This window comes from Papaver somniferum, chromosome 11 (assembly GCF_003573695.1).
Source record: "Papaver somniferum cultivar HN1 chromosome 11, ASM357369v1, whole genome shotgun sequence".
Lineage (NCBI taxonomy): Eukaryota > Viridiplantae > Streptophyta > Magnoliopsida > Ranunculales > Papaveraceae > Papaver > Papaver somniferum.
In genome coordinates, this window is record NC_039368.1 from 49,900,929 (window position 1) to 50,045,107 (window position 144,179).

At 36.3% G+C, this 144,179-nt stretch overlaps 6 protein-coding genes and 2 non-coding genes across 11 annotated transcripts; 4 read left to right on the forward strand and 4 right to left on the reverse strand.

Moving 5' to 3' along the window:
* Positions 1-5,236: 5,236 nt before the first annotated feature.
* LOC113323599 (VQ motif-containing protein 17-like) lies at positions 5,237-6,348 on the forward strand. The gene has a single exon (XM_026571917.1). It carries the CDS (start codon positions 5,418-5,420, stop codon positions 6,036-6,038), a length of 621 nt encoding a protein of 206 aa, XP_026427702.1. The 5' UTR covers positions 5,237-5,417; the 3' UTR covers positions 6,039-6,348.
* Positions 6,349-16,564: 10,216 nt separating this feature from the next.
* On the reverse strand, positions 16,565-20,352 carry LOC113323527 (probable plastid-lipid-associated protein 13, chloroplastic). The gene is made up of 7 exons (XM_026571842.1): positions 19,962-20,352; positions 19,711-19,832; positions 19,524-19,607; positions 19,294-19,390; positions 18,615-18,831; positions 17,767-17,819; positions 16,565-16,906 (listed from the first exon to the last, which is right to left on the reverse strand). The coding sequence occupies exons 1-7, from the start codon at positions 20,229-20,231 to the stop codon at positions 16,805-16,807; spliced, it is 945 nt and encodes a 314-aa protein (XP_026427627.1). The 5' UTR covers positions 20,232-20,352; the 3' UTR covers positions 16,565-16,804.
* Positions 20,353-21,124: 772 nt separating this feature from the next.
* On the reverse strand, positions 21,125-25,802 carry LOC113323186 (GTP 3',8-cyclase, mitochondrial-like). 2 transcript variants are annotated; one of them, XM_026571461.1, is made up of 8 exons: positions 25,549-25,802; positions 25,376-25,443; positions 23,201-23,833; positions 22,877-23,044; positions 22,589-22,780; positions 22,027-22,095; positions 21,819-21,908; positions 21,125-21,494 (listed from the first exon to the last, which is right to left on the reverse strand). In XM_026571461.1, exons 2-7 carry the CDS (start codon positions 25,439-25,441, stop codon positions 21,825-21,827), a joined length of 1,212 nt encoding a protein of 403 aa, XP_026427246.1. In that variant the 5' UTR covers positions 25,442-25,443; positions 25,549-25,802; the 3' UTR covers positions 21,125-21,494; positions 21,819-21,824. The 2 variants fall into 2 exon arrangements, with proteins under 2 accessions (XP_026427246.1, XP_026427247.1); XM_026571462.1 differs by lacking the exons at positions 25,376-25,443; positions 25,549-25,802 and adding an exon at positions 24,101-24,329.
* A 41,395-nt stretch (positions 25,803-67,197) lies between these two features.
* On the forward strand, positions 67,198-74,384 carry LOC113321492 (citrate synthase, mitochondrial). 3 transcript variants are annotated; one of them, XM_026569404.1, is made up of 20 exons: positions 67,198-67,355; positions 67,640-67,705; positions 67,786-67,848; positions 67,936-67,977; positions 68,331-68,396; positions 68,607-68,672; positions 68,804-68,917; positions 69,103-69,166; positions 69,722-69,804; positions 70,573-70,622; positions 70,708-70,785; positions 71,271-71,399; positions 71,547-71,589; positions 71,855-71,941; positions 72,368-72,469; positions 72,834-72,941; positions 73,037-73,087; positions 73,409-73,482; positions 73,728-73,779; positions 73,871-74,384. In XM_026569404.1, exons 2-20 carry the CDS (start codon positions 67,655-67,657, stop codon positions 73,964-73,966), a joined length of 1,419 nt encoding a protein of 472 aa, XP_026425189.1. In that variant the 5' UTR covers positions 67,198-67,355; positions 67,640-67,654; the 3' UTR covers positions 73,967-74,384. The 3 variants fall into 3 exon arrangements, with proteins under 3 accessions (XP_026425189.1, XP_026425191.1, XP_026425190.1); XM_026569406.1 differs by having other exon boundaries at positions 67,233-67,311; XM_026569405.1 differs by having other exon boundaries at positions 67,234-67,488.
* A 2,869-nt stretch (positions 74,385-77,253) lies between these two features.
* On the reverse strand, positions 77,254-77,327 carry TRNAV-UAC. The gene has a single exon. It is a non-coding gene; the product is annotated as a tRNA-Val (tRNA).
* Positions 77,328-94,483: 17,156 nt separating this feature from the next.
* On the reverse strand, positions 94,484-94,556 carry TRNAA-UGC. The gene has a single exon. It is a non-coding gene; the product is annotated as a tRNA-Ala (tRNA).
* Positions 94,557-94,604: 48 nt separating this feature from the next.
* Positions 94,605-98,559, forward strand: LOC113320376 (DNA polymerase delta small subunit-like). Its single transcript, XM_026568284.1, has 14 exons — positions 94,605-94,754; positions 94,861-94,990; positions 95,129-95,235; positions 95,342-95,468; positions 95,800-95,907; positions 96,408-96,523; positions 96,606-96,689; positions 96,828-96,896; positions 96,976-97,047; positions 97,147-97,238; positions 97,316-97,443; positions 97,546-97,647; positions 97,761-97,828; positions 98,172-98,559. Exons 1-14 carry the CDS (start codon positions 94,692-94,694, stop codon positions 98,229-98,231), a joined length of 1,326 nt encoding a protein of 441 aa, XP_026424069.1. The 5' UTR covers positions 94,605-94,691; the 3' UTR covers positions 98,232-98,559.
* An 18,319-nt stretch (positions 98,560-116,878) lies between these two features.
* Positions 116,879-118,950, forward strand: LOC113322677 (probable aspartyl protease At4g16563). Its single transcript, XM_026570815.1, has one exon. It carries the CDS (start codon positions 116,987-116,989, stop codon positions 118,589-118,591), a length of 1,605 nt encoding a protein of 534 aa, XP_026426600.1. The 5' UTR covers positions 116,879-116,986; the 3' UTR covers positions 118,592-118,950.
* The last annotated feature ends 25,229 nt before the right edge of the window (positions 118,951-144,179 follow it).

Below are 144,179 nucleotides of genomic sequence, written 5' to 3' on the forward strand. Positions count from 1 at the left end.
GCAAAAACAATATCATGGAATAAGTAAAGATGTGGCGTTGTTTTTGGCGAAAGAGGCGGAAATGGATGGTGAATATCATACTGGATGGGGTCCTGAAAAGAAAGTAAGTATTCTTTATTTTTTGAACAATTATTTTCAAAAGCAGCTAACCATTTAAACAGAGTGACGCATACAATCTCGAAAAAGCGGCACCATCCCAGTCATACGTGGATACTACATCAAGATTTTCAAAAGCAGTTAACCATCCAGCATCAATATAGGTCTTTGCATTAGAAAAGAAAAAATGTCCCAAAACATACATGAAAAAGGCAATTGCTACTCTATAAGCAAGGGTGCTATCATTTTCAGCCGCAACCAACTTGTCTTCTAAGAAATATGAGCTTAAATATTTAATTGTAATTGAATTTGAAACCCACGATGGAGCTTTTGGACAGAGCGTGACATCTTTGATATCCGGAAAGATACGCTCACGAACATATTCAAATTGATACTTCCCAGAATCATACGGAACGTCAGGCCCATCACCGATACTCAGTCCAGTCAATATGAGCCAATCTAGGTGGGTAAATCCCATCTCACCAAATGGGAAGTGAAAAGTATTTGTTGTATCCCAAAACCGCTCAACAATATAATCAACCATTGAATGTTGGGTTTCGCTACATTGTATGTCCAGTAAACTTTGCCATCCCGCTTTTTCAATAATATATTTAGCTCTAAGACAGTGTTGTGAAATAGTTTGATAGTGATGAATTACCGATGCCAGAGATCCACGATGTTGATACTTTAATTTCTGCTCTCCTGTAAATGTAATGTTTGTAGTAGCGTGCGGTTTATCATCTTGCAGTACAGGAAACCGCCCTAATCGGAGAATATCAACCTCCTTAATTTTACCAGTAGAGATTATGTTGTAATCCTCTTCGGCTACAGATTTCTGTTTCTTGTTCGTCTTCATGCGACCATTGAACCGCGCTGTGAGTCTGTTCAGCATCTGTGCACACACAAGATAGATGCAATCTCAATTTTAAAACACCAACCCTCATTATTCCATATTTTTATAAGTCCATCACCATTTATATTCCAAATACTATAAATCCTTAACACAAACTATATTAATTCCAAATTCTATAATTCCACTTATATTCCAAATACTATAAATCCTTAACACAAACTATATTAATTCCAAGTTCTATAATTCCACAAACACAAATTAAATTGTTACCTATGTATGTAGAACATATTAGAAACCAAAAAAATATACCTCATAACAACTCAATTTAATCACTTCAACATTCCATAAAAATCACTAAAAAATCAATTACTTTTAACCCCATTTACATACATATAAATTAGCTATTATACATATGTAACACACAAAATTCACATAACCACAATTTGTCACATAACCACAAGAAATGTAAAAACACATATTAATCCAAATTTATGAAAAAACACATAAATTTAGATCATCTTAAAACCCAATTTCATATTTAACCAAATCTACATACAACATACGTACTCAAATCTGTTCACATACAATATCATATTCATAATTGTTTGTCAATACCCAATTTTCTAAAACCTAATTTTAACAAACTAAAACCATAAAATAAATTAAAACCTAATTTTAACAAACTAAAACCCTAAATAAATTATACAAGAATATAGATAAACAGAAGAGATTAAGAAAACTATATTACCTCTCATGGAATCTATCTCGTTGCTATTTTCCTTTTTTTTCTTCCTTTCCTACTCATTACTGCGTTTGAGAATGGGAGTGAAAGATAGAGGTGATGTTTTGATGGCGGTAGAAACAAAGAGGTAGAAAAGAAGAAGACCGCGAAGAAAAGATTAGGGTAAACATGTAACACGTAAAGGGGTTTACGTGGAGGTGGAGGAATAACGTTCGCCGGTCCACACGTGTTGATTATGTGTGTTAAGTGGGGCGGAGATTATATGTACGCCTTGGACCGGTGGAAACGATATAAACGCCACATCGGGCGTGTATTATATCACCGTCCCGTGTACAGGCGTAAATTATATGACCGCCCCATATTCGGCGTTTACTATATCAACGCCCCACATCCGGCGTTAACTTTATGGCCGCCCAACTGGGCGTGTATTATATCAACGCTCCAGTATCACACGTTGATTATACGTCCGCTCGACTAAATATACTCGCTACCGTAGCGTCATATTACGGACTAAACTCAAATTTGATCGTGGTTTTTGATCTTTGATCTTTGGTTTTGATCGCACCATTGTGGATGCTCTTATGAATTAAATTTGGGTACTATTAACATCTTTATGGCGCTTCTCATTACATATACTGTGGTTGCTTGGTGATCTGGGCACTTTGGCGCCAAGCTTTCCGAATTTTGGATTCCTCTCCTCTAGAATAAGACAAAACTCCTGCTTCAAGAGAGTACCTCAGTTCAAACCATATATGTCTAAAAGATCATCTCTTCTTCAATTTAATCGTCTTCACTATACCTGTTATCCAATATTTTTTTGGTGCTCCTTATCGATTTTTTGTTAGTATACTCAATTGTATACTTTTTTCGGTATGTTCTTATTCTAAAATGGTTTCTCGGTGTCTTTAATCACTTTGTAATCATGGTATGTAGGGTTGCACATAACCGACCCAACCCGCACCCGCCAAGATTAACCCGCACCCGATCCAACCTGCTTAGGAGTGGGTTGACTATGGGTGAGCACGGCCAAACCCGATGTATGATGGGTCGGTTGCGGGTAGCTGCTTCCATCACCCGACCCTACCCGCCCACCCGCCAGAATTTCCTAACCTTAGATTATCTATCCTAGGATTAATCTCATCCATATAAAATACCATATATAATGCCTAACCCTAATCCTATCAACTTTCATTCGCACCCCTTTTCACTTCACTCCTCTTCAGCCTCTTCTCTCCTTCGCTCGGTTGTGCCTTTTCACTTCAATTGCATCAATTCTCAACTCATATCACCACCAGAAATCCAATAACGGAAGGTAAGAATCGTAAGTCATACTAATTGATCTATTTATAATTTTTAGATTCTGTGATTTTCTTTGATTTTGAATTATTGGTATCTGTTTAGGGTTTTGTTGTTGTTTTTTTCAATTTGGGGTATCTATTTTTGTTATAATCTTTGATTAATTGATCTTGCGATATTCTGACTTTGTTTTGTTAATTTTTTGTGTATATTGGAATTGGGTTTTGGGGATTTTGTTCACTTCTTAAAGGAGCTAAAAGTAATCTGAGATTCTGAGGTACTATACTTATGACCCTTATCCAATATGGCAACATCCAATTGATTCTGAGCTAAAAGTAATCTGAGATTTTGAGATTTTGTTAATGATTTTGGGGATTTTGTTAGTGTAATGGTATTTTTATGGTTATTATGATTGCTAAAAATCTGAGACTGTAACATGTTATTACTTGAGCACATTGACAGTAAATAAGAAACGAATTGATTCATTGTTTCTAACAGTGCGGTATACTTCCTATTTTACAGAATTTTTTGTGTTTCAGTTTTACTTTATTTTACTGGATGTTAACAGCCATCCTCAATCTTTCACCATGGAAAGTGATATTACTGGCAGCAGATAGCTTTAATTGGCAGCAGATAGCTTAAAACTAAAATTAGTGTTTGTATTTGAAAATAAGAAAGAGTAAAATTCTTGGCTCTAATTCTATGGGTGGATTCCCCTTTTAGAGTTGCTTAAACTAAAATTGGCAGCAGATAGCTTTAATCTGTTATCTAGGTACAATCATCATAAGCGGCAGCTGGTTTACATTTTTGGTTTCTGCTGCTCTGACTGACCCCCCTGCACTGTAATTATCAACGGCAATATGTTTTGCAATGTTTTCATCCTCCTATGAAATAACTTTTTTCTTATTATAATTTTCTGCGGTGATATTTGTTTGTTGTTTTATATTCTGCAATAGATGATGATTATTGAACTTGTGCCAGAACTGTAGAAGTTAACTCATACAATCAAACAACAATATGTATCTCTTTGGTGACTGAATACGTCTGACATTTAATTTGTATGATATAGTCTCTCTAGTTTTGAGGCTTGAGTTGTATGACATTTAATTTGTATGATTCTCATGGTCATCTGGTTGCGTCACATGGATGGCATAGCAGAATTATACCCCATTGTCAGTGCTTTGATTACTTACATCAACTTTCATTCTAATTGTTCATTTCCCTTGCAAATCTATTTGGTGACCTTGCTACTTCTTACATCATCATAGATGATTGATTTTTATTTGGTTAGATAAGGTAATGACGCCAAGGGCCACTGTCAGTAAATTGATTCTGAGTTCGTTGGTCTGCTACATCTATGTTATTGTAAGTTGTAACTAATTGACATACGTTGATTGATTTCAGGCTTCCAACGCATTCAGGGGTAAAACGTCTACATTTTTTGATGGAGGAAGCTGGTCGCTTGATATGAATCACATCTCATGATCTTTCTTTTCTCCAGCTACTAGTATAGTTATTAGGATTTAGTACAGTAACCGGTAGGCTAGTAATTCACCATTTGAGCTTTTAGAAGTTGAACTCATTTTTATTTTGTGAACACTCTTAGTTGTAAGTAACTTGTTATGATGCTAATTGTCTGCACTTTTAGTTATTTGTCATGTTCATACAATTTATTTCATTTTATGACGGGTTAACCCGCCACCCACCCGTTATAATGTGGGTCGAGTTAAAACCGACCCACTATGATGTCGGGTTGGTTGTAGGTGACAACTTATGTTACCCGCCATCAGTGGGTTGGGTGGTGGGTGAGACCAAAACCGACCAAAACCGACCCATGTCTAGCCCTAATGGTATGCCATTGAATTTTATCATCAAAAATTTAAAATAAATCTGCAAACTACCAAAGGATATTAATGAAATCTAACACAAGATGGTGGGATGAAAAGAAAAATGTTTTCTGCTCGTCTAGGCTACATGTAGACCAGCCAATGGATTCAATAAAATATTAAGCAATTCTGCAAACTCAAGGGTCCACAAACCTGATACCCACATAGTTGGTCAGGTAAGGTTCACCTCTAGTAATACTTTATTGACTTGATAGGAGTCTAGCTAGCTAGGATTCCTTAGTCCAATTGTTGCTCCTCGAAAGAAATACATGTTTTGTTTTTCTTTTCCAAACTATCCCTTTTGGCCTCTCTCGTTAATTAGTCATTACATTAATCCCTAATCCCAATTTTAATTCCTTAAACCTTCCCATCTCTCTCTCCAATCTTCTCTTCTATTTAACCTCCCTACTCATTTCTCCTTTTTCTCCAAGAAAAAAAAACACAAACCCTCTAAACCTCTATCTCTAGAGCCTAGACTGTCTCTACTTTTCCATTTCTCTCAATCAACACACCCATCACTCTCTGTAATTAATCTTGAATAGCCATGGAAGAGATGATGAAGATACAAAACACAACATGTCTGCCTAAAAGATTTCGCCATCAACAACAACAGCCTCAACCTAGACTAGGCATGCACACAGATTCACATGTAATCTCGAAATTCACCATGAAACCCAAAATCAGAATAGTTCACATATATGCACCAGAGATTATTAAAACAGACGCCGCAAATTTCAGAGAACTTGTCCAAAGACTAACAGGAAAACCTTCACCATCAGATCGCAACAAGAAATCATCTTCTAGTAAGAAGAGACCAGCAGCCAGAAGTAGTAGCAGTGCTGATACAAGTTCTGATCATGTAAACGGTAATTATCATCATCATGTTGGTCATGAAGTTTCAACAACACCCAACTTATTCTACAACAATCTGCAGACAACAATAGCAAATACTACTGATGAATCAAGCTCAGGTCTTCAGAGTTCTGATTATGGTTCTCATGGATCAGTGTTAAAGGAAGAAGAAGAAGTTATCTGGGGAGGTGATAAAGGTTTCTTTACTGATTTTGAAGGCTTAATTCGAGGAATCGGATTACCTACCCATTTGGATATGTTTGGTGATACTACTACTAGTACCTATGATCGTTCTTATGCAGTTTATCCTTGACTATGGTGGTGAGCTAAATTTCTTATTGATTGGGTTATTGTGGGATTTGGTTATTTTTGGATGAGTTTTTTTATTGTTGGTTTCAATTTCTTCTTCTCTTTAGATGTTCTTGACCGGGAAAGAATTAATCTCTCATTTCATCCCCTTTCTCTCTTATTATGTCTCTAACCATTTCATTGCTAGAGGTTAAATTCTACAGTAAATAAATATATATGTATGAGAAGATTTACATAATTATGGGTGATATAACTTGTTAATCTTTCTAATTTCAATTTTATGGATGTAATTACACTCTTATGTGTCAATGTCTTTCTTTCTGGTTCCAATTCCGATTGGGTTCTCAATTGGGGTTTTAGTTCTTCTCACTGCATCAAATTAGAGTTGCGATTCTTGTGAAAACAGTAGCGTGCTTGACAAACAATTTCTTGCTGGAATCTTTTATGGTGTCGCAAGCGGACAAAAAAACATATCAAGGCGGTGATCGGAAAAAGTTTTTGGTAGCTTTTCTTCCAAGTCTTTTTAGTTTCATTAATTCATTAGTTTAATTCGGATATACTAAAAATCTAACTAGTACTACTATTTTTAATTAAAAATGATTGTGAAATTTAAGAGGTCGTCTCTCCATCTCATATTAATTAATGCATCAAGTTGGTGTCGTCCAAAACATGCCCTCAATCCAAATTCCTGATGTTTACTGTTCCTTCTTATCATCATTTTTTTTTCTCCTCAATAGTACATATTCATTAAGGCCCCCTAATCTCTATGAAGGGGTGAGGGTCGAACTTCCGACCGCTCCTAATCATCCCCCAAAGGGAATTCGCCGGCTACATAAGGGTTCCTCATTTTCTTGTTTTGTTTAATTTCATTTCTAGTAGTTTAGTAATAAATTGGTGTGCTGTTGTTAAAATAACAGAAATTAATAAGTTTCAAGGCGTTGGATGTAAAAAGAAGAATATGAGGAGTCAGAAAGCAGAATCTGGTTAAGGGACCACATCTGGAATTTGTTCATTGTCTCGTGATGAACATATATGACTAAAAAGGATTAACTGGGACCATCTTTTCTGAAGCCATAACGTCCGAAGACAACAGAAAAATCAGTTTCTTGTTTGATTTGGGGTCTGGGTTTTTCATTGTTTCTGCACTAGGAAAAAGCAAACGATTCATCATCTCAAACCTCATTCCTAGTTCTTTAGCTCTGGGAATAAGTCTTATTGTGGAATCCATTCATCTTCCACGCCACCTCAGTATTTGGAACTGTGGATGGAAGTGCAAGTGTAATGGTGGAATAGTAGAAACGTTATTCTTAATGGAGCTAAAAAAACGCAATTAAGAATAGAGTTAAAAAAATGTAATTAAGAATGAAGTTTTTTTTTTTCAGCCGTTAGATTTCAACAACTCATTTTAAATCTACGGATTAAAAAAAACGTTATTCTTAATGGAGCTAAAAAACGCAATTAAGAATGAAACTCTTTTTCAGCCGTTAGATTTCAACAACTCATTTTAAATCTACGGATAAAAAAAAACGCAATTAAGAATGGAGCTAAATAAACGCAATTAAGAATGAAGTTTTTTTCAGCCGTTAGATTTGAACAACTCATTTTAAATCTAGGGATAAAAAATAGCTCCATTCTTAATTGCGTTTAACGCTATTCTTATTGGCGTTCAGATGGATTCCACGAACCCTTCCACGAAACCGTGGAACCTTGCTTGGATTTTCTGTGAAGACCCCAACTTGAAAGCCACTAGACTTGACATTTCATGGTTTTTCTACACTTGGAATAGTTTGGATTCCACCGTAAGACTTGCTCTAATAATGGTTGTTACTATGAATACCACTAAATTCCTAGTTCTTTAGTATCTTGACGACAATTTTGTACTCTTTTATTAAAGTGTGTTTTATATAGAGAAGAGAGAGTGAGGGGAGCATGTTTATTTGTCCAGGGATGTCCTGATATCCTTGTAAAGCGACTTAATTTAATTTTATTTTTTTGGGGCCTAAGAGCGTCCACAGTGGTGCGAGTATAACCAAAAACCAAAGACCAAAAAAAAAAGACCAAATTTGGGTTTAGTCCGTCATGTAGCGTAGTGGGAAAAGAGTATATTTGGTCGCGCGTTGATAAACATTATGCCTGGGATCAGGCGTTGGTAAAGATAACGCCCGAGTGGGGCGTTGGTAAAGATAACGCGCGAGTGGGGCGGAGATTATATCAAACGTTTCAGAAACAAAAAAAAATAAAAATAAAAGGAAAATAATGGGGCGGAGGTATAAAGCCCGCCCCATGTAACTTTCATAAATTTGTGAAAGTGGGGCGTACATTATATCAACGCGCCATTTCGGGCGTTGTCTTTACCAACGCCCCATCGGGCGTACATTATATCAACGCCCCGTTTCAGGCGTACATTATATCAACGCCCCTTGTGTAGCGGATATTATATCAACGCCCGATGAATGGCGGAGATTATATCAACGCCCGATGTGTAGCGGATATTATATCAACGCCCGACTATATTTGGATTTGGTCTTGATCGCAGACCAAATTTGGTCTGGATTTTACTCTTTGATCAAATTTTGATCGATGGTCCGTCCCACTACACCAGCCCACTCGACTGAAAATTTGGGTTTACTCGTCCATTGCAGTTGCTCTAAGCTAATCAAATCTAGGCGTCTAAATGCTTTATTCGTTGTATATGGATCGTCCGAAGGCAAATCAGAATGTATTCCTCTATCTACAAATGATACAACTTTCGTGATCTCCTTCAGATTTCTTATAATAACAACTGATTGACTTTGATGAAGATGGTATGCATAACGAATAGCAGGAGTATTAGCTAGCTTATTAGTTCAGATGCTATGAGGTGAACCAAGTCATGTTTTGGTCAACTTGCCTCTCAACTGGTTTCCTTCCATATCCTTGCTAAATTGGGGTCTATGCCACTTAATTGGGGTCTATAGATTACTTCATCTACCCAATATACAATGATAAGGAGTGTCTAATATTTATGTAAACTACCAAAATTATCCTCAAAAAAATATTAATATTACTAAATTATCCCCATTAATCCTTAATAAACCTAACTCACAAAAATCAGTTTTTATTTTTAGCATAAAAACCGATTCATCTCCTCTACTCCCTCTTTTTCCATTTTTTTGAAACCAAAAATCGTCGATGATCGACGATTCAAAAACGATTAATCGTTTCTTTCTTCCATAAAATGACGAATCCAAGAACTAAGTATGCTACTAACAGGAATCATTCTAGTGATGATAAACCCGGACTTGTTGAAGCTGATTCGAAATAGAATGAAGGAAGTGCAAGAACAATCCGAAGCTTCTCGTATCACACAGGAGGAAGAAATAGGTCGAATCAGGTACTTTTCTATCAACCCAATCCTCTAAACTAGGTTTTAGTAACATGCTTTAGGTTAGAAATCGAGAATTTTGTAATCAAAAAATTTAAGTGTTCACAGAATCGGATTACGTTAGTCACGAAGTAACCCGATTCTTATTAGAAACGGATTATATTCATAAACTTATAGTCCGATTGTTCTGCATGTGAAAAGGAATCGTTAGTGTATAAATAGCCCGATTGTTGTAGCTAGGGCTGCACAAAACCGGTCTAGAGTCCCTGTACCGGCCTGGAACCGAAAGAACCGTACCGGAACCGATGTAGCCGGTACAGGGACCGGTTCTCAACTTTCAGTCCCGGTCAACACCAGGTACAGGGACCGGTTCTTGGGGAAGTACCGGTATGTACCGGCTTGAAAGTCCCGGTGAATAATAGACGTTAGATATTTTAGTTAGAAGTAATCGTGGCCATAGATCGTAGGTATATACTCATCTTATCTATCGAGTAAACACTAGTCTTCTTCTTATTTTCTCAGAACTGAAAACTAGTTCACTTCTTCTTCACCATCCCTGAGTCCCAGACAGTGAGTCTCTATCAGATTCACCATCACCACCACCTTCTTCTCTGCCACCACCACCAGATACCCTCTATTTTGAATCGGAGAAGGAATTGGTTGAGATTTCAGTGGAGAAGAAACGCAAAAACGAGAAGTATATTGGATCTGTTGTTCTCGATCGATGAGATTTGACAAATTGAGAAGGAAATCTATCCTGGGTTTCTGTTGGTGGTGTTCAATTAGGTCGAGAAGAGCATAAATATGGGTGGTTTCGAGTTTTGATGGATGATTGAGAAGAAGGAGTTGAAGTTAGGGTTTGAAATTGAAAACTTTGGGTTTCAGTTAGATTTTGAATTAGCAGTGGTAATTGATTTTATCTGATTGATCTATCTGACTGAATATAGGGTTCTTAATTGCATGTTTGATTTAAGGTTTTGTTTGGGATCAATTTGGAATATCATGGAGTGAATCAATTGATTTTGTTGAAATTAAACAATAACAGGTAATTGTGAAATGGGTTGGATTTGTTTGATCTTTGTTTTGTGTCTATCTAACTTTTTTGGGGCTGTTTATATTGTTAGTTGTTGATACAGGTGACTGGTGGTGGTATGGTGCTAGAAAAACCATGAAGCAGTGAATGGTTATTGCAGTTTGCTTTGATTTTGACTTAGTTTTGGCGAGAAAAACCATGGAGAAGATTGATCTTTCTTCCATTGATTTGTATAATTGAATGAATGTTTGTTAACTGATACAGAACTATGAAATTACCTTCTTCTTTTTTTGGTTATCTGCAAGTTTAATTACGTAATTGTAACTGGAATAGGTAAAAACCCGGTACCGGTGTTGTACCGGACCGGTACCGAAGGTACAGGTACAACTCCAGGTACAGGTACAGGTACCTGTCCTCCAAATGAGGTACCGGCCAACACCATGTACAGGGATCGGTTCCATAAGAGAACTGGGCCGTACCGGAGTATGTGCAGCCCTAGTTGTAGCCAATCTTCCTGGATCTTATTTTGTTGGAATCGAATTACATATGTCTTAACAAAAACCGATTGTTTAGTTCAGAAACGGACTTTATATGTATATCGAGTAAACCGATTTCGTGAATCGGTTCACATTAGCACTTGCAAAAATCCGACTGTTAATTTTATATGTTTGGAATCGGATTTCATATGTATATCGAGTAAACCGATTATATACCCTGACTTTAAAAATGCTTTCTATTCCATTATTTTTTGTTGCTTAAATCCGTCTTCTACAGGCAAAAAAATCAAGCCGAAAAGAAATATAAGAATAAATATGACCATGCTACTCCTAAGCCTTTGGGACCTCGTCGAAAAGACGGTAAAAATTTGAATGCTTCCCTCCAAAACCCAAGGGGCACGGGGATTAAAGCCAAAGGGATCATCATCAATGACCCACCACCACAAGCGGAGCAACCAACACATGAAGAATCTGATCCCAAAACACCTACTGAACAAAAAGGTGGTGACCAAGAAGAAGAAAGTGATGAGGGAGTTAATGAGGAACAAAGTGGTGGCAAGGAAGGTGGTGAAGAAGAAAGTGATGAAGAAGAACGTGGAAAGGAAGGTGGTGAAGAAGAAAGTTATGAGAGTGAAAGTGATGAAGATAGTCGTGGCAAGAAAGGTGTTGAAGAAGAAAGTGATGAGAGTGAAAGTGGTGAAGAAGAACGTGACAAGGAAGGTGGTGAAGAAGAAAGTGATGAGAGTGGAAGTGATGAAGAAGAAGGTGACAAGGAAGGTGATAAAGAGATAAGAGATGTCGTTCAAGAACAAGAAGGAGACCCTAAAGGAAAAGGTAGTAAAAAACAAGAAGTTCCAAAGAAGAAGAAAGGTGACCACATTCCCGACGAGCTGAAGATGTTTGCTCACGGCCCTGATGATCCACCTTTAGGGATACCAGCTGATGAAGGAAATGTATTATGGGGTTACAAAGGAAGTTGGGCCGGCCTCGTATACAATACCATAGTAAGTACCTAAACCTTGTGCCATGTAATGTAAACATTATTATCTGTGTAGTGTTTTGATTGTTGTCCATCGTGGTTGTTTGGTTTTATAGGATCACAAGCATGTCGTTCGTCTTATGAAGCCAGGAATGTCAGTGATTAAGATGAGGCAATGGACACTTATAGCTGATGAATCAACCAGTGGAGAAGTTCTGAAAGTGGTCAATCTAGTCAATTCTACGGGGTTGCTTTCTGTGGTCAACAATTTGGGCCACCCTGGTTATGACAGACCTCTTTGTTCCTCCTTTGCCGAGAGATACTACGGGGAAATGGATACTTTACATCTTCCGTTTGGAGAAATGAAGATAACTCCAAATGATGCGAAGTTCATTACCGGGCTAAACATAGAAGGTAAAGCCGTGAAGCACAAAGAGTACGTGCAAGAGATTGGGTGGGACAATATTTATGCGTGGACCAAGGAAGTGTTCCAATGGGATGAGGAGAAGACCAAAAAGGAGATGCTAGTTGGCAAGGCAAAGCAGAGGATATTTCATCTCTCGAGGTTGAGGAGCAACTTTATGGGAACAAAGAAGCTTCGTACTGAGGAAAAGAGGTGACGCCGCAACGTATCATCGCCACGGTCAATGCGTATGTCCTCTATATCCTTGGAGTTGTTATCTTCCTCGACGTTTCCGGTGCCCGTGTGAACGCCAACTTTATCCAGCTGTTGCAACCATTTGGAAAGATACAGGACTACTCTTGGGGCACTGCCATCCTTGCACACTCTTTGACGGAGTTGAGAAAGGCTTTTAGGGCTCAAAGGAACCAACTCGGAGGGAATATGGCTTTTCTGCAGGCGTGGATATATTTGCACTTCCCAATATTTACTAAAAGGGATTTTGAGAACAAGGATTGGGACGGAGAGCACTATGGAAACAAGTACACCTACAGAAGTAAGCCGAAGAAACAAAGAATGGATTATCTGAATTTGAGACGCCAGTTAGAAAACTTGACGACGAAGGATGTTGTCTTTGATCCTTACAAGGAGGCTTTGGCTAAAAAAAAAAGGAAAGAAGGTTGGGTGCCCAGAGCAAGGTGAATATCATGGGCCTTTGTTTCACCCAAGAGGATATGTAATGTACAACCCGTCGAGAGTAGCAAGACAATGTGGTTACATAAAAAAAATCCCAAAGGCACACAAGGATTTCAACTTCAATGAGACAAAAACCAAAGCACATGACAGTGATATTGTCATTGTTCACCGGCCTTTAACATCATGTGATTATTGGGATAACAGAGCGTTTTACAAATATCCTTTGGTTGGTCCATCTCGAACAGATGATGAGGCAATTCCGCGTTACATGTCGTGGTACCTCAATGTTTCGCATACTCGAGTGATACGAGTAGATGAGAGGCCCGTTATAGAGGACAAAGATACGGCTCTCGAATACTTGGTGCATATTGTTACTCAATTACGATTTTGTTAATGGTTTTAGAATTATATATTGAATGTTTGTTATTTGAAATTGAAACAGAGAAGACGAGTCGGACACTTGATAACCCGGGCAAAGGTAGAAATCAGGGAAGGGAAAAATGTGAAGGACAATGAAAAGCTAATTGATGAATTGAACGGTCTCGAAGATGTAGAAGCTGGTGCAATGTTTGGGGAGCGGGATGAGGATGATTCTGAGGAGGAGGAGGAGGATGAGCCAAAGAAGAAGATAAAGAGAGCCCCTACCAAAAAGATGTCTGAAGGTGCATCGAGCAGCACCCAACCTAGTAAACGAGGACGTGGTCGTGGTGGGGATGTTCATGAATGAATGGTTGTATTCATGTTTATGTCTTTAAGTATGGATAATTATGGAGTCAAAACTTATGTCTTGTCTTAAACTTATTGTCTAATTATGTTTGGTTACACTTCTAGTCTATGAATGACTTAATCTGGTTTCTAGTTTATGAATGACTTAATGTGTGTGGAAAAAATGGAGGATTCTAGCATTTTTTATGTCAGAATCGGTTTACATATAACTATATGTAATCCGATTCTGACAGTTTCCCAAATGTTCAGCTTTAGAATCGGGTTTCATGTACAAATATGTAATCCGATTGTTATGAAGAAAAGTTCTGTAACTTTTAGAATCGGCTTACATTTATAAATATGCAATCCGACTTTTATGAAGAAAAGTTCTGTAACTTTGAGAATCGGTTTACATGTATAAATATGTAATCCGATTTTTTTGAAGAAAAGTTCTGTAACTTTGAGAATCGTTTTACATGTGCTTTACAAAATCCCGATTTGTTAGAGGAAAATTTATATGATTTTGTAAGGACAAAATCGGTCTATTTGATAATATATAAAATCTGATTGTTTGAATTGAATTCAAAAAAAAAAATAGTCGTTGAGACTTCATCTATATAAGTACAACCTCTTTGAGCCACTCCCACATCACACACTTAGCCTAGAAAATGGAATGGGAACCGTTTGAAGATTTGTGTCTGGTAAAATCCTTTGCTAATACGTTCCGCGAACGTCCGAGTGAAATCTATTCAATGTTTTGGAAGAGAGTTAAAGAGTTCTTTTACGGGCGTACCGTGAACCCCAATAACCGAAAATGGAGAGACTTGGCTTTTCGATTCAACTACATAAAAGGCGCAATGCGAGAGTACGTAATTGTTAGAAATATGGTTTACCACTATCATCCACGAGGTCCTCTTAGGGAAAAAGTGAGTAATGCTATCATTTTTATACCCATGTCAACTACAGTAGTTCACATACTAACATATAAGAATTCATTGAATTTCAGCTGGAACCTTTCAACGGGCTATAAAGAAAGAAATTTCATTCACCATAAAGAATATACGACGTTGTACCGACGTGCTCGGAGGTTTATTGATGAGCATTTGATGTGTCAAATTGTAGAATACCCATACCGAGTCCTATATATAATGTAGTGGGCTAATTTCCTAAACTATGTAATGAATATTTTGTTTCTGAAAGTAAGGAATAATCGGTTTACACGTGCATTACAAAAGCCCGATTTTTGGAATCGGTTTATGTGGGTATTGATCAAACTCCAATTCTGGGTTTTACATCTTCCTAAGCATAAAACTCAACCCGGAATCGGTTTACAAATGCACTGACATAAACCGATTCTGGATCGAGTAAAAATTAATTTTTTTTACAAGTTTTGATTATCGATTAATGAAAGTTAATTTCAGGATTAACTTGATTAAACATTATTTAATAATCTGAATTAGCACTAATTTAATAAGGGTATATTGGTCATTAATATAAATATTGGATAAGGGGTTTCTATGAATTTTCTCCAAGTGACCCTATTTTGTCATGTAGTTATAGACCCCAATTAAGTGGCATAGGCCCCAATTTAACCAGGTTCCATATACATACACAAGTTAAATAAAGCTTACAAATGAAAAAAATAAAGCTTACCAATGAAAAAATGTTGATTCATTGCAGTATTTATTATACACGTAAGAGAATACCAAGTTTGAATAGTTAGAAATCAAGTTCCTTTACGGGTTTTCTTAAGAAAAACCCCTAATTTATCGAGGTAGTATGATGATTCTTAACCAAAATTGCAATTGCCTTTGAAAGTCAGTACAGATAATTAGGTCCGCATTTGTACTCACAATTTGCATTTTCTTATGAACCTTAATCACAATTTGATTTACTTAATTATATTACCGAGGTCCACTAATCCGATCTGAAAAAGAAAACGTGGACCCACATTGTTCAACAGCTATGTTGTTCAGTTCAGAACGAGTTTGGTTCTTCATCAACACGGATAACAATAGGACTAATCCAATAATTCTTTCGACAAGTAGTTACTAGTATATGATAATAACAATACAAAATTCATTGTTGTCTATTATTCGTCTTTCGCACCTCTGAATTCCACGGAGATGGCATCCATTACTTAGTACGGCTCTTCTATTTGAGCAAACACGAAAAAGAAGAATACTAAACAAGACAAAGAAACAAAACCAAGGGATACATAATTTGACTTTCTGATCCTTACAAGCAATTTCATTTCAAAGGTATTGACAACAGAATACTACTAGCAAATTGTATTAACTTAACAAAATTAGCAATATTTATAACAATGTCGGCTGGAGGCGACATGTTAGGAAACTTGTATTAAGAATAAATGTAATTAATTTTCTCGTAATAAACCTCTGACTTATGAGAAAATAACTTAACATTTAGAAACTAAAAATTGGGATTAATCCAACATACTAGCAATTCCTGACAGAGGTCAAAAGGATAGAGAGAAAAAGATGAGAAACCTCTCCTTTCGGATATCCCCCAGTTGGAGTGGAATTTAATTATTTGAAAGTTGAAACCGTGGTGGCACCGTGATTCTACGCGCCATCAACAGTTACCATCACAAGTTGTCTTAATCAGACGAGTAAGCACCGACTCATAGGGGGGACAATATATTAATCAACCACCAATAGGTACTAAGTGACTTTTATATGGTGTCAAACACGTGTGAAATCAAAAAGTCACTATTACAAATATCAAAAGTTCACAATCTCCCCCTCCCCACTATATCCACGTAGTTCTGACTTCTAAACAGTCGATCGTGTCATATTGCCTCTAAATTAGCTCAGTGCTATTAAGAAATTTAGATATTGCGGTAATGTAAAGCACAGTCAATAGTGTTATTTTGTATAGTTATATTTGGGTTATAGAGCCAGAAGCCAACCTCAAATGTATCGGGGGATTCATTTTGAATCCCGCTCGAGGTGAATTTACATATGAGTATTTCTTGTATAATTTGATAGTGGAGAAGATTACAAGTAATACAGAAATATAAAAAGAAATTCTTCTTCTTTGTATGTTGGAGAAATTATTTGAGTATTAGTACAGTTAACTCTCGTACTCTGCGATGGGTTCGATGATGTCATTAGGATCAAGAGGGGAAGGTAACCTTGTAAGAACATCTGGTACTCCCATTGCATCCCTAATTATCTAAAAATAATAATGGCAGGAACAACCAGAATGTTAATATATATATTTTCAGTTCCGTACACTTTCAAACACAATGAACTAGAAATTAACTATTAAATCTTGAACAATGTCAACGGATTAAGTACTAAATGGAGCAGATGATTGTGATGTGATACACCTCTTTCCAACAAAAAAAAAACTAACAACAACCAAATGGCTACTTTAGTTGGCATCTGCTGGGAACGGGCATCATTATCTTCACTAGTTTGTCAGGTTGGTGAGAAACATAAGCCTAGCTATGATGTATTTTAGGGTCATTCTTATTGTGAAAAGTCACACTTCAATATCAGGCTTATCCAATTGGACCATGACATATCCAAGAGGTTTACGTCCAACCAAACAGTTGCACATTGTTGTGTAATGCACGGCGAAAATTAGAGCATACCACATTTCTTCAGATACAATGGAATCCTATAATTATAAAACACCTATTTCGAAATAAATGTTTCACTTGTAGCATGTTTGTTAAAAGATGCAGCAGTTAGATGTCCAACCAAACAGTTGCACATTGTTGTGTAATGGAGTATACCGCATTTCTTCAAATACAATGGAATCCTATTACTATAAAACACCTATTTCGAAATAAATGTTTCACTTGTAGCATGTTTGTTAAAAGATGCAGCAGTTAGATGTACCAGTCGTAGCATTATTTGTACCATGGTGAAGGTTTGCTTAATTTTGGGAAACACAATGGTAATCTCTAAGCTTCAAGAAATTAAAAGGGGTGCAAGTGGTATTGTTCTGTGTAATATAGATTTAGAAATAAAGACTCGATTATGAAAAGATAAAAAACACATAAATAGATCGTGTGTGAAACTTACCAGTATTTCTTCATCCAGATAAGAAATCATAAACAGCCTCTGGAAAGTCCCACCTGATTCGCATGAACCATAAAAATTCAGTGCTCCCACATACAAAGACTTTGAGTTCAAATAACCCACTCAAACCATGTCAAAGAAGCTACTGGAATTAAATTAGAGTGACGGTGTTCTGTTGTTGTAAAAATAAGACAGACACCGTCACGGATATCATAGAGCTACAGAAATTCTAATGCCAAGTTTTGTCCAATAGAAGACAAAGAAGGAATATTTAGGGTGAGCTTTACTTATTAGGGGTAGTCAATAGTGTCAGGCAACAGCCAGATAAAATGACTCCCTCTGTGAAAACTAGAAACCGAGCAAATGCCAATTGATAATTACCTCCTGACAATCTGAAACTAAATGAGTTGAAAAATTAGAAGGTCGCATGCCTGCAGCTGTGCTTTCTACGCACTTGCATGGGACATGATCCATATGGCTATTTAAGGCGAAGATAGTTTCCCCACAAGTAACCTTCCTGTATCTAATTAAATGAGAGTCCGTGCCTGTTTTACTTAAAGCTTACATAATTTAATTTTACTAGTACAGTTTTTCTAAAAAGAATATGTTAAGTCGTCACAGTCCCATGATACTCATCCATGGACACTGGTGGCAACTTGTTTTTCAGTTTGAACATCAGCTGGGTTCTCTGAGGAATGCGGAAAAACAAGCAAAAGGAACCATCATAAAGATACCTCTTCACTGTTAAAAAAATAAATAAAATGATCTAGATCATGTGATTTCTGAGGACTGTTGAGGGTTATTGGTGTTTGTCACAAAAGGATACATTACCAGGAAATCGAAATGCTTACTCAGAGGAACCTTCAGCCCATTGGCCAAAACATCCTTTATAGGAACGGAAAGTTGCTGCATAGTGGTAACTGCTTGGCCAAGTGAACCTTTTATTTGATTGGGTATTGCCTCTTCACTAACTGTTGGCATTTCAAGAACTCCCTCAACATATTCTTCTTTCATTCGAAGTGGCCCCTCGACAGACATTTTAGTAAGCAGGACGAATTTGTTTTCTACCTAAATGCCATGGGAAAAGATGTCAGAAAATTTCTACATTACAAGAAGAAAATCCTAACCTCAAATTAAGCACTCAAATAAACTATAACAAGATAAGATCAAAGAATGGAGCTCTACAGCAAAGCTACAGATAAGATGGCCTGAACCATCAGTCACCTGAGCACCCTCATTTCGAAGTCGGCAATGAGCATAAAAAACACTTTTCAGTGTATCTTGCTGTTGGTGCTTAAGCTGCACTCATTCCTGGATTAGGTTCCGTCTCATTCTCATAGCTTGACAAGTTGAGTCTCTTTAAATTGTTCTAAATAAACGTTAACTCTTACAAGTTACAATGTCACAAGATCACATCATTTAGGTGGCTTGAGTTGCCTCAGTTTCACTCCTAAATAACTCGAACTCTTTTGCAGTATCCTTTTATCCAATATGAAGATAACAAATATAATAACAAGTAAATAACTTTACCGAGTTCAATAGCTTCAAATTTGCGGTTGTCTTTGCATACCCATCCTTGATGAGCACATTCATTTGTATTAGCTTCGCCAGCGACGAAGGAAATCTCCTGAAGAGGCACCAACAACGCATCTGTATAATTAGCTTTCATCCGACTAAATAAACTTCATAAAGCCCCCACCAGATCTATTACACTCTCACAAAATTTTAAACCGAGTTCAACCAAGCTGAATAAAACTTACTCGAAAAGTAACTTGGCAGCAAACAAGCCAGAGGTACCAGCGCCAAGCCACTCGAAATTCCATCGACCTTCCAGAAAGGGCGACCTAAATGCAAAACCAGTAAGCAAAAACTACATAAGAAACTCCAGCATTTAAAGGAAGTACAAATTCCAACCTCACTCAAGTCAGTGTCATAAATAATTTTTACGTTGTAGGCCTAGGCGTAGGATTGAGCCGTTCAAGACCAGTGATTCTCTCATTCACATCAATTCTCTGCAAATCCGATATCTTTCCAGTGACTAGAGAATCAAATCCGCCAGAATCTTTAAACTGAGAGAAAATCACACACGATTAACAAATTTACAGAAGTAAACCACTCTAAAAAAATTCAATTCTAAAAATCCAAAAATCCAATTGGTATTGGGAAATTAATATAGAGAGAGGAAGAGAGAACAATACCGCGAGAAGGAGAGACTCCTTAGCAGAAAGCCTTTCCATTTCTTTAGCGTAATTACCAGAAGCTCCCTGAAATGTCTGTTGAACCATAGCTCTGCAACTACCATTTTTCAATTTTCTACTACCACAGAAACCATTTTTTCGATTCCCCGGCACTTGAATAAACGAGAACGAAGACGTAAAAGAAGAATTAAAAGGAGGTAATGAACAAGATGTTGATGATACATTACGAAACCCTGCATAAGAAGGAATTAGGTCTAAAACTAAAGCCATAAGCGCACTCCTAAGAGAACTCAGGAGAAAATACAAGGCCTATAGAGATAGAAGTATTCGATCAAATATGTGTGTGGAGTTCGTTTCTGTGTTGTTTTAGATTTCAGGAAAAGATTGTGCATCTGTGATGAAGGTGAATCAGCCACTGTGAAACCTAGTTTTGACTGTGAAAATTGGAAGTTAGTCTCCAGAAAATATGGTTGACCAATTTTTACGCGGTAAAAGATTAACATATCTGTTTGTTATGTAACCACGGAGTTCAGCTTTTTACCACGCCGTTGGTAATTTGCTCAACACCGTGGCGGCGTGGTTAGTGCCGGTTAAACCACCTTTGGTCATACTTCAAGTTAACATGCGAGTCATCGGAAAATTCGACAAAATTTTGAGCTTAGGGGAATCCTAGGCATGTTTTATGCGTTTGCCTATGCTTTAACCAAACACCCGCAATGCATGACGCATACATCACATTGCTGTTCAGAAGTCTCGAAGGCAGTTGGTTCTGTTGGCACAATCAAATGGCACAGCCCCGAGATTAGGTGTCCAGCTGAAAGTGTTTCTGGACCTGTTGGTTCATTTTACCATTGCGATTTGCGAACAGTGAGCTTTTTTCTTTCTTTCTTTCTTTTTTTTTTTTTTTGATCTGACAACTTCAACACCGTTGAAAGGCTTGCATCCTAATAGAAAAAAAAAAGAAGAAGAAAGGCTTGCCCAAAAAAAAGAAGAAAAGCAGAACATCCAGAAAGCTAAACTGTGGACCTTTTTCCTCCCCCAATATAATTTTAAACAAACTATTAACAGTGATGCAAATGATAAGAAAACAAACAGTTCAGTAACTGGAGAGACTTCATCCTTTGGATCGAGAATTAAATCAGCAATTTATTACAAATGAAAAGTTCGAACTTCATTTATGATATAGATAGATAAAGAATTATATTTTTCATCTTATTGTTTTAGACGGGAAGAAAGCAATGATCACAATCTTAGCAAGGATACATGAAAAACAAACAAACAATCTTATTAGGGGTACAACACAGAATGATTCTATAAACTTGAAGATATAACGTATTTTATTACCATGTTTTACAAGAGTCTCGGAACGGATACCTTTTTCATTTGTATACAACAAGGAAGATGAAAGTAGTATACATTGCCGTTGCTTTCTGGGTGTTGGTGTTCCTTATTCTTGCTTTAGAGACTAACAGCGAACAACAAACGAGTCCTTATCGAACCTCCCTCTGCCTGCTAGCTTAATCTCCCGTATACCTACATCGAAACATTTATCATATTATCTTTAGAATAACAGTCATTAGTTTTTAAACTACAATTTCACAGAACTATAATTTCAACATGAACTGTAAACTCGAGACTTGAGTTAGTTATTATTTGATTAATCTCAAAGGACTTGAGCTGGTCATTATACTAAAACTCACTGACACAAGAACTCAACTGCAGAACATATAAGAGACTTCTTGGTTTGAGACCACCCGCAAAGTACACACTCAACCCAGCAGACAATAAATATGAAAATATCTACAGCTAAAAAGGCTTTATGAGAATAATACAGCGGTTGTCAGAAAAATAGCATACCAAGAGTTAACCACCGATATGTATCATGGGTCTATTAGCTGTCTTTGCAATGTCAAACATTCCCGAGTGAGAAGCTTTCTTCCTCTTGACCTAAAACAAACAAAGAAGCTGCTGAAGTAAAATCCATACGAAATTTCAAAGAAGCAGCCGTAAACAAATTATATATGGCATGTAAGAGTTACATGTCATCCACAGAAAGAAGTCATACCGCTGCTCCAATTATTTCCTTCAACCCCTCATCATCGATGCCACTCCGGAGTGGATCTCTTAAGCTAACCTGTAACCACAACAATAAACATTATATTTCAATTTTTGGACTACACCCTAACTTCTTCATTTATAGTCTTCAAGATTTTGTTATAGTTTGTCACATTAGTATTGTAATAGGGAAGCAAATACATATTTCAATCTTGCTTAGATATTTTAGGATCTAGGCCAAGTTTGAATGTTCATCTAAATCATGGACCCCACTAGAAGAAGTTACATCTTGTCTTCACTGGAACATCTTCAGTCATTTGTTTGGTATATAGCATGAATGGCAAAAAAGAGGGCATTATATAATATAGAAAAAAATGGTGAAAAACACGCATATAAGCATCATACATTATACACACTGGGCAGACACGTAATCTAAGAAACTAATGCACATGCTCCAGTTCACCCAAACAGTAGTATGATTAACAACACATAACATATACATGAAGGAAAACAAGTCTATCAGTGATTTCTGAGATATAATTGTCTCATAAGATGTGACAAAGGTTATATACCTCTGAAGGACCAAAAAGGCATACTTTGAAGTTCCCATCAGCTAAAAGACGCAGTCTATTACAACCTGCACAAAAGTGCTCGGTCATTGATGTGATGAAAGATACAGAACCACAGTATCCATCTACCCTGAAATTCTTAGCTGTATCTGTTGGGTGATCTTGAAGCCTCTTTAAGCTTTTAAACTGTTGCACCTGTTGACATACAAAAAGAACTTTCATCAAAATATATATTATAAAGGTCTGTGCACAGTTCAAGGCATCGGATCATCTGATAGATTTCTACCTTACCACTTTATCCAACATTTCTGCATAAGGTACAAGTTTCTTGACATTCCAGACATTTCCATCAAATGGCATGAACTCAATAAACCTAACATTAATTGGCTTATCCCGTGTTAACTCAACAAAATCACAGATCTCGTCGTCATTGAATCCCCGCATTATGACACAATTCACCTGAAACAAGAAGACAAAATTCATACTGAATAACTATCCAATATTATATAAATATGCAAGAAATATTGTTTTATTAGTGAACAGTCAATATAAAACGATACTTGACAAACAAATGGGTGAAAACCTGAAAGGGGAAAACCTTGAAGTAGAGAATACCTTAACAGGATTGTATCCAAGATCTGCTGCTGTATTAATTGACTCCAAAACTTTCAAAAATCCCTTACGCCTTGTCATGAACTCGAATTTTGCTGGGACTAGTGTGTCCAAGCTTATATTCACGGCAGTCAGCCCACACTCTTTCAACTTCGGAAGTTTTCTAGCTAGAGTAATCCCATTAGTAGTAATTGCCAATGTTTTCAGCCCTTCCAAGTTAGATAACTGTAAGCATATCTCTTCAATATCTTTCCTAACCGTTGGCTCTCCACCAGTGAGCCTGATTTTGTCTACCCCTGAACTTACAAATAGATTTGCCACGCGAATAATTTCGTTCTGTGACAGAAGTTGAGGGCTTGGAGTTAGGTCAACACCAGCATCTGGCATACAATACTGACATCGGAGATTACAGCGCTCTGTCAAGGAGATCCTCAAATAAGTGTGCAGTCTCCCAAACGAATCAACTAACATATCAGAAGCTGGACTAGCTTTCTGTTGATCTTCTCCGGACGAATTTGCATCGGTCTTGGACTGCGAACTGTCCAAGCTGTCCTTAGCTATAGACTGACCACTACTACTCTCAGAAGGTAAAGCAGAATTACTTTCAGTAACGGGTTTCGACGCCAGAACACCAACCTGTAGATTAATATGGTGTTAATGTGCTGCAAATAAGGATTACACAGTTTCATTTCATGGAATATTACTCGATAGGGCGAACACACGCAGTTTACTCATGGTAAAAGTAAATTGTATACACTTCATATCAATCAAGATAAGAACTTATGATAACCAGACTTTAAATAGAAAAAATCGATTCAGTCACTGTGAACTTAGCTAGATCAAGAAAATAGCAGGATATAACTAAGTGACCTCAAAGTTCAAACCATGCAGATAACTCAATACCTGGGCTGGAAAAATATGGAGAAACATAGTTGGCGCGATAGGATTTTAACTAGGTTACAAGGATACTTTCACTAACCCACCATGATTGTCTGGAGCCATAGACTATTAGCTTGTTTTCCCTGAGAACACTGTACTTATGAGTGACTGGAGGTATTACATTTTTTCTTATCTCTTATTTTGATTATTATGAAATAATATGCGGTCTTCCTTCTTCTTGATTAACACTTCTTCTTTCTGTCAAAGAAGTAAACGGTCCATTACAGTGTCTAACTTCTTCAATTATAAATTTAAAAAAAAAAAGAAAAAGAAAAACAGTACTCTATATTCAGTAAGACGTGGAAAGTCTGGGAACAACCATCGTATCAATTTATGATTTATCTACTTCCCTACAATTTGGCTTTTGAAGCAGGGTGTTTGATAAGTCCAATATTGACTAGAAATTGGCTGATTACTAGAGGCGTAGATGCCCCAGCAAATACGATAGAAAGCTAACACAGACACTCCCGATCGACTTTTAGATACTCTGTTCATGTGTTTCTTTTTTCTATTGTTAACGCAGACACTCCAGATGTAGATTCATTGACATTAACATTTCAGGGTTGCCCAACAATGCTTATGTTGAGGTTGTGTAAGAGTACTGGTTGTTGTGCCTTCTAGAGAGAGACTAACAGTAGTGAAAACTTGATCCGTGTTTATTGAAGTATAGTAATTAAGCTCCTAATCGCTTAAGACACTCTGTAGATTGCCAACAGATGTCAACCACTGATCCATTTCAGACTAACAACCATTTATCATTCACTTTGTGTTTTACGTACTTATACATCATTGGTTACCTTGTGGTAATTATTCACCAAAACGATATTCTCCTCATGCCCATTTCTACTTCTTACTGTCCCATAAAGTAACATTTCTACTTCTTACTGTCCCATAAAGTAACAGTTCTACTGACGGATCTTTTGCAATCATTCATTTACCCACGAAACTCAAAACCATCAACATCTTGCTAGTGTTCTCCAGCTTTTTATAAACATGTTTTCAATTGCCTAATTGATTAAACCTATCGACGATCCTCACTTTAGGTATCTTTCATCAAAGTATACAAACAAAAGGCATTCAAGTACACAACGGTCTCTCTTACTCTGGAAATCTATGAGTTAATCAAATTTATCTTTTATCTCAAAGCTCTTAATCCTCAACTACCAGCTACTTTCTACTGATAATACTATTTAATACAAATTTGTATTGAGATACACGCATAGATAGATTTGAAATTACCGAAGAGAAGTTCAATCTCCTAAATCCAAATTGCCACTCCAAAATTTGCCTTCCGTACCGTTGCATCACTGAAACACGGTAAACGAATTACTGTTAAAATTTGCACAGAGTAAAGATGATGAAATCTGGATTTAAGAAAATAAAAGATTTAGAAGAATCGAAATTTCTATTACCGGAAAGAGAAGAGGGCACCGACTGAATACTTGTTTTTCTTTTTTCTCGATTTCTTTTCACGATTAGCCGATTAGGAATAGATATCGAACGCAGAAAAGGATTTTAGTTCGTCAAATGGAAGTATAGTCCAAAACTTCCTCTGGAAACGAATACAAACAAAGACACGGAGAAGATAAGTTTAAGTTCGTGATTTAGTAGTTAGTACAGTGTTGTCGAGTCAAAATTGGATTCGAAGTTTGCTGGTTGTTGGTTTTGCCCCCTCGTGCTATCTGAAAGTTTACTAGGGTTTTTATTCACCTTGGTTGATTTTGCTAGGTGACCAGTGGTGCGAGTTGGGTACAGCGCGTGCCTACTAGGAAAATCCTTTTCCGTTATGCAGTGTTTGTGCTGCCGGGAAAAAAAAGAATTCTATTATTGGGTCTGCATTTTTCTTTTTTTTTTTTTTTTGGATAAGCCAAAAATATATTAATAGATAATAATTTTATAAGGATAATTTATACGGTCCTCAAGTTATAACCCCAAAGGTGTTCCTATCCATCCACAAAAAACCCGCCAAAACAAAAGTAACACAAAAACCCAAAAAAACAAAATTTTGATGAAACCAAAATTTGGTTTCATCATAAAATTTGATGAAACCTCATAGAATTTGACTAAACCAATTTTTGGTTTCATCATGAAATTTAGGGTTTTTGTATCAATTTTTTAAAATTTGGGGTTTTTGTATCAATTTTTTAAAATTTGGGATTTTTGTATCAATTTAGTTTAAGATGGAGTTTTAATAAATCCCAACATTTGAGTAGGGTTTTTGTACCACAAGTTTGGTCACCTTGGGTTTTTATGACTAGTTTTGTAATTTATAAGAAAAGAGGTCCAAGACCCCAAAAACTTATAAACTAATGAAATCTATAACAAGCAATATTTGGGTATTCAACTGAAATCAAAAAATGAGGTCTTCCATCATAATGTAAACCTACACCATTATCAAAAAAGCAGTCATTCTTTTCCATTGTATCCGCTGTAAAATTAGCTTCCATAAAGGTATGAATAAACCTTATTGAATCGTAATGAGTACTAACTGCCCGCCACCTTTGTCTTGAGAACCAAGGAAGATTTGAGTTTTTAAAGGCTTCGACAACACTAAACACGCCTAATTCCCCATCTTGTAGCCCACTCCAGCGCCACAATAATACCATATAATTCTGCCAAATAGTTTGTAGTAACTCCAAGGCCAATAGACATTTGTAGTAACTCCAAGGCCAATAGACATAGCTCCAAGGACTGAACAACTCGCATCTCTTGCCACCACACCAGCAGCGGCAACACTTGGATTTCCTCTCGCCGCCCCATCACAACAAAGTTGGATCTCATTCTCCTCCGGAGGCTGCCAAAAACCTTCAGTTGGCTGAAGTAGCTTTACTCTTCTATGATTCACACGAAAAATAATCAAGGATTATAACATCTTCAGCACTGTTCCGCATGAAACCTTTTAGACGGACAGCAAAGTCTTGAATCAATTTCAACACTCTCTTGAAGAATATACTCCAGTTTGGTTGCTGACGTTGAAACACAACCTTATTACGCGCTGCCCACAGTTCTGACCCGATGACGAGAATAGCGATCATCCACAGCTCACGGATCATTGTAATCCTCTCTTTAGTTGCCTTGAAAGAAACAAAATTAACATTATGAATTAAATCAAAAATATCCGCACTCCAGTTCCAAGCACGGCTAGCAATGGTGCAATGGAAAAGGACATGATCAAGAGTTTCTTCCGCGACTCCAGAAACGCTGCAACGGCTGGCAAGTTAAATTTTAAACCTGTTTTGGATAATATCATAAGTAGCGCAAGCACCACGAACAAATTTCCAATTTTGGGCAGCTAAGGTAGGGTGTACTTCCTTCCTCCATAAAAGAGACGCGCCTTCAAACTTGTTATACTTCTGTCGAATTATATCCTTTGTTGAACGAACAGAGAAGGTCCCCTTGTAATCCGGCATCCAAATCCTTGAATCTTCACCATATAAAGGTGTAGGAAATTGATTAACATCAAGACCAGCAACTGTCATACGGTCTAAATGTTCCACAGGAATGTCCCGATGCCCGGCAATCAAAATAGCACTAACCAGCACAATTTTATCCAGTGTATAATCATTAAGGATATTAGCAATACATCTATTTGAGTACCAAGAATCATAGTAAAGAGAAGTATCTCTACCATCATCCAGCAAAACTTTAGTGTTAGATTCTACAATCTTGTAAACTTTTCTTATACCCGAAAGAATAGAAGACTTCAAACTATTCAACTTGATGCAACCATTCCTACCAAAAACAATTGCACGAAGAAAACCTGCCCACTTCTTTTTTGACGTACGTATTTTCCACCAAATCTTCATGAGAAGATCATTGTTCATAGTAGCCATACGAGTTAAGGCCAGACCCCCCTCCTCAAAAGGACAACATACTTTATCATAAGCTACAACCATAGCACGACTAACATTAGAATCCCTTGACCAAACAAAATTCCTAATTGCTCTTTCACACTGCAAAATGAATTTGCGAGGCCATTTATAAATATCCATGTTGTGAATAGAATAACTAGCAATAACGGATTTAACAAGCACAACACGGTCATTAAAAGATAATAAAAAACCCTTCCAACCAGCAAGCTGAGATTTAATCTTCTCAACTACTCCAGAAATGTGATGATATCTAACAGTGCCCGGCATAATTTGAACTCCTGAATAACGATCAGGAAAAGTGGCAACACTCATACCCAAATAATCAGCAAGATAAGTCCGTCTACTCAAAGAACCACCACCATAATAAATCTTGTTCTTTTGTCTATACACAATTTGACCAGCAGCTCTTTGATACTTACCCAACAAGTCCACTAGATTGTGAAGACTCTTTAGGTTGCCCTACAAAAAATCATAAAGTCGTCGGCAAAAAAAAGGTGAGTGGGCGAGATACCACCTCTTGTTACCATATAAGACATCTTGTTTTCTATAAAAAGCTTCGTATATATTTCTGCTAATAACATCTTCAATCAAGACAAAAATCAAAGGAGAAAGGGGGTCTCCTTGACGTAAACCTCTATTAATTTTGAAATAACCCTCCGGACTGCCATTCAAAAGAATAGAGATTCTAGCAGAATTCAAAATGTTAATAATCCAAGCGCACCACTGCTCAGAGAAACCATAACGACGAAAAACGTCCAACACAAATGACCAACTCACCGTGTCAAATTCCTGGGAAATATCAAGCCTAAGGCCAATGTTACCATCCTTACGCTTGATATGAAGCTCATTAACCATTTCAGATGCCAAGCTTATGTTTTCATGGATATTACGACCATTCGTAAAAGCTACATGTTCCTCAGAAACAAGATTATCCAAAACACTACCAAGTCTAGTAGCAAGGATCTTAGTAAAAATTTTGAAGAAAAAATTACTAAGACCAATAGGCCGAAAATTACGAAGAGTATTTGCACCTCGTACCTTGGGAAGCAAAATGATAAAACTTGAATTAACCTCATTTGGAATATGACCAGTACTCCAACAAAAAATAACAGCCTTAATCAAATCATCTTGAATAATATCCCAGCAGTGACGATAGAAACAACCAGAAAAACCATCTGGCCCCGGAGCACTGTCAGCTCCTAGATCAAAAACTGTTTGTTTAATTTTATCAGGAGAAGGAATTATGTCCATGGCAAGACTCTCCTCCTCCGAGATGCTAACATGCTCATAATCAAATAAACTAGCATCATAGTCTAACTCCTGGCCATTAAATTTTTCTTCATAAAACTACACCACATGATCACGCAGTTGATCATAATCAGAGATAATATTGCCATCACTATCCACCAATTCAGAAATAGTATTAGAACTCCTACGAATGCGAATACTATTACGGAAGAAATTAGTATTTCTTGAACCCTCCAAAATCCACTGATTTCTTGCCTTTTGCTTAAGCATAGTGTTGTGTTGAAGCCGAGTCTCACTAAGCCTAGACATGGCATCCTTCATAAGATTAAGTTTGGTAATATCATTTGGATCTGCATCCGAGCAAAGAGCTGCAGATTCAAACTCATTTGATCTTGCTTCAACCGAGAATGAACATTACCAAAAACCACAAGATTCCAATCCTTGATCACTCTCTTAAGCCTCTTAAGATTATAAGTAAATATGAAGTCAAGAGAACCATTAACTGGCATATTCCAACTGTCGCTAACCATGCAAAGAAAATCAGTGTGCAAGAACCACATTTTCTGTACAAGCTTAAACTTGTTCAAAAGACCGCAGAGGTATGTAATATTTTATCTTCGTCAAAGAAGTTAGTTTCCAAGGATAAGACAAAACCATTATAAAGAAGTTTATGGTCTAAAAACTATGAGAAACGGGGTTCTATGCATTTCGATCGAAAGGGATATGGTGGACAGATTATTATTCATCCCAGCACAACTTAAATTGTGTTGGTTAGTGCATCTTGTCTCACGTGCCTGATTAAAATAGACAAGATCTTGCACACCTCAGGATTTAAGAAAAGAAAAATCTATAGTTGTTTTGTTTTTCTTTTGTTTTTTTTGCTGAGAGCATTGTAAGGTCTGGAATTCATGTCGCTTTTCATATCTAATTGATATTGAAAAGACTTCCCTGGTTAACCAATAAAATAGGGTTAAAATAGACAATTCTGCTTTTTATAGGGTTGAGAGTTGTGTATACACGAACCTGTGTGTTTAAAGGTTTCGTAACCCTACATATCTTTTTCCTTCCCTGAAACTCTTTTTAATCAAAAACTACTTGTTGAGCTTATTTTGTGACTTCCTCTCACAAACCCGTACGTATATGGATACTCCAAGCATCATGTCTTCTGATGGAAAAGATGTTAATATGATTGTTAAGCCATCAATCATGAAGGAAAAAGAAAAATCTCCGATACCTCCAACTTTGAAAAGAAAAAGAAGGAATGTGAGGAAGCCAATAGTTGTTCCTTCAAATTCTCAGAAGTTTTCTGATGTTCTTGAAGAGTTGAAGGAAACAAGAAAGGAGATTCAACAAATAAAGGATTTTGTTATGAGAACTCTTGAAATTCAGAAGGCCCTGATTCTACATCATCAACCTATAAGGTTTGTTGGAATTGACTCCTTTCTTCACGAACCATATGTTCCCATGAATGTTGACGACAAGGAGTTCGAGGACGATAAATAATTTTTCAGAGGTCTCGTTGTCTAGGAAAACTTCTTATGAGAATTTTATTCTTGTGTTTTTAAGAAGAATAACTAGAGTTTGGAATAGCCATTATTGTGATTACACATAACTATGTCCAATGATATTCATCTTCAATATTTTTAGATTTATTTGTTTAAATTCTAAAACTTGTTTGGAAGATGATTTTGCAGTATTAATCTTTATGGTTTTATATGTTACAATTTTTTATGAGATATGTGTGTTTGTTAAAAAGCGTGGGTACAACAACCAAACCTAATATTTCGATTAACAATCTGTATGGAATAACTCCAATATACTTTCAGGAGAATCAACTAGACTCAATCTTAATAAAGTATATCAAAGAGTTATATCTCTCTTTATCGATTCAATTCTTACTCAAGCAAATAGAAATCTGCGAGTCAAATTGAATACAAGAGAAATCACTTGAACGGTACCAAAGACCAATGTTCAAGTATCAATTAATGTAAATCAACAACCAAAGTTTGGAAATTCTAATTGATTGATTCAAACGTACAACCTGTGATATTTCAATTATATAACAAAATATAATGCGGAAAGAAATAAAACAGATACCGGAATTTTTGTTAACAAGGAAACCGCAAATACAGAAAAACCCCCGGGACCTAGTCCAGATTGAACACACACTGTATTAAGCCGCTACAGACATTAGCCTACTACAAACTAACTTAGGTATGGACTGTAGTTGAACCGCAATCAATCTCACACTGATCCAAGGTACAATTATGCTCCTACATCTCTGATCCCAGCAGGATGCGACATACTTGATTCCCTTAGCTGATCTTACCCACAACTAAGAGTTGCTATGACCCAAAGTCGAAGACTTTAATAAACAAATCTATATCACACAGAAAAGTCTACGGTAATAGATGAATCTGTCTCTCACAGAAATACCTATGAGTTTTGTTCCGTCTTTTGATAAATCAAGGTGAACGGGAACCAATTGATAAACCAGACTTATATTCACGAAGAACAGCTCAGTATTATCAATCACCTCACAATAATCTTAATCGACGCGGCGAAAGAAGATATTGTGGAATCACAAACGATAAGACGAAGATGTTTGTGATTACTTTTATATCTTGCCTGTCAGAGATATCAATCTCAAGACAATCGTTACAATTGTACTCAATACGATAGAATCAACAAGATCATATCACACAACTACAAGAAATTATTATCGGTCTGGCTTCACAATCCCAATGAAGTCTTCAAGTCGTTAACCTACAGGGTATCGGTAGAAACCTAAGGTTAAAGGAGAATCGACTCTAGCTTATACAACTAGTATCATACAGGAGGTGTGGGGATTAGGTTTCCCAGTTGCTAGAGTTCTCCCTTATATAGTCTTTCAAATCAGGGTTTGCAATCAATGTTATCTTAGTAACAAAACATTCAATATTCACTGTTAGATGAAAACGTGATTAGATTCAAGTTAATAGATTTTAACCGTTATATCGAAAACTTAGCTTGTTACACACAAATGAAATGCATGTTTTAGGTTTGCGTAACCGTACCTAAACATGTACATTTGTTGGTTCAACAATAGTTAACCAAATGGTTAGCCATATGAGCATTTTCATGTCAACTATGTTCTTCTTCACCATAACTAGTTCAAATGACTCAAATGAACTAGTTAGAGAGTTGTTCAATTGCTTGGATCTTATAAAAGTATACAAGACACAATCGAAGCAAAAACGATTTGATTCACTCGAATCGATTCATGAACTTTATATCCACGGTTTGCAAACTTGCATTCCTTGGTTAATATAAGTATAAGTTCACGAATAATCGTTTTTAGAAATAACCAACCTAAGTACGCAGACTGAGTTCGCAGAATTAAGTACCTGGAATAAGTTTGTAAAGTTTTACAAACTCCAGCAGATTTTCTCGGGAAGAGAACCTCCGAAAGTTCGCAGACTGGGTCGCGGACTCTTGTTCCGGTTTTCCTTATCAACAAAGTACGCATACTTTGGTTCAAGGAATAAGGACCTATACATATATGTGTTGCCACACAATGCTTATATCCAACAATGGTTATATAATCTAAACTCTCATTTCAATCATTGAAACATTCTTAGAGGACGTTATATAGTTGTTATTCACAAACCATTTTTCGTCAAAGCCATTTTCAAGTGATTGAAACATAATATGACTTTCGTCACTAGGTAAAGATGAACTTGGCCAAAGAAAAAGCTTACCAACACATATTTCGAGAAATAGATAAGCGAGATAAACTCGGCTAGAAATAGCAAATGTGTATAATCAAAGTTTATATAGCAAAACGACTTTTGTCTCGAGATAGGAGATAGAGTAGATAGACTTTTGAGTGATAGATAAGTTCAAGTCTCCACATACCTTTTAGTCAATGAAGTTCCACAAGTTCCTCGAGTAGTTCTTCGTTTTGTATGATGATCGCCGTGGAGTTCTTGAGCTCAACTATACTTTATATCCTAGTCCGAGACTTAGCTATAGTAGATTAGAAATCAAGACTTATAGTTTTGATCACTAACATTGACAAAAATGCTTGAGATAGCAAGGCATGCGAGTTCGACCGAGCAGTGCTCTAACAATCTCCCTCTTTGTCAATTTTAGTGACAAAACTATCAATACACATGGAATACAAAAATAGATAAATGAAATTTTTGTAGATCCTATTCCACATGCCTAATCTTCAACATTACTCAAAATCTTCATCACTTCCAAGTACTCCAATGATTCCAAAGGTTGTAAGTTTAGCATCATCGTTGTTGAAAATTCGTAGCTATAACAATGAGAAAACAAGAATTCTCAATCATTGTTATACAGTGTCATAGTATTATTATACAGCATCAAAGTTCAATTGTATCAACTTCGACAACAATACTATGGTGATATGTGTCACTCCCTCTTAGTCAATACTCCATCTTACGTGGAAACCACTCCCCCTTACATAATGATCCGAAAACCATATGTATTTGTAGTGTGAACTACACATTAGTTCTCCCTCTTTTTGTCAATAAAATTGGCAAAGGTACGAAAACGGGGTCCTAATGAAAATTTTCATAGAGATATTTCAAGAACAAAAGCAAGCACATATCAACTTATTTGGATGCAATCATAAAGCCGAAGCTAAATGCTTTCATCAAGGAGTTTATAAAGATACTAGATAACCCCTATAATATTCCACAGCCGCACTCCCCACAATGATTTGGCAATTAAGCACAAGTTCAATTAAGAACTCTCCCCCATAACATGTCATTCCCGAAAGAACAACAAAAGCGACCTTAGTTTCATTTGAAAAAGAAGAATTTTTTTTGGACATAACAAATCACATACGAATATGAATTTGAATCTAAATATACTCAATTAAAATAACCACAAAAAAACCCATGATTAATTCAATCGGAATACACAACTAAATTACCACAAGAGTGTGATCAATTTAATTGGTCATGCTCAACATAAGTGAACTTACGGAGCTTCACAATATATGCATAAAATATGGATCAGGGAAGATCAGTACTGCGGAATAGACAAGGATTCATTTTATTTTTCATCACTATTTGCACAATGACATACAATAGACATAATCCTTGTAAACAAAAGTTCATCCTATCTTTCATCAATATTTGCATAATGACATAATAGGTTTCAAACTTTTAAAATGTCAAAAGCTCATTCATTCTTTTATCAATACGTGCATATCGACATATGAAAGACTTAACTTTTGACAAGGTATGGGACAATCATAGTTCACGGACGCAAACACACATATCCCATAACAAATTGCAATATATGAAACCATAAAGATTAATACTGCAAAAATCATCTTCCAAACAATTTTAGAATTTAATCAAATAAATCTAAAAATATGAAGATGAAAACATTGGACATATCTATGTGTAATCATAATAATGGATATTCCAAACTCTAGTTATTCTTCCTAAAGACATAAGAATAAAATTCTCATAAGAAGACTTACTAGTCGTTGTAGATATTTCTCAGAGCATATACCGAGAATTCCTTTTTGTTATTGAAAAACTCATTGATTATGGGATCGTTCAATTCCTATAAATCTTCAGAAATATTTGTCAACTCACTAAGTTTTCTTTTTAGATCACGCAAGGTGTTCTTTATTAGAGATAACATTTGTTCATAGTGAGTTACTTCTTCTAAAGACGAAACAATTTGAGATTTTAAATTGTTTGTTTTATTGATGAAACCTTTCACCAAACCCCTGATGTTATCATCAAGCTGATAAAAAGACACGAGGTATTTAGAGGAAGAACCTTCTCCACTATTTGTGGTCTTCACTTTCTTCACCCTTGAGGAAGAGATTCCTTTACATATATACACATTAACTGCATAGACTGCATCCTTTCTTGTGGTGCCTCTAGTTACAGGAGCCATGAGACTGTATCTTTTAGGTAAAAAGGAAGTCTACAAATGATTTCATAAATAGACTTATGATCGTCTAAATCCTAGAAGAATGTAGAACAAGTCTTCTGCGGTTTAATGAATCATTATCTATATCGTTAGGACAATATTTTCTTAACAAAAATAAGAACAGCGTATAAATATATCACTTGAGGCACACATACGCAACCCTCAACTTCTCAAGTTAAAGATGAGGATGCAACCGTCACTTGTTTTAGATAGTGATGTCGTGAGATAAACGCTTCACTCTTTTACCACATAGTGGTTTACCAAGGTTTGTTGTATAAACAAATTTCCTACCTCTATGACTCTAGAAGCACTGCTTTTAGTAGAACCATGTTGATTATCCAGATTCATCTTTTGCATGTTCTTCTGCAGTTTGGCAATTCTTTTGTTGTTCCTTTGAATCTCCAACACGTGCTTTGAACATGATTTGCATTTCCACAAAACGAACAAATCAAGGATTCTTTGTCTTGTTGAATTGCCTTCTGTTTATCACAAACGCCATCCTTCATTTTTCCATGATCAAATGAAACAAAGGGGTTGACTATGCCTGCAGTTTTGCCTTTAAATCCTAAACCATTTGTGTTTCCAAAGGATTTCTGACCACATAGCATTGCTGAAATTTTGTCAGAGCTTCCAGATAATCTTTGTAGATCATCCTTGAGAGTATTAATCTCTTTTTCCTTTCGAGAAATGGTTCTGGTGAGTTTATTATTAAGACAGTATATCTTAAGATTTTTCACTTGGATTGATGATTCCAGTTTCTTCAATGAAGCTTTTAATCGAAGATTTTCTTGAAGAACCTCTCTATTCAAGAATTCAGAAATCTCCGTGTCAGACCCAAATTATGAATCATAACTTGAGTACGTGGATGTTTCTGCTGCAAGAGCTGAGGGTTCATTACATCCATCAGACGTATTAAAGACGTTGACACTTAAGGATTTTTCTTCTATTGAATCATCTGAAGCAAATGCTGACAAGGGACGTTTAACACATCTATTTCTTCTTTTTACAAACTCTTTGATCCTTTATGTTATCAATGCTTTATTGAAAAAACCATCACGAGAACAACATTCATCTTTCCAAGACAAGTTAGAGGCTTCCCTTGTGTTGGAAACATCATTGAATGTAGATGTTCGAACAAAACTTTGATCAAGAATTTTTAGCTTTCCAACAAGAGTATTTCTGGAAAGAGTATCAAGGTTATTTCCCTCAACGATGGCATGCTTCTTAGAATCGTATCTAGTATCTTCAAATACAGTTTCTAAGATATCTCGGGCTTCTTTAGACTTTGTGCATGTAGATACATGGTGTTGAAGATCTGGGGTAATGGCATGTATGATAGCATTTAAGCCGTCATAATTTTGCTTTGTAGCAAGGATTTCTTTTGGACTATATCTACCAACATCCTTAGTTATAGATACATCGACTTCTGTATTAACCGGAGGATCATAGCCATTAACAACGCGTACCCGTGCTTGAAAATCACGAGCTTGAAAAAAAACACACATACCAACTTTCCACCATAAGTGGTTTGAGCCATCGAAGACTAGTGGTACATTTATGAAGACATTCTTGTCGTCCATAGAGTCAGACTGCCACAAATACAGACTTGTAAGGTCTTTAATCGTGTTTGCCTGCTCTGATACCAATTGAAAAAGCGAGGGTTCAACAACCACACCAAATATTTCGATTAGCAATCTGTATGGACTAACTCCAATATACTTTCAAGAGAATCAACTAGACTCAATCTTAATAAAGTATATCAAAGAGTTATATATCTCTTTCTCGATTCAATTCTTACTCAAGCAAATACAAATCTGCGAGTCAAATTGAATACAAGAGAAATCACTTGAACGGTACCAAATACCAATATTCAAGTATCAATCAATGTAAATCAACAACCAAAGGTTGGATATTCTAATTGATTGATTCAAACGCACAACCCGTGATATTTTAATTATATAAAAAAATATAATACGGAAAAGAAATAACACAGACACCAAAAGTTTTTTTAATGAGGAAACCGCAAATGCAGAAAAACCCCGGGACCTAGTCTAGATTGAACACACACTGTATTAAGCCGCTACAGACACTATCCTACTACAAACTAACTTCGGTATGGACTGTAGTTGATCCCCAATCAATCTCACACTGATCCAAGGTACAATTATGCTCATACGTCTCTGATCCCAATAGGATGCTACGTACTTGATTCCCTTAGCTGATCTCACCCACAACTAAGAGTTGGTACGACCCAAAGTCGAAGAATTTAATAAACAAATCTGTATCACACAAAAAAGTACACAGTAATAGATAAATCTGTCTCCCACAGAAATACCTACGAGTTTTATTCCGTCTTTTGATAGATCAAGGTGAACATGAACCAATTGATAAACCAGACTTATAATCCCGAAGAACAGCTCAGTATTATCAATCACCTCACAATAATCTTAATCGATGCGGCGAAATAAGATATGGTGTGATCATAAACGATGAGATGGAGATGTTTATGATTACTTTTATATCTTGCCTATCAGAGATATCAATCTCAAGCCAATCGTTACGATTGTAAACGATAGAATCAGCAAGATCAGATCACACAACTACAAGAAAGTAGTATCGGTCTGGCTTCACAATCCCAATGAAGTCTTTTAGTCGTTAACCTACAGGGTCTCGGTAGAAACCTAAGGTTAAAGGAGAATCGACTCTAGCTTATACAACTAGTATCACACAGGAGGTGTGGGGATTAGGTTTCCCAGTTGCTAGAGTTCTCCATTGTATAGTCTTTAAAATCAGTGTTTGCAATCAATGTTATTTTAGTAACAAAGCATTCAATATTCTCCGTTAGATGAAAACCTGATTAGATTCAAGCTAATATCTTTCAACCGTTAGATCGAAAACTTAGCTTGTTACACACAAATGAAATGCACGTTTTAGGTTTGTGTAACCATACCCAAACATGTACATTTGTTGGTTCAACAATAGTTAACCAAATGGTTATCCATATGAGCACTTTCATATCAACCATGTTCTTCTTCACCATAACTAGTGCAAATGACTCAAATGAACTAGTTAGAGAGTTGTTCAATTGCTTAGATCTTATAGAAGTATACAAGACACAGTCGAAACAAAAACGATTTGATTCACTAGAATGATTCATGAACTTTATAGCCACGGTTTGTAAACTTGCATTCCTTAGTTAATATAAGTATAAGTTCATGAATAATCGTTTTTAGAAATAACCAACCTAAGTACGCGGACTGAGTTCGCGGACTTAAGTACCCGGAATAAGTTTGTAAAAGTTTACAAACTCCAGCAGATTTTCTCGGGAAGAGAACCTCCGACAGTTCACGGACTCTTGTTCCGATTTTCCGGATCAACAAAGTACGCATACTTTGGCTCAAGGAATAAGGACTTATACATATATGTGCTACCACACAATGCTTATATCCAACAATGGTTATATAATCTAAACTTTCATTTCAATCATTGAAACATTCTTAGAGGACGTTATATAGTTGTTATTCACAAACTATTTTTCGTCAAAGCCATTTTCAAGTGATTGATGGTAGAGTTAGGATTTAACTTGGAATGTAGCGGTAGATTATGGTGTTGTTGGTACTTTTTTTTGAGTATGATACAGGATATCCCGTTAGCAAGCTGGTAGCAATCACTTATCGTGTGGGGATGACCAAGATTTTGAAATTTTTTATACAAGCTTATTTTTCCCTGGAATATTTCGGTGTGATGGTAGTTGCCTTACTGGATTGGAAACATATCTAGATTTAATTTATGATGAGAACATGACCGAAGATGTTGCGAAAGGCCACTCGAATATTTATGTTAGTCTGATAGTCAGAAACACGTAGAACAGACCTGGAGGATCGAGAAGAAGAGATGTAAATGGTGGGCGTATTATATTGGGAAGTATGAGGCCTCTTTCTATGGCACATTGAGATGACGAAGATAGAATAAGTTGTGCAACTTTCGACGCGGGACCCGCAAAACCAATAATCTAAACTACTCTGTGTTTTTCATTTTACTCGTGTTTTTTTGTTGTTTTCAATTTATATCTGCTTTAATGTTATGGTACACAACTGTATTGTTAAGTGTGAGCAAAAACCACGTTTCAGAGTAAAAAATAAAATAAAGAATAACATGAACATATAACATAACAATTTTAATAGTTAAAATCATTAGATATAATATATTTATATTTATATTTTTTCACATCTATGATCAATTTACAGATCAATATGATATCTTTCTTGTGTTTTTGTTTGTTATTTTGAACCCTTTAATAATCAAGATTAACAAGACACACACATAACTCAGTATCATAATTTCATTACCAGTAGTAAATTATTTTACATGTTCATAATGTTTTCCTTTTTAAACAGGCAGACCAACTTTTCATACCAAGTCATGTGTTGTACCACAAATTGTACATATCTCGTTTCTTTTTTTTGGTATGTTGTTTTATTTTATTTAGCGACAAATTTCACTTTTGGTTTAATAATACTTTAGTCTAGTGAATCAAATTTATAGTTACTTTTTGGTTATCGTGAAATTAACATTTTAAAGTTTGAAGATGTATCAGTAAACTTGCACCTTTTTATTTAAATAAGCATACTTTTACGTGATATTATTTTGATTTTTTTGTTTTTGTGAAGCAAGTAGACATAGAATATAATCATGCTTTTGTGTAAGCTCAATTTGGACCGGAAAAGATCAAACTCATAGATTAAATCATGTCTTCATTTAAGTTTAATTTATCATGAAAATTACTCGAGTGAAATAAGTGTAGTATTGATTATTTTTGTTACACTTATTGTACATATGTTATATTAACTTATGTTTGGTTCACTGTGTGTTTATAGTGAAAATTTTATCGATACGTTTTGGTAAATCGTACAAACCAATATTGATTGTTCTCTTTAATTCCATATAAAATGAGAAAATATAGAATGGCGTATTTATTTATTTCTTTTCAAATATAATGTTGATCATTTTTGTTGATTCCGAAAAAACGCCATGGATCATAACTATACAAGAAACTTTTACCATCCAATATGGTTTTATTTTATAATAACCACGAAGTGGATTTTTTAAAAAGAATAATGATTTCTTTATTATTTTCAAAAAAGAAACCTATAAGCCAGTTGAAATCGGTTTTCTATATTGATCTTAAAAATAACAAAATATTTGTATCACAGTTAATTGAAAAACCAAGGAAAGGGGGAATTGATGCATTCTTGAGGGATATTGAGCAATTTTCCTATTCTTCGCGATAATAATCTCAAAAAACTTGAATCTGTTCCGCTTGATGTTGGAATACCGTAGGACATAAAATATCAAATGGTGCGCACCCTTCTTGTTAGCCTATTTCATTAGTCCTTGAATGACTTAATTGATTTTGAGAGAAAATTCTTTTGATGGTTAAAATGTCCATAATTACATTCTAAGGTGAATGGATATCCTAATGGCTTTATAGGTCGCGAAGTTATTAAAATTCTTTGCATATTTTATAAGTTTTTGGATTTAACCAATAAGATTGTTGGGTTCCAAAATTAATCCACAGTTGATGATAAAGTTTGTATGTCAAGCATACTACAATTTGTTTGAATGTCTATTGAAAAACGATTTTTAAAAACGGCTCTTGCAAAGCCAACATCTATGATATAACCTGGAGGACAATACTTTATGAACCTTTAAGTTTTCGTACAGGAGATGAATAGTATAATTAAGAGAGAGTATACAATACTATTATAAATGGTGAAATATGGACAAGGGGAAAAAGTGTCATTTCAATACCATAGACAAAACTCAGCTCTCACGGGAGAGATTAATCCCTTGGACCTCAAGGCACCCATAGACATGATTTCTAGTATACGTCCCCGCGAGATACTTCTGGTCGTGATGTCGTGATTCCTAGCGCACATTCTCGGCCGGATACTGCTGGTCACATAGGTTTTGTAGAGCGTAAAACATCCCCGGCAGACATATGAACCAGAACAACCACAATTTCAGCATGTCTTCTTGAGACACAACTGATTGTGATGCCATGATTCCTAGTATACATACCCCCGAGATATTGATGGTCATGTAGGCTCTGTAGATGCGTAAAAACATCCTCGACGGACTTATGACCCAAAGCGGAAACATACATGTATCCTGTAAGCACGACTCAACCAATTTGAGATCAATGACTGATTCCTAGTACATCATTGCGAGATACACTGGTCATGTCTACTCTAGGCTCTGACTCGACTTACTGAGGCTTCCAAATAATTCCTAGGACATTCTCATAAGATTCGCTGGTTATTCTGCCTCTGGGCCCTTTCGACAGACTCCTAGAACATCCTTCTGAGATACACTGGTCACGTCGGCCCCATAAATACAGATACAATTGAACCCTAGCACATCTCTGCAAGATACACTGGTCAAAGATAAGTGATCCGAAGTCTCGTAGAGACATTATCACGTGTGCAAGCTTTATTTTCTCTCCCAAACATGTCTTAGCTGACTTCACATAAATTCCATTGCGTTGGCCAAGTATCGAACAGATTATATCGCATCATCCAACTGTCAGACGGCTCCAGACATGTCAGCCGACTCTCAGACGGCTCGGCCAAATCTCAGACAGCTGCAGATGCGCTGGCCAAACTCGTTAACAAAATTTCTAATGTCTGTGTTATTTCCTTTCCGCATTATATTTTTTATATAATTGAAATATCACAAGTTGTGCGTAGTTCAATCAATTGGTGAATCCAACCTTTGGTTGTTGATTGAAATTGATTGACTCTTGGATGTTGGTCTTTGGTACCATCCAAGTTATTTCTCATATTAATCCGGCTCACATATTTCTATTTGTTCGATTGCAGATTGATTTGAGAAATTGAGATATAACTCTTAGATATATTTTTCTTGATTGAGTCTGGCTGTCTAGTTGATTCTCTTGGAATTATATTGGAGTTAGTCCATACTGATTGCCTAAACGAAATATTGGGTGTGGTTGTTGGAGCCCCGTTTTTTTAATTGGTATCAGAGTAGGCAAACACGTTCAAGACCTCATAAGTTTGTGTTTGTAGAAATCCGACTCTATGGACAAAAGCGCTATCTTTATAAACGTACCACCAGTCTTCGATGGCTCAAATTACTTGTGGTGGAAACTTGTTATGCCTTTCTACAAGCACGTGATTTTAAATCATGGGTTCGTGTTGTTAATGGCTATGATCCTATGATTGTTATAGAAGACGATGTAACTGTTTCAAAGGATATTGGTAGGTATTATCCTGGCGAGATTCTTATTGCGAAGCAAAATTCTGACAGTGTAAATGCTATCATACATTCCATTACCCCAGATTTTCAGCACCATGTGACTACGTGCACTAAGTCTAAAGATGGTTGGGATATCTTAGAACTGTATTCGAAGGAAATTCCTTTGAGAAAGAAGCTAGGCTTCAAAACCTAAATTCTGATTGGGAAAACTTTCGTATGGCTGATGAAGGTTCTTTTGATGAGTTTAATCACTAAGTGTCTGAAATTGTTAATGCATCTTTTGCATTAGGTAAGACTATTCCTAAAAAGGACATTGTGATAAATATTCTCATATCGCTTCCAGCTAGAAACGGTTCTAAGAAACATGCCATCGTTGAAGGAAATAACCTTAATACACTTTCCAGAAATACTTTTGTTGGGAAGTTAAAGATCTTTGATCACGAGCATACATCCAAATATATAAAGGATATTGCTTTCAGAGCACAAAAGAACACTAAATTACTTGATAAAAGAAAAGTGTTGGCAACTCTGTAGTTGGTCCTATTGAGACTGATTCATCAGATGAAGATCTTGACAACTCAGTTTCACTGATCACAAGACACTTTAGAGATCTTCTTTTGAAGAGAAGTAAACGGTTCATCAGAGATAAACCCAGGTCATCAGTTAAACCTCATGACCGTACCCCTCCGAAAAAGACGGACACTATTGATACTGATGATGAGGATATGCCACAATGCTTCAAGTGTAAAGGTTTTGGACCTTTTGGTCATTTTGCTAATGAGTGTCCAAATCGTATAAAATACACTGGGAACAAAGGTCTTATTGCAACTCTTGATGAAATGTCTGATCACTATGATTCAAACGATGATGAAAAGTCAAGTGTTGCACTCCTTGGTGAAAGTGTTGATTTTGATAATTGTAGCAATACGTACATCAATTTTGATATTCTTCCTGGAGAAACTTCGTCAACCACTATGGAGGTTAAAATGGATTTTTTCCTGTCTACTGAAAATTCTATTTCACATGTTTCAAGTACCTCAATTTGTTTAGCAGCATGCTCAGCTATGGTGTCTATACTTTCCTCCACATTGACATGTTCTTATTGTACTTTTAAGGGTCATGTACTCTCTAAGTGTTTCAAGTACAAGCATAAAATAAGATATGTCAATAAACTTCAATTGAGAGCAAATATATTAGCAAAAAAGATCAAACTTGTTCATAAGTCTAATTCATCCGAGGTAAGTAAATTCAATTCTCCGAAAAAGTTAATTTCTAAATTATTAGACCTCTTCAGAAAAGAACAAGGTATAAACATTCTGTGAAAAAGGGTATTAAGAATTCCGTATAAGAATTGAATGGTGGACAGATTATCGTCCACCCCAACACAGCTTGATCGTGTTGAAGGTGCATCTTGTGTCATGTGCCTGGCCAAAGAGACAAGAGTTGTGTCATATTCCTATGACTATTCACCGAGTCAGTCACTGAGTTAAGTATGTAACTCACCGAGTCATCATAGTTAGTGAGTAGGCAGTGTGTTAGAATATATTTCCTCGAGTCCCGTTTTTATTCTTGATGTAACTTGTGTCGTTGATTTTCTTCTTATCGATTGGAGGGTTAAATACCCAATCATTGTAAATCTGAGGTCATCAATGAAAAACTTATTTGCTTTCAAAATTGAAAGTTAGGCTATGATTCTTCAGAGAAAAAGCAGCTTGCTGCTATTATCATCTTCATCATCTTGTAGTTATACCTTGTATACTACAATTGGTATCAGACTTCCTTCCTGGCACCTGTATCCATGGCCACCAAACAACAAATTGCAGATCTCACTGTTCGAGTGGATCAAAATACTCAATCCATATCCACTATCGAATCATACATCGCTGCTTTGAAAACATCGAATGATAATATTGAATCACAACTAGCTATTATTCTTAATCTTCTAAAAGATAATCACCAATCACAGTCTGATCTCCCACTAGATCCACACAATGATGATGATACAGAAGCTTCAAATCGTTCTGTCAATGGATTTCGACAAATTATCAAAACCTTATCTACTACGCCCAGTAAGTTCTCTCGTACACCGAAGGTTGATTTCCCTCGATTTAATGGTTCTAACCCTCGCAAGTGGGCTCTTAAATGTGAACGCTATTTTGCGTTTCACAAATTTCCTGCTGAAGATTGAGTGGACATCAATTCACTTCGACCCTCAGGTTGATGCTTGGTGGTTAAACTACCAACAAGGTAAAGAATTTATCCAATGGAGTGATTTTGTTCGTGATTTATGTATTCGATTTGAAGATATTGCTCAGGATGATTATGTGGGTAGTTTTAACAAATTAGCTCAAACTACAACTGTAGAATAGTACTTTGATAAATGAAAATATTACAAGGGTTTCATGGTTGCTAACAATCCTTCATTATCATAGAGGTTTTATACCTCAGTTTTATTAGTGGTTTGAAAGATGATATACGCAATATTGTGAAGATGTTCAAACCTGGGTCTACATCTGAAGCTTTTTTCTTAGCCAGAATGCAACAAGCTTCAATACACCATCAGAAAAAACCTATAAAATCTTTCTTTAGACCCTTCACCCCAACTCCATTATCTGTATCTCACCCACCTTTTTATATTAAACCATTTTCTCTCCCACTTCATCTTACACTAAACCACAGAATTCCTCCACTACTCCCTACGTGACACACCCTACTACTCCAACAAAAACTTCACCTGACAACTCAATTCCCCCTATTAAATGGCTTACTCATGCCCAGATGCAAGTGAGGAAAGATAAAGGTTTATGTTATAATTGTGATGAATTTTATAGGCAAGGTCACAAGTGCAAATCTCAACAATTATTCATGTTGATCTCTGATGAAGAAGTTGAAGAAAAAGAATCACCTCCTACTAAAGTGATAAACACATTTTTGTGACCAAATTGTCCTCAATTTTCAGTATTGTTGGTACTCGATTTTCTACTTATTATGGTGTTTTATGTGTTTGTAGGTGTTTTTGGAAAATAAACATTTTTGGAAAATTCGGCTCGAAAAGTTGGTATAAGCACCGGAGGACACATGTTATACGGACTCTCAGTTTTGGATAAGGGGCACCCCATGGAACCAACTGCTAATTGCAACCCATTACTGGTTAAGGGGGCTCCATCTTCTTCCTTGATTTGAAAAGAAAAAATTGCCGGGAAATTTGGTTTCAACGGTAAAGGATTTATTATCTTTAAGATAAGAATATCTTCTTGCCTTACAAACATGAAGTTTTGAAGAAAAAGGAAGTTATCTTGTATTAAACAAGAAAGATATCCTTAGAAGATTTTATCTTGGATTTTATTCTGCAAATTAAAGAAGATATGGGTTTAGTAAAGAAATACATAGAATAAAGAGAAAGAAAAATTCTGAAGATATTTTTTATTAAAAAGAATAAGATTTTGGAGTTATGGAAGAATATATTTGAGTGATGTGTATTTGTGTGTATAAATAGAGAGCTAGAGAGCACATTTGGGGAGAGTTTTTGGGAGAGAAAAGAAAATCACTGTTTTATCATTGTTTCTCCCATTTCATCTTTGTAAACACCCTTTGAGCAATAAAAATGAATTTTGAGCATGTTTCCATGATGATGAGCTAATTCTCGCGCAACCAAGGCAATGGATGAAGCTATCTATGCATAAATGATTGGTAACAATTTTATTTTCTCTAATTTACAATTTATAATTCATTCAATGACCGCTTTTGCGGAGTTCTAAATGTTCACATAATTTTCTTAATTACTTGTGATTCAATTTGATAGATTATACTTTGTTTAATTGATTGATAGTCTATTCTTAGGGAATACAATTAGTATTTGGGAATATGTTTGATCATGTGTGAATTAAGAAATAAAGGACTTAAAGGATAGTTAGAGTTTTGAGACATATTTGGTATCGTTCATTCATGTGTAATAGTGGAATCTGGTGTCTTGGTTACTTTTAATATCTTGAAATCAATTTTGCAATAAGTTTTCTATTCTTAAGTTTTATAAGTTTAAAATCTTTTGCTTTCACAAGTCTCAACGAACTTATTACTACAACATCATTGAAAAATATCATCAGTTTTTGGCGCCGCCGACGCGGACTTGTTTTTAGGCTAGAGTTTTTTTAAAAAATTTTTTTTAGGTTTTTATTTGTTTTTCATTTTTATTTTTTTTGTTCTTCTTTACGTTATTGGGTTTTTATCTTTTCCTTACGGATTTTAGAATTTGGAGCGAAAGAAAATTTTTCCAAAGCTTTTGGTGAATACTTAAAGATTTGGAGTAAAGGCAAAGCGAAAAGAGCGAAAGAAAAGGAGAATAAAAATTAATTAAAAGAGAGAGAGAAAGAGATAGAATTTTTTATTTATTTTTTATTTATTTCTTTTAGATTGTCTTTTTCTTTTGCACTTTATTTTTGGACTGTGGACTTTGGGACTTTTTTTTTTAAACCCTACGGAAGGGTAGTTTAAATATCAACTATTTGCAGAGAAGGACGACGATTACGATATCGCCTCGGCCCCTCGGGTTCGTACATGAGAGAGGAGTCGTGGCCCGAGTCGACTTCAGCGGTTCATCCCCCGTATGGTACGGGAGGTAAGTTTGTCGAAACACTCGCGAATCTCCTGTCAGCGAGTTACTGTATTCCGTCGTTTGCATATATGCTGAGGATTTGAAAACGGATGCTTTAATTTCCTAGTAAAGGGCAAGGACTGGCCATACAAGATAAGGGTTCGAATTTCATCACCGTTCCCTTCTTGCCCGCCTTAGGAAAACGAAACCAAACACGAACCTAAGCCTAAAATTTGACTAGAACGAGACCTATAGGGTAACGAGCTTAATAGGAAAGTCATTCGAAAAATATTGGTTACTCTTTTAAGCATGCTTCAAAGTTCATGATGGTTTATGCGATTTGAATACGCCGCCTTGTAACGCCGGTGAGGCCTTGGGTATCAAAGCTCCATTGAGCTTCCCTCGTCTCGATTCAACTTACTTAAACTCGGATTGATTCCAGAGGGGTTTTCTTAAATTGTAACGAATTCCCTTTCGAAGGATTAGAAGCTGGTCTAGAAACAATCTAAGTGGAGCCATCATGCTTTTTGTTTGCTAGAAATCTTTAGGTTTGCTTTGGTGGAGTCAGCCTTGTTTGTGTTTGCATAGAACTTCCCTTCCTTTTAGGTTTTCTTTTGTTTTTCTAGTGTATTCCCAAGGTTATTAAAGAGCGGGCTTGGAAAAGAAACACTCTAGGTCGTTTGATTAGTGATAAACCTAATAGTTCTTCTTGTGAAGGCGGGGAGCTCGAAGACTCTTCTTTTGAGAGCCCTGTTTTTGGAAACTTCAGTTTTGAGAATCTGTCTCTTCGTGAGGAAAATACCCCTAGTACTTCAGCTGTGCCAGCGATGGCAACTTTGAAAGATTACATGTTCCCAACTAGGTCCACCCGAGCTTCTTGCATTAAATTCCCAGCCACTACGGCTAATTTCGGGATAAAACCTAGTATTCTTCAGATGATCCCTATATTCTTAGGGAAAGATGATGAGAACCCTTATTTTCATATTAGGGACTTTGAGGAAATTTGTGGGACAATTAGAATAAAAGACCTTACTGATGAATTCTTGAAACTTAAGATGTTTCCCTTTTCCTTGAGAGATAAAGCCAAGACCTGGATGAACAACCTACCATATGAATCCATTGAAACATGGCAGGAGCTTATTGCTGCTTTCTATATAAAATTCTACCCTAAGCATAAAACTGCATCTGTTAGGCAGAAAATTAGTGCTAGTGTGCAACAAGAGGGAGAGTCTCTTTATAGGTTCTTAGAGAGATTAAATGATCTCCTATCCCAGTGTCCTCGCCATGGATTTGATAAGATGAAACTCGTAGAGATTATTTATGATGGTTTAGACTATTCAACCAAATCCATGGTTGAGTCTATGCGCGCTGGTGAGTTCACTAGTAAAAGTGTTGATGATGTTTTCACCTTCTTAGGAGCTGCCGCTGAAAAAGACTCTTGGTCAATAGAAGTAGCACCAATGTGGTAGATACAAGCTTCGGGTATGATGCTAAGTTTGCTTCTTTGTCTGGAAGGTTAAAAGCTTTGGAATTGAATCATCCTAAACATAGGTCTCTTGTTGAACCTGATGATAGGTTTAGAGCCTCTCAAGTGTCTAGTTGTGGAGTAGAAGCCAATAACTCGTTTTGGGAAGGTCAGGTTAGTGAAGAGCAAGCCCATGCTGTCTATAACAATGCTAGGTTTGAGAACCGACAGAAGTTTGACCCATACTCAGAGACTTACAACCATGGTTGGAGAAATCATCCTAATTTTTCTTGGTTTAAGGGTCAGAATCAAGGACAGTCTAGTAATTCTCATCCTCCCCTAGGTTTTGGTTATGCTAAGAACTCTTCAGGTCAACCCCAGTTTCAGAATGAGAACAAGATCTCCATCTTAGAAGAAACCTTTACTATGTTAGCAAAGAACCATGAGATGTTATCAAAGAACCAATGTGGTTTTCAAGAAGAAACCAGGCAGAATTTTAAAAATAAGTCCCAGTCTCTTGCTAACTTAGAACTTCAAGTCGGCCAATCATGTGAATTCTATAAAAACCCTTAGGAGTAGAAAGAAACCAGGCAAAATTTTAGTGAAAGAGAAGATGGAAGGTTCCCTAGTCAAACTAATCCTAACCCTAAAGGAGCGAAATCGTACAATCATGTGAATTCTATAACAACCCTTAGGAGTAGAAAGAAAATTGACAATAAGGTTGCTATGCCTGATAGTGAACATGCTGTAGTTCACCCTTCTGAGCCAGAAAATGAGGAGACTGATAGAGTCTCCAAAGAGACCAATGAGGGTCCTGCTGAGCCCGGCTTTGTTCCCAGAGCCCTGTTCCCCCAGCTGCTAGTTCCAACTAAGAGGGAGTCCAACTTTAATGATATATTGGAGGTTTTTAGCAGGTTACTATCAACCTCCCATTGTTAGATGCGATTAAGCAGATTCCCGCTTATGCCAAGTTTCTTAGGGATATGTGTACGCGAAAGCGAAAAATTAATGTCCAGAAGAAAGCCTTCCTAGCTAGTCATGTGAGTTCTATTATTAAGAATACCACTACTCCTAAGTATAAAGACCCAGGGTACCCTACTATTTCTTGCACAATAGGTAAACACCGTGTCGAGAAAGCTTTGCTTGACTTAGGAGCTAGTGTGAACTTACTGTCATACCATGTGTACCTTAAGCTAGGACTTGGTGAGATGAAACCTACCCAGATGACACTTCAGTTAGCTGATAGGTCCGTTAAAATTCCTCGTGGTGTGATCGAGGACGTTCTTATTGAGGTCGACAAGTTTATTTATCCAGTGGATTTTGTTATCCTAGATACCCAACCTGTCCCTGACCCACAAAACCAAATACCAGTGATTCTAGGTCGCCCGTTTTTAGCTACATCCAATGCGATCATTAACTGTCAAAATGGTATTATGAATTTGTCTTTTGGTAATACGACTATTGAGCTGAACATTTTTAATATTAGTAAGCTACCCTCTGAACTAGATGACTCGAGCATAGAAGAGGTGAACATGATATGAACATTAGTCGAGGAGTCATTACCAAACACTTTGTTAGAAGATCCATTAGAGAAATGCCTAGCTCACTTTGGGATTGATTTTTATGATGATAATGTGATTAATGAGATGAATGCTTTGTTGGACTCAACCCCTTTGTTAGACACTAATAATGGATGGAAACCTAAGTTCGAACCTCTACCCGTTTCTGAGTCTACCCTAGTTCCTTCGTTAGAAAAACCTCCTAAGTTGGACCTTAAACCATTACCAGATTCCCTGAAGTATGTGATTTTAGGCCCATCTGAAACTTTACCTGTGATTATAGCATCCGACTTGGATAGTGATTAGGAAAGTAGGCTAGTGACTGTCCTTCAGAATAACAAGGAAGCTTTAGGGTGGACCATAGCAGACATTAAGGGTATAAGTCCTACTGATTGTATGCATCATATCTATTTAGAGAGTGACACCAAACCTTCTAGGGATATACAACGTCAACTGAACCTTAATATGAAAGAAGTAGTTCGAACCGAGGTTCTTAAGCTGTTAGATGCAGGCATTATCTACCCCATTTCAGACAGTAAGTGGGTCAGCCCCGTTCAGGTTGTTCCCAAGAAATCCGGTATTACTGTAGTCCAGAATGATAACAATGAGTTAATCCCAACCCGGGTGACCACGGGTCATCCGGGTTGGCGTGTCTGTATCGACTATAGGAAATTGAACAAGGTCACTAGGAAGGACCACTTTCCCCTTCCCTTCATCGACCAAATGCTATAGAGATTAGCTGGACGTAGCCATTATTTCTTTTTAGATGGATACTACGGTTATAATCAGGTTGTTATTTCCCCAGAAGACCAAGATAAAACCACTTTTACCTGTCCCTTTGGTACCTTTGCGTATAGAAACATGCCTTTCGGGCTATGTAATGCTCTGCGACCTTTCAGCGTTGTATGCTGAGCATATTTTCTGACATGGTAGAACGGTTTTTAAAGGTCTTTATGGATGATTTTTCAGTGTTTGGTTCGTCTTTTGATGAGTGCTTGCATCATTTGTCATTAGTTTTGACTAGATGTAAGGAAAAGAATTTAGTGCTTAATTGGGAAAAATGTCACTTTATGGTTTTGTTCAGGAATTGTTCTAGGGCATATCGTATCTTCGAAGGGTATAGAGGTAGATAAAGCCAAAGTTGACCTTATTAAAACTTTACAGGTCCCAAAAACCGTAAGAGATATTAGGTCATTCTTAGGACATGCAGGTTTTTATCGTCGATTCATTAAGGATTTTAGCTTGATTTCTAGACCTCTTTGCAATTTTCTTGCAAAAGACGTTAAGTTTGTCTTTGATGATGCTTGTTTAGAGGCTTTTGAGAAGCTTAAGAATTTACTCACTACCGTACCCATAGTCCAGGCACCCAACTGGAACCTACCCTTTGAGATCATGTGTGATGCTTCAGATTATGCTATTGGTGTTGTGCTAGGTCAGCGAGAAAATAAGTTACTTCATGTTATTTACTATGCTAGCAAAACTCTGAATGATGCCCGGTTGAACTATACCACTACGAAGAAGAAAATATTAGCTATTGTGTTTGCCTTAGACAAGTTTAGATCCTACCTCTTAGGTTCTAAGGTCATAATCTTTACTGATCATGCTGCTTTGAAGTATCTTCTTTCCAAGAAGGATAATAAACCTAGATTGATTAGATGGATCCTATTGTTGCAGGAATTTTCCTTAGACATCAGAGATAAAAAAAGGTGCAGAAAATGTAGTAGCAGACCACTTGTCTAGGCTTGTTGTGGATACCCTTAATGATTCTCCTCCTGTTAGGGATAGTTTTCCTGATGAACAACTGTTCTTTGTTACCCAAGCACCTTGGTATGCGAATATAGTGAATTATCTTGTTACTGGTAGAATTCCCCAACATTGGGGTAAACAAGATCAGTTCTAGGTTTTTAGTCGAGGTGAAGCACTTCTTTTGGGATGATCCTTATTTGTTCAAGTATTGTCCAGACCAGATTATTAGGAGATGTATACCTGAGAATGACCAGTCTAGTATTATTTCCTTTTGTCATGATCATGCTTGTGGGGGTCACTTTAGTGCTAAGAAGACTGCTGCTAAAATATTGCAGTGTGGATTCTATTGGCCTTCATTGTTTAAAGACTCCCACAGTTACTGTGTTACTTGTGAACGTTGCCAGAAATTAGAAGCCATTTCCCGTATGAACATGATGCCCTTGAACCCTATTTTAGTTGTTGAGGTCTTTGATGTGTGGGGTATTGACTTTATGGGTCTGTTTCCTAATTATTTTGGTAACTTATACATCCTTGTCGCTGTAGACTATGTCTCTAAGTGGGTTGAGGCGGTTGCGTGTAAAACCAATGATCATAGGGTTGTGATTGAGTTATTGAAAAATAATATACTTACACGTTTTGGTACACCACGAGCTATAATTAGTGATGGAGGGTCGCACTTTTGTAATGGACCTTTTATGCTTTTGATGAAGAAATATGGTATTACACATAAGGTAGCTACCCCATATCATCCACAGACTAGTGGTCAGGTAGAGGTTTCCAATAGGGAAATAAAGCGTATATTAGAGAAAAAAGTTAATCCTAATCGGAAAGACTGGTCGTCTAGGCTTACTGATGCCTTATGGGCTTACCGTACTGCGTTTAAGACCCCCATTGGAATGTCGCCTTATCGGCTTGTGTATGGCAACGCATGTCATTTACATGTTGAGTTAAAATATAGAGCTTATTGGGCTGTTAAGCAGCTAAATTTTTCACTTGACAAGGCAGGAGCCCATAGGAAACTCCAGCTCAATGAGTTTGAAGAGATTCGTATAGATGCTTACGATAGTGCGAAGGAGTATAAGAACAAAATGAAACTTGTGCATGATAAGAATATTTTAAGAAAGTCATTTTCTCCAGGTCAAAAAGTTCTTCTGTATGATACCCTCTTGCATCTTTTCCCTGGGAAGTTACGTTCTCGGTGGAAGGGTCCTTTTATTGTTCGCACTGTCTTTCCTCATGGAGCTGTTGAGATCGAGACACCAGATGGTAGTAGTTCTTCGAAGGTTAACGGTCAGATATTGAAACCCTTTTTGGAGCCCTTTCCTACAGGTGATGTTGAGGAGGTCCCTCTGGAGGACCCTGTTTACCCTTGATTGACCATCGAGACGATTGTATGCTGTATATTAGTTTTTGATTTCTCTCTTCACCCAGGTACTATCTTTCCGACTTCTCTCTTTATTGATTCCTCGTGTTACCTTACTTTTTGGTATTGCTCTTTCATTAGAAACATTTAGGACAATGTTAGATTTAAGTTTGGGGTGGGGAAGAAACTTTTTGTTAGCTTTTAGTTGCAATAAATAAACTCCAGGGCCTAAAAATTTATGCTTATTAAGGTTGGCACTAACCAATCTAAGTGGATGGGAACATCTTGGTTGTAGGAGTTGAGGAACCAATATGATTAGATTGAAACATCTAAAGAGTCTATTCATAAAAGCACAGAGCTCAGGTGTTAGAATTAAAAAAAAAAATGATAGTTTCGCCATAACTCGTTGAATCCTAATCCCTATGTTTTTATTTCTTAAGTGATTTGGTGGGGTACACGACTCAAGTTGTTACCATTGCTAGGGTGAAATAGGGTGATTGAGATACTTAATAAAAAAGAAAAGAAAAAGAAAGGTTTGAGACCAGACCATCAGACCAACCGGAATAAAATCAATAAAGTCGACCACTGGTGCCCTTGTATATGTCAGTTGTGTTGACCTAGAGTTAGGTTTATCGACCACTGGTCCCCTTGTATATGCCAGTTGTGTTGATATTAGTCAGACCGGTATCTCAGTCCATTTGGATAGGTTCATCTTGGCAGAGGCCTTCAGACAGATATGGGAAACACCGTTCACTTTGAACCATCTATTTTTCTCTTTATCCATCCTCTTAATCTTTCCACGTGATTGGTTGACTCCGGTTATGATGTCTAGAAACTATCTGAGTAGAGCTATGTTACTTATATATGAATTTTAGTATGCTGAGTGCAAACTCGTGTACATCAATTGGAATTTCACATCAGGGTACTTCCTCCTATAGTCAATGATTGTATGCCAACCAAGGAGATTCTTTAGTGCCTTCCAAGGTTCTGCGTAGATAGCCAGGGTCTGGAGTAAAGGTTTTGTGGGTACACCTCTGGTAAACCCTCCGGAGACAACACTCCGCCGCTAGGGCCACCTAGCGGTTTAACGGCTTGCTGCACGTGCTAAGTGTAGTCATTTTTTTTTTCTAGATTAGATTTGCTCGAGGACTAGCAAATAATAAGTTTGGGGGTATTTGATAGACACATTTTTGTGACCAAATTGTCCTCAATTTTCAGTATTGTTGGTACTCGATTTTCTACTTATTATGGTATTTTATGTGTTTGTAGGTATTTTTGGAAAATTCGGCTCAAAAAGTTGGTATAGGCACCCGGAGGAAACATGTTATTCGGACTCTCAGTTTTGGATAAGGGGCACCTAACTGATAAGGGGCACCCCAGGGAACCAACTGCTAATCGCACCCCATTATTGGTTAAGGGGGCTCCATCTTCTTCCTTGATTTGAAAAGAAAAAATTGGCGGGAAATTTGGTTTCAACGGTAAAAGATTTATTATCTTTAAGATAAGAATATCTTCTTGCCTTATAAACATGAAGTTTTGAAGAAAAAGGAAGTTATCTTGTATTAAACAAGAAAGATATCCTTAGAAGATTTTATCTTGGATTTTATTCTGCGAATTAAAGAAGATATGGGTTTAGTAAAGAAAAATATATAGAATAAAGAGAAAGAAAAATTCTGAAGATATTTTTTATTAAAAAGAATAAGATTTTGGAGTTATGGAAGAATATATTTGAGTGATGTGTATTTGTGTGTATAAATAGAGAGCTAGAGAGCACATTTGGGGAGAGTTTTTGGAAGAGAAAAGAAAATCACTGTTTTATCATTGTTTCTCCCATTTCATCTTTGTAAACACCCTTTGAGCAATAAAAATGAATTTTGAGCGTGTTTCCATGATGATGAGCTAATTCTCGCGCAACCAAGGCAATGGATGAAGCTATCTATGCATGAATGATTGGTAACAATTCTATTTTCTCTAATTTACAATTTATAATTCATTCAATCACCGCTTTTGCGGAGTTCTACTGTTCACATAATTTTCTTAATTACTTGTGATTCAATTTGATAGATTATACTTTGTTTAATTGATTGATAGTCTATTCTTAGGGAATACAATTAATATTTGGGAATATGTTTGATTATGTGTGAATTAAGAAATAAAGGACTTAAAGGATAGTTAGAGTTTTGAAACATATTTGATATCGTTCATTCATGTGTAATAGCGGAATCTAGTGTCTTGGTTACTTTTAATATCTTGAAATCAATTTTGCAATAAGTTTTCTATTTTTTAAGTTTTATAAGTCTAAAATCTTTTGCTTTCACAAGTCTCAACGAACTTATTACTACAACATCATTGAAAAATATCATCATGAAACTACCGGGGTTACTTATCCTTCTTCTAGTGAGTCTCCTATTGAGATATCTCTCCATGCCTTAACATGCCATGTAGTTCATGATACAATTCGTATTGCAGGGCATTTACAAAAACAACCCATAATGGTTCTTATTCACACTGGTAGCACTCATAGCTTTATAGACTCTCACGTTGTTGATAAACTCAAAATTCATGCCCCACCCACAGGACATATGCTAGTCACAGTGGCAAATGGAGAGAGCATAACTAGTAATGGTGTGTTTCACCATCTTCGATGGGAAATGCATGGTCATCTTTTTTCTTCTGACTTGAGGGTTCTATAACATGATTTTGGGAGCTGATTGGCTACAACAATTGGGAGATGTTACCTTCAATTTTGCTCAGCTGAAGATTTCCTTCCTATATCATGGCGCTTACATCACACTTCAGGTAAGTTGTTCTAAGCCATCTCTTAATCTTATTTCTGGCTCTTCCTTGCACAAGTTTATCAAAAATAACACCCCCACCCTAATTGGACAGTTTTTTGCCATTTATGCACCCCCTCCCACCCCTATACCTCCTCCAATTGCTACAGTTTTGGATGTTTTTTCTTATGTTTTTGCAGAGACCACTACCACTGCCACCATCCAGAAACTTGGACCACAAAATCCCACTTAGGACTAACTCTCCACCCACTGCTCAAAGACCTTATACATGCCCTTATATACATAAATCAGTTGTGGAGCAAATGGTTCAAGAAATGCTATCTGCAGGCCTCATTCAACACATCAATTTCCCTTTTGCTTATCCCATTTTGCTTGTGAGAAAAAAGGATGACACATGGAGGTTTTGTGTTGATTATAGGAAACTCAATGACATCACTATTAAGGATAAGTTCCTTATTCCTTTGATTGATAAGTTATTAGATGAATTGAAAGGTGATGTTATCTTCACCAAAATAGATTTAAGATCTGGCTACCACCAAATCAGAGTTTTTGGCCCTAATATCTTCAAAACAGCCTTTAGAACTCACCATGTTCATTATAAGTTTAGAGTCATGCCATTTGGCCTCATAAATGCACCTGCAACCTTTCAAGCTCTCATGAATGACATCTTTCAACCCTTTCTGAGAGAACTTGTCTTAGTATTTTTTAATGATATCTTGGTATACAGTTCTTCTTTGGAGGAGCATGTTCTTCACTTGCAACATACATTCTCAATTCTCAAACAACATTCATTATTTGCAAAGCTCTCTAAATGTGTTTTTGCTCAGCCACAGTTGGAGTATTTGGGCCATATCATTTCTGCAAATGGAGTAGCAGCTGACCCTCAAAAAATCTCTGCTATGCAAACTTGGCCTCTACCATCCAACTTGAAGCAATTGAGAGGGTTTTTGGGGCTCACAGGGTATTACAGAATATTCATCAAGGGCTATGGTACAATTTCAAAGCCACTCACTGATATGCTTGAGAAAGATGCCTTTCACTGGTCACCTGCAGCACATCAAGCTTTCACTTATCTCAAAACTGCAATGTCTCAAGCTCTAGTTTTGGATCTACCTGACTTTTCCAAGCAGTTCACCTTAGAAACTGATGCTTGTGATAGAGGAGTTGGGGCAGTTCTCATGCAAGAAAGCAGACCACTCTCATTCTACAGTAAAGCTTTGGGCCCTAAAGCACTTTACCTATCCACTTATGACAAAGAATTTATAGCAATTGTCATGGCTGTTTAGAAATGCAGATATTATCTTTCACACAGTCAGTTTATTATCCATACAGACCACCAGAGCCTTCAGTATTTAATGGAAAGAATATACACTACTCTTCAACAGAAATGGATGGTCAAGTTAATGGGATTTGACAATGTTATCAAGTACAAGAAAGGCCAAGAGAACACAGTTGCCGATGCATTATCAAGATTGCCAACTTATTATGCTGCCTGTAATGCTATGTCACTTAGCAGTCCTCAATGAGAACAAGATGTCATTTCTAGCTATGAAAGGGACTGTGTAGCACAACAACAGATTGCAACCTTACTTGTCTCTCCAGATCATCCTAATTTTTCTTATTCTCATGGCATTCTGAGATTCAAAGCCAGACTCTACATTGGCTCAGGTAATGGAGTTAAACAATCTATTCTTCAATCATTGCATTCTTCTGCAATAGGGGAATACTCTGGAATGCTAGGTACATACCACAAAGCCAAAACTCATTTGTTCTGGCCAAAATGAAGTTTGATATCCTTTAGTTTGTAGCAACTTGTGAAACCTGTCAATGCAACAAAGGTACCACTTCTTTCCCTGCTGTACTTCTACAACCCTTGCCAATTCCAGAGAGAGCATCATGGAAATACATATATCTATGGATTTTATTGAAGGACTTCCATTATCCAATAAAAAGAGTGTTATTTTGGTAGTTGTGGACAAACTTACCAAATACAGCCATTTTCTTCCTTTGAGCCACCCTTTCACAGCTGTCACAATAGCCAAGGAATTTCTCAATCACATATTCAAGATCCATGGCCTACCTTGCTCTATAGTTAGTGACAGAGACAAAATCTTTGTGAGCCAGTTTTGGCAAGCATTATTCAAGACCATGGTCACTACTCTCAAACTCTCAACTGCATACCATCCACAGACAGATGGCCAAACTGAGAGAACTAATGCTTGTGTGGAGCAATATCTCAGATGCATGACTAGATCTAACCCTAAACAATGAACTCAGTGGTTGTCTCTTGCTGAATGGTGGTTCAACACCAACTACCATATTAGTTTGAAGATGTCCCCATTTCAGGCATTATATGTCTATCAACCCCATCATCTCATCTTTCCCATTGTTGCTTCCACTACAATTTCCTCTGTTGAAAATTATTTGCAGGAGAGGGGTGTAATGATGCAACTTCTGAATGAAGATCTCACTAAAGCTCAGGCCAGAATGAAGTTTTTTGCTGACCAAAAATGTTTGGATAGAGAGTTTGAAGTGGGAGATATGGTGTTCCTCAAACTTCAACCATACAGACAGTCTTCAGTGACCATCAGAAAAAACCTCAAGCTCTCTGCCAAATACTTTGGCCCTTTTGAAGTGATTCAGAGAATTGGTTCAGTGGCTTATAAATTGCGGTTCCCAATTGGGTCCAGAATTCACCCTATCCTCCATGTATATCAACTAAAGAAGAAAATTAGTCTCCAAGCTTCTACTATGCCTACATTGCCAGTGGTAGATAATCAGGGACACTTTATCATTGAACCAACTGTTGTATTGGACACTCGATTTACACTCATATGTACTCAATCGGTCCATCGAATTCTTGTTCAATGGTCTAACTCTACTCGAGAGGACGCTACTTGGGAGGACACTGCTCATATTCAGGCTCAATCTCCAGACTTTATCCTTGAGGACAAGGATCTTTGAAGGGGAGTGCAATGTCATATTCCTATGACTATTCACTGAGTCAGTCACTGAGTTAAGTTTGTAACTCACCGAGTCAACATAGTTAGTGAGTAGGCAGTGTGTTATAATATATTTTCTCGAGTCCTGTTTTTATTCTTGATGTAACTTGTGCAATTGATTTGCTTCTTCTCGATTGGAGGGTTAAATACCCAATCACTATAAATCTGAGTTCATCAATGAAAACTTATTTGCTTTTAAAATTGAAAGTTAGGCTATGATTCTTCAGAGAGAAAGCATCTTGCTGCTATTATCACCTTCATCATCTTGTAGTTATACCTTGTATACTACAAGTTGACGACAATTCAACCTTTTCTAGGGATGTGAATTGGTCGTACATGAATCCTTTTACTTGTATAAAGGTTCTGTAACCCTACATTCCTTTTTTCTTCCCTGAAAACTCTTTTTATCACAAGACTGCTTGTAGAGTCTGTTTTGTGTATTCTCACAATCCCATATCTGGAACGGAGACTCCAAGCATCATGTCTGTTGATGGAAAAGATGTTAATATAATTGTTAAGCCATCAATCATGAAGGAAAAATATAAATCACATTCCTCTAAAACTTTAAATAGGAAGAGGAAGAATGTGAAGAAACCAAGGGCTATCCCCTCTAACTTCAGAAGTTTTCTGATGTTCTTGAATAGTTGAAGGAAACAAGGAAGGAGATTCAACAAATAAAGGCTATTGTTCTAAGAACTCTTGAAATTCAGAAGGCCCTGGTTCAGCATCAGTCAAGAAGGTTTGTTGGATTTGACTCCTTTCTTCATGAACCTTATATTCCAATGGATGTTGACGACAACGAGTTCAGGGACGATAAAGAATTTTTAAGAGATCTTAATATCTAGGAAACTTCTTATGAGAATTTACTCTTGTGTTATAAGAAGGATAACTAGGGTTTGGAATATCATATATTTTGAGTACATATAGCCATTGCCAATGATTTTCATCTTACAATATTTTTAGATTTATTTATTTAAATTCTAAAGTTTATTTGGAAGATGATTTTGCAGTATTAATCTTTACTGGTTTTATATATTGCAAATAATGTTATGGGATATGTGTGTTTACGTCCGTGAACTATGATTGTCCCATATATGTCAAAAGTTAAATCTATTGTGTCATTATGCAAATATTGATGAAAAATAAAATGAACTTTTGATGTCAAAGATTAAGTTTATGGTATCATTATGCAAATATTGATGAAAATAGAATGAGTCTTTGAATATTCCGCAGTATTGATCTTTCCCTGATCCACTTCTACGTGAAAGTACTGTATGGCTCCGTAAGTTTACCTATGTTGAGCATTTTCGATTAAATTAATCATTAAGGTTCCTTTGTGGTTAATTGAACTGAGTTTTCTGGATACAATTTTATGTTTCATGCGATTTGTTAATGTCCAAAGAAATCCTTCTTTTTTTGCAAAAGTAAGGTCACTCTTGTTGTTCTTTTGGGAATGACATTTTATGGGGGAGAGTTCTTAATTGAACTTGTGCTTAATTGCCAAATCTTTGTGGGGAGTGCAGATGTGGAATATTGTAGGAGTTTTATTGTATCTTTATAAACTCCTCGATGAATACACTAAGTTTCGACTTTGTGAAATCATCGCAACAAAGTTGATGTGTTCTCTTTTAGTCATGAAGTATTTCTATGAGAATTTCATTATGATCCTTCTATTTTTCGTACCTTTGCCAATTTATATTGACAAAAAGGGTGAGAATTATTGTGTAGTTCACACTATAAAAATATATGATTTACGGATCATTATGTAAGGGGGAGTGGTTTTCATTGTGATATGAAGTATTGACTAAGGGGAGTGATACATATCACCGTAGTATTATTATCAAAGTTGTGATACAATTGAACTTTGATGTTGTGTAATAATACTATGACACTGTATAACAATAATTGAGAATAAGTGTTTTCTTATTGTTATGGCTACGGATCTTCAACAACTATGATGCTGAGTTGAACACGTTTAGAATCACTGGAGTACTTGGAAGTGACGAATATTTCGAGTAATGTTGAAGAACCAAGGAAATCAAGCATTTGGATGAGAAGCTACAAAGTTTATTTATTTTGTAATCCATTTATAGTTTCGTCGCTAAAATTGACAAAGGGGGAGATTGTTAGAGCACTGCTCGGTCGAACTCGCAAGTGTTGTGATTTTTAGTCTACTTATATCTAAGTCTCGGATTAGGATAGAAAGTGTAGTTGAGCATTAGAATTCACGGCGTTCATCGATTGAAAATGAAGAACTACTAAGGGGAGCTTGTTGAACTTCATCAACAAAAGGTATGTGGAGACTTGAACTCATCTATCATTCAAAAGTATATATACTTTATCTTTTCCTAAAGCCTGAAGTGTACAAACCCTTGTCTCTTTTTGAACCAAGACATGAGACAAGATACACAACCAACATATTTAAGTTGTGCTGGGGTGAACAATAATCTGTCCACCATAACCTTCTTGAATAGAATTCATAGAACCCTGTTTCACAGACTTTTTAGACCGTATTATTTTCTCCAGTGGTCTAGTTTTTTCTTTGGAAATTAACTTCTTCGGGGAAGAAATTAGATTACATACCTCAGACGATTTATGAACAAGTTTGATCTTGTTTGTTAATCGATTTGCTCTTCATTGAAGTTTGTTGACATAAATTATCTTATGTTTGTACTTGAAACATTTGGAGATTTCACGACCCTTCAGAGTACAATAAGAACATGTCAATGTGGAGGATGGTTCAGACGTCACGGATGTGCATGCTGCTAGAAAAATGGTAGAACCTGGAAAATTAGAAACAAAATTTCCAGTGACAAAGATAAATCCATTTTATCCTCCAAGATGGTTGAAGTTTCTCCCGGAAGAATATCGAGATTTATGTATGTATTGTTACAACCGTCAAATTCAATATTTTCACAAAGGAGTGCAACACTTGATTTTTCGTCTTCATTGGAATCATAGTGATCTGACATTTCATCAAGAGTTGCAGTAAGACCTTTGTTTCCAATGTATTTTTTACGATTTGGACACTCATTTGCAAAATGACCAAAGCCTTTACACTTGAAGCACCGTGGCATATCCTCGTCACCAGTATCGTCAACATCTCTGCTTTTAGGAGGAACACAATTATGAGGTTTAACCGATGATTTAGATTTATCTCTAGTGAACCGTTTACTTCTCTTCAAAAGAAGATCTCTAAACTGTCTTGTGATCAAAGAGACCGACTTGTCAAGATCTTCGTCTGATGAATCAGTCTCATAAGGATCATCTTCAGAGATGCCTACACTTTTACCTTTATCAAGTAATTTAGTGTTTTTTTGTGCTTTGAAAGCAATATCCTTTCCAGATTTGGATATATGCTCATGACCAAAGATCTTTAACTTTTCAATGAGAGTATTTCTGGAAAGCACATCAAGGTTATTTCCTTCAACGATGACATGTTTCTTAGAATCGTATCTACATGGCAATGATATGAGAGTTTTCATTACAATGTCATTTTCAGGAATACTTTTACCCAACGCAAAAGATGCATTAACATCAAATGAATCGTATCTACATGGCAATTTTAGATACTTTGTGATTAAACTCATCAAATGAATCTTCATATGCCATACGAAGGTTTTCCCAATCAAAATTTAGGTTTTGAAGCCTAGCTTCTTTTTCACATGTATTCCCTTCAAATACGGTTTCTAAGATATCCCAAGCATCTTTAGACCGAGTGCACGTAGTCACATGGTGCTGAAGATCTAGGATAATGGCATGGATGATTTCATTCAACACGTCAGAATTTTGCTCTGCAACAAGAATCTCGACAGCATCATAATCACCAATATCCTTTGGAACAGTTACAATGCCTATTGTAACAACCGGAGGATCATAGCCATTAACAACGTAAACCCATGATTGAAAATCACGCGCCTGAAGAGAGGCACACATAGCAATTTTCCACCATAATTAATTCGATCCATTGAAGACTGGAGGTACGTTTATAGAGATGGCACTTATGTCCATAAAGTTAGATCGCTACAAACACAGAATTATGAGGTCTTAATTGTGTTTGCCTGCTCTGATACCAATTGAAAGTGGGGGTCTAACAACCACATCGAATATTTTGCTTAGCAATATGTATGGACTAACTCCAATATACTTTCAAGAGAATCAACTAGACAGTTAGACTCAATCTTAGAAAAGTATATCAAAGAGTTATATCTCAACTTCTCAATTCAATCCGAAATCAAACAAATAGGAATCTGCGAGCCCGATTGAATATAAGAAATAAGTTGGACGGTATCAAAAACCAATATCCAAGTGTCAATCAATTTAATCAACAACCAAAGGTTGGATTCACAATTGATTGAACTTACACATAACCTGTTATATTTCAATTATATAAACAAATATAATGCGGAAAAGAAATAACACATACACCGGAAGTTTTGTTAACGAGGAAACCTCAAATGCAGAAAAACCCCGCGACCTAGTCCAGATTTGAACACCACACTGTGTTAAGCTGCTACATACACTAGCCTACTCCAAGTTAACTTCGGACTGGAATGTAGTTGAGCCCTAACCAATCTCACACTGATCAAGGTACATTTGCATTCCTTACGCCTCTGGAACCACGCCGGATTCTGCGCACTTGATTCCCTTAGTTGATCTCACCCACAACTAAGAGTTGCTACGACCCAAAGTCGAAGACTTGATAAACCAATCTGTCTCACACAGAAAATCCTATTGAATAGATAAATCTGTCTCCCACAAATAAACCTAAGAGTTTTTTTCAGTCTTTTGATAAATCAAGGTGATCAGGAACCAATTGATATACCGAACTTATATTCCTGAAGAACATCCTAGAAATATCAATCATCTCACAATAATCTTAATCGTATGGTAGCGAAACAAGATATTGTGGAATCACAAACGATGAGACGAAGATGTTTGTGACTACTTTTTATCTTGCCTATCGAAAATTAAATCTCGAGCAAATCTTAGAGAAGATAGTACTCAACCACGATAGAAAACATCAAGATCAGAACGCGTAACTACAGAGAAAATAGTTGGGTCTGGCTTCACAATCCCAATGAAGTCTTCAAGTCGTTAAACTATAGGGTTTTGGAAAAACCTAAGGTTAGAAGATAATCGACTCTAATCGCAACTAGTATCACACATGAGGTGTGTGGATTAGGTTTCCCAGTTGCTAGAGTTCTCCTTTATATAGTCTTCAAATCAGGGTTTGCAATCAATGTTACCTTGGTAACAAAGCATTCAATATTCACTGTTAGATGAAAACCTGATTAGACTCAAGCTAATATCTTTCAACCGTTAGATCGAACTTAGCCACTGTTAGATGAAAACCTGATTGTTTTTAATTCTCTCGAATCAAGTCATGAACATTATAGCCACGGTTTGTAAAAGATTGCATTCCTTATTATATAAATGTATTAGTTCATGAACAAACCGATTTTAGAACTTAACTTACTCATGTATGCATATGGGAACACATACCTAAGTACCCGGACTAAGTTTGGGTTAGATAGTATGCGAACGGGCAAACTCAGCAGAAATTCCCGGACTTGACTTGAACCTCACGCCAGTACGCGTACCGGTATGCGTACAAGGTTCCTGGACTTTCATTAACCAACCATTACGCATGCGAGTATGCATACTATGGTTCCCGGACTTGGATCACATATATGCAAGTACACATACTATGCTTATATCCAATTGTTCTAAACTCTCATTGCAACCATTGAAACATTCTCGGAAAACGACAATAGATGTCTCACACAAACTATTAGCTTCAAAGCAATTATCAAGTGGTCGAATGATCAATACGAAACATTCCGAGTCTACATCAAATGACTGTCTCACACAAATCATGTAATATGTTACAAGGCGATTTTCACATGATCATCTTTTGACTTTCGTCAATAATATAAGATGAACTTGGTTAAAGCGAAATCTTACCAACACATATTTCGAGAAATATCTAAGCGAGTTAAACTCAGCTCGAAATATCAAATATGCATAATTGAAGTCTATATAGCTATACGACTTTTGTCTCAAATAAGAGATAAAGTAGATAGACTTTTGAGTGATAGATGAGTTCAAGTCTCCACATACCTTTTGTTGATGAAGTTCCACAAGCTCCCCTTAGTAGTTCATCGTTTTCAATCGATGAACGCCGTGAAGTCTAATGCTCAACTACACTTTCTATCCTAATCCGAGACTTAGCTATAAGTAGACTAGAAATCAAGACTTATAGTTTTGGAAACTAAACTTGACAAACAAGCGTGAGATAGCAACGCTTACGAGTTCGACCGAGCAGTGCTCTAACAGATACAACAACTCTTATTGAAGAATTATTTTCACATTATCAACCTTTTGTAAAACTTGTAGAGCCATGTATTGTCTGCACAAGCATAAGCCACATGTGCTAATACACATGGATTTGACTCGGTGTCCGAGTTATTCTAAGTGAGATCATTTTGGTTAGGAATTTGACTTCAATGTAAGTTTCCTTTTTGATTAATTAACAAGGAAACAAATAATATTGCTTACAACCTGTACAGAAATGTTCTGTAAGACGAAGCAGGGCTACCTTAAAAGCTACTGACTTTGGTTTAAGCAAAGATCGCAGTAGAGAAAGATCTTTCTGTTTACAAAAATACTGGAGGGATGGGTTCATGTGAGATCTCCTTATTTTCACTTTAATCTCATTGCAATAATTTGTTCACTTTTGGTAATTTACAAATTTCACCTCTTTCTGGCACTTCTTGTTTGAAGATCGATACATGACATATGATGTCTGTGGTCGAGAAGCATATAAATTGAGCGTAGATGACTTATCTTTCACTTTAATAGTGCATGAGATGAATTAAACAATGAAGGTTCAGAAGCCATGTTTGCTTGTCGTGGGGCTTTCATAGTTTTCATTAGATGGGTTTGAACTGGTTTTCAAGGCGAGAACAATTTACAAGGACCATGGAGTTCAGGGAGGTAAACTTTTCCGCTGACTCTTTGGGCCTTTGGCAAGGATCAAGTCTCTGTGAAGGTATCAGAGCTGATGAAATGGGAAGATTTAATTTTCATGTCAGAGTTAAAATGCCCTAATATTTGCAGTTCTGCAATGAAGATTTTTTTTTTTGGTTATTTCATTAGTTGTCTACTGTAAAGCTTTGAATTCTCTTCGAGTTGTTAATCAATAAAATCGCTTATTCAATCAAAAAAGAGGTATTTGATTAAAAACTAAGAGGAAAAGTGCATTAAGAAAATTATTGTCAGACACCACAAAACATATGAATTCAGACATCCCAATAGAACTAGAAATTCCATTGGATAAATCTGTCGCTATTTTTTTTTGTAGTGGAATCATATTGTGCTGCAAAGTCTCGCCTCAAGTAAGTAGGTATCATGATACGTCGGTGCAGCATCTGCGAAGTGTGTCTATGTTTGAGGTATTCCAAATGCAGGCGCAAACATTCTCAATATGTCTAGAAAGTTCCCCATGAGCAAAATGTATGTAAAAAATCGATAAGATTTATAAACTCTAACAATTTTTTCAATTTTTTTTACAAATTTGTGAAAAATAGGTGTTCGATACTCCCTCTGTTTTTGGAAAAAAGATATCTTCACTTTTTCATTTTAGCCTAAAAATAGGCTAAATTGGAAAAGTGAAAGTATCTCCTTTCCAGAAACGGAGGGAGTATTTAATAATGGTTTGTATACAGATTACTCGGTGATTTTTAAGTTCTTTTTTAGCAGTTCTTCTGTAATAGGGGGAACGATTGCACAGGAAAGAAAAATCAAAAACGTAAAAAAGAGAGAAGAAAACGTAGAAAAGAGAAAAAATCAAGCCACGTCACTGCCATCTCAGCGATGGGTTTGATGGTGGGTTTGACTTAGTGAGCTGAAAATAATTATTGTTGAATTACTTAGGAGGATTCTTCTCTTTGACCCTTTTCAATTGGGTGTCTGACCTTTGAGATAGCGAGGATGTGTTTGGCCTTTTCCGGACTTTTTTTAATAAAATTTTCGGTTTTTTTGACCACCGAAAACCGCAAAAGTTGATCGCCCTTCCGCTAAGGGGGCAATCATCTCCACCGTTGAGCAGTATCAAGAAAACCCAATAATAAGAGGGGCACATTTGGTATAAAATCTCCACTGTACGGAGTATTTTTTACACGGAAAATTCGTCATTTTATGTTGTTTGGTTTTTCTTCGCTAAATAAACGAAATTCTCTTCCATTTCGCTACGATTCTTCCGTGTCTTTTTTTCTTTCTCTCCAAGTAAATGCTCCCTTTTCTCTCCCTCTAACCAGTCCTTGCCATTCGTATGTTGTTCCTCCCTTTTCGCCTAATTAATATTACTCTTCAATTCCATCTATTTTTTCTGCATTTCTGTAAATTTTAGATCTATTTTTCAATGAGTTTTTTGATAATCAATCCCGAAATCAAATCATTCAGGTGGTTGATCATCTCAAAACCTAACCCTAGATTTTCTTTATTCACTGTTTTGTATCAATATTCAGTTTCTGATGTTGAATACTTGTTCGATTTTAGTTTGATTTTAAGTTTTGATGATTTTATAATTGAAATTCTTATGTCAATGATACAGGAAATAGTTTGAGAAATGGTATTCTTCAGAAGTGTTTCGTTGCTGTCGAAGCTTCGGACTCGTATTGTAAGTAGTATTGTTGGAAGATTTGATTTCTCTGTTCATTTTCTCTTGTTGCGTTTTTTATCTAACTCTTCTGATTACAGACTCAGCCATCCAGTCTCAACAATTCTGTCCGATGGCTTCAAATCCAGAGTTCTTCCGACCTTGTAAGATCTCTCTCTCTCTCTCCATATGTGTATATGTATCGTTCCAGAAGGATGGGAGTATGACTAGATTCTGCTTTGTTCTTGTAGGATCTTCATTCTCAGTTGAAGGAGTTGATTCCAGAACAACAGGTTTCGAAAGAATTTTCTTTAAACCATTCTCTTTGTCAATTATTTATGTTGACGATTTCATCTTTTAGCTCTGATTTCTGATTTTTTCTATTATTGGTTGTGTTTGCCAAATTTGAAATGTCCATAGCCTTGTTATTAGAGCTGCTTTTACATTTTGATGTGGAAAATATTTGTTTTTCATTATAGCTGTTTGAAATGTTATGTTGCTCTATGTCAAGTTCAAGTGTTTAATTCTAGAATACACAAGCATAATTTAGACATTTGAAAACTGTGAATGTTTAAAAGTTAGAAAATATTAACAAAAGCAAAAAATATGGAGTTTTTTATTCTGAGCCAATATTATTCTCTTTCAGGAGCGCCTGAAGAAAATAAAGTCAGATTATGGAAAAGTTCAACTCGGGAACATTACTGCTGATATGGTAAATTTTATAGATATTTACATTTATTAGTACTTGGTTTACAATGCTGATAATAACTTCTAAGAAGGAAATCATGTTTACCCCTTACCGATGCTTATGTTTTCTGTTCTTCCAAATTCCAGAATGCATCCTTTAGAATAAACTATAATCAGTTGTAAGTAATTATTCTGCTTAAAGAATTTGCCTGAATTGTGAATTGCAATTTTGAAGGTAATTGGTGGAATGAGAGGAATGACTGGATTGCTGTGGGAAACCTCTTTACTCGATCCTGATGAGGTATATTATGTAATATAATCAGTTATTGTGATGCAGTGTTTAGGTATTTGTGTTCTTTGTTTCGAGGTAGATTATTCTATTTGGACGTTGCCTTGTTGATTTGCAACTGTTTTCGGTTTACCGCTTCACAGGGAATCCGTTTTAGGGGACTTTCAATCCCAGAATGTCAGAAGGTATTACCCGCCGTACAGCCTGGTGGAGAACCATTGCCTGAGAGCCTCCTGTGGCTTCTTTTAACTGGGAAGGTAATATTTGCTTCTGATACAGACGTCCAATTCTTTTGCCTGCATGACTGCATGTACATTAAGATCAGATTATCTGCAAAGGTTTCTTAATCGTCTGTTCATTAGCATTATCATCTTAATTTTTGATTGCGTACAAGACTTCTGTTAGGTTCAGAATAATAAGCAGATTCTTTAATGGATCATAGGTACCCAGCAAAGAGCAAGTAGATGCATTATCAAAGGAATTGCGAAGCCGTGCTACTGTTCCAGGTTTGATTGCATATCTCTTTGTTTTAGTTGCTTCTTTTTTTTTGAAGAATTTTAAAATCGCTTAATTTGAGTTCCTTATTATGTGATTCATATCATGGCAGATGCTTAGGCATATGCTCATTTTGAGAGTTGTTTCTTGGTTTTCAAACCTGCATTTTTTTTTCTTCGTATATTTTTAAAGATATATCCAACCATCATGGGTGTACTTCTTGGACCTAGGTTGGCTTGCTCTATGCGACTGATGCAATAGTTACAAATTACCTATTCTTATATTTAATCTGTAAATTAATTTCATCATTTTAAAGCTGGTGTATAAAGCTTTATTTTTTAGAACTGCACCTCATGCATGCTGATACTGATAGTATGTTGTAAGCTAGTTAATAGCTTGTTTGAGAAGATTAAATGAGGAAAGTAGAGTTAATTCTTTTATTACAAGTTATACCAGTTTAGGAAATCCATGTGGTGAGAAAATTCATTTGTCATCTTATGTACACCCGACGGTTAACATTTAAACTAGAAATCTGCTCTAATTGATGATATTCTTTTGTTTTTCAGATTACGTTTACAATGCCATCGATGCACTTCCTGTTGCAGCTCATCCAATGACTCAATTTACAACAGGGGTTATGGCACTTCAGGTACAGTTTTTTATTGTCATACCAATCCATCTCTGCTTAATTGCATTATATTTTCAGCACCAGTTAATGTCTGTGTTCATTCATTAGCACCGTGTTGGAAAATTTTGGTTGTCGCTCATCTACTGTCCTTGCAGGGCACTTAACAAATCTTGTTCTCTGTATATGTATGGCGTAAGATTAGCTGAAAGGGCTTGTAAATCACAAGATGTGGTTATATAATTCACTTACAAGCGAAAAACACCCTCATGTGGAAATTTTTGAATCTGCTTGTTCCTTGCTTGATCAAGATGAATCTTTCAAATTCTTCAAGAATATGATTCACACATGACAAATTATCTCTTTGTTCTGTTATGTTGTAATTTCGGTATTTTAAATAATATGCAACATGTATGTCGAGCTGTAAATAGTATTTGGAAACTGAATAGCTAGGATTTCGGGAGAGACTGTAACGCGCATGCAACTTCTCTCATCCATTAGGCAAGTGGATTGGTAAGTGAGTGCAATATCACTCAAAATGATGTGTTTGTTTATTTGCTATGATGCGTTTGTTTATTTGCTAAAACCATGGTCCTGAATTTCCTGATAAATCCCCCTCTTGTAGGTGTTGTAATTACCAAGCAATTTCATAATTTATGTGTAGTGGCGAGTATTAACTAGTAGTCACCACAGCTGCTAACATTGATCAATTTTGTGCACATTTATATCCCATATTGGGAAATATAGTCAAGTGAGTAAGCAGTAATCTTTATTTGTTTGCTGCGTTTTCAGGTCAAGAGTGAATTTCAGAAGGCATATGAGAAGGGTATATCAAAAGCAAAGTATGTTTCCAATATAATGGTCATATTTTCCTGGCTTTCCTTTGTCATGATGCGGAATTTCTAACATATGATATATTGTTTTTAGGTACTGGGAACCCACCTATGAGGACTCCTTAAACTTGATTGCTCAACTTCCAGTTGTAGCTGCTTATATTTATCGAAGGTAGCTAATAAAATCCATACCTCATATTTACCTTAGTTGCAGGTCAAGATTTCTTCCAGTGCTGCATTCTGTACTTACTATATGATGGGTTAATGCTGGCATGGAGCTACCCACCCACCCCTTTTCCTAATGGAGCTGCCTCTATTTTTCACTCCTTAGGGTGCATATGTTTGTGCTGAAATCTGTATCTTATTTGTTCACATGACAAACCTTAGTATGTAATAAGAAAGGTAGATTGTAGATATCTAGGTAACATGACAAGTGAATCTCCTCCATATATGTATATAAATTAAGATTCATATTTGGGGTTACAGTACCTCGTCTATCGTTTCAGTGTACCTTAGCTACCTTTCCAAAGTTCTGTTTTGAATTTTTAAACGATTTCACATGTTTTTGAATGCATGTTATATCACAGGGTTAGCAATTAGATAAATTGGTGTTTTCAGCAAGATTTGTTTGATTGACTTCTTTTCCCGTCACTGTAGGATTTATAAGGAGGGAAAAGTCATACCTGCAGATGCTTCTCTGGACTATGGTGCAAACTTTTCTCACATGCTTGGATTTGATGATCCTAAAATGCTAGAGCTGATGAGACTATATGTAACCATCCATAGGTGGGTATAGTTCACTTCAGCGTATCAAGTAACTAACCAGTACAGCATATATTTTTCTTCCCTTTGAAAATATTGGGGGCACGCTGAACTGAACAGCTTAATTCTGTCAACTTTTTATTAAATTTGCATGCTACTGGTTTCTTACAGTGATCATGAAGGTGGAAATGTCAGTGCTCATACAGCTCATCTAGTAAGTGGTCTTACCTTTAGAATCCGCTAACTCAGTATGGACATCTATTTGTGTTTCTCATATTCTTAAACTGATTATAGTTCAATTCATGTGTTGGGACCTCCATGATAGTTTAATACCGAAAATTCTGCTTGTAATGGTGTTCTCTGTCTCATTCCATTATGTATTGCTGAACCATGCTTGCTTATGTTTCTAGACTCAGAAGTGTACACCTTCTCCACTGAATTCTAACATTATTATGTACATTTCTATATGCAATCTGCAGGTTGCCAGTGCCCTTTCAGATCCTTATCTTTCCTTTGCTGCAGCCTTAAATGGGTTAGCTGGTCCTCTTCATGGCTTGGCTAACCAGGTATTCCACTTTCATTCATTCTTTTTTGACTTCCAAATCTATTGAATTGTAGAAGTTTTACAGAGTGTGTGCTGACTGTTAGACACAACACCTGCAGTAGTAGTAGCACTTAGAGTGATAGGATTCTTGGATCACTAAGTTATTTCCTAAAAAGTTGAACATTTAAGCATAGATAGACTTGTGAACCTCAACACCCGAGTTACGAGGATGAAGGTTAAATCATTATTGTGGACTAAGCATAGTTGTGTAAGTGTTAATTTGATATGTGGACTAAGGAATTGCTCAAGCTCCTGATGTATCTCATCCACTTCTTATTGAGATAAATGTTCATATGATCATTTTGTTGTTTATGTTACTTAATCCTCAAATATGAACTTTGAATTTGTTTCTTCCAGTTTGACGATTCTTATATTTCCGTTCATACAGGAGGTTTTGTTATGGATCAAATCTGTGGTTAGCGAGTGCGGAGAGAATGTATCCAAGGATCAGTTGAAGGACTATATATGGAAAACTCTGAACAGTGGCAAGGTATGGTTTCATTACTTTGTACAGCTACTGTACTTGATGCATCAAGGTTAGTCTATCCAGTGAAGTAGTGTTCCTTTTAATTAAAAAGGGGACATGCAAACTGTTGTTTTCTTACATCAACTCCTTCACATTTCCAAAATGTTATTTCTAATTTAAAGTCTATTATTATTATCAAGTTAACAGCAGATATTTCACTGGCCCTACTGACCTCCAATTTTTATTTGGGTTAATGAGAAGCGTTTATTTGGTTCAGTAACTGTCAAGTCATATTGTCAATCTTTGGTACAGGAGTCACTGGGTGTTTTTTTTTATGTTGTCGATAATAGATTCTGGTTTTGTTTCCCAATTCTTGTCCACTATGCAGGTTGTTCCTGGATATGGGCACGGGGTATTGCGCAAGACAGATCCAAGATACACATGTCAGAGAGAGTTTGCATTAAAACATTTGCCTGAGGATCCTCTCTTCAAGCTGGTTGGTTTCTTCCCCTGTGGCTTCTTTTCAGATGTTAGAAGATCCTCTTCCGTTGTATTGCAACTTACAACAAGTATTTTAATTTTGCTGCACAGGTTTCGAATCTCTACGAAGTTGTGCCTCCCATTCTTCTTGAGCTAGGAAAGGTAATTTGTTGATGTTTGAGTTTCTATAGTTAACTAAAGTTATGCTTGAATTATTAGACGAATTTCTGTTCTTAATATTACATTGAATCACTTGTTGACTTTTCTTTGAATTACAAAAAGAGATGTTGATAGTTTAGGACCAGATGAACTTAGATTTTTCCAAATATTTGCTTTTAAAAAGCGGGCCAATTATTAAGTTCAAATTTTGTTCCTAGGATTAATTATTTGTGTGGGGCAATGTTTGACTGATGTACTGCTCTTGAATTCCTGGTTTCTCCAAACTTAGAACTGACTATTTTTTATTTTTGGTAATGGTTGTAGGTTAAGAATCCTTGGCCCAATGTCGATGCTCACAGCGGAGTGTTACTGAACTATTTTGGCTTAACCGAAGCAAGGTGACATCTCTATCCTCTCTTTCTGTCCCTGGACATGCAAGGACATTAATCAACCTAGTTCCATATACATGCCTTGCATTTTTCTTTAATTTGGGTGTATTGGATTTTTTACTTCCTAATCACTTAAGTGAACTGAATTCCTTCCTGGGCGATCTTTGATGTGAGAGATAAGTTGCTGGCTTTAGCTTTGCACTATAATGGATAGTAATTATCTTTTGCCTCCTGTTAAATGTTGTTTTGTGCAGATATTACACCGTTCTTTTTGGGGTCTCTAGAAGCATTGGAATTTGTTCTCAGGTTCTTTTGCTCTCCTACGTGTTAATATTTTACCTTTCTGTTATACTATTAGCAAAACATCCATCTCTGAAATTATATTTGTCTTGCACAGCTTATATGGGACCGTGCCCTTGGCTTACCCCTGGAAAGGCCAAAAAGTGTCACCATGGAGTGGCTTGAGAACCACTGCAAGAAGGTAGCAGCTTGATGCTGAAATTCTCGGATCGTTTGAAGCTATACTTTGTTTATACCAATTTCCTCGGTAATAATTGGCCATGCTGGTCTGGTTGGTGTGGTGGATAGCATATAGTAGAGAGGCTTTTTGTTGTTTGGTATAGCCAAACAGGCAGATTACTTTTAAATGTTTTGGGGATAAATTCTCTAAAGTGTCTTTCACACCCATAATGTACTGTGATCTGAAACTGATAACAAATCTACTTACATTCAGTAGCACATCTACCATGTCTGTTGTGATCTTTTATGGCATAAAATGAGTAGCGTAAAAGGAGGGGATTCCCGTAGTGTACAAAGAGGGATGTCCAATGTGATCTGTCATAAAATGAAGTAGGGTAAAAGGATGGGACCTGTTTTCTTATTTTGAAGTTCAAATATGAGATTTATGAATACAGCTACAGGAAAATGATACTTGTGCAAGTTTTATGGTGTCCATCTACCATCATTTACCAGTACATCCTAAAAAAAGTGGAAGATATGGTAGGCTTCCTACATTCCCCTAAATGACGCCTTCACCTCGGAATGTAACCTACAACGTCAAATCTTAAACCACAATGGCATAGAGATAAGAGGCAACTCACTTGCCGCTTTGTGCTCGTCCATGATCATGATAGCAACCAACTTGGAAGAGGGATACCATGAATTGTTCCAACTTAAGTCTAATCACTCTTTGTATAGGCAAGTCCCTGTTTGTTAGTTTTGAAGGACGTGTGCAGAGGTTTGCAATGAGAATGGTAAACTTGGTTGTGTGCTGGTGATCTAATTCTTGTCTTATGCGGGCAACTCTCAATATCTCATATAGAAATTTATATGCCTAGACTTCCATGTCATCTGGGGTAATTTCATTGGCAGTGAGCCGATTCTTATGTTGAGACATAAATTATGGTTACAAGAGCATGAAAAATTTCTCTGCAATGTTGGGCCTTGAAGCTACACATTCTTTCTGTCAGAGTGTCAGTGACTGCAAGAGCGTTATTATTAGCTTATTGTGTTCATCTAGTCTGTTAGCTTGTAGAGCCCTAGATGCTACTGGATGCTACTGTATGCAAAAAAACCTATCACATGCTACTGTTAGCATTATTGAATCAATCATGTTTGCTGATATACCGCTTTTGGATGCTACTGTATGCAACAAAAAAAACTATCACAGCCCTCTGCATTTTCCTTTTCAGTTAATAGCTATGTTTTTTTTTCAGTAAAAGAAAGAAAAAGAAAATCTGGAACATCTTTTCCAGACATGTATGCAGATGGTACTGAACGACAATTTTCTAGCTGCAGCGACAGACAGAGACATAATAATGGTATTGAGATCTGTAGGAGAGATTACAAACACAGCAGGATGATGTTTTTATACGGTATTTCCATATTCGGACACATGTATATGCATGACACTTGACCAAAATATATGTCTAGCTGCAATGACAAACCTAGGCGAATAAAAGGTATGAAAGCGGTACTCAGATCTGTGAGTGACGCGTACGAAAACGACATGAAGATACATCTAAAAGGCATTTAGATCTTCAGTATATATGTACTGATGTACACAAATGGAATTCAGATACACAGAGAGGTACACGTATTATTTTCGCTAACGGCATTGACTTGCTGACAGAAACGGTATTCAGTTCTTTGGCGAACACGTTAACAGCGGTGTTCAGTTGAACAAAGGCGGTACCTTCCTAAATGGTAATTCGATATTTGTCATCTACCAAGGGTTGGTTAGATTTTCTCTGAAGCACCTATGAGCATCATAAAGGAGCATTCAGACCTTTGACAGGCACAATCATAAACTGTAGTAGGATTTACAAAGACACTACGTTCATAAACGGTAATTCAAATCCATGGAGAAACTTGACTGCTAAGTGTAATTAGTAGCATCTCAACTAACCATTTAGGTGCAAAAGTTCAAATGTGCTAATTCAAAATGCCGCTATCTGGACTAACAGTTGTTTACTGCATCTCAGCTAAAGATTTTGGTGCAAAATTTAAACGTGCCAATTGTAAATCCAGCTACCTGGACTAGCTTAGTTCAAGTCTTTCCCTTGAAGAAAAATAGTACTGCAATACTAAAAGTTTTGGATTCCTTACTAATCTTATTCCTCAAAACATCAACAGACAGGATTATTACTGGAAACGAAAACTTCATAAGCTGCATGCACGTAAAACCGGACTCTATTCTACCACACATTCCATTGTCATGGCGGAAAATATAACTCGCTACGACTATTTAGTTACCTGCCAAAACTAAAAATTACAAACATCTATTTCTCCATATATGTATATAGTAGTAGTTCTTTCCTTCTTACTGCATCACTGTGATGATCCATGCACAACATAATTCTGGTCGGTCACTTCACTTGAACAGTCATCAACATCCCTACCCACATTATCATGCATTACCTCTGCATCATCGAGTAATAATGAAGCGCCTGACGGTTCATAGTAATATCTTGGAGGTGCGGGGGTTTGCAGTCCTGTAAACCCATACCCACGTTTACTCCTCGCCAAGTGCACCGGGTTGTGTTCTTGTTTATAGACACTGCGATGAAGTTTTGATCTCGATTCAGTACTACTCATACCTCGTGCATGGTTTGCTGCAAACCTAGGTGCAGCAGAAACTTCGAAAACACGGGCAAAACTAATCTTCTTACCCTTCAAACTCGAACTACATTGTTTGTTTGACTTCATGGTAATGGTGATATTAAAATGACAAGAACAAGAAAACCAGAAACTAAAGGGATCGAGGGAGAGAGACGGAGAAACAGACAGGGTTCATTAGAAGTTGAAGTTAAGGTGGTAATAACTCTTTGGACTGAACTAATTAGAGTATAATTTTTACGTGGTTGAAGAAGGGAGATTAGGTGAGACTGGTACGTAAATCTACTTAGTAATAAGTGGTGCAGAAACAGACGTGAATCAAAATGAAATAAAGCTGGTAATGAATAGACAAGTGTGAAAATTACGTCGGGAATCTGAAACACATGTAGATTGGTGGTGGAACTAATTTATGAACGAAAAAAGTCGCCTTTCTGTCCACTCTTTCTTAGTATACATGGGTACCTCCGTCCGTATATGCAAGATCTTCCATGTGGCGTAAAAGATTTCTGGACCTGTGCTCGGGAATCGTATCCCTTGTGGAGCTTACTCACTTTAAAACTTGATTTCTGGTTTGGACTGTCATCTCTATCGTAAACCATGAACTTCCCTAGATAAAAACGGTGCTGCCCAGTTTGTAGTGTAAAAACCATCAAATAAAAAAAATGGTGCTGCCCAATCTCGAACTGGGGACCTTCAGTGTGTAAGACTGACGTGATAACCGACTACACCACAGCACCGATGCATGAGACCCTGGCAAAAAAGCTAATCAATAGTTCTACCTGTGAAGGATATAAATTTTCCCCAAGAGTGACACTAAATTTTACATGACTAAAGTCGTCAACGCTCTTAAATGTGATGGTCAGAAATCTAATAGATGAACAAAAATCAAAATGACATAACTTTGGAAAGCGCTCAGGTATATTTATTTTTGTTCACCAAGATTGACATCCCTAATTAATCAACGTTGAAAATTTTCTTAAGAGTGTAATGAATCAAGTTTCACTCACCCATACTTCACCCTCATATAGGGGTGAGACTTGGGTTGGTTGGTTGGTCGGGTTAGAAGGTTTGGCCGAGACAGAGCCGAGGTAAAAATCATTTGCCCATATTTCCCATAAAACCCGTAGAATCCATGGAGGTGCTGCCCAAGTCCCGCCCAAGTTATATTCTTCGGGTTCCTCGATTTCCTCGAGTTGACCCATGCTAGTACTTTACAACACAAAAATTGTGGACAGTTGCAGGGGTTCAGTTAACTATGCACCAACGATGTTTTCATTTTCACTCTTTGTGTACAGTAGCACTCAACTCAGTATATTCTATATTAGTTTTTTAAAGAAATGTTAGCAAAACATTCAGATAAACAAACTCTTTGGCATTTTTATTCATTCAAACTAATAAGGGAGACATGATGTTTCGTATGATAACAAAGCTGCTTACTAATTACTAATCGAAAAGTATAGATACACCGAACCAAAAGGAACGAGCTGGGCACCGTGTGAGTGGATGGGTGGGGCCCACTTCTGCCCACCCCTATCCCAATGCACAGAGCGCTCCATTATGTCCATTGGATTCCTCTAGGTTCCCACCACAGTGTTATTTTTCGGTGTATCTAGCAAAACTGATTACTAATAAATGAGACATGATATTTCTGATAATTGAAAATAAACAACTAAAAACTAAGCAAATGTCAAATTGAAGGTTTGTTCTTAGCTCAGATCTTCATGATAAAGCATCTTACTTCCTTTCAAGATGGAGGAAGATCAACACCTCCCTGGACTCCAGCATTGATTTCACCTACTTCTATCTCTTCAAGTTCCTCGAGTGTCTCTTCAATATCAACTTCTTTTTGATGGATTCTTAAGCCAATCTTAATTGAAGTCTTAAAAATTATTTTTTATTAATGTGATCATAATTTTTTTTAGTAATTATAAGATTTAATTATTGTATCTAGCTTAAATTTCCAAATAATTTATGATTATTCACAATAATATAAAAAAAATTCATGTTGAATTAATAATGAGATATATGATTCATATTTTGATTATTAGGTTTGAAGATAATGGGTAAAATTGCTCTTAATAGATAATACTACCAATTATAAAAATAGTTTATATAATTATATTATAGTTCTTTGGGTTGGGTGGGTTGCTCGGTTTAGAAATATATGTGCCCATGCTTGCCCAAGTTTAATTCGGGTTTATTAAAATTGTACCCGAGCTTGCCCAAGCTTTTAAAAAAATACATTGCCCATGCCCTCCCAACGTTCGGGTTGGGCATGGGTTGGGTGGGTTGACCCAACCCAAGTCCCACCCCTACCCTCATACACTTGCTTCATTCAAGTGCGAACCAACAATCTCATAGATTGACAAAGTAATTCTTTCTTGTTTCTCTATCTTTTGATGCATCACATGCTGCATTATAAGATTCTCCATGCAACTTACTCGCAATATCACTATGCATACAATAATGTAATGCAAAAAATCATTTTTGTTGCACCATGGAATAATAGATAAATTATCAAAACATGGACTACACTGGCCATACAACTTCAATAATAAAGATGAACACTCGCTCTAACTAAACATTATCTATCAATTCAAAACATTCATATTACATTTGACCTCGCATATCAGGTCATATCTTTATGAATAATCCTTGAACAACCATGTGTCTAAAGGAATTTCATAACCAGCTAAAACATTCTAACAGTTCTGCCTTTTCCAACTTGAGGCGATGTTGTGCCATACATATCTCTTTTTTTTCTTTCTTTTTTTCTTTTTTTCTTTTTACTGTCAAATCTTGTTATCCTAATCAGGAATGAGAATAATCACTTCGCAATCAATCTTCGTATCAATATTAATTTGTTCGAGGTCTTGGCCATATACAATAGTTTTTTTTTTTGGCATGTCTTCTACACGAGGCTTAATATCATGTAGGATATGTAAATTGATCGTAAATGGTGCTTACTTCAAAATAAAGATGGAGATACACAAGATGTTTAACTCACCTTCTATTTGAGAATATGAAAACATTTTAATGGATGCAATGGGTTTTATTGGCTCAAGCCAATCTTATCGATACTGTTAGAGTGATGTTCGGTTGAACCCACAAGTTTTGTTATCTCAAGATTGTTGTCAATGTTAGATGATCAAAACTATATCTTGATTTCTAGTTTACTATGCCAAGTCTCAGACTAGGTTAGAATTTGATAGTTGGGTATCAGACATCACCCTCTAAGACTGAAGATCGACAAAGACATTTGAAGAACCTATGTATCAGGTACCAACTCTGGATCTTCCCGAAGGAACAGATCCAAATACCATATCGCCTAGAACTTCTGCGTGGAAGCCCAAAAAAAAATTGATTGTTGCCATCAGTACCCCTAGGATAAAACTGTAAGGTCGCACTCCAGATAAGGTAACATGGCGTCCGTGGGTGGCTGCCAGGCCAATTTTAGAAACTGAGGATGTACGCTTAGCTTTATGTATTTCGAACATGGGACTTGGATTTGGTCATATTGTTAAGATAACTGGAGTTTTTTATGTGCCCGCTATTATTATTATTCACAATATGGTTAACTTATTCATATATTTTGTACAGTCTATCCAGTTTTTAGGAGATCGTTGTTGGAGGAAAATCAAATCTGCAGTTGCTATCCCTAATAACCCACCCAAGAAAGAATATTTTTACGCGGATAGGGAGATTATGGAGAATCAGTTGGGGAATAGTGTTTGTACTGATGCTACAGACTTTGTAAATACGGTGTCATATGATGTGTATCTGGAGTATTGGAAGCACGTTAGGAGTTTTGGTGTAACCTATGGTACAGTTGATTGCGGTGCTCAATTTTATGGGTATGACGGCGATATAATTAATGTCACAGTTGAGAGGCATAATGAACGTGTCCCGATACTCTTGCCATCCCAATTATCATATGTGAGTTCTCTTTCTATTTATTTATTAAATTTATTTATTTATTAAGATGGTTTAGCACATAGTAATCTCACATGTTCCTGTTTTTCTTTTTTCTTTTTAACGTAGCCACAATCGTATAATATACTTCAAGATAATATAGATTTTATTGATGAATGCCGAAAAGTTGTTCTAAAAGAATCTAAAGATAGAATGGAGCTAATAATGATGCCAGCGCATACAGTTGCGAATCTTACAACGCGTAACAGGGAATTGGAGAATGAATTGGCCCGAAGAGCACCTATGATGGTTCTGGATCGACCAAACTCATCTCATCATGTTCTTGGCTTTGGCACTTTAGTGCAACCGTACCATCACATGTATAGAATCAAGTTGGTCAATCGCATATCCCTACTGGATCGGTAATGTCTAACAACTTGGTAGCTTCATCTTCAATGAACCCTTCAAGCATCCCTTTCCAACCTCCCAAGATTGCACCTCCAGATGATTCCCATGAACGTCCAGATATTTTGTAGACGTATATGTTTCAATGTTTAATGTTTTTATTTTTCTTTTAATATTGGAAGACATAACTCTTTTAAATGAAGACAACAATGGGCTATGCCTCCTTATTTGTCTTTCCCTACAATTATGAAGGCCAATGACTCATTTTAGAAGAGTTATGTCCACACATTGTTATCCACTCAATCCAAAAACGAGACTAATTTTCAAATGTGGTAAATGATATCTCACTTACGAAAGTTTTTATCGAGTTTTATTATAAACACTTTAGTACATAAATCATGATAAAAAAACTTAACTCACTTTCGTAGGAATCACGATTACACTTAGCATGTGCAACAAGCTTTTGAACCGTTAGGTGACCCTACTGGACGAGTTGTAATCTCGTGAGGGTTTACAGAAGATTTACCCACAAAATGTATAACAAAACTTTAATATATTAATCGTCTCCTCCATATTGTGGAGGATTATATGGTCCAACCTCGGGGTTAAACTCGAGAAATGCGTTCTTCATGATTAAATAACATTCATAAAGTTGGAAGGCTTTCCCGGTATCACCAAAGTACTTCCTTCCGCCGAGTTCCTCCTGAAAAAAACACATACACGAAATATTTCTGATTAGATGGAATAACATACATTTCATGATTATCAGTAGAGTAAGGGAATAATAATTTCTTACAATTACTTGTTCTTTAAGTGGAACACCTCTGCTTCTATAAAAATCTTCTAAGGATATCTACGTACACTCTAACTACACTTTTAATGTGACCAACCCTTCCTCTTATGAAGCCTCTTGTTCTTTGATGTCCATTAACGAACTCTTGAGTGCAATTGTGGTATACCCTGTCCCAAACATCAGCAACCGGAACTTGATAGTGTACAACATCATGTTGTAGTGCCACATTAACCCAAGCTCTAATGATCGCTACGTCTTCTTCTTGTGAATACAAACTCATACTTACAGATATATATTAAAGTGAAGTTTGAAGAGGATACGAGAATGAAAAGATTTACGTAATGATGTCGTTGAAGGAACTATATGTTGAGCACCTCTATTTATAGTTAAATGGTGTTAAAATTTTATAATTATGACTTATGCCATGCTGTCTGCACACCAGGCAACTGAAAAAGATAAATATATTGCCCCATATTTAAATGTCTGAAGTTTATGTTTCATTTTGAATAAAAATATATATTTGAATTAACACAACCAACAAGTAAAATAGTATACATGAAGTGGAACTTAACTCACTTTGATAGGAATCACGATTACACTTAGCGTGTTGGTGGCTCTCTAAAAGAGTCACAAACTATAACCGCAAGTGCACGGTGTCGAAAGTGGCAAATGTGCAAGTACGGGTCGAACCAAAGAGACTTGGGTGTGTATTGAAGCTACAATTTAACTACTACTGATTCAAATTGAGAGTAACCAAAAGGGGGGGTTTGTGTCGATACGACAAAGATGTTGGCAGAGATTACAACAGTAAAATAAAGATGCAATAACAAAGATGTTAACACTGAGAATGGAGATACTAGGATTGTCAAATCCACCACTAACTCACACTATATATATTCAGCTAATTATACTACTCTTGTCCTTGTGACAGATAAGGGAGAAGTGTCAAGTCTACCACTTACCTTAGGTGTTTCACCAATGGATGATTCAATCACAACTAAAGTATCAATCCGGAGCACTAACTGTCTAATTAAGCACAACTAGTCAAGGGATTAACAATAGTCTCTTAAGCATGAGTTGCAGCACAATCAACACAGTTTTTATTCTAACTACAATGGATGCCTGACATACACTGTGAGAGCAAAGTATTGAGCACTAAGATCAAATCTATCATACAACAGTTTAAGAATTCAAGAGCAATATAAACAACGTGAATAATATAGCAGAAAGCTAGGGCTTCATCTAAACCCTAGTGAACTATTTAGAACATCATAACATCATAAACATGAACTGATATTGAAAACAAAAATTGGAATTGAACTGGACCCTTGAGCTTGGCTAACCCAAGTCTCAATTGGTGCTCTGGCTAGCCCAGACATACTCTCAACAACACCCTCACAGCTCCTATTTATACAATTCGAATTAGGGTTACACTTTCCCCCAAATTCCCAAAACAGTGAATTAGGGTTTTTGAAATTAAAGAAATTGACATGACAAATTCTCACCCATACTCCTGCTGCTCTTCTTCCTGCTCCTCTTCATGTCTTCCATGCTGCTACGCTCCAGCTCGAGCTTCCTCTGCCTATCAACCTAGTTCATCGATTTCAAAACCCTAACAGAGAGAGGGAGTGTGAAATCAGTGAAATAGGTAGCATAGGATGATGGGGGAAGGATGGGTTTTGGTTGTATTTGATGTAGGGTGGTTGTAGTGGCTGGTAGGGATGATGGCGATGGCAGAAGGTGATGGTGATGGCAGAGTTGTTCTCTGCAGAGGGTGAGGGAGAAAGAGAAGTCGATGGATAGGGCTGTCAATGGAAGAATATCCGTCGGATATCTGGATATCCGATATCCGACAGGTTAAGAACTATCGGATATTCGATATTCGAGAATATCCTATAGGATATCAAAATCAGATATCGATATCCGATAGGTTAAGCTATCGGATAACGGATATTTATCCGATAATATCCGTTAATAACAAAAAAATCTGTAAAGGTGAAATTATTCTCATACTGTCATACATAAAACTTGGAAACAGTACTCATAAGATGGCATCTGAATTGTACCTAGTACAACAGCTTCCCTCGCATTCTTTTTACTGTTGTATCTTACTTTACAGTCCCTTTCAAATTCATCCCACACTGGTGACCTTGTTGATCTAAGCTTTTTCTTCAGAGCAGTTATCAGTGGATCCTCACCAGCTTCTCTATCTTCATCACCTGAGCCACCTGTATGAGAGCTTGGCATGTTGATGTTATCATCAGTTGGGTTTTCTTCTGGTTCTGTTGAGCCAATTACTGAAGCTTGAACACTTTGTGATTGTGAACCATCCCTAGAAATGATAGCATTTGATGTAGTTTGAGGCAAAGGGGTTAACTTTGAGGTTGCAACTGTCTTTCCCTTGGCTGGTTTTTTAAACATTTTTGCAATTTCCTGTATTGAAATGTAGATTCCCATAGGGTGAGAAGGATATTGTATCATAAGCTAGAAGGCAGTGGAAGGACACAAGAAATAAAACAGCAAGTTACAAAAGATATTTTCACTATAGCTAACTAGAAGTAAAAGCTACTAAGCTAGATTTCTGTATCCAGTTTCAATAATTTAATTTGAGCAGGAATCATACAAAGAGGGAAACTAAGACACATGAAACTCTCAAGCATCAATGCTACAGAGCACTAATAATACCAGCTTAAAGAAAAGACACTGAAAGCTTAGTCTTTGTTCCCCAGTCCCTAGTTCATCCAATACTATCATGTGTATGATACAACATTACCAAATCATTTTCAAGAACAGTGGTCACATAATCACATTCCCTTAATTATTCTAAAAATCTCTATGATGCATTTGCTGAACCCCTAATTCACTTTTCTCAAATCAAAAAAAAAAAGGGAAAATCATACAATAATCGATCTAAACTACTAAAAACCCTATATCCATCCAACATCTAAAATTCAAAAACCAAAAATTAGAAGAAAACTCACATCAAAAGATATTCATCAGTTTCCCTATTTTCATAAAACTTTCATAAACTTTCATAATCTCAGATTGTTAGGCCTCATATTCTTATTTAAGAATAAACCCATCTCAAATCTTTCTCTAATTTCATCATACCCTAAATTTTTTTGCAAGACAGAAACCACAAATCCCTAATTTCATGAAAATCGAACACAAAAATCGAATATGGAAATAGAAGTACCTTATTGAGCGGGTGAGTGATTGTCTGATTGATAAGCAAAGCAACTGAGTGAGTGATTGATCGGGAGAGACAGAGAGTGATCGATTGAGAACTGAGAAGAGAAGAGAAGGAAAAAAAGAAAACGAAAAAAATGACTCGGTTCTCGACTGAATCCACTCAATCCAGGCAGTGATAATCGATTAATAGATGAAATTACAATTATACCCCTAATTCTATCGGATATCGGATGTTAACCAAACGGATATAGCCTAATCCGATATAGATAGGTTAAGGAAGAAATATCCGATAATTTTTTTTATCCGATATCCGATAAAACGGATAAAATCCTATAGGATCTCGAATAATCGGAAACGGATTCCGGATATCGGACATATATTGACAGGCCTATCGATGGAAAATGGAGTAGGGAGTGTTTGGTTCGACTGGGGTATAGGTGTGTTACGTGCTATGGTGTTAGTCGGGATCATCCACTTTGATGATTTGCGAAGATCAGCCGTAGGATGATGAGATGATGAAATGAATCGGACGGCAAGATGAGAACAAGCTTTGACCGACCGTTGGATGATGAATACATTAAAAATGACGGTTGAGATTAGAATTAGGTGTTGTGGTGTTAGACAGGAACTTCAGATTTTGATGAACTATGATGAAGCGACCGTAGGATGCTGAGATGATCCAATCTGACGGCTGAAAATGGAGGCGGGTATGGATATTGGAAATGGGTTTGGGTAAGGGTTTTGGACCTTGGGTATGCCAAGCCCATATCTTCTTTAAGAACAATTCTTCATTGTTAAGCCCATTTCTAGCCTTTTGGTCTTGCGCACAATATTCTTCGCGGCTTCCTTGTGTAATTCCTCCCGGCTTTTCACCGCTTTTCTGCTCTTTTCCGCTCCGCTATTCATCCAAACTTTATTTATTACCTAAAAATGCAAAATTAATTAATAAAAATATTTATTCTTGAAAACAAAGAAAATACAGAATATGGGATAAAATGTAGAATTAATGCACAAAAGATGAGTTAAATGCCAAGAAAAATGTATAGAAATATGCACTTTTTAGCACTCATCACGTGTGCAACAAGCCTTTAAACCGTTAGGTGTCCCAAACGGACGAGTGTTTTCTCGTGAGAGTTTACAAAGAGGTATTCCCACAAAACCAAGAACAACCTAAATACAAGATCCATAATAATCCAGCGGTAAACCTTCTTCGTCAAACTCTTCGACGTATAGATATGACAGTTCACCGTAATCAGGGACTCTTTTAAGATCTATTAGAATGTCTAGTAACTTAGTTTTAATAAATTCAAAAACTTCACTGTGGCACGTCGTGTGATCGGTGGTACTCTGCTCTTGCCCATACCTCCTACAATATTCAAACGTTAACATTAAATTCATTTGGGTTAAGTGAAAATTAATACAAATTGCAGGACTAAACATTTACCATTTTTTGAGTTGTCATTTCTTCGGGATTAGGATCGCTGTTGAAATCCATTACTTGGCAGGCATGAAAGAGATCCAGTTCCCTTTGGATAATCCAATACCGTTCTTTCATGTTTTGTGTCGTTCTATGCCGATCATTTCCAAAGTCTCTTATGTAAAATAGCCATATCCGTCGCCACAATTTTCCTTCTCTCACCTTGCCTCTCAACGTTTTTACAAGAGCTTACGGTGATCCAATGTTTCATTATTACCAAATCTTCTACGGAATTGAACGAAGCCATAGTAGGTTCGAATTTTTTTTTTTTTAAAGCTTAAAATCAAATGACCTTTATTGTCTTCAATAATGTTTAGAAGGAAACAAAGGGTACCGATGTGTGAGATCTTTTTAGGTAACCATCCTATTTATAAGCACCAACTTACATTTTAACAATTCATGTATTGTCTCTTTATTACTTTTCCATAACTAATTGTCAACAATGCTTAATAATCTTTAAAATAAATTTTTAATATATCTAACATATCGATGGAAATAAAAAAAAAAAGATAAACATAAAGTGAAAAATTACAATGCTATATCACCGTCGTTGGAAACACGGCTGCACTTAACACGTGTAGCAAGCCTTTAAACCGTTAGGTGACCCTACCGGACGAGTTTTAGTCTCGTGAAACTGGACGTACAATTGACAATTCACTTTCTTTGATGTGTTTTGAAAACTCACTGCAAAACTGGTCATTGATGCGTTTTGAAAACTCACTGAAAAGCGGGTTACTAACAAACGCTGATCATGATAATTGCCCCAAAAAATTTTGAAACTATACCGAGACCGTATGTCATGTCAACTAAAAAGCGGGTAACTGACAAACGCTGGCCATGATAATGTTTTCCTCTTATAATTGAGACCATACCTAGACCATATTGTCCGTCTAAAAGAAACAATGCTTCAAATTCATATTAATTAAAGAGCTTGTACGGTCATGTCAACTAGAAGTTTATCAAATTAGAAATGTGCTACAAACATAGATGTTATTATAAGTAATGTTCCAAATGAATTCATATTCAGCATTATTTTTTAATATCTTAATGAATAGTTCAAGGTATTATAAGTTATGTTTACTATTGTCTTTAAATAATGTTTCAGATTAATTAAAGATCCATTATTGTATAGTCATTTCAAAGTAGGGCAGTTGGTCAGGAATCTTATCATACTGTATACTGCATGTCGTTGTGAAAATTAATTAAACATACATTAAAAGCAGCAATAGCGTGTGGTCATGTCGACTAAAGTTGATATTTTTGGATTGATAATCATACAAAGATATTTACGTAAAACTGGTACATAATATTTTTGACCATTTACTTTTGAATAGTTATATTATAATTATAAATTTTGTGTGTCTATTTAATCCCATGCACTGAGCACGTTCTCATTCAGGAATCGGTGGGCTTAAGACATAAACCAGTATCATATTTATCATGCGTTTTACTACTGAAGAAGACATGAGTTTTGTGGAAGCCCGGATTTCACCACCAAATCAAGTTCCCCTTTGAGTTGGTGAAAACGGCAGGAACCTTTTTTGGAACCTTGTTTTTCAATCATTCGAAGACCTTACCGGGAATGATAACGGTAGAATGAAGGTAGCTATAAAAAAAGGGTCACGTTGATCACAAATGAGATCGGAGTTTTTGTTACAATACTATTTGAAATAAAGGTATCTCATCCTACACTATCATACGAAGCTCGCGTAAGTATATGTATATCGTAATATCTTATTTAAAAGATGTGTTTGATGTACAAAAAAACCAAAGCTCGAATTGACTTTCGTGAAGACACGAACAAACCACTTAAGTGTGATGAATTGTATGATCTTTTAAAGGATACGGTTCTGGCCTATAATGTGGAATGAACTATAAGTGAAATCAACTCTTTTCAAAAATACTGTGTGGTTTTTTAATGAAGTGCTTTCATTAATACCTTAAATTAAATACAATGAAAATAACTAAATTTTAGAATGGTAATTAAATACATTAATAAAAGACCGGATATCAGTCCGGTATCACTTGTTTCTACCGAGGGTTTACAAAGAGATATATCCACAAAATCTACACTTCCCCAAATTAACTAAACTTTAGGCGGCATCCACTGGAGGATCACCTGGTGCTAGTTCCGGGTTCATATTTGGGAAGTTGTTTTTCAAAATTATATAATTTTGGTAGAATTTGAATTCTTTTCTTGTTCTTATAAAATATAACCTTCTCCCATGTTGCTCCTACGTAAAAAATAAAATAAAAATAAATTAACTGTTAGGTAGAGACATGGTTTTAAAAGGCATGGATTAGTTAATTATTAAATGACTTACAATTTCTTCAAACATAACACCAGGGGGTCTACTGCGTTGAATTTCTGCGACGATAGTTAAATACTCTCTCGTTATTCGTCTTATAGTAGTGAAACAATTTTAAATGGCAACCAAATTTCTATGGTAGAGATTCCCATAAATATTGGAAAACATTTGTCTCACCTGTTCCCAAAATGTGTATTGACCTGTAACTTTCGTCTAACTTCAGGCAGAAGACTAACAGTCACCCAAGCGGTGTGATACCTAAATCTTCTTCAGTACTAAATCTGGCAACCATGTTTCTAATACAAATGGAAAAGATGGGGTTTGGAAAAGTTAAAAATAAAGTAGTGAATTTTAATGTGTAAACTTCGTGGCGTAGTTGTGAATTTATAAGCGGGTGTAAGGTGGCAGGACTTTCAATTATGTTGAGTCGTTTGTCAGAGTGGGACCGTGTAAATGCTACACTGTTGCTGAATTCTAATTCTCAACATTAAAACTTTTATATCTTTCTTCTTTAAGTTCTCAACTTATTTTCCTGTAATAGAATCCCCATCATCTATATATATCCAACACACCATCCTTTTCTATCCACACCTACTACACCGCTAATATCATCCTACAAAATAAACTACATGTCCAAAACCTGTTTCAAATATGGCTCTACCTATTACTAATCACGCAGATTTTACAGAAGACGAAGATTTTTCTCTTTGCAGAAATTATGTGGTATTCCTTCCTTCGTTGTCTGCACTACGAATACAGGGCGGGGTTCCTAGAATGCGTTATTGGCACCAAATTCTTGCAAACTTCTCGGTTGAGACAGGTAATCGGAATAATCGCAATACAACCGCTTTGTTTTGACGATTTGGTTATATAGCCGAAAAAGTGGACAAATTTACTGCTTTAACCGCTAATGTCGATCGATACCGAATGAGGGGGGAAACTGATGATGAAGTTATAGAAAGATCTCTTTTGGAGTGGCAAAGATGGAAAAGATCTAATTTCCGTTATGAAATTAATTTCAATGTCCTTAAGGTGCTGGGAAGATTCATCCCATTTAAGATTTTAATCGTTCATCGGCAACATGGGCCACACTAAGGGGATTGTACTGCAAAATGCAGGCCACGCAGGCGTTGATGTAATTGTGGTGAGGTTTAAAAATTCGTGATTCATTGTGTGTTGTAGACAACATATATAAGTTGAATGGATGGTTTTACTTTCATTTTTTTAATAAATAATTATTGTATTAAATAACAAATAGTTTAGATTTTTCGACAGTTGAATGGCTGGGTGGTAGCAGACACTCAGGACATTTCAAAGAGTTTTCTTAAAAAGTTGCCCCATCAACATTATGTATCTTTAACTCTTCTATTTTTAATGAATTTTTTTTCTCAAATTAGTAAAGGTGCGGCTATTGTATTGTCATGTCACATGCATTCATCTTTGACTCTAGACGTTTTTAACAACCGTTTCAAGTAAATGCAATTTCTAAAATCAATTATTAATATCAAATAAGACATAAACGTTATTATATGTTACATTTGGATTTTTTATTTATAAGTTACGTCTGGATTGAAAAATTGGAATGTATCACCCATCAAACTATGAATGTGTAGTATTTTCAGCGGAAAAATCTCTTAAATTAATTAACAGTCTGTATTGTATGGTCATTTCAAAGTAAGGTTTTTGCAGGACATTCTAAAAATACAGTCATGTCAATTGAAATACATATTATTTATTATCCGTACATTTCAGTTATTATCCATACCTTTTCTTCCGGGGACTGACATACCTACATGAAACACAAGTTGTATGATAGTTGTAGATAATTAAAAATTTGTGTGCTAATGTCAATTTAAAAATTCGTGTGGTCATGTCAATTTTTGCAGCATATATTTTTGTAAATAAAATTATGTTGTCATCTCAAATGAAATCAAATAGTACGTTTTGAGATACGTCTATAAAAACCAAACAAATGCAAACACCTTCAAACCAACAATACATTTTCAAATAATATCCGGTCACAATCAAACCAACGCTCAACTTCAAATTAATTAACTATCAATGCAGAACTATGACATTAACGAGGAAGAAATTATTCAGACGCTAACAATAGAGCAGTTGCAATGGGTCTTGCCGTTAGAAATTATCACACCGTTCAAACTTGTATATAAATTAAAAGAAATCGCATTGCTGGCGACATACAACTTTGGAATGATTACTTTGCCGAATGTCCAACTTTTCCTTCCACAACATTTCGAAGACGACTTAGAAGGCACCGTGAATTATTCAACCGAATATTGTCAGATGTCGTGTCCAAAAATTCTTATTTTGCTCAAAAAAAAAACTTGTGGGATTTTTGGACTAACACCTCATCAAAATATTACAGTAGCAATCCGAATGTTGGCTTACGGGTGTGCTGCCGATGCAATCGACGAATACATACGTATTGGTGAAAGTACTGTCTTGCAAGCCACTCATAAGTTCTGTAAGACGATTGTGGAGATATACGAAAAAAAATATTTGCGCTCACCAACTCCATCTGATGTTGAAATGTTACTTAGAGAGAACAAGGCCATAGGATTTCCAGGAATGTTGGGAAGTGTAGATTGCATGCATTGGAAATGGGATAAATGTCCGTCGGCCCATGCAGGGGCGTAAACAAGTTATAAAGGAGACCTGAGTATCGTTCTTGAGTCAGCGGTGTCGTATGATCTTTGGTTTTGGCATGCCTTTTTTGGAATGCCGGGTTCCCACAATGTTATTAATGTGATGAACAATTCTTATATTTTTAGAGATCTTGTGTACGGAAGAGCACCACCGGTGAATTTTGTCATCAATAACTATCAAAATAACATGGGATATCATCTAGGTGATGGAATTTATCCATAGATTTCAACTGTCGTCAAAACCATTAAGCGACATGTTTAAAAAAGAAAGGGTTTTTTTGGGACAATGCTAGAGGAAGTCCGAAAAGATGTGGAGAGAGCATTTGGAGTATTACAACTACAATTCACAATCGTTAAGCAACCTGCTAGGATGTGGAATCCACATGATCTTGCTTATATCATGCAAACTTGTATTATTTTACATAATATGATAGTTGAGGATGAACGTGTTCCAGGTACATGGATGCATGACTATGACACTCGCCGCCCAACACCACCAATAGTAATCAGCAGAGATCGGAGTCGACAACTACAAAGAAGATTAGTTAAACACCGACGAATTGCTATAGCCAACAAACAAATGCATTTACGCTTGCGCGATGACTTAATTGATCACTTATGGAATGAATATGGAGACGGAGACGGATAGGAATTCAGGGGAAACTTATATTTAAATTCTAAAATGTGTTATTTTTATTTATTTGGCTTTATGTTTTTATCTTTTCCGTTTGCCTGGTTCTAGGTTGTATTACGTGTTTATGTTTGTAAACTTTATATTAGACCACTTTGAATTAATTATTAAATTAAGGTAAAAACATGTTTTCATTCGAACAACATAGAACGTAATTTAATCTAAAACTAAAATTCAAGATAAATAAACTCAAATTAAAAATTTCATTTAAACCTAAAACTAAGAATGGAAAGACTAAAAGCTAAATTACAAACTCATAATATGGTTTGATCTGGTTTCTTCAAAGCCGATCATGCATTATCTCACCCTTGCGTGTTTGGATGTACTCTTTTTGTTAGGCATCATACTAAGAGACATCCATCATCATTATACCATATTCTTCTTCTTTTTTTTCTTTGTGCCTCAAGTTTTTTCTCCCTTTCGCGTTTCATTTCTAGTTTCAAAACCTTTTCTTTGTGTCTATCCGCCAACTGAGATTCTCTCATTGCCATCTTCATTTTTGAATGTTATTTGTAATGAATGTTAAAATCCCGTTGTTCTTTAACTATTTCCTCCATCGCTTCATCTTGCCCGTTCATTTTTGTTTTCCCTTTCTTCAATGCTTTCGCTTTCTTTTTACTCATCGGACGATTGTACGGAATATTAATGTAACCTGCATCTATCTCACCGTCTGAGGACCCCCCTATTGTATTATTTTCACCGTGTTGTTGAGAGTCTGAATAATTATCCTCTTCATCTTCATGTCGGCCGTAAAGATCGGAAAAATCTCTAGTCGAATCAGACATAAATATCGTCATAGAATTTTGGATGTTCTTTCAAAATCTGGTAACAGGCTTCGCTCTTGAAACTTTTCCCGTTATTTTCTTCAAGACTTCGGTATTATGTCATTCAAAAACAAATTATTGGATAAATATTTAATTAGTTTTTAAATAATTATGTAAAAAACCGTTCTTTATACGTTCAACTGGGCATTGGTTCCACTATGATATCCCGTTCGACTTCACGTAATTTTGAAATATATAGATGAACTTCTCTACTTATTACATGAAAACGACTCTTAATAGAGCCCGGAGTTCGCTTGGATAACGGTAGTGTCATTTCTATTTTCTCTTTAACCTTCAGCCACAATAGTGCTGATTCTTGATCTACATCAACAACGAGATCCTGAAATATTGATAAATAAGCTTCACAAAGAGTAATATCTTGAGAAGTGGTAAAACTAGGACCTCTAGGATTGGGTGCCATTATTTTTTCAAAAGGAAAAGAAACAAGTAAATGTGTTGTAATTTGTTTTTTGAGAACAAAGAACCAACAAAGAGTTTGAGAATTCAGATGTGTGAAGAATGGATACGAAACTATCTTTTTTATAGGAATCAAAAAATGTTGTTGCATGCTAAAACCGTCAAAAATCCGTCCGTTTACTGAATTTAAACATTTTTAAAATTTGAAAATCCGACCGTTTTAAAAAATTCGAATCCAGACGCATTTTAACATTCCGTCCAAACAAGACACATTTGAAGATTACGTTTCACCAAACGTTATTTTAAATTATGTCCCAAGCAAACGCATTTAAAAATTGTGTCAGGGGTGGACGTTATCATCAAATAGTTCAAGCAAACACAAATTTTAGTTACGTGGTACAATCACGCATTTATAAGTTGCGTCTAGTCGTCAGGCTATTAACATCCGCGTTTCCAAAGATGCTTTTTAAAATGACGTTCATGACAGACAGGTTTATAACCAACGTTTAATGTACCAAACGTAAACTAAAATAACGTTTGTCCTACCAAGGGGTTTAAAATTGGCTTGGAATTCAACAGACTTTATAATAGCGTGTAGCTATATATGAAATTGCCAAAAAAGAATTCTCATATTTGGACACTTTGCTTCGCATTATGGAAATACGACACTTATAGCACCGCAGACTGCTCCTGGTTTTGTTGCCATATATAGCTTTTGGCAACAACAATAATGTTGCTCTTAAGAGTAGTATTTTTAAAAACGGATCAATACATTTCTAAATTAGGGATAAAACAAAAAAAATGGATAAGTATAAGTTATAGCAAGTAAACTAGGATAAAGATAAAATCCTAATCTACAACGACATAGAAAAATGTTTCAAGAAAAAAAAACTGAAAAAATCTCGGGAAAAAAGGTAAAAAAAAGTCATAATCTACAACGACAGAGAAAAATGCTTCAAAAAGAAAAAAAACGACAGAGAAAATCTGGGGGAAAAGGAAAACAAAAAAAATCCTAATCTACAACGACAACAGAGGAAATCTCGGGAAAAAAGAAAAAGGAAAATAGTGTTTTTGGAAATGCGGGGATCAAACGGTAAAAATAAAATCCTAATCTACATCGACAGAAGAAATCTCGGGAAAAAAAGTAAACTAGGATAAAAATAAAATTCTAATCTACAACGAAAAAAAGAAACAGAAAATAAAAATATGGAGATGCGGGGGATCGAACCCCGTGCCTCTCGCATGCAAAGCGAGCGCTCTACCATTTGAGCTACATCCCCTGACGTGATTCCGTTCTGGCAAATTAATTATTAACCGGAATTCTTACCTCCTGCAAATTGGGATCCTGATTCGTTTCCCTTATAATATCTACTCTGCCGATTACAAAGCGAAAAAAGTATTTCGAGTTTCCCGCCATGGTATCCATGGAAGTCGACACTAGCAGTCTTCAGAGAAAACAATCTCTCTATCAATCTCAGGTATTTTATCATGAATTTATTCACAAATCTATGTTAGTTTTCCTCTTTGTACTTCCAGATTAGTTTTTTTTTTTAAATTGTTTTTTTATTGTTCAAACTTTTGAAGGATGAGAGGTTTGAGATCAAGATGGAGAAGTATACTGGTCAACAGTACAGTCAAATATATTTCGCTCGACTTCACAAAATGAGAGCCATTCTCTACTCACTCGTCGAGAAATGGAAACCCCAATTACCTGGTAATGTTTTATTTGTTTCTGGATTTTAGGGTTTCGAAGATTCTGCAGAAGGTAGTATAGGTACAGCTTGTTAGGAATTTTTGTTAGAAAATAGTAATTTGGTGGTTCGATTGATTTGGGTTGTTCTTTGTTTTGCAGTTTGTACTGTTTTGGATCTGGAATTAGGCAAAGAATGTATAATTGTTGGGACTCTATACAAACATATGAAGCTAAAGCCTTGTATTCTTGATGAATATTCTAAGGAGGTAATAAGTTCATTAATAAAGTGATACTATTATGCACACATTGATGAAGTCTGGAGAAGCTGAATTTTATTTCATTCTTTTTCGAAATTGTTTTTGTTTGCTGCAGAGATCTGTAGTTCCTGTTGAGAAACCTCATAATTTTATGCATTCTGATGACCAACTTGTTTTGGAAGATGAGAGTGGAAGAGTAAAACTTGGTGGGACTTTTCTAGCACCTTCTAAGTATGTTACAGGTCTGTACTGTTATACACTCTTTAACTATCTATTTTAGGATTACCCTTTATTCACATCATTTCTTTATTCCACTTTAAGAGACATCGGCATCAAATTTGAATGGTTGGAGATATCATTCAGTGGGTTACCTATTTAGGATTCAAGGCAACCAACTTTTTCTGAAGCTCTCTCATGTAATCTTAATGGCAGTAAAAAGTGGAAATTTGTAGAGCGTCACCATATTTCATCCCTAACTCCTCTCTTGGTGTCTTGGCTGTGATTGTGTTTCGCCTATCATGATTTCAATTTGGAGGAAGTATCTTTATTTATCCATTACATGTTATTTTGCAGGAGTTGTGGTGGCTCTTCATGGAAACGAAACCACGAGCGGTGAATTTTCTGTTATAGATATCCTAGACCGTGGTCTGCCTCCCCAGATCGAGTTGCCACTTGATTCAGGTAATCATTGGTCAAGTCTTCTTTTATTTTTACTGTTTATTTCTTTAAGTTCATGATTGGGCAAGGATTTCTACCAAGGCATGTTTGTTTGGTATCTAAGGTTCCTGTCATTTCTTACTAGTGTTCTGCATCCAAATTTCGTATCTCATTAAACTGGAACGGCTTTCGTTTCAATTTGATAGAAATTCAAATCATGGATGATGTATTCCTCCTAATTTACGGTGTGAGGGTAGTATCTTGTTTTCTAAAATTTTTGATGTGTTTTCTTAGTGTTATTGTACTATCATCAAGTGAATCGATTATGTGGCCTCTTTAGTTCTTTAAAAGTTTGTATTCATTTTAGGCATGCGGCTTTAGTATTAGGTCGGCAAATCTGGGATAGACTCTAAGAAAAGGCTCTACTTGTCTCTCATGCATCTCCTCTTGCCGTGTTCCCTTTTGAATTCAGTAGTAATGCTCAAGTATTCTTTTAATTTGTTTATTTATTAATGCAACCACAGGAGAAGACAAGTTTGTGGTTTTAGTGTCAGGACTAAGCATTGGAAATGAAAAGTCCAATCCTCTCAATGTCCAGCTTCTAGTTGATCATATAACGGGGCATTTAGGGGATGCGAAGGTGCATAAAATGATTATTTATTCTTCCTTCTAATTAATTGTGTTGCTTATTGCCGTTGACAACTAATTAATTGCGTGAACAGGAGCAAAATATGTCATCCCAAATAGTCCGAGTAGTTATTGCTGGCAATTCAGTTGAATTACCACTTGGACTTGTGAAAGGACAGGTAATTTTGAAGTATTAAAAATAGTTGGTGTATTTACTAGTTGTGTTCTAGTTGGTTTATCTGCTAATTGCATTGTTAGACTTAATTGTGGATGTATATATTTTTTATTTTGAGCAATAGTTCTGTCAATTTATACAGACTTTGGCTGCTAAGGACCACTCCAAGCTGACCGAGCTGATCAAGGAGCTTGATATCTTGTTGACTCAGGTTCATTTCTTTTTTCTCCTTTTATAGTTATCCTATTATTACGTAAGTCAGTTCTAGCCTGATCACTTTTTATCTTCAGCTTGCAGCTGCTGTACCATTGGATATCATGCCAGGGCCCAGTGATCCTGCAAACTTTTCTTTGCCTCAGCAGGTCTTCACTAACCCCGAATCCTTGTTTTAGTACTGTTCATGAAAAGCAGAATATTCTTCAAACTTTTGTCTCATTTAAACACGGCTTTCTGTCTTTCAGCCTTTGCACCGATGTCTTTTCCGTGGAGCATCAACTTATAATACTTTCACCTCGTGTACAAACCCTCATTGGTTTGACCTTGACAACATCAGGTAAGATATATAGATGTCGACATGGTACTAGTTCTCAAAACGATTAGATTACCAATTCTGTGTCTTGTGGCCTTCAGATTTCTTGGAACATCAGGTCAGAACATAGATGATCTGGAGAAGTACTCAGAAGCAAAAGATAAACTAGATTTTATGGAGCGAACATTAAGATGGAGACATCTAGCACCAACCGCACCGAACACCCTAGGTAAATATTGCTCAGTACCTTCTTTAAGAGCATAAGTTACAATCTTTTCCACTAACTCTAGTCTGAATAGTTTTTGTTTCTTCCTTTTTTCTCTGTTTTCAGGCTGTTATCCATTCACTGATAGAGATCCTTTCCTTATTGAGAACTGTCCTCATGTATATTTTGTTGGTAACCAGAGTAAATATGATACTCAGTTGTTAAAAGGTACCTGTCTAGCATATGTTAACTTTAAATGGGGATGTAGCTTTTTTCTTCTTCTTACTATTACTATTTATATGTTTAATTTTACTTAATTTATCAGTTTTCCGTGGATGCAGGATCTGAGGGTCAGTCAGTCAGACTCATCTGCATTCCTAAATTTTGTGAAACTGGAATCGCGGTCGTTGTAAGTATTTTTCAGATAAAATTTTACAAACTAGGTTTGCTGCCACAATTCAAAAATGTTATGTGCAGGCAGTGTGCTGATGAAATAGGATATATTGTAGGGCAACCTAAGATCCATGTGGACTCATCTGTATCCAGGTTGTTATCTTTTTAGTAGACAACCCCCAGATAGAAATGTTCTCGAGAATATTGGTAAATTAAGGCCTTATATTGGACTAGGATCCATTTCTTGTTCCACTCTTGCACTATATTTAGAAAACACAGCCAAATTTCTTTAATCTTTGTGCTTGATTTATCACTCTTTTCTACCTTTGGTTAAGGTACATCTTATCTACTTTTTGCAGCTGAACTTGAAGAATCTTGAAAGCCATACTCTCAGTCTTTCAACAGATTTGGACTTATAAGAAGGCACATTTAAACCTACAGCAGTTCGTATCTATCGTCATCCGACTTATAAGAAGGCACACTTAAGTGACAACTTTTGTTCATTGCCAATCCGTGTTTCTTGGTTTATTATGGGAATTTTACATGTCAACTCTCTAGTCAATTCTGCGGTTTTGAGTTTAATCATTTGTGTATTTGATAGTTTTCAGATGTTTAATTGTAAGTTCTAATTTCCAGAAGAAGGCACAACACTTGTTTATTGTCAACCCGTGTTTCTTGGTTTGTTGTGGGAATTTTACATATCAATCTGTTTATTTGATCATTTGTGTGTTTGATCATTTTAGTGAATTCTGCGGTTTCGACTTTAATCATTTGTGTATTTGATAGTTTTTTCAGATGTTTAATTTGTAAGTTTAATCAAAGTTCATATGCCCGGACGTTTGCTAATGGGTTGGATGCGGATGGAATTTTTGAAATCCAACGGATTACGGATTGGACCCGGATGCAACCTTGAAAATCCGTTGGACATCCATACCCGTTAAATTAAGGGAATTTATTTAGTTTCTAAAAAATATATGGATAGTATTAAAAATTTTAGGTGTTTGCTTGGATGTTGTCCATGACACTCCTATATCTATATTAGGCTTTATTTTTTTCACTATAAATTTTAACTAACACAAATCCATTGGATTATCCGCACCCAATCCGTTCATTCGTGCATCCATTGGATGATGGATTGGATGCGGATGCCAAATTTGAAATCCGTAGTATATTGGATTGGATGCAGATGAGGTGAAAACCGGTCCATACCGGCCCATGCTCACCCCTACTTGTGCATAGGAAAGTACTAGATAATTGTTTTGAAATGAGTTAAAAGAAAAACCATTTTTTGGGGACCACGGGTTTTTTGAGGGGACCATGATTTGATTAGGGGTGTCCTAAAAGGTGTGTCCTAAAAGGTGGAGATGACTAGTTTACCCTTTTACCTAATTAAAATTATAACTAATCTACAACTTATTCTTCCTCTATTCTACAATTTCTCTTCTTCTCTTTCTTCATCAATTTATGATCATCTAAACCTGATCATATACAAATCTAATCAAAATCCTCAAATTTTCATCATCGTCGATTTATTGAATTTTCATCGTCGATTAATCAATCTTTTATAAACAAACCTATCCATAAGTATTTTCCCACAAACCCATTACTTCTAATTCGTTTTTGATTGAAATTTTGAGCTGTAGTCATCAAAATATGTTGAATTTCGAAGTTACAATAGTAAATTCGGTTAGGAAAATTTTGAAAAAAACCCTAGTTTTACAACCGAACTTTTAAAAATGAAGAACATGAAGAACACTTCGGCTAAGAAATTTTTTTTTGCCTACGCAAAAATAATTTCAAAACCGCACTCTTCTCTATATAGCCAAATATTGAGTTCGGTTTAATCGCAAAAAAAAAAAATCCTAACCAAACTTTACTATGAAAACCTATATAATGAGTTCGGTTACTCGCAAAAATAATTTCAAAACCGAACTCTTCTCTATATAGCCAAATGTTGAGTTCGGTTTAAGCGCATTTTTTTTTTGCGAACTTATCGAACTCTGTTGTTTAAAGTTCGGTTACAACGTGGTCGAGTCGACTGAACCGAACAAAACTATGTAAACTCAAGCATAGTAGTTCGGTTATATTTGATTTGTCATCAGCTAGCCGAACAAACAAAATCTCCATTAAAGCTCTGGTTCGGTTGCCTGTATTTTGGATTTATTAACCGAACTGCATTTGCAGAAAGTTCGGTTACATGTTCTTCATATAATATAACCGAACTTTGTTGACCTGGTTGAAATTTTTGTTACAATTTTGATTTTGAAGATATTTTAGGCCATTTACAACAACATTCACTAAGTTACAAGCATACTTCGTTACCCAGAGGATGTTTTTTCTCCATATTCACCCATCTCAAATATTTTTTCTCCATCATCTTCTTCTTCTTCTTCTTCTTCTTCTTCTTCTTCTTCTTCTTCTTCTTCTTCTTCTTCTTCTTCTTCTTCTTCTTCTTCTTCTATCACTTTAGTAACTCAATAATTCTACTTCTTTTAAAAAAAACAAACTATTAATTTAACCTTAATCAATGATTAATCACACTAACTAATCATTATACAAAAATAATCAGGAGGGTAATGTTGGTATTAAGATAAATATTTAGATAAGGGGTGACCTATAATTACTTATAATGTCTTACCCAAAATCAAACAATGGTCCCCGAAAAAAAGGTTGATCCCAGAAAAACCGTTCTAAAAGAAATGGGTTAGGCTTGATTTAAACTGGGTAAAAGTCTTACCATAACATATAAAATGGAGTAAATCCACCTAGGATAAGCTTGGGACTTAGTTAGGCCAATGAAATAGGGGATGAGATTGAGGTTTGCACTTGCCACACTTACTCTCTGCTATCAGAGATTTAGTTAGGACTGTCCGAGAAGATTTCTATTAAGGTAAAGGGCAGATCCAAGTGATAAGTAAAGGTTTGTTTATCATATTTTTCGTTTTGAATGTATTCTTGTTTCTGATAGGTTTGTAATTTCTGCGTTGAGGGAGCTAAACCCATTGCTTTAATTTTCGTCTATATTTGTTTTTCTATGATGGGTTCTTAGATCTCTTGAGAGAGATAACTCCATCGATCTCTATCTTCTTTTTTTGTTTAAGCATTGAATTCCGGATGCCGGTAGCTCTTTGTAGATTGAGCTAAATATTTAGGTCTTATTGATTTAATTGGCTTCAATTCTCGTTTCTAATTGTTACCAAAATCCGTGGATTTTGGAAGGAACCGTTTCATCAAAAAAACAAAAAAGTTCTTGACTTTTAATCCCAAAATTCTCTCTGCTCCTCTAGAATTGGGGATTGGTTTCTGTGATAATTCCCTTTGTTTTTGAAAAATGAAAATTGTAGCACTATAAGGGATGAATTTGGGTCCTGACCTAATTTCCCTTGCTAGACCTAAGCCATATAGTAACTCTAAAAGGGATAAGATTAGCTTCTGAGCTAATTCCCATTGTTGAAAGATGAAATTGTGAATCGTTTTAGGATTGAATTTGGGTACTGACCTAATTTCCCTGACTTGGGTCTAAGCCATATAGCAATTATAAAAAGGATGAAATTGGCTTCTGAGCTAACTCTCCTTGTTTAGAAAGAAGTTTTTGTAATATTAAAAAGAATGAAATTTCTTGTTTTTTTAGTCTTGAAGGGATATTAATGTTCCATTTTTTTGTAGTAATCAATCGAAACAAGTAATTAATGTTGTCTCCTGAGCCTGCAACTGGGTAACTAAAGTAAACCCTTTCTTCAATCTCTCCCTAAGTTTTAAATAGCACGGCGAATTACCTTGTTAACTGAGTGGTGTTCCTCAAATAGATTTTTAAATTGAAAACATTTTGGTTTTATGTTTTTTGGAAATTAGTTATTTTTTGGTGATGGTTTTTAGGGTGGAGAGTTGAATTTGTGGGTGTGAATTGTCTTATTAAAATCTTAAAAATTCCTTTGTTCTATATATAGTCTTTAGGTCGATGCATGCTAGTCTATTTGGTTTTGCCATTGGAAGGTTTTCAAACAATTTTTGGAGACTATCGATTTGAAGAAAATTATATTCATTTGGTTTAAGTATATCTTTATTTTTCCTTTCTGCTTGGTCCTCTTATCTGTCTTTCCCCTGATATTGTCTTTGTACTTTCTAGTAAGTTTAGTAAAAGAACAATTTAAATCTAAATATAGTTCTGTGTGGCCGAAGAAAGACGAATTTAATCACCTCAATCCCTGATCCTAGATAAACTAACCCGAAACAACCCGAGGATAGTCCTATTTCAATCTTTTCTGTCAAGTAATACAATAAAATTAATAGTAATGTCTTTGCTTCTATGCTACTTTGAATCTTCAAGAAATCTGGACCTTGTCTTCGGCTTCCTGCTTAGTAAGTGCTCAAGTTATCCTTATTCTGTCTTCAACAAGGTATTTCTGATTTCACCTTTCCTTCTTTTGTTTTTTTAGAAGAAACTCCAGGTATTCCTCTACGGTCTCTCCTCAGCTTGCTTTATATCTACAAATTTCCCTCATTTACGTTTGGTGCATATGCTTATTATTACTGCATACGGTTCTCTGTATCTTTGCCTGCCCATTACTACTCCTGTTTAGTCATTTTTAGCTTTAATTACAATTAGAATACTTTTGTAAGTGTATAACAAAACTCTTGAACCTAAGAGACACAGACAACCAAAATCACATATTGCTTCCTATATCATTTACAATCTTTAAGCTTAGAACTTTTACAGCTTCCTGCAATCTGCTTTTAAATTTTTTTTGTCTATGCATCTTATTTTTCTTACATACTTCTGTAGACTGAGATTGCACATAGACTCAGGTTATGTGATAATTTTCGGGGCTTTGTTTCTGTGGAATTACATTACTGCTTTTCTATTGATTTGGGCCATGAAAATTCTAGCATGGAACACACATGGGTGTGGACTGAAAAAAACACAACAACATTTACATTCCTTACTTGATTTACAAAAACCTGACATCCTTTTTCTTTCTAAACCAAGTCTCAAAGGAGCTTGATGAAAAAAAATCCTTTAACTATTTCCCAAACACCCACATTGTAGATCCAGATGGAATAGCTGGAGGTCTAGCAATTTCTTGGGTGGATGGTTTTCACTTTGAAGTGGTTCAATGGAACCTTAACATGATCAATATCATTGTTAAAAATAACTTCAATTCTAAGGAATGGCTATTAACATGCTTTTATGGTTCATCTAAACATGATAACAAGTTAGAAATTATGGGTTATCTAGAAGAAATAGCACAGAGAGTCAACTTAAATACAACGCCTTGGCTTGTAATAGGTGATGTTAACATAATTTTCAATAGTGAAGAAAAATAAGGAGGTCTTCCCTTTGATAGGAAAAAAGTAGAGCCAATACTAAACTTATTACGAAGAACAAGATTAGAAGACTTAGGATTCACTGGAAATATATTCACTTGTATTAATAAGAAAGAAGGAACTGCAAATATTAAACAAAGGTTAGATAGGGCTATAGCTAATGCAGAATGGAATGATGAATTCCAACAGGCATATGTGCAAAATTTGGTAGCAATTGGCTCAGATCATGGGCCAATATTCTCACTTTGAACCCTTCACACCCTATCTAGTTCCAACCTTCAAGTTTTAGGACACTTGGCTTAAGGATACTTCTTGCATAGAGGTTATTAAAAAGTCTTGAATTTCAAACACAAATAGTCCTGTCATTGATCTAATGGAGAACATTTCAAATGCAGGTATTAACCTTAGCAAGTGGAAAAAGGATGTCTTTGGTAAACCAAGTAAAAAGATTAAGGGCCTTCTCAGGAACATAGAAACATTAGAAGCTAAACCAAACACACAGAACACAAAACACCTAATTAGAAAAAAGGTACTGGAACTAGAAGCCTTATGTGATACACATGAAGAAATTGCAAAGCAACAATATAGGAACAATACCATAGCTCTAGGAGAAAGGAATACAAAATTTTTTCACATTCAAACCTTAAAGAGGAGGAAAAGAAATAACATAGATTGCATACAAGATAGAAATAATAAGGTAGTCTCATTAAGAGATGAAATTAAGGAAGTTCTAACTTCTTATTTGTCTGAGCTATTCACTGAATCCTCAACTGACTCAGATGAAACTATTTTCACACACATTAAGAGCACGATTTCGCAGGAAAAAAATTCCTTTCTTACTGAAATCCCTTCTTATGAAGAGATTTGGTCAGTAGTAAAAAAACTGAAATCCAACAAAGCTCCATGGCCAATGGTTTCCTTGTAAGCTTTTTTAAACATAATTGGGATATTGTGTGTCCTCATCTAGTAGCAGTAGTCCAGGACTTCTTCCAAGATAAGAAATTAGATGAGAAACTTAATAAAACTTTTTTGTTCCTCATCCCAAAAACAAAACACCCCAAGTCCCCTTCATATTACAGACCTATAGGATTGTGTAACACTCCTTACAAATTAATAGCAAAATTAATGGCAAATAGATTCAAAAAATCTTTAGAAAACATAATATCACCTTTACAATCTGCTTTCCTTTCATCAAGACAGATTTCAGACAATATTATTGTTGCACATGAAATTGTTCATTGTATGAAAAAAAAAAAATAGGTAACATAGGTCTAAAGATCGACATGTCAAAGGCCTTCGATAGGGTAAATTTGAATTTCCTCATAAAAACCTTAAGAGCTTTTGGTTTCTCTGAATATTGGTGCACTTTAATCCACCAATGCATCTCTACATCCTCAATAACTGTTCTACTAAATGAAAATCCTTGTGATGAGTTTACACCCACTAGGGGTATAAGACAAGGGGACCCTCTGTCCCCTTATCTGTTCATTCCGTGTATGGAGGTTTTCTCCAGATTGCTTAGTCACTTAAAAACTCAAAAAAAGGTACAGGGTATTAAACTAACTCCTAAAGCAACTCCAATATCACATCTGTTTTTTGCAGATGATCTGCTTTTGTTTACAAAAGCAGACCTGATCAGTTGTAATAACTTACTGGAAGCTATACAATTATTTAATAAAACCTCGGGCCAAGTTATTAACTTCACAAAATCTGGACTTTTCTTCAGTAAGAAAGTACACAACAAACACCGAGGCATAATTTGTAGGTTAATGAAAATAAATAAGATCAATATGAAAGACACACATTTAGGAATCCCTATGTTCATTGACAGATCTAAACTCAAGGCCTTTGATAACATAATAGAAAAAATGGAACAGAGAATAAAGATTTGGTTAGGAAAATACTGTCACGACCTAGTAAGATAGTTCTAAATAAATCTATGCTATCTAGCATGCCCATTTTTAGCATGGGATGTTTTGTTTTACCCAAAAAGATAACTAAAAGGATCAATGATATTCAAAGAGACTTTTGGTGGGTACACACACTAATTCTAAAAGAATCTACATAAAAGCTTTTGACTTCTTATGCAGACCTGTAAAATAGGGAAGCCTAGGTTTTAAAGAGTCAAATAAAGTTAACCAGGCTATGATCAGTAGAATAGCATGAAGATTAGTTATCCATCCAAATGATTTATGGGCTCAGATTTTAATGGGAAAGTATTTCAAAAAAACCGGAGCTTTACTGTCCAAGAAGAAATCAAATGCTTCTTGGATTTGGAACTGTATTCTACAAGGTATAGCACACATAAAGCAATACAGTATATGGGAAGTAGATGATGGTTCATCCATCAACATTTGGGAAGACAGATGGCTTCCTTCCAGAACTGAAACTCTGGCAAACTCTGTCCATAGGACTAACACCCACATAACACTTGTGTCTGAGCTAATTCACTCAGACAATAAGAAGTGAAACATTCAATTACTCAACTCTATATTTGATAACTCTGTAGTGCAGGAAATTCTTAACATATACCTATTCATTACAAGAGCTGGTAACCTGAGAAAAGACAAACTGAAATGGACACTAACCCGAAATGGGGAATTTTCTGTCAAGTCATTATGTGCAAAACTTCTCAATCCTTCCATTCTGGTTTCTCATGAAACAAAGAGATTCTGGAAAGGTTTATGGAGTATGGATACATCTCAAAGAATAAAACTGTTTATCTGGAAATGCTTACAAGATGCACTAACAACTAAAACAAAGATTAAATCAGCTTTATATGAGGACAACAACTGTGTTTTCTGCAACTCAGAAAGGAATCTACTTATCACTTGTTTTTTGAATGTGTATATGCAAGAGATGTTTAGAATCTATCTTCAATGCCATCACAGGGAGTACATCTTATATCTAACAGTAAATCTTTCTTAGATCACTACAATGAATGGAAAACAGGAAATCTACAATCTATCTCTATGGCCTTGGCTGCAACTAAATGTTGGTTTATTTGGAAAGAACGATGCCTTAGAATTTTTGAAAACAAAAATAGAACACCAGAAAAACTAGCAATAGATATTGCAAGAAATTTTGCTTATTGGCATCCAGAAAATAGGATACAGAACACATCACTTAGTAGTAAACAAAGTATCCTATATACTAAATGGAATTTGCCTTCTACAAATACAAATAAGATTAACTGTGATGCTTCATGGTTGTTTGAAATTACTAATGCCGAGTTTGGGTTCATATTGCGTAATTGGACAGGAACTTTCCAAGCAGCAGCAATGGGGAGTTGCAGGACCTTCTCATCAGAAGAGGCAGAAGCTGTAGCTCTTCTCAGAGCTACTCAATGGGTTGTTACAAACAACATACATCATTTGGTGATTGAGGGGACAACCAGGAAACAATCAATTACCTGCAAGGCAAGGCATCAATAATCCAATGGCAATGCATATCCATCTTAGAAGAAGTTAAATCATTAGCAGAGCAACTAGTTTCTTTTTTAGGTTTTCAGTACGTAGACAAGAGAGCAAATAGGGTGGCAGACTTGTTAGCAAAGAAGGGAAGAGGTATCAACATTACAAATTATTGGAATGCCCAAGCTCCTAGTTTTTTAATTCCTTCAATTGTTTTGACACTGTCAAAGCTTATGAACTTTGTAACGTAAATGACACTATTTCTGTAAGTTTTAATGCCGATGTTAATCCTAGAGATTCAGCCATTGAAAGAGCTACTCATCTAGAGTTGGTCTCTGAAGAGACTGAATCGACGGATTAACGGAAGCCAGTAATCTAAGTCTTATTTTCAAAAAAAATAAAAATAAAAAAATAGAAAATGTTAGGTGGCGCTGGGCCTGGTCAGGCCAGGCCGTGGTTCCCCCCTTGCGCACCCTGCAAAACCAGCATCTGAACTAAGATGTCTTTTTCTATCACAAAAAATCTTCTTGCTTTCCAATACACCAAGGCAGAGAAGCAGTTACAACTTCATTTGTGGCAAAACAGATATCTAAACACTAGCTTAACGATGCATGGAAATTGATTGTCTTTTGATAGAAATGCAATAGGGAAAGGTGTGGTCGGTGTGGGTTTAGATATGAATGGCAAACATTCCCTGCAGGTCGGTAACGGTTGGTGTGGTTACGTGGAAAGAGAGCTTTGTTGACTGTTAGGTTTAGCTGCGCATTGTAGGCCTCTCTTCTTAGCTTTTACATGCATCATAACACACTGAAAATGTTCCTACCATTAAAATCTGAATCCTGAAGAGCTTGCAGCCTTTGTACCATCTGATTATAATCATTTCGTTGCTAGACTGTTGCCCTACCGTTCCATGGTTGGTTTGTTTGCTTTCGAAATATACTGGCAGTTCAATCTTCATTTTTCTTTCATTATGTCCCAGCCGTTCAACCCAATATTATGCGCTTTCTTTAAAAGAGTGCTAATTTGACATTCTTGTGTAGTTAACTAAACAGTCAACGATGAATCCGGATGCAGCATGCTGAGAATGTCGTTATCCGGTGCATAAAATTAGATCAAATGACGAGATGAAGATGTTCAGTGAGTACTGGTTAGAGAGTGCACAAAATCGAACTCGAAGTAACCCATGACTGGGCCAAAGTAAAATAGAGGTATGCCCAACCCTGGGAGTGAGCACTACGGAATATACAGATCCAATCGACACACCAATGCAATGCAATAGCTCTAATTGATCCTAAAATGCTTACAACATACTAAATGGTTTTGGTTGTTTACATTTAAAACTGACTAATAAACCAGATATTCACATGACTCAGTTTTGCATCGGTATTAAAGTATTGGTCTAGTACCGGTAGAATCAGCTCATCTCCCATCGTTCTTCCGTCACAAGTCCTCATATGTCTACTCACCTTTTTATCTAAATAGTAAATCCCATCATGCCTTTCTGTCATCGCCTAATCAGCATCTTCGTGGCTCAAAATGAAAAATGTTTGACACATATTTTAACATGACGATGATAAAGCTTTACAGACTAGCACAGCTTCTAAAGTCCTTATGGAGATGTCATTCGTATCGTATGAGGGTAACAAACAGTAATAACAAAACTGCAGCTGTTTGCAGTTTTGTTTAATTCTGCTTGTTATTTACCACAGTTTAACTGCCGTAACACTGTATCTTTTCGAGTTGTTAACCTTGGAGAAAATTATACTTCGAAACTGTTTTTCTTTCTGCATGTCTGGTATAGGGGTTATTTGGGGTTAGAAGTACCAAGCCGAATAGTCAACCCTCTATTCCACCGCCACCCTACTTCGTTGATATTATCATTTGAACGATCAAAATCAACACCACATGTGGGTGTGAAATGTACAGTGCATGTAATGGATGTGGTCAACACAATACAATAAATGTGATAACATTTGACTTGGATTTCTTTCATCCTTCATGAAAGGTGGTGCAAAGCGAGATGAGGGTTATACGTTCAATCAATCAAGCACTAACACGAACATGTGATTTGTACCCTTGTAATTAATGATTTTATGTAAATAAGGGAGATTTGGGGACATATTTTAAATTATGGTAACGCGTGTGCTGATATAATCCCATATTAGGGCAATTTTAATCGAGTTGTCGGATGGGCAAGTGTGACGATTATGACCATACCATGGGATGGCCAAATGGATCTGGTTGGGCAAATGTCCAAATCTCGGAATTTGCTTGTCACACTCACATGCACAGTATAATTTAAACTCCCATATATATTTGAGAAAATGGGTCAAATGTCCAAAAATTCATAAAATCTGATTACGATGAACGGGTTAATTGTCAGCATGGGTAAAATGGACGTAAACTAATTCAAATCAAAACTGACTAAAATATCTCTTTTTATTACGGTTCCTAATATTTCTTCTCATTTTTTCCGTCATCACCAAAATCAACAAACTAAAACCAAATCTAAAATAACTACCACCGATTCTCGTTCTCCACAGTCTCTACAATAATATTTCTCCATCATCAAAACAATTACTACCATCATCATCTTTCTACACTTGCTCCTCCATCAACGACATCAACACTAACTTTGTCCACAGTCAACCACATCAATAGTAACTACCACAAAACACCAACAACAACTTCACCATGATTAAAAGAGACATGTAAAATGCCTAATTAGGATTTGAACCAACCAATTTCACAAAATGAATCTTGATTCTGCTAAAACTCGTAAGTTTGGAAACCCTAATTTTATATATTTATTTTAATTTCATAACGGAATGGATTGATTGTTGATTCTTGTTGATTTTCGTTTTCATGTAACTAAATGTAACTAAGTGATTTTTATTTTAGTACAAATTGGCATGATTGATGTATTTGCAGTATTAGGTGATTTTAAATTAACATTACTTGCTGAACCTATGTTCAAATTAATTGGTTGTAATGAACTTAATGCTGGTTATGCTGCAGAAAACGGTTTCGTCCTATGTATTCTAAAAAAATCAAATTTTTGGGCAGGATGAAGCTGGTTTCATCATGTGTTACCACTAGATGAAATCTCTACACATCATGTTGTTACGTACATACTCTCATGACATGCTATTTAATTTGGTATGTGATTTGTTGAACTCGAAAGACATTGTTGGCATGTTGCCCTACGATTTTAGTATTATGTAATTAACTCAATTCTAAGCATCAGTTTAAATCTGATTTTTTGTTAAACCCACTCTCGAAAATAACGTAGTTCTAAATTTTTCATCCTAGTGCACATTCTGATGCATTTATCTTGTTTCATCATGTGTTGCCACTGGATGAGACCGGTTTCATCCTTTGTTGTCAACTTATGAAACCTTTGTACACCCAGTGCTATTACTGGATGTAATTGGTTTCATCATGTGTTGCCACTGAATGATCCCGGTTTCATCTTGTGTTACCAATAGATGAAACTGGTTTTATCCTGCACAAAAAACATAATCTTTCAGAAAATACCAATTTCATCCAGGTTTGATATGTGTTTTACCTGAATTTTTAATTGTTGAATATACGATCAAATAGTCGTTTATGAATGAACTCCGATTTTAATTGTTGTAGGGAGAAAAAGTAGAAAGAGTATTAAATTAAGAACAAAGAATAGGAATGATATGGTTATGAGGCATGCAGAAAAAATATTATACGATCTTCAATTGACCATGTATTGATGTATGAAGAATTTTGTTTGTGTTAAACATCATCACTATATACTGGGATACAAGTACTAAGCTCGAGAACCGTGGTTACTTCTTCTCCATAATCTCAAGGAGTATCACAAAATCTTCATGTAGAGGCATCTCGTGGATTTAATTGATTTGTAAAAAACTTCTACTAATGTCGTGTTGTATATCCAATTTTATTATTGTTACGATTTTTTGATGGATTTAATTTTAATGATAACAAAGGATTGTTTATTATTACTCATATCTCCGGAATAATAATATATTTTGTTTATGTGAAGTACAGTTCTTAATTTTTACTGATTTCATAGCAACACAAAGTAATTGACACGTGTTTCATTTGTTTGTGGCTTCTTTGTGTTAACAAATTGAATCTACGATTTGAAAAGAAGATACTCAGATAATTGAACGGTCATCAAGGTAAATAAGGATATCTTGGTCAGGCATCCAAAAAAATAGTTCTAAGATTGGATGAATGTCCACTTTTGGATATTAGAAAAATATCCTTTTTATTTGTGGTTATTTGAACAGTATCAAATTTTACTTATATACCTAGATTTTTTTAGGGTTATTTAACCAATTTTATGTAACATTTTTTTACGTTCTGATTTTGCACAAATTTCAACTAATTTTCGACTGAATTTTTTTCTCACATTAATTTTTTATAATATGACTAGGTCATCCCACACTGCCCACAATGTTCGTGGTCCAAAGTATTCTATAGAGGAGTATATGGAGCTATATTGTGTACTATATGCATTATTCTTATCAATGGTGCATAACAACAATCACTCGGATTTTTGGCAGGCCATTTATGAGAAATTCTGCCACGAAACAAACAATCTCGCATTCTATAATCTTGTAGGGTTTTCCAATGATTTTTGTACAATTAACGATAAAGTGTTTCAGATGTTAATTTCAATCATGTAATCCTTTGATGCAGAAGGAGTGATCAAACTCATGTTGATATGGTAAGAGCATTTAGAAATCTAAATTTAAAACATAAATTTGTTACCTTGTTGTGATTTTAAAATAATTTGTTTTACAAATTGCATGAACCAAGATATTGAGAGGATATGCAAATGTTTCCAATACGGAAATTTCACAACATCCTCAAGCAGTCAAACAAATTTGACTATAAATTATTCAATAGTTTTGCTCCACTAGCTACATCATTACCGAGCTACACTTATTTCTCATTCGTTTCATTCCTCACAAGAAACAATCTGACCACCTGAATGTCTACTAGCATACCTTTTGTTAATCGCTTACCACAATCAAATTTCAAACTCAATGTTTATGCTAATTCCAACAAATATAAAAATTCGGGTAAGAAAGTAGAGAGAAAAAGGTTATTTGGTGTTTGATACTTATATTTTGTCTAACATTAATGTTTGGTCTAACTTTTATCCAACTTAGTGCTTGGTACTTGGAATTAACGTTGACTTCCACTGACCCAGTTAACTCATGACGTGTCAAACTTTGGTTAATTAATACTTAATTACGGAAATATATTTACCTTTACTAACAATGACTAACCTTTTCCTCATCTCATCAAATACGTGGACGATCCACACTAGATCTCAAAGCATCTAAGAGATTTGCGGCTAAGATTTTAAAACTTGTTAAATTTGTTCATCTCTCACACGAACAAAAACCCCATCTGCATCTCCTTATTCTTCTTAGAACTTAAACACACACTGAAACCCTAAATTTCAAAGCCAAGTTCATCTCTTTTTCTTCTTCGAATTATATATCGACACCATCCTGAAATAATTTTTCCTCTTTTTTGCTCTTTCTCATATGCGATTGGAGAACTCGAAATTTCAGATTGAAATTAATCTTCCTCCCTATTCCAGATTGAAAATTTTCAGATTCAATTCATCTGTGATGAAATCCCATGTCGGAATTCATTTTCTTCGATTCGTTTTCTAAACCATAAATCATGACCCTTGAACCCATTAATTGTCTGCCGTAAAAGCTTTGATTTCATCTTGATGGTAAGCTCTGATTTTGGGTATTTTGATTCGATGAAAGTTGTAAAAGAATCCCTAGTTTTTGTTCTTTTTGTTGTTGATACCTGGGTTTGAAGGAATTTCTGGGTTTTTTGTGTTCAATTTTGGGTATCAGAGGTGTACATTGTAAGGTTGGAATGAGATCAGGGTTAGATGATTTAAGTTTCAGAGTGCCCTAAGATTGAATTACTGAGGTTTTCTAGATTTCAAATGTGTTTATTATGTCACCAGTTGAAGGAGATTCGAAATAACAATCAAAAGATGGGTAGTAATTTGAAGATGGCTTTTTTTGGGTTTGTAATTGGGTTCTTGTTCTTCTCTGCAAATTCATCTTTTTCTGGTGGTGAATGATGGAAGTAGTGAAGTTTTATTTATACTGTTTTGTTGTTTTACAGATTTTACCCTATTCAGATTATTTCAGTATATTTGATTCAAATGTTGACTGTTTTTTTCATGATTTTGGCAGAAGATTTACGCATGATTGTATTTGTTTTCTGTTATCATTTTGGGTTTATGATTTTTGTATTATAAGATAATTGAATTTGTGATAGAGGTTGAAGATTAACAATTGAAATGGAAGGAAGAAGAAATGGTGATTTTTAATTTTGGAAGAACATGAAATCAGGGTTCTTCTTCGATTAGATTGTTAACAATCATGTAACGATGTCAAGTAATTATTATTGTTATTTATTTATTTTCATAATTATAAAACAGAAGTCATGACTTAACTGGGTCAACGTTAGTTCCACGTACCAAGCCCTAAATTGGACAAAAGTTAGACCAAATACTAATATTGGACAACATGTAAGTATCAAATACCAAATAACCCAGAAAATAAACCTAATAATCATAATTTTCAGTTGACGAATTTTGTTAGAGCACTTGTCGATTGAACCCACAAGTGTTGGTATGCCAAGCTCATCACAAATGTTAGATGACCAAATTATTTTTTTGATTTATATTTAGGTAGTTGAGTTTCAGAAATAACTGATTACCTTTGAAGACTGAAGATCACACGAAGACATTAACAAGAACTTCATCAACAAATATATATGAATATTAACCACATAACTCATTGTTTTTTACATATTTATCTTTCGAGACAATACCGTAGGGATTTAGTATATGATGAGATACAAATAAGAAGTTTCGAGTTCGAGCTTGTACTTGATTAATCTTGCAACTCGAACGAAATGGATGTTCTAAGGAATTATCATATTTGAGGTTAAGAACAATTCTTCTATTCGAAAAACTATGATCGCGTAAGAAGTGCCTAAAATTCTAAGTTGCAAATGGTGTTCGCAAGACGAAAATGTCAGTTCATGGACTATGCAGAACCTTGCAGTTTCTGAACTAAAATATATACTAGAGTTCACAAACTATGAACGCTAGTTCCCGAACCATGCAAAATTAGGAGTTTTTTGTTGACATCCAAATTGCACCAGGGTTTGCGAAGTGAAAATTCTAGTTGGCAAACTATGCATTTCAAAGAGTTTCTATTGACTCTAATATTGTATATGAGTTTGCTAACTAGTTTTTCCTGTTCGTGAATGATATATTTTTCTCAAGAAGATCTGTTGATTTCTATTCTTCCTGAGTTCGCGAACTACAATTCTTAGTTTGTGAACTATGTAGAACTTGATCGTTTTAGAAGTTGAATATTGCTCGATGATTTATTGACCATATGGTTAACCCATGAGTTAACTTTTGTGCATGGCCCTTAGTTGGCTAATACGTGTGTGCACATTTTTCTTTGTATTACAAGAAAACTTCTTGCATGCTTAAATGGTTTTCATTATTTGGTACCATATTATTATAAGTAAGTTAATTCTTTTTCTAATTGAGTAGAAGTAAACTTTAGATTTCAATTCTTGCAAATTGGGGGTCTGTTTATTTGAGAAATTTGAAAAGCAATAAATGTTGTTAAGATAAATCTCGAAGTGGGCACAATTATTTGGATTATTTCTTGTTGGTATAATTTCTATAAACAGGTATCCGAAAATAATTTCATCCTTGAGAACTCAAATATTAACTTAGATACTAGATTTCAACCAGAAATAAGTTACCAAATTAATGTATACAGAGTTTTTGATCTTAGTATGGTTAGGAATCCCGATTTAGGTTTCGAGGGATCTGGTGCTGAAATTTTAAACTTTCAGTTACCAATCCTTCGTGTTAGCGTTACAACTGGGAATTAAAAAAAAAAAATTCAACTATTTCATCATTAGAAGAGATGCACATGTTTGTTAGCATTCTTAATTAGGTGAATTCCGTAGCCCGTTGAAGAATTAGAATAGAGAATTATTGGAAAAAGTTCCCAGAGCTAAGTTCAACTTCGTCTCACAAAAGATCAACTCTGTTTTTGTTGGAAATTAATATGCGGTTTCGGTTTCTCGGAAATCATGTTACTGCAACAAACAAAATACTAACAAGAAAAGAGTTAGAAAGACTTATCGGATTGGTTGATCGAGGCGAGGTAATCCTCTATCCTTAAAGACAATTCATCCCCGCATACGGTGCTCACGGTTCTACGGATGTCGCCTTCCAAGATACAAAGATCACGCCTTATAGTAAGTAGCACTACAATACCATTAGGCCAGCGAATGTTGACAATTACTGTACTCTTAAGTGACTCTGACTCTTGACATAAAGACTTGTTTTCTTCTTCTCAAAAAACTTGTGAAAACCCATACAAAACAAAACTAAGAGATGGGTTTATATAGAGTCAATGCTGACTCTACAAGGTGTCTTTTCACCAATTGGTGGCTCACCATGGCCAGTGATGACTCTCTATAACACATATTCATGACTAGGTGTCTTATGGTGAAAAGGCTTAACCAAACACATTTCTTGGAGTTTAAATCAAAAAAACTAATTTTCGCTCAAATAATAATTTTAACTTAAAATTCCAACGGTTTTAAACAATTTAGCTCACTGTTGTAGGTGGCTAGTTAACTCTTCTTCGTGTCTTGTGACTCTCTTGCCTGAGAATCACTCCTCTTAACTGGTTTATTTTGTTTTTCTCCTAACAAAATAAAAATTCCAATCCAAATACCTAAGCTTTCTTCGGTACAAATGTTACAAAAGGATTTCATTTTTCCTTTTTTTCTTCTTCTCAATTTCTGTGAAAAACAAGATACTGCTTTCTAGTATTTCCTACCTTATTTCATGCCATCATGACCATCAGCCCATGCTCTCCGTTACTTTGGTGCGCCATGCACAGAGATACGATATTTGAAACATTTATTAGATTTCAAAATCTCCCCCCATGCGGTTTGGGAGTTTGTATAAGCACTCCCTTTCGGACAGCATGGCTCCATAACAATCCAAAAGGAAAAACCCTGAACGCGGTTAAGTAGTAGGGTTTATGCTTATTACAAATCGGGTGGTTCACGAGAATTCTTCTTTCGAAAAATATTCGTGGCATGCAATTAAAATAACAGTAGCCAGTAGGGACCACACATCTTACTGGCAGTCTGCCACTTTGGCTCGGAAGGATACAAAACAAACAGTGTATGAGCCGTTCCTTCTATTGCCACTTGTATCTGATACATTTACAACTGGCACTCATTCTGCAGTCGATATTCACAAACGTGTACATCTAGTCTTTGTAATTTTCACCTTGTTTTACGATATTGTCCATGTGGTTTTCCTATATTTACGGCCATCCGAATAAACTCTGATTCTGCCGCTATTATCCGTTTCATTCTCCTGTTTCCTTCTAGTAAATTGTTGTTGAGATTCCCTATGAGATACCCTGTCAGTAACACTCGTGAGTTAATTAATTAGCTGTTTGTTAATTGTGATATTACAGCTAGATTTCTTATCCTCTCAGTAGTACAAACTAGAAAGACCTCTCGAACGAATCATATGTGTGCTTTTAAACTGTTGGTAGGGTAAATTTTGATTTTTATATATGCAGCAGCTGCTGACGAACCCAGAAAGTATGATTGATCATGATTAAACACAAGTTTGATTTGAATTTTCTATATGTTCTGGATAAAAGTGGAACAACCACTCATAAAATGCGCCCGCAGAGTCCAACAACTACGGCTTCACCGAACAGTTATGTGTCCCCAGTTCAAGCTCGAATCCAAAATCAAGTAAAACCATGCATTATTTTAGTAATTCTTTTTTATGGTGAAGATACCCCAGCGCTAATTAAAAAAATCTATTTTAGCAACCACAATAATTATGGAGCAGCTCTTTAGTTAGGTTCCCTTCATTTAAGAGGAAAGCAGCTAATTAATTATCTCGCTTCCCTAGTTAGCAGTCGTAGAGGTAGGTCAGGGAGTCCCAGCCAGTATTTAGCCCTCTTTAACTCTTAAACCAATCGTTTTAATTTTAACTCACGATCGTTTCATCTAAGGACTGAAAGATTTTTAAATATGGGCAAAGTGTAACGCCAATTGCTATAGGCCTTACTAGCCAGCATCCATCCAAAACTTCTGTCGATATAAAACAGTTTTTGTTCTTTCTTCTTTTTCATCGACAAGACTCAATTCATCAGAACCACAAGCAGATTCCTCCTAATCATCTCCCACCCACCCACCCCCTTCATCCATCAATTTAAACGTTCTTCTGTGTTTTTGTTTCTTTTTCATCTGAAAGAAAACCCCAAAACCTCTGTTTTCTAAACATAAAATTTTCTACTTTGGTTGTCATGGCAACCTCTTCTATAGTACTGTCATCATGTATCTTGTTTACTGTACTAGGGCTAATATCACTTACTCTGAACTTCACTTTTGTTCTTTCATCATCGTCGTCTCAAATGGTTTTCCCTCTTACACACTCTCTTTCAACAACTGGATTCAATAACACACACCATCTCCTAAAATCAACCTCTGTTCGTTCCACCACAAGGTTTCATCATCATCATCGACACCGTCACAACCATCATCGCCACCATAACCATCGACAACGACAAATTTCACTTCCTCTATCTCCAGGAAGCGATTATACGCTCTCTTTATCTCTAGGTTCTAAACCAGCTCAACAGATTTCTCTGTACATGGATACCGGCAGTGACCTTGTCTGGTTTCCTTGTGCTCCGTTTGATTGTATTATGTGCGAAGGCAAATACGATCCTAAAGTTCCGTATATGAAACCTCTCAATTATAACAACTCCGCTGATTTCATTCCCTGTGATTCTCCACTCTGTTCTGCAGTTCATTCGTCTCTACCGTCATCTGATATCTGCGCCATCTCTAATTGTCCGTTGGAATCAATAGAAATGTCAGAGTGTTCATCTTTTGCTTGTCCGTCTTTTTACTATGCTTATGCTGATGGTAGTTTTGTCGCTCGTCTTTATCGTGATAATCTATCATTAGAACCTATGTCTTCTTCTTCAACAAGAACTCAACAACAAAAATCACTTCATCTGAAGAATTTCACATTTGGCTGTGCTAATACTGCGTTAGCTGAGCCAATTGGTGTTGCTGGTTTTGGTGGTGGAAGTCTATCTTTACCAGCTCAACTCGCTACTTTCTCACCTGAACTCGGTAATCGATTCTCTTACTGTTTAATCTCTCATTCCTTCAAATTCGACCGAATCCGAAAACCGAGTCCGTTAATTCTCGGCCGATACGACGATCAAAAAGAAAAAAAGATCAGTGATCATGGTGGAGCAGTAGCGAGTGAATTCATTTACACACCCATGCTCGATAATCCGAAACATCCTTACTATTACTGTGTTGGGCTAGAAGCAATTCAAATTGGTACGACCAAAATCGACACACCAAAGAGTTTAAAGAGAGTAAACTCTAAAGGTAACGGTGGAACTGTGGTAGATTCTGGTACCACATTTACGATGTTGCCATCGGTAGTTTTCGAAGCCGTAGCTAATGAGTTTGGAAACCGAGCAGGGAAAATGTACAAAAGAGCCGTCGAAACCGAGGATCGGACCGGACTCAGACCGTGTTTTTATTATAACAAGAAGAATAATAAGCGTGGTAATTGGAGAGTACCAAAGATGGTTTTACATTTTACTGGGAATGTAAGTATTAGTTTACCACAAGCGAATTACTTTTTTGAATTCAGCGGTGATGATGATGAAGAGGGGAAGAGGAAGAAGAGGAGGGGGGAGAAGGTTGGTTGTCTGATGTTGGGTAATGCGGGTGAAGAAGAGGAAGGGGAATCGAGTGGTCCAGCAGCTGCTTTAGGTAATTACCAGCAACAAGGGTTTGAAGTGGTTTATGATTTGGGACAAAGGAAAATTGGATTTGCCAAGAAGAAGTGCTCATCTTTATGGGACAATCTAAACTCTTAGCTGGCTAGATTGGGTTATTGTGCAACAGTTTTACATGCGCAAGGTTGACTTGTGTACACGTGTGGGTATTAAAAATTATGGGCCGTACGAGGGGGAACTCTAGTGGACTACTGTGCGCTGTCGACTCTTATGATGTAACTTGTAAGTATTATATGGACTAGGGACTGAATATAGACGATATGCTAAGAGTCGAGACAAATAATGAAGTATGGCACTTCAAAGTTGCAAAGAAAACGTGTTAATATAAAAATCGGTTTGGTAGTGGTACTGTAAATTTTAGAGTTTTTATAAGTTTCAAAATTTGTATTATTCTTGCGAATAAATAGTGAATCAGCGATTGATACATTTTTGTTCAGTAATGTGATGTAGATGTTCAGAGTCCAAAAAGAAAACAGAAATAAAAGAACAAAACTCAGACACCAAAGGCAAAATCGTCCTTTTTCCAAAAAAGAGGTGAATCGGGCATCAGAATTATCCTCCGATTTGGGAACGGTGACAGTCCAGAAAACTTTCAAGAATTATAAGAATTTCAAACAAGTGAAAAACACAATTACAAGCAAACCACGTAATAATATAGCTGCAAAACGAAAACCGACAACCGACGTGAAATTCTAACTGTTTCAGACAGTTTTACTGAGTAGCAGAACACGTTTAAATGGCATGATCTAGATTAAAAGTAACTCACACAAATCATGTAGTAAATCTACAGTTAGTTGAGATGCTAGGATTCAAAGCTCCTATCATTTTTCAAGGCTAACATACGTCGTTCTTTTTTAAGAGGTCTATTTACACACCAACATTTGTTGCATGGATTTATGTCGGTCACCCTTCAAGCAAATTTGGAGAGAAATTACGTCTCCGACGTCTAGCCATACAGGCTGAAACCCCCTGATGTACCACTCTTAATGCAGTAACCGGGTGTTAAAACTTCAAACTTCACTTCTCCCCAGGAAAATGCACGTCCAATCGCCATTCCAAGCATGCTTCGTAAGCATGAAGCCTTACACTTAGCTTTCACAATGTTCCAACTTACCCTTGTTCTGTGAAGTGTGCAAGGCCATAAAGGCTAATATTGATGCATATTACGTGCATCACTAGTTTCCGTGTCAAACATATTCCGCACTTCCTTACTTCGCTTCGTCATGGAGCTCAAAGCATGCATTGATCTTCCTCATGCCAATGGTGCATTAGTCAGGCTCATGCCGTACTTTTCTTGCATCATCTTTGTGATGCAAGCTCCCCTAACTTGCATATCGGTTAACTTTCTTTCCTGGCCATGCCTAATGCGTTATTGGTGCATGCCTACGTCAAATGACTTAATGTTAGAGCATTGCTCAGTCGAACTCACAAGTGTCGCTATCTCAAGCTTGTTGTCAAATTTAGTTGTCAAAACTATATCTTGATTTCTAGTCTACATTTAGTCAGGTCTCAGATTAGGATAGAAGTGTGCAGTTCAGAATCGGATATCACTGCGTTCTACCATTTAAAGGCGAAGATCAACAGGAGCTTTGGAGAACTTCAACATCAAAAGGTAAGTGAAGACTGAACCACCTATATCTCAAGTTTTCACCTTTCTGTCAATGAGACATCGTCACATGACTAAATTAGACATACATGCATAATAGAAAATTCGAGTCAAGTTTATCTTGAATATTGTTCTCGAAATATGACTAAGCTTAAGAACATTTGTCCATACTTGATGAATTTGGTTTAGAACAATTTATTATTTATAACCTAATCATGATTCAAGATTTAATTATTTGAAAATATCCTGGAACAGTGATATATGTCATTGATGTTATTCGGAAACGTTTTGTATTGATTATTAGAGAGATATAGAACTACTGTTAATCTGGATACATGATAATATGCATACCAGTTCACATACTGGGAGAACTATTATAAGTCCAGAGCCGTTGTACATGTACCCAGTACATATACCGGCGTAGCTATAGTTCGGCATCGACTTTTTGGTATCCATACCGAAAGTCTGTTGATCGTGAACTAGGAAAGCTACGCATACCTAGTATGCAAACTGGAAAAGATATGTTGGTTTCATAACCGAAAACGGTACGCATACACAGTATGCAAACCATAAAAGCTTTGTGAGTTCCTGAACTCGTTTTTGTCTTAAGGGTATCCATACCCGGTACACGTACTATGACAAAGATATTAACTAACAGGTACAGTACACGTACTTACCCTGTCGAATATTTTCTGGTGCATCAGAATTATTTCTATGAGATAATCGGTATTTGAACAACTCTCTAAGAACACTACTTAGACATTTTTGATCATATGAGTGACTCAAAAAAATTCTTAAAGTGTTATATGAAAATGGTTAAGCTTATCGTTCAACTGGCTAGTTTCGCCTAACCTTTATGAACATGTCATTGTACAAGGTTCAGTTATGGTTAATCATAACCAGATTGTATATTCTATTATGTTAATCTCAGGTCAATTTTTTTTTATCTAACGGTGATTATTGATTGCTTGGTTCAAAAGCTATATAACTTAAACCTAAACTAAACTTGATCTTGAAAGTCCATAAAAAGAGAACCTCAAACAATTGGGATCTTTGAATTCCTGACACTATTCTTGTGTGTCCTAGTTGTAAACTAGAGTCGTCTTTTCCTTAAAACCGTTTTAGGGTTTAGCGACTAAAAAGACTTCAACTAGGGATTCGTGAAGCTAAGTCCAAGTATCTTTATCTTGATATTTCGTGTATCCTGATCTTGTTTTGATTGTTGAGTTTTCTCCAACAAACAAGATAGATAAAAATCACAAAGTATCTTCGTCTCAGACTTTGTGATTCCACAAATTTCGACTTGTGAGGTGAATAATAATCTAGGATGCTCTTGGAGAGTCATAAGGTCGGATTTTGAGGTTTGTAAGACTTTTTCTATTTCAATCGATTTCCGTAGTCACCTAAAATCGGTAAGAGGCTAAAGTGGGATTCTAGGGTTTCTGAAAGTGAGTTACGGGAGGTTGAGCACGAACAACCTTCACCTAAAGAACGCACAGTGGCCGTTCAAAGGTTGTTTCAGTCAGTGGGAAGAGATTTAAGGCTGGTCTTAGGGAGAAAAGCAGATGAAGAGGGCGACCAGAGAATTCTAGGGTTTGAAGAAGAATTGTTCTGAGAGGTTATGAGAAAGTTCATCGTAGATTGGAAAAATAGAGGACCTATTTATAGCTGAATTCTGTCATCTCAGGTCGGTGAAGATAAGGATTGCTTTACTGTCGTGCGGGGCAATTCTCCCGTCTCTTCAGGAATTTGGATAAACTAGGTTGAGTTTATCTCATTATTCCACCGCCTTTACTCTCTTATGCGGTGAGAAATAAGTCGGGTATTCCTCACACGTGTCGTAGACCGCAAGACCAAAACCTTAATTGATATCCCCCCATTTGTGTGAAGCTGAGCTAGCCTTTATGATGATGTGTTGAGAGAGAAATATTCTCTTTAGCCGAATTGGCCAAGATAGAGAGATATTCTCTGATTTGTGATAATGACTAGGATGAGTCACGTGAAAAGGCATGGAATTCCTTAGGGTTTCGTGTATAGAGTGCGAGAGGAGCTGAGGCTGATCTCCCTTTTTCCATGGTCGGTCACATATGTCATGTGAATATCGTATTATTGTTTGTGGGTCACTTTGTTGAGCATGAGGAGCTTAAGAGACCTTATCCACGCTTTTGGATAGACATGTATAGTTCAGGCTCAATTTTACTAGCCGTGAGTGTGTTTGAGACGCTGAGAAATAGGCTTGAGCACTAGGTAAGGCGTGTGCCTATCATGTGAATCTCTCAGAGATTTTGCAGACGGAACAAAATCTCTCCGCGATTTTGTAGAGAGATTTGAATCTTTCTGAGATTTTGCAGACGGATTAAAATCTCTCCGAGATTTTGCAGAGAGATTTGAATCTCTCCGAGATTTTGCAGACGGATCAAAATCTCTCCAAAGATTTTCTTAGCGAATCTGAATCTCTCTATGGTCAGCTGGGACTCGTCCTGAGAGAGAAAAAGGTTTTGCACGTTCAATTAATGTCTCTGCGAGACTTTGGCTCACTTGTCTTTGACCAGCGTATCTTGCAGAGATGTGCTAGGAATCAATTGTATATCCATATGATGGGCCAATAAGACCAGTGTAATCCTGAAAGGATGTTCTAGGAGTCTGTCGAAAGGGCCCGGAGGCTGAATAACCAGTGTATCTCGCGGGGATGTCCTAGGAGTTATTCGGAAACCTCAGTAAGTCGAGTCAGAGACTAGATCAGACATGACCAGTGTATCTAGCGATGATGTACTAGGAATCAGCCCTTGATCTCAAATAGGGTGAGTCGTGCTTACAGGAGAAATGCAAATCTCTGCTCTGGGTCATAAGTCCGTCGGGGACGTATTTACGCATCTACAGAGCCTACATGACCAGCAACATCTCATTGAGGATGTATACTAAGAATCATGGCATCATAATCAGCTGCGTCTCGCGAAGACATGCTGGAATTGTGGATGTTCTGGTTCATAAGTCTGCCGGGGACATTTTACACTCTACAGAACCTACATGACCAGCAGTATCTCGTTGAGGATGTGCGCTAGGAATCACGGCATCGTAACCGGCAGTGTCTCGCGGGGACGTATACTAGAAATGGTGGATAAGGATGCCTTGAGGGCTAAGGGATTAATCTCTCCCGTGAGAGTTAAGTTCTGTCTATAGGATTGAAATGACACTTTTGCCCCTTATCCAAATTTCACCATCTATATTAAGTCCTCTATTCAGAGTACAACCTTGATTGTTCTATGATGAGTATATATATGATAACAAATCATCCGTATGCAATTACAATTCTCTCATCATTTTAGACTTGTAGAATCCCCGAATTGATGTTTAGCCTTCGATTGTTATGACTCTAATCTTGGAATCGATTATGGACCTTGGAATTTCCTGGGACTTTGTGTTGGACGTTAATGACATGATACTGAAGTCTTGATGAGAAAAAAAATTCCGTCTTGGACGAATGGAATTTCTTAATTAGGGTTTACTTGGCCAAAACCATAATTTCTCTCTTTGTGCATCCTTGAGCTTCTGAGTTTGTGTAGGCGAGTATGTGGGGAAGAGAGAATTTTGATCGGTTCCTGGATGGCCTTGATGTTGGTGGAGGGCCGTGATAAAAGATTGTTGATGGGGAAAATGATTTGTTGGTTTTTTAGGGAATTGAAGAGACAAACGTGTTGTTGAGACTCCTCAACCGAGCAAACTTCTTAACCTCAAACAGATGCACTTCGCGGGAGTGCTTTGAGTTCGATAGATCAATCTGTAGAACTCCGGCCTAAACCAATTCAATGGCCGTTCCAGAATCAATTCGGTCACAAAGAGGGAGATGGGTTGATCTGTAGGAGGGAAACATAGAATTTTTTTGGATCAATGATGATCAAGGATTGTGGATGCGTTGTGGGTTTCTGAAAATTGATGAATAAGTTCGAATGATTGAGAGAGTGTTGCTCACATGATGATTCTTGGTTAGACGATGGATTGTCTGTTCAATATCTCGTGGATTTTTCTGTGTCTTAAATCATGGATTCAGAGACTTATTTATATTGTCAGAATAGTGAACACATTGATCCCAGTAAGTGTGATGGTTTATGGAATGAAAGAGTGGGAAATTGGGAGATCGTGGTAAATTCAGTTCCATGTCGTGTGGAGACTTGACGGATCGTGCACCCACCACTTTGCTAACTCCTTCAACCGTTTGCACAACTTACTCACATTTCTCATGCATGAACACACATGTCGTAGGACGCCAGACCAAAATCCTAATTGATATCCCCCATGTGACGTGATTGATGTCTCACGAACGTGGAGTTAGCAAAGCAGATATGTATTTGATTAGTAGTGGTTGACTTATTAAAGTCTAAGTTTTGTTGAATCGAGCATGAGTGACGAATGCTCAATGATTCATGGATTGAACATGTCAGACGTACAGTTCTTAGATATTGCTCGTCTGAGAAAATATTGTAAATTCGATGAATTGTTGAATATTGAGTTAATCAATACTCGGCGGAATATTAATAGTTAATTCAATATTCGAGCAACTGAGAAAATATTGCTCACGAATTACTGAATATTGATAATAGGATCAATATTCGAGTGACTGAGCCAGTATTACTCGATTCGGCGAATTACTGAATATTGATAGTCGGATCAATATTCGAGAAACTAAGCAAGTATTGCTCAATTCGACGAATTATTGAATATAGGTAAATTACCGGGATCAATATTCGAGCAACTGAGCAAGTACTGCTCAATTCGATGAATTACTGAATATTGATAGATTACTGAATTGATAATGGGATCAATATTCGAGAAACTGAGCAAGTACTGCTCAATTCGATAAATTACTGAATATTAATAGTTGGATCAATATTCGAGCAACTGAGCAAGTATTTCTCAATTCGACGAATTATTGATAACGCGACCCAATAAAATATTAATTAAAATATTGGTAGCCTACCAAATATTATGTAATTAATTCGGATGTTGATTACTGGATCAACATAAAATTATTAGCGTTTGAACTTGCCCAGAGTGATGATTTTGTGGAGCGTACATTCGATACCCTAATTTTTGATCAATTGTTCGTCAATTGATGAATTGCTGAAAATAGGTCATGTGTGAGGGAGGGACCGACCACATGGGATAATGAACAAACATGTGGTGCCCGATTGCTTGAGTGAGCGTGCACCAGGGTCCTGAGTTGACCAATTGGTGAAAGAATGATGATTAAATGCCGGTTTCATCATTTATTAAAATAGTGCTCGTCTGATCATCATGTAATAAAACTTAATTTATGGAGAAGTGAGGGACCGACCAAGAAGGCATAAAACCGAACCTTGGTGGTGTGTGACCGACTGATGGTCGATTGAGCAAATTCCAAGTTGGTTGGAAAGAGTTTGGATCCAACATGAGCAATTGAGCAAATTAGGTCAAAATTATAAGAATGTGTGGGACCGGCTCCTTGCAAGATTTAGGGCCGGACTTGGTCGATCAAGGAAGCATGCCCGGGCCACCATAATGTCCGTGCCTCAGTCCTGAGAGTTTCGGTATTTTCTGGTGTGCGTTTGAGCAATATCTCGGATTTTCAGAAGAGTTCGATCTTTGACTGAAATTCTTGATTTTGCTTGAATGAGCAAGTAGGACTTTGCTCGTTTGATCGAAATTTGGAAAATATTAAAATAATAATATTTTAATATTTGACGTGAGTAGCCCAGTCGGTCATGAGACCATTTGAGTTTTTGGCCTTTTCATGGTTTGAGAAATATTTGAGAAAATATGAAGTAACCATGATTTTTGCTCAAACAGAGGAGTTTCATGAGATGAGGGAAATAATAATTATGAAAACAAAGGATTGCAAGGTGTGGGCCGGCCACGGCTAGGGCATGGACGGCCGGCTAGGTAACCCGGTCCCACGACACCTTTCCCTATTTTATTATTTTTCATGAAACCGTGACAATATGGAGAAACCGTGAGTTTTGCTCAAACAAGGAAAGTTGCTTGAATGAAGGAGTTTTCATGAGTTCATGAAAATAAATAAAATAAGAAAAATAAAAGGAAGAGGCGTGGGGGACCGTCCACGGTGGCATGGCCGGCCGGTGAGCCCGTTCCCTAGGCGCCTTTTTTTTATTATTATTTTCTCTCTCCTATTTTGTGTAGGATTCCTCATTTGTCCATATTTTGGAATGCTCGTTCGTGCATCATTGTTGAGTACACTTGCACCATTTCATTGGGGCTTACTCGGTGATAGTCCAGATCCCCGGTTGTTGAGTATTTATGAAATTCAGTGGAGAATGATTCATGAAAACTGAGTAATAAAAGTGAATAGTTATTTATTATCAATCCATAAGATCAGCCGTGGATTCGACCATGGATTCAGAATAATAAAATGAGCATTACCATCCCATGGGATCGTGGTTTCGACCATAGAATCAAAGTAATAAAATTATCTATTACCATTCCATGAGATCAGCCATGGATTCAATCACGAAATCAGAGTAATAAGATAAAATACATTATTTTCTAGGAATTCAGTGGCGAATGTCACGGTAGAATTAATCTATTGTAGAATCGAGATATGAGATAGTGAAGCATCATACTCGTTCTGAAAGGTGTATAGTCAGGGAATCAACGTGCAGCGTTGTTAATGCTCTGAAGGCGTTTAGCCCCCTCAACAAACAATTATGTAGGAGAGCCGCCTGAATCTATACACGGTCTCTCTACATAGTCAGGGAACAACGAGTGTCGCCGACGTCCTGAACGCGTTTTTGCCCTCTCAACAAACAATTATGTAGGAGGACCGCCCAATCATTCTTCTATGTAGAGGAGGGTCTCTCTATGTAGTCAGGGAACAACGAGTGTCGTCGACGTCCTGAAGGCGTTAGGCCCTCTCAACAAACAATTATGTAGGAGGACCGCGCAATCATGTTATTCTACATAGATACTTATGATGAAATGCGCAGCATCAAACACTCAGCTAGTGGGAGGCCTTTCGAGAATCATATTCATCATGGCTCTGAGAGGAACTCGATCGGAGATCGTGAAACGGTTCACGGATCATAAAATATGAATCGTCACATGCGTTCCTGAAGTCGGGTCAGAAACATGCAGTATCATGATTTTACGATTTTTACCTTTGTTGAAAATCCACCATCAACATTAAATCCCCTGCTTAGTGAGGGACAGTCATGTTCCGCAGTAAGCATTAGATGGCGATTTTCCAGTTGACGAGACAAGCGGTTGAACTCAGTTGTATAAAGATATTTTCAGAATCCTCGATTTTCTCCAATGATGTCATGTACGAGCAAATGCACATATAAGGACCCTGATAGTATGATAGAGTCTCATCCCGCGAGCACGGAGAGATGAAGCACCGCTGATTTGGTCGGTCGGACGTCTAGTTATGGTCGGTTTAGCGTTTGCGGGCTCGGCCCAAAAAGAAATCTTTTTTTTAGGAATAGGCGTTCGTTCGTTAGTTTAAGAAATAAACAATGACCCCTAGCATAAGAGAGAACCCTTTTTAAAAAAAAAATAAATAAAAAAAAAATTGTGAGACTTCACAAAATGTAATAAACTTCTCGTTTCAAAGGTGGATGCTCGCGCGAGGGAGAAATTAAAACATATAGATATATATTTCAAATTTACGTGAATTTCACGTTAAAATATATTTTTGTAAAATCAATGTTTTGATTTTGAACAACTTCTGAAAATAGACAATTATACATGGTGAAATAATGTCTGTATGTGAGTTTTCACAATTCTAGAATGAACGTCTGTCCAACTTTTGAAAAGCCAGTGAATGTTCGCGCAGTAAAAATTTATGTGAAATAAAATTTTGATTTTCAGCAATTGTTAGAAGTAAACAATTTTTGATAACATATTGTTTTTATGGATTCTGTGATCTGATAGTGTATGCACAAAACAATGAGCGTTCACCCAGTGGATACGCTCACAGGGTTAAAATTATGTGAGTTATTCACATGACAGGAGTTTCGTGAATTTCTCACAGTTTTATGAAAATCATGTTATGATTTCAAATAATGATTTTTTTATTCGTCTCTGTAGGTTTGAAGAGATGAACAAATTATAGGGATTTTGCATCGTAATCACTACAGCTAGTGAAATTGTAAACATGTAAGAGTCTGAGAGTTACCATTTTAACGCATATCGTGGCTGTTTATTTTGACTCCGCATTTTTGGAAGCATATAATGGCATCTCCTGGTGATGACTAGGCCTCTGACTCTTCCGGAAAATGTTCGAGAAACATCAAACCACAAATGAAGAACTTAGCAGACGCTCGTGTAGAAGCAGTTCAACCTTTTAGAGATCTAGAAATCTGATACATGGTATGTCTCTTGCTCATAGCTTAGGATTAGGTTCGACCGCATCCTGATGGTGTAGCTTCCGATTCCGATGCTGAGGAATTTGAATCTGTCTGGAAGCCTTCGAAACTAGAGTTAAGACATATCTACCGGGTATGAGAGCTGATCGGTTGGCCAAGGTGAATCTTCGAGCAGAGTATAAAGAAGATGAATATTTAGATGCAATATATGGCGATCCTGAAGACCAATTAGAAGAAGTCCCCAGTAAGGGTTCTGACTCTGAGGGAGAGCTTGACGAGAATTCCATGGAGGATGACAATCGTGAATCCGATGATTAATCTTACTCGCAATCCTTCTGAAGATTGATTATTTTATTTTCCGTTGAAGTAAGGATTATTGTGATCGTTTGAGCAATTTAATTTCATGTGTAGAAATTATAATTCCTCAGCGGGCTGTCGTCTGTTTTCCCTTTCGACTGCAGACATTGAGAACATGTGAAGTGCGCGAATGATCATCTTTAATTAGGGTATTGTTGACCATATCTACATAGCCATAGATTATCAGTTCCCAGATGGCTTAACAACCCTTCAAGTAAGTGTTCCTCCTGTACTCTCTTCACAGAAGTATGAAATTGCTGAGTTGTGAATGAATGAATGTGAATCCATACGAATATATGGGAAAAAATTTCCCGAAATACGTCACCAGAAAAATCCAGACTTCAGTCGTTCAGTAAAAACGCTGTAGAATCTTCGTCAGATGTCGGATTTTCGCGATTTACGCATGTTTTTTCATCCCCAGGAAATTTCCAAGCTTTATCAAAGAAGATTTTTGAGTTTTGAACATGTTTAGGGGCCGGAATAGGCGAAACAGTAAACTTCCAGGAGACTTCCAAAAAAATTTCAGTTGGCATGTAGTCCAATGTTTTGGACACATCTCTTTGCTCGTTTATCCAATTGCTCTGAATTTTGGATATGTTGTATAGGACATACATACGAAGAGAATGACATATGACTGAACCTTATATTCCTTACCAATTGCTCCCAGCTCTTCGATTTATACAGGGCAGTGTAAAATCACTTCAGACAGTCTTGTTGTAAAACGTCTCTTTTGTGTCTTTAGACCATTTGCTTGTGTCTTGAAAACTTGATGAAAGATTTCAATGCCATTGATGAATTTGATATCAGGAACCCTTGATTGATATATGAGCATGGTACTTGCAGTGCCATCCTGTTTCTGTCATTCGTAGAAACATCACTTCTGAAACCCTGGTCACGGGACCATAACTGAGGTTACTCTCAAGAGGGAATGATGTAATGATCATGCTTTCATGTCCCGGTGGTAGCATTCCTTTTACGATGAATAATTAGGACTGGAGAGCCCGACACCACGAGTCTTGGACTTGATGAAGGACTTAGTGGTAAGACCTGGTGGACACCGATTGTGGAAGTTATGAATCCCGTCTAAGAATTGCTGCTTGCATGTTGTATGCTCTGGAAGCTGTAGGAACCTCATACGACGTCGGAATTCGATGATTGACCCCAACTTTTGAAGCTAAGAGACTGATTTATCATATGAAAAAAAAATCACTCAATTTGGAGTTGTGTAGGTCACCCAACCAAGCGTGCATATTTATAATTTGTAATCCCGTACAGAATTTTCAGATTTCATAGACCTGGCCGTAAATGTCATATCTTTCAGCTCTTATGTCCGATTGATGCGCCCTTTTGGTATGTCGTAGAAGAGACATAGACGAACATCTTTCGTTGAGAAAAAATTGTCTCATTCCTGACCCATTGGTACGTTTTTGTAAACTCATGGCCCGAAGTGTGTTGTATCTCATTTGTAGAGGTGATGAGAACATTTTGTAGAAGACTTTAGCTTGTGCCCGCCCGTCGTGCAAGCTTTGGGAAGACTTTCATGTGAACATGTTTTCATGTCTACACAACTTGATGTGAATCATTAGTGCTTGAAGAAGTCCGCTTCATCGAGTAACACTTCATAGAATGGTTAGTTGATGAAGCCATGTTATGAGGATGTTGTTCCTGAGACCATTGTTGGTGCTGAGATCACGATTGAATTTTCTCCATAAATTCTTGTTGATGCTGAGACCATGGAAGGATTTCCACCAGATATCCTTTTTGATGTCGATACTATGGTCAGAGTTGCTCCAGAGATCGAAAAGGCTACATTCATGATTATCGACATGTTGCTCCTTCATCCAGTGAGCCTTTACAACGAACTAATTGGTGGATTGAGCATCTCTAAGATGAAGGTGTACTGGGAGTTCAACCTGAATTCTCCTGAACAGTATGACTTTACTATGAATTGGATTCGTCAGTGAGTCGAAGTTGTTGTGATAGATAGCAGCAGCAGTCTTCATTCTTGATGTGATTGGTGAAGAGAGGAAGTTTCTCAGTCGTGCAGGAGCTTGTGATGTAGAGAGATCCTGTGGATGAAGCTTAATAGAATCACATCAGGTTGCAACAACTTGTTATGTGGATAACATTTATTGAAATAGAATCGATTTCTCCAATAAGATCAAGTCCCCAGTGTATGTTGAAGGAGTTTGTGCCATCCATGGGTGAATGGTGTTGCATCTGCTTCAGAAGTCTTATCATGGGATAATAAAGACTTTGTAGTTCAATTACACTTTGATTATGCAGGTATTGAATCATTGTGTCATCGTCAAGATATTTATGCTGAAGCCAGATGCGCATTATCAAAGGTGTACTCCTTGATTGGAAGTACAATTTGAAGGCTTCTTAAATGCTTGAGCGTTGAAGCATCATATCCCTTAAGCATTGAATGTCTTAGGTTTGATCATCTCGTCCCTGAGTATCTTCTGTTGATTTCAGCATTTCTTTCGTTGCGATAGTGGGATTCAACACTTGTGCAGGCATCAGAGCTTTCTGATTTTGTGGCACACATAGACACTCCTGCAAGGCTATGGAGAAACTCCCAAAGTGTTCTTTGCCATTCTTTGACATCATCTCAGTAATGAATGTCTCGGTGCTCGATGCGGAGAAATATCAGATTCAACCACTTGGTAAAATACTAACGTGGTGAAGCCACTGTTCATAAAATCTTGCAGAGTTGCTAGCAAAATTGAGTCCCCGTGCTAAGATAACATGTGAGGAAATAAACGACATAGACATGAAAGGAATGAGACTTTCCTGAGTGTGGAACCTCTTGATGAATGTCTATGCATCTTTTGCAGGTTCTTGCTTCAACCTCGTCAAAATTCGAAATTCCTCCAAGTGCTCTGATGATGGAATGTCCGCTAAATCTTCTGGATCAGAACTTGTTTCGTTGGAGAGATGTGCAACCAAAGGCGCTTTGTCAGTACCCATCTTTTTAGCGTGGATCCATGCTCGTTTGAAGAACATGTCATATCCTGGATCTTCCTTATGTGAAACTTGGTTCTGTCCTGGTTGAACTTATGTTCACTTTGAGAGTGATGTAGCCATAAGTATTTCCGAGCGTTCCTTCAAGGTCTCTGATTCAGATGGGATCACGAGTAGCTTCTTGTAAGTGATGCCTGCGGCTCTGAGGGTTTTCAGCGGAATTATGTTGATGGCGGTGTCAGCATCGATCAACATTCTTTCGAATTCATTTCCTCTGAGATGGACTGGGGTAAGCAGTCCCCAGTCGTGCATCTCCTTGTCTGTGGATGAAGGTTCAAGGAGTATTTCCGGGATGGACAGACGTTTGACACAATGTAATTCGGTGATGTGAACATGTCTTTTCTTTGTGCCTTAGACAGATAGATCAGTTTCACATATATGCTCAATCAACGATTGAACTGCTTCTTTGACTGGTTGTTCAGAGAGTGTAAAGGTTATGACTGGGAGAGGATTCTGGTGCATTCCTTCATTCCCCAGTTGAAGCTATTATGGATCAACCTTCTTTTTGAAGATGTGCTTCAAAATATTGCAGTTACTTGTTGGATGATTGATGAATCTATGAAGGCGAAAGTTCTTGGGGTTCTTCTTCAATCGGCTCTCCCTATGAATGGAAATTTGTTTGCACCATCTTGAATCCAGACTTACAGTAACTCGATCACTTCTTCAGTGAGAAGAGGAAAGTTTGAGTCTATCTGATCATTTCCCCATTTGTTGATGTTGGGTTGAGGTTTGTGCATTTCAGGATTGGTTATCTTTACTTTACACCTTCAGAAGAGCCCGGGATGTTGGAGAAGCGCTCCGATGTTGTGTCTCGTCTTTCCTTTCATTACTTTCAGCAACAACGTTTGTTGAAGGATGGAGATTGTACTGATTGTTGACTAGGTGTCGGTTGCTTCGAAGTTTCTCGACCTTGCAGACTTTGCTCTTTCCAGTGAAGCAGGTGCAGTAGTTTCTGATCGCTTAGCCGCTTCATGGAGTTCTGAGAAAGTCTGGAACCAGAGATTTTCCAGCAAGGCTCTATAGACTGGGATCATCCCGTTGATGCACAAGTCCACCAGTTGTTGTTCAGTGACATTCGGGTCATGACAATCCAAATCTTGGACTCTGAACCTCTTCACATAATCGTTCGGATGTTCATTGCTCTTCTGAGGCATTCTTCCTAAGTCAGAGAGAGTAATCTGCTCTGAGACGAAGAAGTATTTCCGATAGGAAGCATTAACCATTTCTCCCCAGCCGGTGATGCTCCCAGGTGCAATGTTGTTGTACCAGGTGTATGCTCGGCCTGTCAGAGATTTCGATAATTCCTTCAGACGGATGACATGGTTGTGTTCGTGCTCTCCTAGTGCCTCCAAGAATCGAGAGACGTGTTCTCGAGCGTTCCCCATCCCGTTGTATAGTGTGAATGTTAGATAGGTGTAGCCCTTCGGGAGAGGAAATCTTTGCAGAACAGCGGGATATAGAGGTTGATGACAATGAACAGATGGTGTTTTGTCTTTTCCTCGATCCTCCATGAAGCGTTCCAGGTCCTCACGAGTGATGAAGCCTGTAGGTTCCTTTGTTGGTGGGTTATCTGCAGCCTTGTTGACTTCATCATCGTCTACTACATGGATTGGAGTGACTTCAGGATCAGCAGTCGAAGTCGTTTCTTTGGCTTTTCCTTTCTCCTGAGATTTCTCTGACATCTTGTCGTTGAGAGTTTTGAGATAATTGCATAGCTCTTTCTCTGTTGTAGCCATGTCAATCTGATTTTTGGCGGGAGTCTCTTGCACTTTCATAAGATCAGCTATGGTAGGCGGATTTTCTCTGATTTCCTCGGGAGACCGGCTGAAGAGATGATGGTTTCCGACGTTGGTTTGAGGAGTAGTAGTATCAACATCACCGGTGTTGGAAGCAGGAGTAGTTTCTGGAGTACCACCATTGTTGCTAGTGCCAGCATAGTTTGTGTTGGGATTTGTAACTGACCCATACCTAAGACCATCCATCTTTGTGAAAGTTTGAGATTGCAACCGAGAGAATGATCTCCCACTGTGGTAGCCAACTGTTGATGGGAAAAACGATTTTTTGGTTTTTTAGGGAATTGAAGATACTGACGTGTTGTCGAGATTCCTCAACCGAGCAAACTGCTTAACCTCAAATAGATGCACTGCACGGGAGTGCTTTGAGTTCGAGAGATCAATCTGTAGGACTCCGACCTAAACCAAGTCAATGGCCGTTCCAGAGTCAATTCGGTCACAAAGAAGGAGATGGGTTGATTTGTAGGAGGGAAGATGGGAATTATGTGGGATCGATGATGATCAAGGATTGTGGATGTGTTGTGGGTTTCTGCAAATTGATGAATAAGTTCGAATGATTGAGAGAGTGTTGATCACACGATGATTCTTGGTTAGACGATGGATTGTCTGTTCAATATCTCGTGGATTTTTCTGTGTCTTCAATCATGGATTCAAAGACTTATTTATATTGTCAGAATAGTGAACACATTGATCCGAGTAAGTGTGACGGTTTCTGGAATGAAAGAGTGTGAAAGTGGGAGATCGTGGTAAAGTCAGTTCCGTGTCGTGTGGATACTTGACTGATAGTGCACCCACCACTTTTCTAACTCCTTCAATCGTTTTCACGACTTGCTCACATTTCTCATTGTGGATGAACACACGTGTAATAGGCCGGCAGACAAAAATCCTAATTAATATCCCCCTTTGACGTTATTGATGTCTCACGAACGTGGAGTCTGCAAAGCAGACGTGTATTTGATTAGTAGTGGTTGACTTATTAAAGTCTAAGTTTTGTTGAATCGAGCATGAGTGACGAATGCTCAATGATTCATGGATTGAACATGTTAGACGTACAGTTCTTAGATATTGATCGTCTGAGCAAATATTGTAAATTCAATGAATTGTTGAATATTGAGTTAATCAATACTCGGCGGAATATTGATAGTTAATTCAATATTCGAGCAATTGAGCAAATATTGCTCACGAATTACTGAATATTGATAATAGGATCAATATTCGAGTGACTGAGCCAGTATTACTCGATTCGGCGAATTACTGAATATTGATAGTCGGATCAATATTCGAGAAACTAAGCAAGTATTGCTCAATTCGACGAATTATTGAATATAGGTAAATTACCGGGATCAATATTCGAGCAACTGAGCAAGTACTGCTCAATTCGATGAATTAATGAATATTGATAATGGGTTCAATATTCGAGCAACTGAGAAAATACTGCTCAATTCGATGAATTACTGAATATTGATAGTTGGATCAATATTCGAGCAACTGAGCAAGTATTGCTCAATTCGACGAATTATTGGTAACGCGACCCAATAAAATATTAATTAAAATATTGGTAGCCTACAAAATATTATGTAATTAATCCAGATGTTGATTACTGGATCAACATAAAATTATTAGCTTTTGAACTTGTTCAAAATGATGATTTTATGGAGCGTTCGTTCGAAACCCTAATTTTTGATCAATTGTTCGTCAATTGATGAATTGCTGAAAATAGGTCATGTGTGAGGGAGGGACCGAACACATGGGATAATGGACGACCATGTGGTGTCTAATTGCTCGAGTGAGCGTGCACCAGGGTCCTGAGCTGACCAATTGGTGAAAGAATGATGATTAAATGCCGGTTTCATCATTTATTAAAACTAGTTTGTCACCCGTGCGTACTTGCTTATGGACTCTTGGTGTTTTAAATTTAACTTTTCCAAATAATTGTAGTTCATGAAAAACCAATCAAATTTACCCATAAGAAAAAACAACCTATGCACGGCCAAAGAATAAAAGAAAACCGCTAAATATGTACCCCAAAGGCACCAATGGGCCACCGAATAATACGGTCTATAAACATGGAATCTTTAGAAATGCCTTGATGCACAATGGTTTTGGTACACCCATCTGGTAGGTCAGTTTTATTCTCGATGATAGTAATTTAGTTTTGATGGTCTATGCGATATATTTGAAATGCCAATATACATCAGACCATAGTGATGTCCTTAATCATAACGCAGACAACATATGTTATCAAGAAAAGAGCGTGACCAAAGATTTGGCACAATCAACTCGAGTTTATTTTTCTTAATCATTGTAAGTAATTTGTCGTAAGTAAAATTTATTTGTGACAGAAAAATAATCATTGTATATTAAACGACATCAGGCCTTCCCGCAAACTTAATCTAGTACTTCTTTTATTGGTTATGTTGTCTTCCTTCAATATTGATAGAAATAATGGCAAGTAGTATCCGCGTCTACTAATTAAACAATATTATTCATCTAAACACGATACCTACAAAGACCGTACAACAAATTTTTTGGCATGTATAAATAACATAATTACCTTTTTTGCATGGCCTCAATTTCCGGCACGTCTAAGTTTACAAATATTTTCGTTGTTTACGTAGGGAATAGACAGTATAAATATGCATTTTATAAAGGGAAGTTATATCCCCCGCGACACTGCAGGACGGGTTTATAAGCTAGCGAACTCTTACCCGTTAGATTATTAGCTTATACCATCTCTCACGTATAGTTGTAAATACCAAATTAATTTCCTAAAAATATTATTATTTTAGAAGAAAAAGAAATATTTTCTATGGATATCTGTTCTCGTGGGCTACTTTTCCCATTTTCCTTCTGACAAAAAGAAAGAGAAAATCGTTTCCATATTTTTCTTGATAACAACTTGAATTAAACATAGAAAAGTTTAACTTTGAAGGTGAATCTTGATTTGTTTGATTTTCCTTTAAGACTTTGTTATGTTTTCTTTTTTCTTCTTGGTTACTCTATTTTTCGATTGAAGGTGTAGTTGATGATGATGGTGCAAACGAAGGGAGGATGTATTCCTAATGTGGTGTTTATGTAATGTATTCATCTATTGTTTCCTGAAAAGTGAATATTTTGTCAAGTTGGCATCGAAATCAATATTTTTCCATGTACAATATGATTTATCAAAAAGCTTAGTTAAATCCGAAAAAATCTTAAGTATGTATTACGCTATCTCGTTTTCGTTATCTTCTCAACTCATTAGGCTTCACAGGCTCCCGGTGGTGTGAAAGGTTTTCGAAATGCACATGTACTTATAATCATATGATCTATCCTCTGACTTGCAAGTAAAGAAGAATATCAATAGAAAACAAACGGAAAAGTATACAATCAATCTAGATCATCAAATGATGGAGATCGCTCTTGCTCAAGTATTTAAAACTAAAGTTGATGGAGCTACCGGTTTACATTGATCTTGATTTTCCATAGTTACTAGAAACAAATAATGGTGTATCTTGGATTGTGTTACTGGTGACAGTAACCTTTTTAATGCAATCTACAGCTAATGCCAAGGTTTTTCGGATTCGAGATCTCTCAAAAATTCTTTTGAGGCATGATTTTTTTTACTGAAGATGATCCAAGCAGTTACATACTGTTATTCTTAGGTCTTTTTTTTCTTTTTGTTATTCTGAGGTCTGCCTCCAACTTCCTTGGAGGATCAATTAAATAGTTGAACGGGAATAAGATATAGGGTGTCCTTAGATCCTTACTCGAGCTCTCATATCCTCTTTTTTTTAGTTGTTTTACCTATGCAAAAGTGTATAAAAGAAGCAAGACAAAAAACCTTGCCAAAAGATTACCTTAAACATCAAGATTTACCATAAACATCCAGATTTATCCAATAAATTTACCCCAAAATTGATAAACAAATGGAAGCAAATAACATGAAATCCTAAAAAACAGGGGTAATATAGTCTTCGCTACCACTTTCTGGGCAATGCCTACTAAATTGACTTGCCCTAGCAGTATGGATCTCTGAGCAGAAACCAACTGCATCGCTTTCCCTACAAAAACACGAAATAAAATTTTCATTAATATCTAGCCAGTCAACTAACCCGATTCAACAATATGTCGACTTTCATCGAAATGGAGACTTCCACAAGAGTTCAGAATTTCATATGAACATCATTGATTGTATGATTTTTCTCATGTTTATACAGTTAAATATACAAACTAATAGTAAAAACCTGAAATAGCGAAATCAAGAGCAATGAGCATCACCTTGCAAATGGTACCCCGTGCATTAGAACCAAGACATATGAGGTGCAAAACCAAATTGAATAAACAGAAGTAACACCAATGTGACAAAAACAAAAAACCATGGAAATAAAAATGATTCCAAGTTTACCTTGCGGTTGTTGGCTTGAGTAGTAGAAGCAACTTCAATTGACATATTTGATTAGTTAATTACTATCTTTTTTATTCTTGGTGTTGTTGGTAGTCAAAAGTGAGATTGAAGATCAAAGAAGATGAAAATATTTATGTTGCTTATGTACAGGGACCTGCAATTTAAAATGAAATAAGGAATTTATTTGATATTTATATAATAGTTCTCACTTTTAAGTTAAAACTCAATCTCGAGGAAAATAACTCAATCTAATGGTGCAAAACATGCTAGCTTACAAATAGTTTTTAAACCTGTAAGTAGTTAAGTTATACCCTATATTTTCATAACTATGGTGATGAAAACCAAGAACCTAGAGTTGATTATGAAGAACCTTGCAATCCCATAAAATCAACTACTTCTCATCTTCACTGCGAGGAGGTAACAACAATATCTACAGAACATAATCAACAAAAAAAAGAAAAAAACTAAGAATACCATAAAAAACTTACACAATATATTCTCGTTACCTCTTCACTGCGGGGAAGTATCGGCAACATCTACAAAACAGAATCAACACAAAACAAAATAAAAATAAAAATTAGAATACCACAAAAAACTTACGAAATATATAGTCGCTAATATCAATAAAAAATTAGAGTTTCACAAAAATATTTTACCCCGACTCTTCAAAGGGAAGTATATTCATCAACATCTTCAATAAAAAAATCAAAAAGAAAAAATCCCAAAAACATTATAAAATAAAAAGAAAAAAGGATTTCACGAGTTTATTATTTTTTCCACAAATCTCTAAAATAACCAATATCAATACTCATGAGCTCCCACCGCCGCAGCCATTAATCGCACTGTCAAGATTCATGCAAAGCAATAGAATATATTAGACGATAACAAAACCCTGAATCGGATAAAAACAAAATGACAAAATCAACCAAATCCTAGCAAAAGAAAAAAAAATCAGCATATAAACGACGGGATCTGGTATAGGATCGAGTGATTTATATAGAGAAGGCTAAGCTTAGATATTCCAAAAAAACAAAAACCAAATTTTGGAAATAAAATTAATTAATATCTCAAAATATATTTCATAGTCATAACACTCAAAAATATTAGTGTCCAAAAAATCTTGCGTATCTTTCACAATCCCATAAAATAAAATATTTTTATTAATTTCAATTTAATTTTGGAAATAAAATTAGTTAATATCTCAAAATATGTTTGATAGCCATTACTATCAAAAAACCGGTTAAGTTAATACAATCTCATACAAAATAGGTGCAATTAATTAGTAACCATGAAATAAAGATTATAGAGATCGTGTATTATTTATTAAATAATATTTTTAAATAATAAAAATAATATTTTCAAGATTTTATTTACATTTTCTTTGTTTTTTTTAATTAATTATCAATTACTAACCATGAAATAATAATTTTTTAATAAGGAAAATAATCTGTAAGGATTTTGTTTATATTTTTTATGTTTTTTTAATTATAGAAAAAAAAATTAAGAAAAATAATTTTTGGAAATCATAGTTTCTTAAGTGCTTGTTTGTTTTGTATTAGTGCAGTTTTTTGTTTTGTATTAGCTTTATTCAAATCATAATTTTTGTTCCAAATCATTCATACAGATTACTAAAAAACTCTAACTGATGTGCAGGACCACCAACAAACATTTGCGGAAAAGAGATTCATGATCGGGCCAATCAAGTTTTGCTGAATATAGATTTATGACCGGGTTAATCAGGTTTTTTTTTGAAAATTTATTTTTTCTCGATTTAATTGATAGTTTGGGGATGTAATTAGGAAAATAACATTTTTTGTGTATGTAAACGGACAATGGACACTGGACACTTGATGATCATTTGATCCATTTTTTCATCCACGTGATGATCATTCAATTTATTTTCTCATCACGTGATAATCATTCGATTTATTTTTTTGATTATCATGATGGAATCGTGATTTGATATATTATTGGCATGTTAAGAGATTTTCAAGATTTTGTTATGCGAGGAAAGAAAAAGATTTTTCAAGATTTAAGTATTTTATTTTTAGAAAAAACATTATTCTATTAGTTAAAATTCAATATTTTATTACTAAAAAAAAGTAAATGGTAGGGTCAGAATGAATCAGAAGCTAGAACCAACCAGAAACGAGAATTCAGAATTAACATGGAGCTCCGGTGAATGAGAACGCTCCAAAAAACTCTGTTATTATATAGAGAATAGTGCTCGACTGACCATTAGATAATAAAACCTAATTTATGGAGAAGTGAGGGACCGACTAAGAAGGCATGAAACCAGCCCTTGGTGGTGTGGGACCGACTGATGGTCGATTGAGCAAATTCCAAGTTGGTTGGAAAGAGTTTGGACCCAACATGAGAAATTGAGCAAATTAGGTCAAAATTATAAGAATATGTGGGACCGGCTCCTTGCAAGACTTAGGGCCGGCCTTGGTCGGTCAAGGAAGCATGCCCGGTCACCATAATGTCCGTGCCTCCATCCTGAGAGTTTCAGTATTTTCTGGTATCGTTTGAGCAATATCTCGGATTTTCAGAAGAGTTCGATCTTTGACTTTTTTTTTTCTTAATCATTTTATTTTATTGCTCAAATATTGAAAAAAATACAAAGGCTAAAGCCCAAATAAGGAACTCAAAACATAAAACTGAAAAAAGAGTAAACCCAAGCCAATAACTAACAAAACCTATAGTAATATCTGTCAGGAGATTCCATTGCACATATGAAAATTGGTTTGGTTATGAATATATGACTAGTGCCCCTCTCCAAACCTGCACCTTTCTTAGCCAGAGAATCAGCTGAGAAATTTATTTCTCTCAGGCTATGTACAAATTGAATCTTTAGAAGGAGCTCCTTTATTCTGTTCCATCTTGTCTGACAGATCCATGGTAAGCTTCCAGAAGTATATGCTTATATTGTTGCACTGGAATCAGAGTTGATGCATATATTCAACTTATTGTTTTGCACTTCCCATTCTGCATCTCCAATAATGGCCATGACTTCAGCAATAAAATTTGTTGTTATTCCCAAACCTCTGTTCTGCATATATAAACTCCCCTTGATCACCTCTGCAAATAAACCCATATCCAGCTGCCCCTGGATTTCCTCTAGAAGCACCATCACAGCATAGCAGTGTTTGGTTTATTTCAGGAAGTTTAAATCTGATTTCCACAATCTTCTGCATTTTTATTGGAGGGTTCTTTACTTCAAAGAATTTGAAAACCATATAATCATAGCTGCAGTCCCACATTGAACATTTCATTCTTATTGCACACTCCTTTGTATACTGTTTTATTCTCAGCTTGAACCTTCTTAAATCCACCTTGTCATCCTCATAACATATTCTGTTCCTTAAAAACCATAGCTCCATCAATGTCACCGAAACAGCTACTAACCATATTTCTTTAACAACTCCACTTTTGTGTTTTGAAAAATTCTTCACATCTTCATAAGATATAGGATTACAGAATAGAAAGACATCACCCAACCACTTCCAAATTAATTGACTGAAGTTATAGTGCCACAGAATGTGCTCAAGATTCTCAGTATTTTCCTTGCAAAAATAGCATTTAGAAGCAAGACTGAAACCTTTTCTTTGCATCTTTTCATCTGTTGCACAGATCCCCCTCACCAACTTCCATATGTTACTTGCAGTTGAGGGATGGAGTACAGGATGCCATACATAATTGTTCCATTTAACTTTATTATAACGTAATCTGATTAGTTCAACAGAAGATGAAACTGTGAACTTACCTGACAATGTACCATTCCAAATTCTTGTATCCTCCTGCCTTGATATAACTGTAAGCTCTTCTATCTGAAAATATTGAAGTAAATTTGAAGATATGAGTCATTCCCCGTCCACAATTAGCTCAGACACTTTCATGTATATATTTTGCAGAATGAAATCATCATTAAGAAAAAGTTTAACAAGAGATTTTTCTTTAACCCATGCATCTTTCCATACTGACATTTGTTCTTTAGATCCTACAATCCATCTTGTGTTTTGTTTAACATCTTCCATAACCCATTTTAAACCAGGACAAATTGAAGATTTCTTGTAACCTGAGATCCAGTCACCATTAATAGTGTAAAACTTTGCTCTCATAAATCTAGCCCATTCAGCTGATGAATTCTGAATTTTCCAAACTAACTTCATTAGCAGAGATTTGTTTATCACCTCCAATCTCCTTATGCCCAATCCTCCTTCATCCATTGATGAACAAGTTTCTTCTCATTTTCGAGTTACACATTTCCTCTCATATGGATCACCGGTCCATAAAAAATTCCTTATGAGTCTTTCACACAATTTAATTACACTCATTGGCCACTTATGTACAAACATGTTATATATTGGTATGCTGCATAATATTGATTTAATTAGAGTAAGTCTATCTTTGAAGGACAACATATTACCCATCCAGCTAGCCAGTCTACTTTGCACCATTTCAACAACTCCCCACACAGTAATTGATTTTACCCTTCCATGTTGCAGAATAACACTGTGGATGGGGAAAAAAGATTTGCTGGTTTTTACGGAAATGAGGAGATGACCGTGTGGAGACTCCTTGAACCGAGCAAATGCTCAATCTCACATAGATGCACTGCAAGAAGGGAGTGCTTTAAGTTTGAGAGATCAATCTGTAGGACTTCGGCCTAAAATAAGACAATGGCCGTTCCAGAGTCAATTCGATCACAAGAGAGGATGGGCTGATCTGTAGGAGGGAAGCTGAGAAATGTGTGAGATTAATGGTGATCAAGATTGTAGGTATGTTGTGTATACTACGTAAGAAAGTTCTGAATGATTGAATTTACTCAGTTGAGAGTGATTGCTCAGACGATGAGTTCGTGTAGACGAAAGATTGTATGTATGAACTTGTCGAGAAATTCTTGTCTAGAAAAATGTTGTTTTTTTCAATCATGATTCAGAGGCCTTTTATATTGCTGAATTGAAAACACCATGATCCCATGAAGTGTGACCGTTGCTGGAGTTAAAGAGTGGGGAAGTGAAAATCGTGTTGAAACCAGTTGCTCATCGTGCGGAGACTTGGTTAACTTTCCACCCACTACTTTACTAAATCCTCCAACGGATTGCACGACTTGCCCACATTCTCATCGTGTGTATGAACACACGTGCCGTAGACCGCCAGGACAAAACCCTAGTTAATATCCCCCCATGTGACACGATTGACATCTCGTGATTGTGGAGTCAGTTGCTGACTTTATGGGACAACGACTCCTTGTGTTACTGAGTTGAACATGATTTTGCAAATGTTCTGAGACTCATGAATTGAACATGTCTGTTGAGACAGAGGTATAATTATGTTGGTCGTTAAGGTGAGAAAATATTGCTCGTATGAGCAAATGTTGCTCGTTTGATAAATTGTTGAATGTTGATAGTCAATATTCATGGACTGAACAAATATTGAATATTGTTAATTGAACCAATATTCATGGATTGAGTGAATATTTCTCGTTTGAGCAAATGTTGCTCATTTGATGAATTATTGAATATTGATAGTTGAACCAATATTCATGGACTGAGCAAATATTGAATATTGATAGTTGAACCAATATTCATGAACTGAGCAAATATTGAATATTGATAGTTGAACCAATATTCATGAACTGAGTGAATATTGCTCGTCTGAGCAAATGTTGCTCATTTGATGAATTATTGAATATTGATAGTTGAACCAATATTCATGGACTGAGAAAATGTCGCTTGTTTGAGCAAATGTTTCTCGAATTATTGAATATTGATAGTTGAACCAATATTCTTCAGTGCGAACAAATATTGTTCATCTGAGCAAATGTTGTTCATTTGATGAATTTTTGAATATTGATAATAGAACCAATATTCCTTAGTCTGAGCAAATGTTGCTCATTTGATGAAGTATTGGTAGCATGACCAAATAAATTTTAAATTAAAATATTGGCGACCGAACCAAGTATAATTAATTAGAGTGTTGATCATGGGATCAACATAAAATTTAGTGTTTGAATCTGGAATTATGAACCTTGGACACAAAACCCTAATTTCGATCAATTGCTGAATTGATGATTTATTAAAAATCATTTATGAAATGAAGGAGGGACCGGATACATGGGATGATGAATCGACCATGT

Bases quoted from the DNA above. Each gene is read 5' to 3' on its own strand.
- LOC113322677 (XM_026570815.1), top strand. From the start codon at position 116,987: ATGGCAACCTCTTCTATAGTACTGTCATCATGTATCTTGTTTACTGTA.
- LOC113320376 (XM_026568284.1), top strand. From the start codon at position 94,692: ATGGTATCCATGGAAGTCGACACTAGCAGTCTTCAGAGAAAACAATCT. The intron at 97,444-97,545 runs GTAAATATTGCT...CTCTGTTTTCAG, and splicing joins AACCGCACCGAACACCCTAG to GCTGTTATCCATTCACTGAT. The intron at 97,648-97,760 runs GTACCTGTCTAG...CCGTGGATGCAG, and splicing joins TGATACTCAGTTGTTAAAAG to GATCTGAGGGTCAGTCAGTC.
- LOC113323186 (XM_026571461.1), bottom strand. From the start codon at position 25,441: ATGCAACGGTACGGAAGGCAAATTTTGGAGTGGCAATTTGGATTTAGG. The intron at 23,045-23,200 runs GTATTCTCTACT...TTCTTGTTTCAG, and splicing joins TTGGATACAATCCTGTTAAG to GTGAATTGTGTCATAATGCG. The intron at 21,909-22,026 runs GTATGACTTCTT...TGTTTGTTTTAG, and splicing joins AGGAAATAATTGGAGCAGCG to GTCAAGAGGAAGAAAGCTTC.
- LOC113321492 (XM_026569404.1), top strand. From the start codon at position 67,655: ATGGTATTCTTCAGAAGTGTTTCGTTGCTGTCGAAGCTTCGGACTCGT. The intron at 73,088-73,408 runs GTAATTTGTTGA...TAATGGTTGTAG, and splicing joins TTCTTCTTGAGCTAGGAAAG to GTTAAGAATCCTTGGCCCAA. The intron at 73,483-73,727 runs GTGACATCTCTA...TGTTTTGTGCAG, and splicing joins TTTGGCTTAACCGAAGCAAG to ATATTACACCGTTCTTTTTG.
- LOC113323599 (XM_026571917.1), top strand. From the start codon at position 5,418: ATGGAAGAGATGATGAAGATACAAAACACAACATGTCTGCCTAAAAGA.
- LOC113323527 (XM_026571842.1), bottom strand. From the start codon at position 20,231: ATGGCTTTAGTTTTAGACCTAATTCCTTCTTATGCAGGGTTTCGTAAT. The intron at 19,833-19,961 runs GTATTGTTCTCT...ATTTTCTCTCAG, and splicing joins AGGAGTCTCTCCTTCTCGCG to TTTAAAGATTCTGGCGGATT. The intron at 16,907-17,766 runs GTAAGTTTCACA...TATTATTTTTAG, and splicing joins ATCTGGATGAAGAAATACTG to ATAATTAGGGATGCAATGGG.